Source organism: Phaseolus vulgaris, chromosome 2, assembly GCF_000499845.2.
Source record: "Phaseolus vulgaris cultivar G19833 chromosome 2, P. vulgaris v2.0, whole genome shotgun sequence".
In the NCBI taxonomy this organism is placed as follows: Eukaryota; Viridiplantae; Streptophyta; class Magnoliopsida; order Fabales; family Fabaceae; genus Phaseolus; species Phaseolus vulgaris.
This window is the reverse complement of record NC_023758.2, coordinates 1,638,571-1,763,690: the sequence shown is the minus strand read 5'-3', so window position 1 is coordinate 1,763,690 and position 125,120 is coordinate 1,638,571. Positions and strand designations below refer to the sequence as shown.

At 31.4% G+C, this 125,120-nt stretch overlaps 13 protein-coding genes and 1 pseudogene across 16 annotated transcripts; 8 read left to right on the top strand and 6 right to left on the bottom strand.

Annotated features, from left to right (window-relative positions):
* The first annotated feature begins 4,933 nt into the window (after positions 1-4,933).
* On the top strand, positions 4,934-6,707 carry LOC137810096 (soyasapogenol B glucuronide galactosyltransferase-like). The gene has a single exon (XM_068611224.1). The coding sequence runs from the start codon at positions 4,996-4,998 to the stop codon at positions 6,481-6,483; it is 1,488 nt and encodes a 495-aa protein (XP_068467325.1). The 5' UTR covers positions 4,934-4,995; the 3' UTR covers positions 6,484-6,707.
* A 2,884-nt stretch (positions 6,708-9,591) lies between these two features.
* LOC137810087 (SUMO-conjugating enzyme SCE1) lies at positions 9,592-17,513 on the bottom strand. Of its 2 annotated transcripts, none has more exons than XM_068611211.1 (6): positions 17,347-17,513; positions 17,135-17,234; positions 16,943-17,026; positions 10,324-10,476; positions 10,103-10,216; positions 9,592-9,929 (listed from the first exon to the last, which is right to left on the bottom strand). In XM_068611211.1, the coding sequence occupies exons 2-6, from the start codon at positions 17,198-17,200 to the stop codon at positions 9,867-9,869; spliced, it is 480 nt and encodes a 159-aa protein (XP_068467312.1). In that variant the 5' UTR covers positions 17,201-17,234; positions 17,347-17,513; the 3' UTR covers positions 9,592-9,866. The 2 variants fall into 2 exon arrangements, with proteins under 2 accessions (XP_068467312.1, XP_068467313.1); XM_068611212.1 differs by having other exon boundaries at positions 17,352-17,513.
* A 4,269-nt stretch (positions 17,514-21,782) lies between these two features.
* On the top strand, positions 21,783-23,311 carry LOC137810086 (protein IRX15-LIKE-like). Its single transcript, XM_068611210.1, has one exon. It carries the CDS (start codon positions 21,982-21,984, stop codon positions 23,065-23,067), a length of 1,086 nt encoding a protein of 361 aa, XP_068467311.1. The 5' UTR covers positions 21,783-21,981; the 3' UTR covers positions 23,068-23,311.
* A 4,426-nt stretch (positions 23,312-27,737) lies between these two features.
* Positions 27,738-29,538, bottom strand: LOC137810095 (probable WRKY transcription factor 15). Its single transcript, XM_068611223.1, has 3 exons — positions 28,508-29,538; positions 28,251-28,379; positions 27,738-28,022 (listed from the first exon to the last, which is right to left on the bottom strand). The coding sequence occupies exons 1-3, from the start codon at positions 29,191-29,193 to the stop codon at positions 27,860-27,862; spliced, it is 978 nt and encodes a 325-aa protein (XP_068467324.1). The 5' UTR covers positions 29,194-29,538; the 3' UTR covers positions 27,738-27,859.
* A 12,510-nt stretch (positions 29,539-42,048) lies between these two features.
* On the top strand, positions 42,049-46,020 carry LOC137810094 (beta-1,4-xylosyltransferase IRX14-like). Its single transcript, XM_068611222.1, has 3 exons — positions 42,049-43,205; positions 43,368-43,910; positions 45,449-46,020. Exons 1-3 carry the CDS (start codon positions 42,505-42,507, stop codon positions 45,681-45,683), a joined length of 1,479 nt encoding a protein of 492 aa, XP_068467323.1. The 5' UTR covers positions 42,049-42,504; the 3' UTR covers positions 45,684-46,020.
* A 5,081-nt stretch (positions 46,021-51,101) lies between these two features.
* On the top strand, positions 51,102-53,472 carry LOC137810085 (UPF0481 protein At3g47200-like). Its single transcript, XM_068611208.1, has one exon. It carries the CDS (start codon positions 51,670-51,672, stop codon positions 53,275-53,277), a length of 1,608 nt encoding a protein of 535 aa, XP_068467309.1. The 5' UTR covers positions 51,102-51,669; the 3' UTR covers positions 53,278-53,472.
* Positions 53,473-56,493: 3,021 nt separating this feature from the next.
* On the bottom strand, positions 56,494-58,604 carry LOC137810084 (protein RER1A-like). The gene is made up of 3 exons (XM_068611207.1): positions 58,055-58,604; positions 57,193-57,373; positions 56,494-57,058 (listed from the first exon to the last, which is right to left on the bottom strand). The coding sequence occupies exons 1-3, from the start codon at positions 58,396-58,398 to the stop codon at positions 57,008-57,010; spliced, it is 576 nt and encodes a 191-aa protein (XP_068467308.1). The 5' UTR covers positions 58,399-58,604; the 3' UTR covers positions 56,494-57,007.
* Positions 58,605-62,655: 4,051 nt separating this feature from the next.
* Positions 62,656-72,305, top strand: LOC137810083 (phosphatidylinositol 3,4,5-trisphosphate 3-phosphatase and protein-tyrosine-phosphatase PTEN2A-like). The gene is made up of 13 exons (XM_068611206.1): positions 62,656-62,909; positions 63,293-63,734; positions 66,722-66,823; positions 66,914-66,970; positions 68,017-68,082; positions 69,376-69,552; positions 69,652-69,738; positions 69,839-69,903; positions 69,971-70,047; positions 70,827-70,873; positions 70,967-71,097; positions 71,410-71,479; positions 71,614-72,305. The coding sequence occupies exons 2-13, from the start codon at positions 63,312-63,314 to the stop codon at positions 72,133-72,135; spliced, it is 1,824 nt and encodes a 607-aa protein (XP_068467307.1). The 5' UTR covers positions 62,656-62,909; positions 63,293-63,311; the 3' UTR covers positions 72,136-72,305.
* A 2,426-nt stretch (positions 72,306-74,731) lies between these two features.
* Positions 74,732-76,622, bottom strand: LOC137810092 (F-box protein SKIP2-like). Its single transcript, XM_068611220.1, has one exon. It carries the CDS (start codon positions 76,610-76,612, stop codon positions 74,918-74,920), a length of 1,695 nt encoding a protein of 564 aa, XP_068467321.1. The 5' UTR covers positions 76,613-76,622; the 3' UTR covers positions 74,732-74,917.
* A 3,722-nt stretch (positions 76,623-80,344) lies between these two features.
* On the top strand, positions 80,345-82,076 carry LOC137810093 (cyclin-D3-3-like). Its single transcript, XM_068611221.1, has 4 exons — positions 80,345-80,920; positions 81,013-81,214; positions 81,335-81,465; positions 81,547-82,076. The coding sequence occupies exons 1-4, from the start codon at positions 80,507-80,509 to the stop codon at positions 81,823-81,825; spliced, it is 1,026 nt and encodes a 341-aa protein (XP_068467322.1). The 5' UTR covers positions 80,345-80,506; the 3' UTR covers positions 81,826-82,076.
* A 2,455-nt stretch (positions 82,077-84,531) lies between these two features.
* LOC137810081 (ADP-ribosylation factor 2-like) lies at positions 84,532-86,397 on the bottom strand. 3 transcript variants are annotated; one of them, XM_068611203.1, is made up of 6 exons: positions 86,290-86,397; positions 85,980-86,156; positions 85,626-85,696; positions 85,361-85,480; positions 85,089-85,207; positions 84,532-84,964 (listed from the first exon to the last, which is right to left on the bottom strand). In XM_068611203.1, exons 2-6 carry the CDS (start codon positions 86,125-86,127, stop codon positions 84,874-84,876), a joined length of 549 nt encoding a protein of 182 aa, XP_068467304.1. In that variant the 5' UTR covers positions 86,128-86,156; positions 86,290-86,397; the 3' UTR covers positions 84,532-84,873. The 3 variants fall into 3 exon arrangements, with proteins under 3 accessions (XP_068467304.1, XP_068467305.1, XP_068467306.1); XM_068611204.1 differs by having other exon boundaries at positions 85,980-86,168; positions 86,290-86,327; XM_068611205.1 differs by having other exon boundaries at positions 86,287-86,302.
* A 549-nt stretch (positions 86,398-86,946) lies between these two features.
* LOC137810080 (microtubule-associated protein RP/EB family member 1C) lies at positions 86,947-88,776 on the bottom strand. Its single transcript, XM_068611202.1, has 6 exons — positions 88,522-88,776; positions 88,272-88,427; positions 88,068-88,171; positions 87,734-87,953; positions 87,542-87,655; positions 86,947-87,427 (listed from the first exon to the last, which is right to left on the bottom strand). The coding sequence occupies exons 1-6, from the start codon at positions 88,627-88,629 to the stop codon at positions 87,149-87,151; spliced, it is 981 nt and encodes a 326-aa protein (XP_068467303.1). The 5' UTR covers positions 88,630-88,776; the 3' UTR covers positions 86,947-87,148.
* A 4,957-nt stretch (positions 88,777-93,733) lies between these two features.
* On the top strand, positions 93,734-94,986 carry LOC137810079 (octanoyltransferase LIP2, mitochondrial-like; annotated as a pseudogene).
* A 16,206-nt stretch (positions 94,987-111,192) lies between these two features.
* Positions 111,193-113,629, top strand: LOC137810078 (transcription factor MYB44-like). Its single transcript, XM_068611201.1, has one exon. It carries the CDS (start codon positions 112,156-112,158, stop codon positions 113,089-113,091), a length of 936 nt encoding a protein of 311 aa, XP_068467302.1. The 5' UTR covers positions 111,193-112,155; the 3' UTR covers positions 113,092-113,629.
* Positions 113,630-125,120: the final 11,491 nt, after the last annotated feature.

Genomic DNA, 125,120 nt, shown 5'->3' with positions numbered 1-125,120 from the left:
AACCGCAAAATTGATATCAGGCCTAAAGTGAGTAAGGTATATATAAAAAACGCCCAGTCAATCTTCTATATTCACCTAGATTCAAAAGTAATGAACCTTCAGCTCCGGAGAAAGGATAAGATGGTTCCATGGTAGAAGATGCGAGTTTACAAGCCAATAAACCACTATCAGAAAAAGATCTAAATAATATTTTTGTTGATTGAGAATAATACTAGAAGGTGAACGACTTATCTCAAATCCCAAGAAATAGCGAAGAGTACCGAGATCTTTGATACTAAATGAGTTATGAAGATGAGTTTTAACAAGTTGGATTTCTTGAAGATTATTGTCAACCAACATAATGTCGTCAACATATATCAACAGAGCGGTGAAATAATGATTGTCTGTGCGAATAAATAAAGAATTATCAGTTGTACTTTGAACATAACCAAGTTGTATTATAGTCTGAGTTAGTTTTGAGTCTATTGTCGACTCGCCTGCTTTAGTCCATATAAAGATTTTCTAAGTTTACAAACTTGCGTTGGATGAGAGAGAGTAAGATTTGTGGGAGGAGTCATGTAAATTTATTCATCAAGATCGCCATGAAGAAAAACATTATTCACATCTAGTTGATGAAGAATCCATCCCTTAGCACTTGCTAAAGAAAAAATAAATCGAATGGTAGTAATTTTAACTATCGGAGACAAAGTCTCAAAATACTCAATACCTTCGGTCTGAGTATATCCTTTGGCAACCAAATGAGTCTTGTACCTAATGACACCGTTTGGTTTATGCTTGGCTTTGAAAACCCATTTACACCCAATAGGATGCTTTCCAAGAGGCAAATCCATCAAATGCCATGTTTCATTAGACTAAAGAACATCAAGTTCACGTTGCATAGCTCCTTTTCAATAATCATGTTGCATCACCTCTTTAAATGATTTAGGTTCTTAGATAGAAGAAATATTATGACAAAAAGAAGAATATATAGGAGAACAATTATGTTAAGAGGGATACTTTTGAATAGGATATTTAGTACCTAAAGAATGATTGATAACATCTTTTGAAGAGAAGAAAGTAGTGTGGTAGTCCTTCAAGTATCCAGGTTTTTGTTTGAGCGAGTAGAAACTCAAATAGATGAAGGTTGTGGATCAGAATGTTGGTGTTGCAAGACATCAATATCAATTAAATGTAGTGGTGTAGAAGAATCAATAGCAGGAAGGCAGGATGGTAATATAGTTTCAAAAACTGAAGAAACAATATCACTAACAGATGTAGTTAGGCACAACAATATCATTATCAGAAACAGAAGGAAGCAAATGCTTAAACATATCATGTGTGTCCAAATTGGTATCTATGTTATCCTTATAAAAAGGAAAATGTTTTTCATAAAAAATAACATCACGTGTCACAAAAATATTTTTCTGATTCATATAAAAAAGAGTAAAACTTTTTACCCCATCTTTGTAACCGAGAAAAACACATTTTCTAGCTCTATAATTAAGCTTTGTTCTTTGAACACTACTAGTAGTAGCGAAATCCAAACAATCAAAAAAATTTATATGAGATAAATTTGGTATGTAATTATAAACCATTTGATATGGTGATTTATCATGTAAAAGAGGAGTAGGAGTTTTATTAATTAAATGAACAGAGTGCTTGACAACATATGACCAAAATCAAAGAGGTAATTGAGACTGAAAAATCAGTGCACGAGCGACATTCAAAATATGTTGATGTTTGCGTTCAACAACATTATTCTGTTGTGGAGTTTCCACACAACTAGTTTGATGAACAATCCCTTTTCTATTAAAGATATCAGTCATAAGGAACTCAGGACCATTATCACTTCTTAATACTTTCAAATGAATATTAAACTGATTTTCAATCATATTGATGAAATTTTGTAAATGTGTGCGTGTTTCAGCTTTAGTTTTCATTAAACAAATCCATGTATATCAGGTAAAATCATCTACAAGAGTTAAAAAATACTTATACCCTTCAAAGGAAGCATGATTAAAAGGACCCCATATATCAGCATGAAGCAAATCAAAAAATTTGATTTAGTAGGACTAGAAGAAAAATATAGTCGTTTTTGTTTAGCAAAATGACATGTATCACAAGGATGAATAGAACCTATGGAAATATTTGAGTAATATGAAGACAAAATTTTCAACCTATCATGAAACAAATGTCCCATACGAAAATGCCAAAGTTTAGCATTATCAATATCTACACAAGATTTGTTGATGTCGGCAGTCTTATTTGGAAGACACGAACTCTCACTTTCAAGTCTGCTCATCCTAATTTTTGTTTGTGACACCTGATGGATACTAGAATTCCTCAATTGATAAAGTTTGTGTGATCTCTCAGCTGTACATATCAACGTATGAATAATGAAAGAAATAAAAGGTTGAAAAATGGTTAAACAATTGTGATTTGTGGTCAATTTAGAAATATAAATCAATTTGACATGAAATGAAGATGCATACAAAACATCAGTCAAAGTGAGTAAGGGAGATATTTGAGTTGTACCAGACTAGTTAACCCTTAATTGACTTTCGTTAGGTAAAGAGACTAGGACATGCAAAATACTATGAATGGAGAAGAAAATATTTTTATTATAACATATATGATCTGTAGCCCTGTGTCTAATAATCAATGATTAGAAAAGTTACTTGATTTGGCTGAATTGATTTGGGACGTACAAATATGATTCAAAGCAGGAGTTTAACAAGATAATTGTTGGATCAAAGCCATTAAACTGTTGTACGGTTCTTGAGAAATCTGAATGTTAAAATTGGGTGGATTAGCCTCGAAAGGAGTAACATCTTCTTAAGAATTAACGGATGCAGCCGTATGAGCAGATTTTGTTGCTCCTTGCTTGAATTTGTAACCTCGTGGAAAACCATGTTTCTGATAACATGTATCCACTATATGATTATTTCTTCCACAATACGTACAAAAATGGGAATTATTTCCCCTTCCGCCTAGTCCATTAAAACTGCGACCTTTGCCTCTACCATATCTTCCACTGATTCGTGAATCAACCACAATATTCATCAATACCTTGTCAGTATCATGATAATTGTTCTCGGTTAACATATAAATAAATTTATCATCTAATATATGTCATTTTCTTCCTATTACAATAATTACAAAGATGAAAGGAAAAATAATTTTTAGTCTAATGTGATATTTACTTCTCAAAATAAACTTTTTCTATCCAAATTGTTAGAATCTGTTTTTGTTGACCATTAAATAACTTTTCGACCAACATTATCTCATTGTTTTTATCAATATTAATTGGGAGGATTCTTTTAGCGGAGAAAAAAAAAAACAGTCTACGAAAACCCACCAATCATCAACATAAAAGTAACCTTGATTGATATCAACATGAACTATGTTTATAGATAAAAAATGTAATAGATATTAATTAAGAAAATTTCCATGAACTTTGATAGAAAAACAATATAAACTAACTACAGATATCTTTAATTTTTTTAATAATTATTTAACATTTAAATAATTTATTGTATTTGATGGTAACTAAAATATTTTATCTAAAAATATAAAAGTTCATTGAATTTGAATTATCCATTCAATACAGAATATTTAAATATTTAAATATAAAATAACTTAAAAAGAGATCAATTTAATATATTTAAATATTTTAAAATCTACGATAGAGATGATTGAAGAGTGTAAAAGAAATATTGTTTAGATCAACGAAAAGAGAGTGGAAAATGTGGAAAAAAATTAAAAAATTTGTTATTGATGTGATATATGTGATTGAAATTATAATTTTTTAATGGATAAAAATATAAGATTATAAATTTATTTTTTTAGTGTATGTTATTTGTATGATTTTAGAAAACTTTCTTAGAGGGAATGGTCCAAGTACCCGAGAGTCTCGAGGCACACGGTGAATAAAATATAATACTCTAAAAGAAGGCCTTGATTGACACGTGCTTCATAAGTACGAAGTGACATATCTTGTTACTTTTGAATTGGAGTTAAAAGTTTACTTATTAATTAATAAACGTGATAGTTTGTAAGAAGAGATTGCAGTGTTTACAATGAGAGGATATAGGTTTTTTTTTTTTTTTTTTTTATCATGGGGTCTTTTTTTTCTTTTTTACCAAAATTGGGTCGCGGTTAAAAAATTATAAATCTGGAGCAAGTCGTGTTAACTTAGCACGACTTCTACATATGAAGTCGTGCCAAATTGATACAACTTTGTCATATCAGTTTGAAGTTGTGTCAAGTTAGCACGATTTCTGTTACGTCAACTTGAAATCGTGTCAAGTTGATACAACTTTGTCCACATTATTTTTTTTTAAAATTTTTTTTGTTTTTAAATATATATATATATATTATAATTATTTAATTATAATTAAAATTATAAGTTATGTAATATTTGAAATTAATTTGATAAATAATTTTTTTATGAAAGAATAAATACTTAGGTAAAGAAAATGAGGAAATTAATAATCAAACATGAAATTGAATTTTATTATCAAGTTTGTTTGTGCGGACAATTGCTTCTATTGTGACATTCGGTTGTGCAATATGAACATTTTTTTGTTTTTCCTATTTTTTATTAATCTAATAACCAAATTAATATATTACATTACCGTAAAACATGATCCATACACAATTATTCATTTTTTTTATTGCTTAAAACTAACACCCTTAGAAAATTATCTATCAAATTAATTTTAAACATTACATAACTTACTATTCAATATCTAAATAAGAAAATTTTAAAAAATATATAAAATAATATATATATGGATAAAATCGTGTCGTGACACGATTTTAAAGGTTTATGTGTGAGAAGTCGTGTCAACTTCACACAAATTCAAACTTGTTCAAATTTTTGTAATTTTTTTTTGAAAGTTATCCCATTTTAATGAAAACTGAAAAAAAAGGTGGGTGAAAACCCGAGCATATAAATAAGAGGAAGGGATGAATAAGAAGAATATGTTGTGAAGAATAAGAATTAGCATAAGAATGGGGAAAGAGGGTGAGCTAAACCTAAAGTCAGTTTTCCTTCCTTTTCTGTCAACTAGTCACATAATTCCTCTGGTGGACATGGCCAGGCTCTTCGCCATTCATGGCATAGACGTTACCATAATCACCACGCCGGGAAACGCCACCGTTTTTCAGAAGTCCGTCGACCTCGACTCCAGTCGCGGCCGCTCCATCAGAACGCACTTGGTTAACTTCCCCGCCGCCCAAGTGGGGCTTCCGCCGGGGATCGAAGCGTTCAACGTCGACACGCCTCCCGAGATGGCCCCCAGAATCTACATGGGTCTCGCCATTCTCCAACCTTGCTTCGAACAGCTCTTCCACGACCTCCGACCAGACTTCATCGTCACCGACATGTTCCACCCTTGGACTGTCGAAGCCGCCGCCAAGCTCCGAATTCCCAGGATCATGTTTCACTGCATAAATTATCTCGCTCTCTCCGCTGCGCACGCGGTGGAGAAGTACGCACCCCATCTTGCGGCGAAATCCGACAGCGACAGGTTTGTGTTACCTGGATTGCCGGATAGGTTGGAGATGACGCGGTTGCAGTTGCCGGATTGGGTCAGATCTCCGAACCAATACACGGAGTTGATGAAGACGATTAAGGAGTCGGAAAAAAAGAGCTACGGATCTCTTTACAACAGTTTCTACGACCTCGAGAGTGCTTACTACGAGCACTACAAGGTTGTGATGGGGACCAAGAGTTGGGGAATTGGACCGGTTTCGTTGTGGGCGAACCAGGAAGCTTCTGACAAGGCTGCACGAGGGTACGCTAAAGAGGAAGATGAAGAAGAAGAAGGGTGGCATAAGTGGCTCAACACTAAGGCAGAGAGTTCTGTTTTGTACGTGAGTTTTGGGAGCATGAACAGGTTTCCGTACTCCCAACTTGTTGAAATCGCGCATGCGCTTGAAGATTCAGGGAAAGATTTCATTTGGGTGGTGAGGAAAAACAACGGGGATGAAGAAGGAGAAATTTTTTTGGAAGAGTTTGAGAAGAGAGTGAAGGAAAGCAAGAAAGGGTATCTGATATGGGGTTGGGCGCCGCAGTTGCTGATACTAGAGAATCCTGCGATTGGAGGATTGGTTACTCACTGTGGTTGGAACACGTTGATGGAAAGCGTGAACGCGGGGTTGCCGATGGTAACGTGGCCTCTGTTTGCGGAGCAGTTTTACAATGAGAAGCTGGTGGTGGATGTGCTGAAAATTGGAGTGTCAGTGGGGGCCAAAGAGTGGAGAAACTGGAACCAGTTTGGGAGTGAAGTTGTGAAACGAGAAGACATTGGAAACGCGATTGGTGTGATGATGAGCGAGGAGAGTGAAGAACTCAGGAGAAGAGCGAAGACGTTAAGCGATGCTGCAAAGAGAGCTATACAAAATGGTGGCTCTTCACACAACAACATGAAGGAACTCATTCGGGAACTCAACCAGATCAAACTTTCCAAAGCTCAGAAAACCACACCCACTCCTTGAGACCACCACTTTTATGTTAAGATTTATAGAAGTTGGTGTTTTATCTTCAGTCAAAATAAATAACTATTATTATGCAGTTTTAGAATTTGTTAGTTCTGCCCAATTTGTGTTGTCATTGTTAGTTGTTGATAGTTATGATATGTTTAGCTTCTTATTTATTCTGCAATGGCTATATAATAGTCATCTATTATTCAATAAAAAGAGAGTACTTTCTTCCATTATGTCTACTTTTAAAAAGCTTCTCTGCCTTTTTTAACATTTTATGACAAAAATAGGGTTAAAATTAAATAATTTTAAGAATTGAAATTCTTAAAATAATTACTGTTGAGTGCATGGTTTTGTTATTGATGTTTCTGTTTTCCTTGTTATTGTTGTTAGTGAGTTCTTCTGCTATCCAAATGAGTCCTCGGTCATTTCCTTTATATTACAGTAATTACAACTCTTAAAAATGGAAGGAAAAATAATTTTTAGTCGAATGTGATATTTACTTCTCAAAATAGCATTTTTTTTCTATCCAAATTGTTAGAATAGAATCATTGCTTGTGTTCATCACTACCATTTTATTTAAAAACTTTTCGATCAACATTATCTCATTGTTTTTATCAATATCAATTGGGAGGATTTTTAGTGGACAACAACAACAAAAAAGTCTACGAAAACCCACCAATCATCAACATATATAGTGTAACAGTAACCTTGACTGATATCATCGTGGTGGTAAACATGAACTATGTTTAATAGAGAAAAAATGTAATAAATATTAATTAAGAAAACTTCGATGAACTTTGTTAGAAAAATAATATAAACTAACTATAAATCTTTTTATTTTTTATTAATTATTTAATATTTAAGTAATTTATTGAATTCGATGGTATTAAAATATTTTATTTAAAACGTGTAAAAGTTCACTAAATTTGAATTGTCCAATAAAAAAATATTTAAAAATAAAATCATTTGAAAAGAGACCAATTTATATTTAATATTTGATATTTTAAAAACTGTGATTTTTATTTTTTTTTAATGGAGTGGATTTGAGAGAGTGAATTTAAGATAATTTGAAGAGAAAGTGGGAAGTGAAGGAGACTCTTATTGTATTAAGGTAAATACAATGAAAACTATGAAGAATATGATGGGTGTGATTGAAATTGTATTTTTTGTAAAATTAAAAATTTACCCTTTCATTTAAAATTGTTGAAAAATTAATTTTATTTATTTATTTGTGGATTATAATAATTTTTAACTAAAATATTATTTTCAATAATGTCTAAAGAATTATTTTTGGGAAAATGTGGATTATGTCGAAACATATTTATGATTGTCAGAAAAATTATTTAATGTTATATTTAAATAAAAATCTAAAATGTATAATTTTCTAAAATATTCAAAAATCTAAAATAAATAAAAATATTAAATTAGTTAATATCCTATTTAAATAAATTTTTAAAATATATAAAATTTATAAAATATTCAAAATCCTAAATAAATACAAATCTTAAATTATTTAATGTCCTATTTAAATTAAATTTAAAATATATAAAATTTTTAAAATATATAAAAAATTTAAAATTTAAAATAATTACAAATCCTAAATTATTTAATGTCCTATTTAAATAAAAAAATATTTAATATATAAAATTCCTTTTGCTTAGACCTTTCTTGGTATGAAGTTGCATGTTGGGTCCAGAAGATGCCCAATTACCACTGGTGCGGAAAAAGGTGAAAAACAATGATTATTTTAGTGTTAAAACGACAGTTTTCTGACTGTTGTATTTTAGCGCATAGTATTCTCTTCAAGCAAAGAAGGCGACTATTTGACCGTCGTGTTGCATTCAGTCTAAAATGACAACTTCTACCATAGCCGTTGTATTGGACCCTCCTTCAACTCCTTCAAATCTGACATTTATATGTATAGTGGCAATGTCCATAGGATTTTGACTAATCTCTTTAGTAGCTGCAGTTAAGGAAGCTATAGGATCGTCAATGGGAACATCATGCTTCTTTTTCGGACTTGGTGAAAAGCTTGTGCGTGAAGGAAATGGTGAAAAGCAGCGGTGGGCTCACGACAGCAACAACGGCGACTAGCAGCGGTGAAGAACCAATGGAGGCACAAGAAAACCAACAACGAAAACAACAATAATAAAGAAAAGACAAATATTAAGAAATGTTTGTTTGACATACTCGTGCTTCCTTTTCAAGAATCAGATTATCATAATTAGAAATGTTATATTTCTGAATATATTTTAAAAATAATTTAAATGAAAAGTAAAGATGAAATTAACACTTTATTTAATAATAACTACTTATATTTTTCATTAAATTATCCTCTTGGTGAGAATAAAAGTGTAAAAAAATATATATAATGAAAATTACAGCTTCTTTAAGAATGAATTAGACAAGAGAAATTTGTAACAAATGAAAATATATTTCTCTCATCTTTATACGCTTCAAATATATTTTTTAATGTGAACTTCAGGCTAACACTTGTCACAATAGCTCGAGCAGGATTAATTCTTCTGAGGTAGTCGAATGAGACGTGTAATGATAGGAACAACACATTATATTCTGTATGATTTTTAATAGTAAAAAATTCTTTTAAATCCTCAATCCCAGTAACCACCCTGATTAGAAATATAGTAGATTTATGTAGTCCGATGAACAGTTGACTTATAGTAATGTTTTTATTTGATGAGTTGAATAAAAAAAGTAGAGTGTTTGAGGTAGAATTGTTTGTGCGAGGAGCCCACGGGAGTGATTTATATTTTTGTGGTTGATGAATCAAGAAGAACAAGAAAAAAAATGAGAGCAATGTTTTTGGATCTGCTGAGTTTAATCAAGGAATTTAAAATAAAACAATTTATGATTAAAAACTTTGTAATTTAAAAAGTTCTCATGTGAGGAGAAGGGAATTTTAATTTGAGACAACACATTTCCCAAATGATTGTTGTACGATTGTTCATAGTAACATCTCACTTTCCAAGGTGCTTCCACAGCATATGCCACCAAAGCGCAGTGATAATTTATACTGCAACGGGAGCACAAATGAATTGGCTAATAGGTCTAGGTTTGATTTCCAATATAGAAACAAAAGCAGAATAAGGAGTCATAATATCATATAATTGATGACAGTAAATTTATCCATTCACATCGAAATGTACCAACGAACATCAGGCACAGAAAGTGTGGCCAACAAGTATTATTGGTTGACTTTCAGATTGTAATATATTAACACGTTATCATCCAGACCTGAGAGTAAGCGGAAATAGTTAAACCCTGGAGTCTGCATATTATGACAGCCAACAATCACAGAACAGTTTTAACACAGGACAACAAATAACTGAACGACTAACATACTAGAATAGTTCCTAAAGTGGGCAAATATAGAACTACACAAGAGGTGGATATTGCTTTGCCTGCTGCCGGACCCTTCTCTTATACTCAGTCGCATCCTGCACAAAAATATTTATAAGCACTCAACTCTGGTAATGAATGCATAACAAAAATCTGAAACCCCAACCCGGTCTTTGCGTTGATTAATTATGCCAGCCCATCTTTACTCTTCGCAAACAACTATAGTCATACAATTCCCGGTAAAAAGTGTAGGGTTTCTAAGGTTAGCTACCTGGATGAATAGATGATAACCCTCTGTCTGAGCAGGGTCAGCAGGATTTGGTTGGTCAAGCAGGTCTTGGATGCCCACAAGAATTTGCTTCACTGTTATAGCTGGTCTCCACCCCTAAATGTAAAAGAATGATTCTATAAATATATATACACTCAGAAGCATGTAGAATCACATCATACAAGCTTCAAGAAATCATGCAATTATCAGAAGGATATACTTACACTATCTTCATTAAGTATAGACAAGCAAACAGTTCCAGATGGATACACATTAGGGTGAAAGAAACCTTGAGGGAATTTACACTTTGGAGGCTTGCTAGGGTAATCTTCACTGAAATGCATTGTCAGTGGGAAATATCCACCCTCCCAATCAGTCTGCAACAAGTGAGATACAGAATAATTTTAATGAAATAAATAAGTGTCTTGCTCATTCATATGCAAATATAATCCAACATAACATGAGTCAATGACATAAGCTCTTAGGGATCAAATATTTTGAGTAATTTCCATGACCTTGACCATGTTAAATGCAAAAATCCCATATTAAGCTACCAAGATGCCATTTATTTTCCTTCCTTCCCCCTTGCTTAATGGATATATATGGTTCTCATCCAACTAGACACATTAATGTGATGCTTAAATATGTTTTCACTCCCTATAAAATGAGTGAATTCGATTTTGGTCCTAGTAAAAAATTCTTTACTTTTCATTCCTAAAAGGTATGAAATCATTGTTTTCTAATGATGATCATTCTTCTAGACAACTATTTATATGTTTAACAATGTTTAAATGATCAAAGCAAGTATTATATTTGTTTTGTAGACTACGCATTGAACTTTCAAAAGTTTTCATAGCCACTAGATCAGAAATAAGGTAAACGTTGCAGACTGCACTAGCATAAAATTTGAAGCTATAGAAAAAGTTATTACAATACTTAATTTTAGACTTACAGTGCTAGAGATTATGTAGTAGTAGTTATTGCATTTTTGTAGTGGTTGTAATTGGATTTGATTTTTGTTAGTGAGGTGTTGATGGGTTTGTATATAAGTCCAAGCTTCACTTGCAAATCTAATCCCTTGTGGTATATATACAAGTATTATAGAAATAGGATTTCTACTCCCAATCCTTGTAAAGTAAAATACAGGAAATCTATTTAAACTTCCGTAATGCTATCTCTTCTTGATTATATGGTGCAAGCAGAGATTATATATGACAACAATAGTTATTTTTAATTCCCTACTATGTTTGATATATTTTTTACCCGGATACATGACATCCAGACCTGATTTATTTGGTAGACGTCAAAGTAGTCTATAGCAGATATTAGCATGGATCAACAGCCCCAACTATAGCAGATAAATATCACAATATAATAGAAAAATAACAAAATATATAATAAATATTCTACATTCAATATATCAATTACCAATCTGTATTTGAAAAGTTATAACAAATTTTACAGTGATTAGTTAGTAATAGATTTCAAACTAAATGCAATAAAGAAACTATCACACACAAATTAATCAATTGAACATTTTCTATTTGATACTAAACAATGATAAGTAAGTTCTGCCATTAAAATTTTTCTTAAGTTCTGGCTTTCCCATTATTAATTTAAGCCTAAGATTTTAAAATATTTTAATTAAGATTTTTTTTTTCTAAAGCTAAAACATCATGATTGAAAAAATATTTTATTTAAAATTGATTAGAAAAAAAAAACTTTATATTATTATTTGATTCAGATAAAAATTAAAAACTAGCATGTGAATCCATCCATTCTTGAAATGAAACTATGAAGGTCCAGTCAAAACAAGTTGTCGTCATTGATCTAAATCACAAATGGCTAAAGTTTAAAACAGATAAACTGTTCAGTGTTGTTAGTTAGGTTCCTAAAAGTCTTTGTCTGGTGTGAATCATATCATCTTTTTGACACACTTTTCTCACAGCCAACTAGCAGCACACAGCAAATAAATGTGGGATGTGAAAAATGTCGTCGCCATGATGGCTACGCACAATATAAAGGCCCTTAGAGGAGTAGCTCGATGCTCTGGCAAGATAGCGCCACTGTTCCACACAATTCACTACTACGATAAGCATCATTTAACAATAAATCACCCCCAATAAAATCATTGGTAGATGAATTGTACAAACTAGATTTCTTTGGTAGATTTGTTAATTTATCACACTCATTTAAATCTTACTAGATTCCACGTTCAATGTGTAATCCATCACACCTTCACTGTCCCACTTCTTGTTTTCTATCCTGCTGTCTCTATTTTCGTGTTAAGTAAAACTATAAGTTGAAATTTCTTCCAATCATATGCCAAAATAAATAAAAAAACAGGACATCCAAGAAGGCACATAATGCCACTGTGAACGAACAAGAATATAATGGAAAAAATCCTATTTTCCACCTAATGAACCAAATGATGGAAAAAATCAGCACATAAATCATCTAAGGGGAAATGATGTTACTCTTTTTCTAACATACCATGTTAACTATTAACCAATATATAGCTAAATACCAATGTACAGGACTTAAGACCCTTACAGTGTTTTAAATCTTGGATAGCAATACAGAGAAGCAGGTGACACAATCACTAAAGTGGGACACTCACTATTCAGAAAACTTTCTTTACTATTACCATTTACTATTTTAGTTTATTATAGTAATTCAATATTATATGTCATCCTTTTAGTTTTTAGTACTATTACTATTTAGTTTAATTTTGTGACTGTATCTTCTGTTAGACAATGTTATTGGTTAGTTATGTTCTTACAACTGTCTTTTTTTGTTTTGGTTTAGTGTAACTGTTTGAGGCAGTTACTATAGTTTGTTTTCTATGTGGTTAACTGTTTTAGTTAAACAGTTATGACCACCAATGTAGTTAAAATCGCAAAATCGTACGATGCAGCGAGTTTGGAGGCCAAACCGAGGTGACTCAGACGGCGGATCGGCACCGGAGCAGATTGTACCGCGTCGCTGCCCAACTCAGTGGATCGCCGCATCATAGGCCATCGTCGAGCTGCCTCATACCCTAGTGCAACATGTTGTTTGCTCTAAAAAATTTTAACCTAGCGCAGCCCAATGCGGCCCAAATCATATTTCTAAATGAGTGTAGCGGGAAAGAGTAGAGTGAAGAGTGAAAGTTAGTGAAGAAAGAGTCACAATCAGAAACCCTAAAGAGATAACAAGCATCGCACCACAAAACTCCACCGGCACCGCTGTCGCAAACGCCATCTCCGCCGCTCGCAACGCCACTGCTGCTGCTCACGTTCTCCTCTTCTCCCTCATTCTCCATCACAGTCACCGTGTTCAGTTTTTTTTTCTCTAAGACAATGCCTTTTATTATAGATTCAGGAGGTGGTGACGGTATCAAAAAAGACCCTGTATGGAATCATTGTGTTTCTATTGATGGAAAAACAAGAAACGTGAAGTTTAAATATTGTGACAAGATTTTAACTGGGGATATCTATAGACTAAAGCATCATCTTGCATGCACTTCAAAGGTTCCTCCAATTGCTGAGGATGATGAAGGTCATGGCATAGATAACATTAATAAAAATGAAGATCTTGTACAAGAGGATGATGATTATCCTTCAATTAATATGAAGGATTTCCTTTGATAGTTTAATTGTATTAGATATTTGTGAAGTTAGTTGTTTTTTGTATGAATAATTTATGATTTATGAAAACTGTTTTCAGTTGTGTTATGTATTGAATATTATTATGTTAGTAACTCTAACGAGTCGACTTACGATCTTTTAGCTCCTTTTCGATCCTCGTACGAGTTACGAGTTTGACTTCATTGGTTATGACTAACTTGCCTTGTAAATAAGCTATGTGTGTGTATAAATATATATATATATATATATATATATATAGTTTTATGTAAACAGAGTTTCACTATCCTTGATCTTTACATCATAAAATCAGTTTATCAGTGTTTTATATCATGATATCATAGCACATTGATCTTTTATCATGGCTTTTACAAAAAAAATTGATGGTGACTTTTCTTCTTGATTTCGATCTCTGCTCCAACCACTTTTTCTTGAAATAACTGAAAAGGTAGACGAAAAGTATTTTTTTACTGTGACGACAGCAAATTGAAACCGTTATAAAAGCACATAGCCTTCATCAGTTTGTTGTTTTTCTTTCTATTCCTACGTGCTTTCTTTCTAAAAGTAATTGTGTTGTGATCAAAATCACATAAATCCAGTGTATCTAGATTTGGAAAAGCAAGACCAATTGCTTCTAGCATGTCTTCAATTGTCTCCTTATCGAGTTCTATGCTTGCCTGGGTTCTTGGATCAACTCATTCTTATAAAGTGTGGACAAAATGCACTCTTATTCCCATCAGCAAACTTGTGTCAGAGTGAGAAAACTCATATCTGAACTTCGTCATTCATTACTAGAAAATAGCACTATTGAAGAATACATATTTCACATCAAAGCCCTTATTGATGCTCTTTCTGAAGCAGGAGATCAGTCAGGCTTCATGTGGTTATTATTTAAATAGTTTATATAATTATTTTAGTTACTATTATTATTTAGTTCATTACCTTATAAGAGAGCTTTAAATAAATAAAAAACACAAAGAAGTTTGTTTCAAATCCCAAATAGATATATAATTAAATTATAATATTACATCAAATTATTAAGTTGACTTTGTAAGCTTAAGTTGGATTTTAAATTCAACTTTCTTGAGATGTCACATGTTATCAGACAACAATTGGACTACCAACAAATATCTAGTCTCATGCTCAAAATTTCGATTCCTAAAAATGAAGAGGTGTGTTGTAGATCTTACATCAACAAGAGATAAAATCAAATTACAATATATAAATGAGTGCAAACTTCACATTACAAAAAAAAATTATGATGTTAAATTAGGTTTAAATTTCACTTTCTTAAGATAATAAAGGAGTCATTAAGAGTCTATCCTAGTCAAGTTTATTGGGTCTATTTGTCATCGACTATCAAGTTCCACCCTAGTCTCACGTTCAAGATGTTCAATCTTCAACATGGGGTGTATGTTGGAAATCATACATCAACTATAAATATGACCAAATTATAATATATATAAGTAGGTTTAAAACTCACCTTATCAAACCAGTTTTGAGAAATTGAGTTAGGTTTAAATTTCACTTTCTTAAGAAAGGTAAATTGGACTAAAAAATTCTCCCATAGGCCTAGCACAAAAACACTAAAAAAACGTTTGGGTCACCATTAGCCCAGTTCCCCAGCCCTACTTCCTTTCCTGTGTAACCCTAAAGTGTATCACTAGGTGCTGCGTATACAGGTTTGCAAGGAAGGGAGGCATCGATAGAAGATGGTGAAAGGGCTGAGGTGATCAAATCAAGGTTGTCAAACTCGTAACTCGGAGGCGGATCGGAGAGGGAAAAAAAAACTCGTAACTCGGAGATCGTAATTCGACTCGGAAGAGTTACTATTCGAGTTTCTATACATAAGATAATTCATTAAACGATCCAAATTAGTAAGCCATACTTTTATTTAGGATAAGAAAATGTGTTGGAGATGAAAATAATTGTAATTTTTTAGATGGGCCCAAAAAACCTAATTTTGAGTAAGCTGTTAATTTTATTTAGGGTTAAGCTGTGAATTTTAATTAGGGTTCCAGCTGCACATAAGAGAGCACATCTCATATTTAAATTTTGAATTAGGTTTTATTAGGTTAAAATTGAAATGGGCCTTAGGCCCAAAGTTATGTCTCTTAAAATTTAGGTTTAGACATGTGCTGCCAGCATCTCTTCCTTCCTTATGCGCGGCGCCGTCGCAGCTCCTCCTTCCTTACGCGCGGCGCCGCCACCACAGCTCCTTCTTCATGCTTCGCCGACGTCACATCATGCGTTTGCGGTGGTGCGCGAAGGCGGCGGCGAGCACGAGCGGCGCATTAGGGTGTTTTTTGGACCGCGTCATGGATCGCGGAAGCTCATGGATCGTTCGATCCAACCCTTGGTTTACTGGATCGCTCCGATCCAGAGAGGGTCCGATCTCACCTTCGATCCAACTCGTTTTTGCCTAAAAAGATCGTAAAAACGCAAGATCGGCGAGTTAACTCGCGATCTTGACAACATTGGATCAAATAGCCTAAAGGAAGAGGCACAACACTCATTGGAGCACTGCTATCACATCATAAATCCTGCTATTCCAACTGTGAAAAGACAAAATTAAATGCTCCGCTAAGCTGATCAATTAACAGAGCGCCTCTCTGATGTTCATGCAGCGGAGTGCCTTGCTGTCATGGCGGCACTATATAGTGCACTTTTAAAACCCTGGACCCATAACGGAAGTGTGGATTGATACGGTCAATACATATTTAAAATCTAGCCAGGATGGTCAGATTTTATGGTGCGGTTTTCTCAAGCTTCTTATCATGTGCCTTTACTATCAAATTTATATGTAAGGCTTAAGCCTGAAGCATCACACGACTAGAAGAGTTCCAAAGAACTTTTTACCATCCTCAAACCATGCGCCGCACAAACTTACATTTACGCCGTCCATACCACCAATAATTCCATTAAAACTGATAAGAAAAGCACCTCATAACATGAAAGGCTCTAAAGCACAAAAGTCCTAGAGGGCACACCATTACTAGCATGTTAAACAAACTGAATCTGTATAAACCTGAAATTATATTATTAACCGTGGGAAAGATCAAGCCCTATAGTTTACTTCCAATCACTAAACTTTTGTAGACAAGCAACAAGTAGAAAATTGATAAGAAAAAGTCAAAGATATTTCATGTTAGCATTGAATATAAAAGCAGAGAAAGAGTATGAAGAAGGGGACACAATAAAAGAGGAAAAAGCGCACCCCAGTCTTGCCAGGAATAGTGCAATGCCAGACCATCAAATTGACGGTGCCATCGGGGAGAGTCTCGGGCTTGGCAACGAAACCCTAAATTAAGAGAAACAAAGATAGATTGTAAGGAAAGGGGAATACGAAAAATTGACGAGAAATAAGCAGAGAAAAAAAAAAAAAAGGGGGAAGTGTTAGGATACGAACATGTGGATGGTTCTTCCGCCATGATTTTCGCTCCTCAGCAAGACGTCCACGAGCGATACCAGACATGTCTCTGTGTGTGTCGATTCTCCGCTCCTGAAATCTGAAGAAGCAGAGTAGAGAGAGAGAGAGAGGTAGGAATGAAAATGGTGGTTTTCTGGCTTTATATATCTTTGTTAGTTGAATGAGTAAATAGTATAAACAATTGATTTTACCTTACCCTCTCTCTCTCACTCTCTCACTCCGCCTAGTTGCCTCCAGTACAAATACAACCTCAACTCAACAAACTCTGTTTTCTGCACCGCTCGCTTCTCTCCACAATAAAACCGACGCTCCAGATTTCATCTAAAACCGCAGACTCATTTGATCCCTTTATATTCTCTCTCGTCAGGGATTCAAAAACTCTCTTATCGTTATCACGCGTGAGAATCACGCTATCATGCCCCCACACGCCATCACGTGCCCCTTTCGTCGGCTTTTTCTTTTTTTTTTTCTTTTTCTATACCTCCCGTTTAAACAATTTATTTTCCAAAACAGTTCATAAAACCAAACGTTTTCAATTTGTTTTCACAAGTAGACCTGTTTTTAAAACAGTGTCGGATAGTCAAATTTTGAATATGTTTTCTATTTTTAAACGATATTTAAAATTACAAAACAAAATTTTATTTATTATAAATTGACGTGTCTGTCTTCTTGTAATTTTTTAATTAATATATATAAATTGTAATATATATTTTTAAATACATTTAAGAAAATCATTTTTATATATTGATTATATCAATTTAAAAAAATATTTTACAAATTATATTGGCACTTTCACTTTAATGTTTTATCTTGTTTAAGTAAAAGTGTGAAATAGAATATGAAGTAGAAGAAAAATAATTGGATTAGGTGGAAAGTTTGTCCCAAAAAAATTATTTAGAAAAATATCTCATGTTTTGAAAAACTTGTTCTAAAAATATTGTTTCAAGAAACATCCATGTGTTTTTGAAAAGTTTTTTTCAAAAAAACATATATGTTCTAGAAAATATCTCATGTTTTGAATTTGTTCATAGAAAACTTACTTTGAAAAACTTGTTCTAAATGTTTTTTTGAAATACGTAATTCAAAAGTCACCATTATGAAGAATAGAATGGTTATTTTAAAAAACATGGAGGTGCAGTTAGTAAGTTAGTAATTTTGGGGGTACAGAAAAAAAGCCTACCATGAACCTCGTAAAATTATTGGGCCTTGTTTTTCCAAAAGGCCTAGTTTCCAATCCCCTTCCATCTTATAATCTGCATTATAATAAGGCCTGTTTCTTTCTATAACTTTACATTTTTTTTGCACCCTACATTTTTTAAAATGCCAATATTATCCTTGCATTTTTTGGGTGACTCCAGTACAGAGGTTTCATAAACAAAAGATGTTTCCAAAATAGAGTTTCCATAAGCAAATGGTGTTTGGCAAATGCTCCCTGCACCCAATCATTTTTAACCTGCACCCAACATATTTTTTTAATTTCCAAAAATACCCTTAATTCCGGAAATAAAAATCCGGAATTGAAAATAATATATTCCGGAAAAATAAATCCAGAAGTAATTATTGAGTTTCGGAAATAAAAATCCAGAAACCAAAATTAAAATTCTATTTCGGACAAAAAAATCCGGAATTGAAAAATAATACATTCCAAAAAAAAAAATCTGGAAAAGAAATAATTGTGTTTCGGAAATAAAAATCCGGAAACAAAAATAAAAAATCAATTCCGGATAAAAAAATCCGTAATATAAAATTTCGTTCCGGAAAAAAATATCCGGAACACATATTTCGGAAATTTTTTTTAAGGACAGTTTCGTCTTTTCAGCTAAGATCGGGTGCAGTGCTATGGTGCAGGAAGCAATTGCCATGGTGTTTTCAGAATGAAAAATCCATAAGACAAGTAAAACAGTTTTTTCAAAAAAAGGATGGAGTGCAGGAAGAGATTTGTTGGGGTGCAGGAAGAAACACCCTATAGTGATTGAACATTTTAGACAGTGTTTCCTCACAGTTTTGGAAAATAAACCCGAAAATATATTTGGATGTAACCAATATGAAAGATAGAGAAATAAAATAGTGAATCGGAATATAATATATCTAAAAATCTTTTACAAAATGAATAATTCAGAAAATTTACTTAAACTATGAATATAGTTTGTAATGTGGAGAATCTTCAACTATTTATAAGTTAATAAATCTTCAATTTTTTCATAAAAAAACCCTTTATAAGAAACACAACTTGTGTATGGATAACTATAACTAATTATTAAAAAAAATCACTTTTAGTATATATAATTTGTTATTAATTTTATTCTTATTAATATAACTCATTTTGTTAACTCTATTAAATAGTTTACATGCTCTCATTAATGTTATATGCAATTTTCAATTTAAATAATATAAATTAAAAATATATAATTTAAAATAATGATTTAAATTTAATATATATACGTGTATATATAATTTAAGTGGAAAAGATAGCAAATTATATTTAAATAAAGTAATTGTGCATATTTTATTAAATAAAACATTTATTTATTTATTTAAAGATAATTTTTTAATTAAAAGTTAGAACAAAAATAGTTACAAACAAAATATGTTCCCTTTTATTTAATTTAAAGAAAAAACATTTAAATAAAAGATGACACTATATACGAATAAAAAAACATATCTCCTTTATGTAATGATATGCATAAAACTTACCTATAATAAATTATAAGTAACAAAAAATATTTATTTTATCAATTATTTTCATAATAATTGTATTTTAATAATAATTATAATATTTAATATTTTAATTATATATTTATTATTATTATTATAAACAAAGACGTCTGTGTTTCCCTAGTGTCGATAATTCAATTACATGGACAAAATATTTTTAAGATAAGCAACAAAACTACATTTAAGTTAAATAATTAATTTTATATCCAACATATTTTTTAAAAAAACATTTTAATTGTAATAAAATTCATCGTGATACAAATTATTATTTTTTAATTGGAATAAAATTAGCCACGACACAAGTTGAATTACGATAATTAAAAAAAAACTCAATTTGAATTATCTATTATATGAAAATCAGATCAAACTGACTAATGGGACTAGAATGTAGGTGGTTCAAATGAACCATAAAATCAGTCTAAAAAAATTGATTAAACAACTAAAAAAGCGGTCAAAAACCTGTGAAATTGGTAAAAATCCAGTGATGCTAGTCAAACTAATAAATAAATAAAATTAAAATTTTAAAGAAAATCAACCTAACATACTTGAAAACGATAATAATCCTTTCTAATTATGATGCAAATTAAAAACGATAGTTTGTGTCATAATTAATTCAGTCAACCCAGGATATTACAGTTTTTAAAAAGTTGGTATAGGTTGACCAGATTAGCAAGGTTAACTCATGGTTAAGGATGGCTTAACACAACCCTAAATGTAAACCAACCCCCTTAATCTGATCCAACAGTGAAGGTCCATTAAGGTAATATAAATAGCACGTATTTCAAGAAGAAATGTATGTCATTATCTACAGTACTCTGACAATCGAGGGTCGATACCCACTGACTTGAGCGTTGGAATGCCTTCTGCAGGTATCATTCCGCCTAAGGAGCAAGATGGTCAAGGAGAAGGAAGCATAGCAGGCATCAAAGAGTTTCAAGAGTGTTGGAGCAGGAACAATCGTTCTATAGGTCCCCAAACCCATTCGAGAACAATTACTGTTAAAAAAAAAAATTGTATAGTAATTAATTTAATTTTTACTAAAAAGTTTATATATATATATATATATTATTTAATTATTGTTAAAAAGGGTAAAGTATAGAGCGTGAAAATTAAGCCCCAGTCATATATATTAAATAAATTATATATGTAAAATTACTCATCTTAAACACAAAATTTACATTACTCTGAAATTTAGACATTGACCCAATTCAGCTCACACAACTAACTCAAACTATAAAGTAATAATTGCCACCAACTTACATTATTATCACTAACTTGTACCCTTTTAGGTAGAAAAATGTTCTGTGTCTAAAATATTAGCCTTAAACACAGACTTTACATCATATCTTATAAAACCTCATACAACTCTAAGTTTTAGATTTTTTTACACCACTAAAATTTATACATTGACCTAATTCACCTCAAGCAACTAATAATAATACTTTTTTCACCTGCATACACACTACATTGTTGTCACTAATTAAACATTGCTTTTCTAAAGAAAGCTGTGTCTAGAAAACTAGTCTTCTTTGACCGTTGGTTCCTTTTCTCTTTACAGTCTCAGCAAGTCAGAAGTAGTTGCACAGTTGAATACTTCTTGCTTGAAGAAAGAAGTGCACGTTTTTTCTTTTTCTTTTCTTCGGATTCTCACTTTCACCAAGTTATGTTATCACTACCACTTTCTTTTTACTTTGAAGTCGTTGTTGTATATAACCAAATACAAAAAAGTGTGAGAAGAAGGTTTTGAAGGAGAGAAATTGCAGCAGGTACTGAGTCCCCTTCAGAGGTAGCTACTTTTTTCATAAGTTCCCGAAGGGGTGACTTAGAAACCAAAGTTTATATGACGAAGGAAAAGCGACTTAAAGTTTGTAATTAGATATTGGGTCGCTGCACCTTCTCTCTCACCTTAAGTCCAACCACCCCAGTTCCTTATTCCTCATCCTTATTTGCTTCAGCATAAACCATCCTTCACAACTTAAACTACACATATATTTGGAATTGTTTATTCCAGAATACCAACTACACAAATCAAGCAAAAAACCAAATTCAACACACCAAAAACAACTTCTAACATTGTTTTCAATTCTACAACACAACCTCAAAGCAAGGATATGGTCATTGTAGGGTCACTCTCAATGATATTTTCCCTTCACACTCTCCCTTATTCTAATTTAAATCAAACCTTCTCCCCCAGAGCTCAGAATCTGCAGCTCTACCACACCAAAGCAACACATATTTTTCATTCAAAACCTCTTCACCCCTCCAACATGAAGAACACTACCAGCAACACAAAGTTCATCCTCCTCCACCCATATATCCAGAAACAAGGAAGCTCCAACCGCCTATGGCTTCTAGCTTTCATATCTTTCTTCACCCTGGCCTTCCTTGCCACGCTCATTTACACCAGAGACACAACCTCATCCACCACTGCCACCACCTCTTTCGCCCCTTTATCTACTTTCACCAACACCCCGTTGCCTTCCTCCGTCATCAACACCCTCCTCCACTACGCCTCAAAATCCAATGACACGTACCACATGTCCCACTCGGATCTCAAAACCATCTCTGACGTGCTCCGAAAGTGCCCATCACCATGCAACTTCCTCGTCTTCGGCCTCACCCCAGAGACCCTCCTCTGGAAAGCCCTCAACCACAACGGAAGAACGGTTTTCATCGACGAAAACCGGTACTACGCCGCATACTTCGAAGAAAAGCACCCCGAAATCGATGCCTACGACGTGCAATACACGACCAAAAGGAGCGAGATGAAGGAGCTGATAGCTTCGGCCAAAGAACAGGCGGGAAACGAGTGCAGGCCAGTGCAGAATCTTCTGTTTTCGGAGTGCAAGTTAGGACTGAACGATCTTCCCAACCACGTCTATGAAGTGGATTGGGATGTGATATTGGTGGACGGTCCAAGAGGTGACTGGCCGGACGCTCCCGGCAGAATGTCGCCTATCTTCACCGCCGGCGTGCTTGCCCGGAGCAAGAAGAGTGGGAACCCGAAGACGCATGTGTTTGTGCATGACTTCTCAGGGAAAGTGGAAAGGGTTTGTGGGAACGAGTTTCTGTGCAAGGAAAATTTGGTGGAGACAACGCACTCTTTGGGACACTATATGCTGGAAAAAATGGACGAAAGTAGCGTCAAGTATTGTAAGAATCATAACCACTCATCAGGCTCTGCTTCTTCGTCTTAGTTGCTATATCTTCAACGTTACAATAAGCTTTATCATAGTCAGCAAAATGGATATTTATCATCTTTTTACTTGCATTGTTTACTTCCTCGCTGGAGCTTGTAAAAGATAATTCATTCTTTCTTTTTCATTTTTTTCTTTTTCTGGCACCCAAGATTGTAACTGCTTCAGAGAATTCGTACTCTAAATGTCACTGAGGATATGTTTAAATCACTGTTTAGTTATAAGATGAGAATTCATGCTTCAAGGAATACGTGTTTGGTTTGTTCATACAGATATCTTAACACTGTTTCAATCTCACAGGACGAATGAAAGGTGAAAAAAATGAGGATTTATCATTTTGGATCATATTTATAAATAAATAAAAAAAGATAGACAACATTATCATAAACTTTAGGCAACGATTTTTTAACTATTTCATTTAGGTTTGGATCACATTTGATAAAAATTTTGTCTTTTCCACTTTTATGTGTGTGCATTTTTAAGTCACAAATTTATTGTTTAGCTCACACGTTGTAAAGACAACACTTAAAAAATGTGATATAAATAAGTAACGATTTTAGAAACTATGTCATAGTAGTTCTTAACCACACTTATAAAATTGTTGTCTTTTTTATGTTTAAACAATGGTTATATAAATGTGTTCTAGTTGAGTGTTGCCTAAAGTAAAAAAAAAAAAAAAAGGTTTTTAATAACATCAAAATCGTTATTGGAAACCATTCTAAGAATTTAGAAAATAATCTTAGAATAGAAGTGTTATATTTTAAATGACATATGAATATTTTATTATTAAAATGAAAAGAGTATATAAATAGAAAATTCAGTTATTCAAGTTTCATTTTAAAAGAACAATCATCTCTCTAGAAGTTTCATTTTTCTTTTCTCTGCATTCTCTCTAAAATTCTAATCTCCTCACTCACCAATTTGACGATTAGAGCTGATAGAGATGTTGAATATATATATAGATGGTATTACAAATTTACATATTAGCTTTAGTAGAATTACTATCCATCTCTGAGCAAGGAATTATCATTGTTTTTTGTTTAATATGTTTGATTATGAAAATAATTTGTTGAAAACTTAAATCTTTAATAGTTTTATACAGTTTTAACCTGCTTATCTCGCTCAAGGTATTTTGGCTTGAGTGAAATATTCTCGCTCAAGCGAGTATGAGATAGTGAGTTCCATACTCAATTTTGCTCAAATGAAGAGATTTTCGTTCAAACAAGCCTATGTTTTATAATTTTTAATTACAACTTATGTAAAATTTTATGTTATGTATATTTAATTTAAAAATCCTTTAATTAGATATTTATGTGATTCTTTAATGAATTTTGTGTGTGTTTTAAAATTCAAAGTTTTTGTATAATTTAATTGTGTAATTTTTGATATTGTGAAATGTGAATTATGAATCTTAATCAAAACATAGTATTTTTAAGAAAGAAAATATCGTGTTGAGATTGTTTAAGACGTGCATTGACTAGGAATTCGTCTAAAAGGACGTATCATGACTCTCCTCTATTAGAATCGTATAGATGAAGATTATCATGTGTTGAAAGTCAAAGGAGATTCATATGATTTTGGCTTTGGTTTGAAATATAACATGGCCTTTCAGGTCATATATGAATTAACCTTGTCATACTAGGTGATATGATATTGAGATTATTTATGCGCATAACTGTGTGGATTCACAGTGAGGTAGTATGATAGGTGCAAATCTTTGAGTCTAAGACAATGCACGAGTCTTTCGAAAGTATAGTTAAGTGTCTAAGTATGTGGAGTAGAAGTCTAACATGAGTAATGTGAATGATGTTTGTTGATTAAAAGTTAAATTTATATTAAAAATAGATAGTTTATCGTAGTTTGTTTATGAATATTTTTCTTTAATATGTAATGATTGTGTGAGTTTACACGAGAGGAGATGATGTTGCAGGTGAGAGAACTACACAATAGGAAGATGGAGATGATTATTTTCTTTTGTGTTTTATTTTATGTGTATGTAAATATTAAAATCTTTGTATTACGAAGTAACTCAACCCCATAAAATCGGAAAACACTCGCTAGGATAGGCTCGAAATGGCTCTGATACCATATTACGAAGTGAACTTTAAGCCTAACTCAACCCCATAAAACCGGCTCATAGGGTTGAGGTTTGCACCCACTTATATACAATGAAAGGCTCTAATCGTCGATGTGGGATCTCCAACACTTTGTGAAGATAAATATATTTTAAGATAATATGAGATAGTTATATATATATATATATATATATATATTTATTTATTTTTTATTTTTTTTTTGTCTATGTTTATATATTTATTTTAATATTATATATATATATATATATATTATAGTTATTAAATGTGATAAAATAGGATGTTACGACTTTTATACACTTCAACTCTCACCTTGAAGTCGTCTTTCTAAAACATAATGATGTAACTTTTGAATAACTAATTCTCAAATTCTCCAAGTTTAATAATGACTAGATAGATATCCAGATAGTATTTATAACCAATCCAATGTAATTTAATCATTTTTTTCATAAAACATACTACTTAATATTTACTCCCTCTATGATAATATTTAATTTTTCTATCTTCAGTATAATTTTAAATAAGTACTTATTATCCTCTTTTTACTTTTATTTTTTAAATGATCTTTTTCAATGCTAATAAAAATGGAAATAAGAGTATAATTGGAAAAAAAATGTTATCTTGAAAATTTTAAAATAGCATATAAAAATTAATGATTTCTCCTTAAAAAAACTACTATATCGGAAAAATGAAGACTAATTTTAAGAAATTACAATTTTTAAATATTTAACGCAATTCTATAAAAAAAAATTTAAATCACTAATTAAACTGATTCCAGTTAATCCATGCGTTACATAGTTAAAATCACACAATGTCACAACGTAGAAAAAGAATAACTTCAGAAAAGCAGAATTGACCAAGTCGTTTGACCAGATTGAAAGTAGTAGTTGAACCACCTAATTTGTTATGTTAATTAATAATAATTTGAAATTATGAAATGTTAAAATAAGAAAAAAAAGAAATCAATTTTCTTATTTTATAAAAGTTAGCCAAAGAATCTAAATATATTGTATTTTAACGTATATTTAATTTGAATTTGAATTTTACCATTAAAACTACAAGAACTAAAATAATAATAAAAAAATTTAAAAAAAATTATTTTTTTAAGAGAACTAAAAAAAGTTATAATGAAAACTCTAAGCATAAAAATTGAATAAAAATCCAATGTTTAATAATAAAATAAAATAAAAGTGAACCAAGAAGTGACCTTACTCCCACTGAGTTCATGAGATGGATTGAACATGTTATGATACACGAACAATACAGTTTTAAAAAAATATATTTGATACAAAATAAAATTCTTTCATATCCAAAAATAGTGATTCCTATAAATGATTAAAATGCATTTAATTGATAAAAAATATTTACAAATGCTTTTAAAATTAACCAGTAAAAAAGCATTTATATAATAATTTTTTTATTACTTAACATGTTACATAATTTAATCAAAATAACATAATATTTTATCGCTGTAAAAGAAATTAATTTTGAGAAAATTATATTAATATCTCCTCCCTAATTTTTTTTTATAATGTTAATTTAAAAACAATAATAAGATAAAAATATCATATACCAAATTCAGATTTTGAAAATCTAAAAAAGTTTTCCGTTTGTTATGTGTTTTCACATGAGCTGCGAGAAAGTGGGAAGAAAACAATACAAAAAAATTGAAGCTGCATTCAGGTAAAAATGGTGAAACGAAATCGACGAATAAGCAAAAGAGGGCTTTGACTGGATCTGTACGCTCAAGAAAGCAAACGTTAAGGCAAAGGCAATGAGAAAACAAACAACTACACAAATTTAAAACGAGGTAGGACCCTTCAGTCTATGAACTTATCAACTGAATCAATTCCACACCCACCCATTTTGACTTTGGCATATAGCTTTTCCACTCAGAATATCAGATTAAATCTACCTTAATTCTGTAAAACTCACTTAGAAAGTGAAACCCCAGAACAAGTGCATTATGATGCAGAAGCTACAACAAGTGTTAAACATGAATTTAATGTTTTGAACATTAAACCAAAACAGACATTAAAGACTTTAAACAAATGTACTAGTTCAAACAAGAGTTTTATCCTAGAAGCCAAATGGTTGAGACAAAAATTGCATTAAAAACTCTCTTTCTGCGCCCTTTACCCATCACTCACCTCACCTTCCCAGTTCATTCACTATAATTTGCCGTTCTAACTGGCAATTGCCAAGTGCCAACCACTCTCTCTTTTAGTCAACCTTCTTTAGCAATGAACACCACATGTTCCTCCTTCTTTGACTCCGTCTTTTTCATCCATTAATGTTGAGAGAGGCCATGAGCATCCAAGATCAGAACCACATGTAAAGCAATCAAGCAGAAAACAAAAGAAAAGAAAAAGGAACAAAACCAACCCCACTTCTTCCTTTCTTCTTTTTTTCTTTAGATTTGAATCAAATTAAATGAAATCCGTTACCAAATACGCCATCTTCACCCTTCTTTAAAAGAAAAATATATATACAGTCAAGATGGGTGGATTCAGTGTCGGTCGGTCCATGTTTTGAAGAGAACAAAAGGGGAAAAGGAATAGAATTGTATAGAACATGTGAACATGGAACACCCATCAATTAATTAATCTCATTCGAGAGTAAAATTTTCAAGTGTACAAGCCATGAATGACATGATCAGAATATGCTCTGTGATGGGAAATCGGTGATTGACTAATTAGCTAAGAAGATTCTAGGATAAGATTAGTAGTAGCTTCGACTGCAGAGAGTGAGTGATTGTGTTCACCTTCATAGGTGACTACCAACATAGCTGGGTCATCCAAAGCCCTCTCTACATGCTTGCGCGCTGGACACCCTCTAACACTGCTGCACTTGTAATAGCCCCTGCAATTAATAATTCCAGACAAAAATAAACCTCACTTCACCACTTCATAGTAAACTCTATGAAAGGACAGAAACCAACCAATGACAAGATCTTTCTAAATTTAGTCACACGGGAAAGAGAAAAAGGGAAACAAATCAAATTTAATGAAACCAGGGCACATTTCGAAATTTGAAATTGAAGGGGTGGATAATTTAAATCAGAACATGGTGTAATGTTGTTATATGCACCTTGGATGAGGAGATCCTTTAATGGGTTTCTGTCCGTATTTCCTCCAAGAATAATCATCTGGTGGAATATCAGCCATCTTCAAACTTATTGCTGGTACCCTCACCACCCTCTTCAACCTCATTTTTCTACTGCATAACGCCAATCCAAAGAAGAATGCATCAGAACCAGACATCACAGAAAAACAGATTCTTTTTTTCAAACAATTTTTAAGGATAAAAAAAAAGTGAGAGACTGACATATATATACCAATACCCACCTCTTCTTTGAGCAATGGCATCGGCTAGAGGAACTCCCACAATTGGCAGAACCCAAATTCTCAGAGCTGCACTTCCTCTTCAACGAAGACGAAGAAAGAGGAGGCTTTCCCGCGGAGGAGACCTGAGAGAGATTCGTGATCTGAAAAGGCGCTGCCGTGGCAGCCGCCGCCGCAGGCGACGAGGAAGAGGGCTGCTTCGTGTCGGTGTCGCCGGTGAGGGAGGAGACGAAGGAATTAGAATAGGAGAAATTGATGGTCTTGGAGGAGTCCTTTGTGTCAATCAGTCCATTTTTAGGGATGAAAGGGTGTTCGGTGGGCGGCGGGATCTGCTGCAGCGGCGTTGCGCGGTAGAATCTGGGCTCGGAAGGAGGCGGCGGAGGCACGGGGGCTCTTCTGAAACGCGCGTGGCCGGTTCTGGTTCGGCCCAGAAGCGAAATGACCTTCTTGAACTTGGAAACCGCCACGTCAGCGACAGCTCCGTAATCGGATTCAATTTCCATGGAAGACTTCGAATTGGATGCGTGCGATTGTTGCTGCTGCTGCTGCTGTTGCTGCTGTTGCAGCTGGGCGCGTGACAGCAACCTGATGAGCTTCTCGACGCTCTCTAGCCCCGACGCAGCTTCACGAACCGCATTCTCTTCGGCGAAAGTGTCGTTCCTGTACCCCATCATGAGCTCCACAGGCATAGTTGCATCAAAGAGAGAGAAAGGGCACACGGAAGGAGGTGTTAAAGACCAAAAGAAAATAAAAGAGGGTCATAGGGTACCCTGGTCAAGTCATGCCAAAACAAATTTTAAATTCAAAAAAAAAAAAAAAAAAAGATAGTGGCTTGTTTGGTCCACTAGCTCACTGTACTGTCACGCTAGCTAGCTAACCCTACTCGTCTCGTCCCTGTTTCCGTCAAATTTCGCTTCTCTCTAATGTAAGATCCAAACGCTGCAACAGGGTATTTTGGTCTCTGCCCACTCAGAAAAGAGAAAAGGAAAACACTATTTTTTTCTCTGTTTTTTTTTTCGTTGAGAAAAAGCATCTGAAGGAAGTGTGAGTAGTGGGGAGATATTGACTTTTTGTGCCTCCGGGTCCCACCGGAGGGTTATTATTGCATCGGGGCTATAAACTGAGGTCAAAGGCATTGTTTAAGCCGTTGGATCTGTGAGAAAAGTTTGAGGATCCGTTGGTTCCCAGCTTATGCTGTAGTTGACTTGGATTGACCACCTTCCCTACCGTGGATTCTCAATGCTTTCTTTGTCGTCTTTCTTATTTTTCTTTTTAATATTTTTTTTCCCTCATTTTGTCCCCTCTGCTTTCTCTCCGCCTCTCCCATTCCTCAATCATCTACGTCTTTTTATTCTATTTATTCTCCATGTCTTTTTCTTCTAATTTTTTTTTCATTTATAATCAAATCATTTACATCGAACGTCATTTTTCAATTTTTTTTATTTTCAATTTCTACATCAATAAACTTATTTATTTAATGAAAAATACCTAAGTGATAAACTGTATAAATAGTTTCAGTGTGTAGTACTTTAGTATTTGTATGAATGTAATTGAGTTTTTTTAAATCATAATAAAATAAATAAATACATCGTGTAGTGATTTGTTCATTTCAAATCGCTATTTGGACCGTAAAATAATTTGTCACGTTTGAAGAGAACCGAATCCTGGTATTCATTGCAGTTCAACACGTTTTACTGATTCAGTTCAATTGTGTTAACTAAACAACATGAATATACTTTAGAAATAGTATCAGTTAAACATGATAAAATGAGTTAACATTAATTTGAATACATTTTTAAGATCTTAAATTTGAATACAATTTGTTTAACATTAATTCTGCAGTCAATGTAGTGATTAGCAGTTAACGAACACATAAATTTAATAATTCTGTTGATATCAGTGAACAGTGTTTCGTACTCCGTTATCACCGAAATAGAAGAACGGTCAAAAGTATCTCTCGTACTTTCTGTCATTTACTTACTACCTGTATAAATCAATGTTCTTAGAAGTACTCTTAGTATTAGGTTTGAACATTGAGCATAATATATATATATATATATATATATATATAAAGAGAGAGAGGAGGTGGGGGATTAAAATTGTTATTTTTCAAAATTAAAAATTGAATATAATTTTTTTCACAAATTTGAAAATTTTGATGTAGTATTGTTATGTGAAACATTCCTATATTTCTCCCACATCTAATAACTATAATGTGTAATATATATAACTCTTTCATACATTGATTCAAAATATATCATTTTTTATAGGGATTTTAAATATTTATATAAGATTAAAATAAAAAAATTAAATATTTATACTTCAGCTTTTTATTGAACAGTTCTATCACCTATAACATCATCGCTTCCGTGTAAATATCATTACATATTAAAGAAAATAGAACATTACATAAACATCAGTGTAAGATGACTATTTTTAAAACTTTAAATATAAATAAAACTTTAAATCTCAACATAAAACTATCAATTCTCATGCATTTTCACAAACCATTGAGTGTCTATTATAATTCATAATTCATATTTCTCATGTCAAACTTTTAATGACTCACAACATATAGACACTTGACTCTATTTTTGGAAGACTCGTGTATTAAAATTAGCATCTAGAGATCTACACTTATCATACTACTAGTTGTGAAATTCACACAGTCATGACATAATTATTTTAATATCTCATCGTCTCATATGGTAGGGAAAATCAATTTGATATGCTATAATCAGTTCTTTCAAACCTCAGACTCAGTGAGATAAACCTCCTTTGACTCTCACCAATTGAATAACTTCATCTATATAATTTCATTATATTAGTAGAGTCAGGATCTTCTCATTCACAAGACACTCGCAAATCAATACATCCTAATAACAATCTCAACACGGTATTTCCTTTCTTGAAAATACTATGTCTTGATCACATTTTCACCTCATTACATACATCATTAACACATCCATGCACCATTCAATCACATCACATTTTAAACTTTCTAAACAATCCAAATATATATCAAAATTCACTTAAACTCATAACTAAGTTTCTTTAATCATATTTTTAAATAAAATTTAGAATTTTCACTTAAAAACAATAACCAATAATAAATCTGGCTTTTAAAAGCAAAAATAAAAAATATAAGTTTTTTTTACAAGCTAGCTTGAGCAAAAATGTGAATGGGTCTTGTCCAAGCGAAAATTCCCTTGCTTGAGAGAGATTGAGCTCTCAAGCACCCAAAATTTCATCTCAAGCCTTGCTTGAGCGAGATTCCTTCTCGCTTGGGCGAGAACAAACCCTGGAGCACCCATCTTTTCATTTTATTCTCGCTTGAGCAAAAATTATTTCGCTCGAGTGAGATTTAGTGCAAAATATGCATAATTTTGCCTAATTCCATCATTTAGAGTCAAACAAGAATAATTTCAATAACTCATTCACTTTAATAGTATCTTACACTATATCAATTATAAAAATCAATCACAAATTCATAAGAAAAATGTCAAATTAGTGTCACAAATTGAAATGCACATAAAGAAAAATACTGATTGTTGTAATGGTGCCTGCAACTCTTTCTGTTAAGTCCTTCCCCTTCATCAAGTCACAAACTTCAATTACAATTTCATAAGAAAAGTATCAAATTAGAGTTCCGCAAAGATTAATCAAAACATAGAAAAAGTGAGAATAAAAGTATGTTTTACATGAAAGAGAAAAGGAAAGAGAAGAGAAAATGGGAAGTAGGGTACGTGAGAAATAGGATCACACATTTTTCCACGTGAGAGATAGAGATATGGAAAAAAAACTACATAATGAAATGACTGAAATGTCCAAAATAAAACAATAAAATAAATATCAATATAAGAGTAAAATTGATAAACACAAAAAAAACAATTAAAAGGAATCCCTTTATAAAAGAAAAACAGTTTCCCAATTAATTATAAGAATAATTATTTATTAAATTCTTAAAAAAAACAATAAACTAACTAAAATGTCCAAGATAAAATAATAAAACAAATATTAATATAAGGGTAAAATTGATAAACACCAAAAGAACAGTTAAAGAAAATAATCCCTTTATATATAGATATATAGATATAAATATTAATTATTAATGAATTCATGAATATTTAATTTCTTTATTTGAAAGATCAAAGTTAAATATAAAGCTATAAGTAATACTTTCCAAATAAATTTAAACTTTATCATTCGTAATAAACAACAATATTTTTATTTTTTTTATTTTTTATTTTATTATAAAAAACTTTGATATTAGACATTACTATGTTACTTGACATCTCAGCTACACTAACACTTCAACTAATAACAATCACCTCAGGTGACAACAATCATTTACTATTACATAAAAAAAATATTATTAAAAAAAAACAACAACAACAATAAATAATTTATTTTAAAAAGAGACTCTAATTTGATTAGCACCATCACATCAACTTCCAACAATTATTAGATTAACTTCATTATAGAAAAATATCATTTCACATCATTTTTCTCTCTTATATATACTTTACAATTTTTAAAAAAATAAAGTATTATACTTAACTAACAAAAATAAATACAAATAACATTTTAAAATAAAACAATAGTATCTATAGCTGTTAAATGATAATATAAAATGTGGTATGTTGAAACTATCATGGTCTTTTAATTCTCTCTCAAAACCGTTAGTACCAGTACAACTATTCTAATTATAGATTTCCAAGAATATATGAATAGCTACTGTATGATCCATTTAGAATCATAAAAATTATATTACTTTTAAAAATTAAAAGCTGAATGTTATATAAGCGTTTATAATGGTTCAATAAAATAAAATTTTATATTTAGATAACAAATAAATATTCAAAAGTTAGTTTTTCTCATTCTAACTCGTATATATGTCTACCTATTTGTATCAAATCTTATACATCACATATTTTGTTCGTACTTTCTTGTAAAAAGGTTAAAAAATACTTTCTAATGTTTCAATTTTTTATTAAATTTTTATTGTTAATATGTTTTTTTTATTATAACACATTTGTATGTTTTATACTACAATGATTAGTGTTAACATAAAATAATTATTTATTTGAAGAGAGTTGGTATTTAGTATATTAATTAGTTTAAAGTTAACAACACGTTTTGTTTTTTTTTTTTAATAATATTTTTTTTTCATGTGATAGCAGATGTTGTTGTTACTTGAGGTGTTAGTTTAGTTAAGATGTCAAGTTACATAATAAAATCTAACATGAAAACTTTATAAAAAAAAATAGCTATTCTTACAATATCTTAAAACTTTAAATATTAAAAATATGTAATATACATGTCGATATAGATATGAAAGGCCAATATAATACGTGTGAAACAATTAAAAATAGTTATGTGTGGATAAGAAAATGTAATTTCATTTAAAAATTGAAATAAATAATATAATTTAGTTGATAATTAATTTGGCTTATCATATAGAACATTATACGTTAGAAAAATAGATTAAAAAAAAAGAAGATGAATAAAGCACATGAGGTAGTTGACTTAAGTGGTACGTGAATTTCAGTAACTATGCGGTTACAGCAAATTTTGAAGCATTGTATTGTATCTCTATCCGTGATTTAAGGTTGTCGTTATTATGAAAAAATAACAGCAGCATCATAGAATCGAAAGGAAAAGAAAATCTCAAAATTTGCAAAATTTTCATGAAAAAAAACAGCACATGTGCCTCTGCTGAAACAAGAGTCTGCAAAAGTCAACAGACGATAATTTTGACATTTTCATATCACTCAGGAAAGGAATAGGACATTCACGTGCCATTTTTATCATAGCTGTTTTTATTTAATAATAAAATAAATTATATACGTGGCTTCCTTCAAACTTCCAAAATTGAGGACAAAAAACTATAAAACTAATATTGAAATATATAAAAAAAATCAAAATTTGAATAATTATAAGGATGCAACATGGCTGCATGAACGAAGAGACAACATTGAATGTCGTAGTTGATTGACCCACTTTTGTATGAAGTATTGTCAAAAGAATGCGATGAGAAAGCACGTTTGAAAGAGAAAAGTGATAACTATGAAGAATTGTTAAATTGTATGAAAATTCTTTGAATGAAGGTGACATTGTGGCAAGATGAACCAGCCACGTACCCCTCTTTATTAATGCTACCTATTTGTACACAAATCTACTAATACCTTTCAATATATAGTGCCAACAATGTGAATAAGTTTCCCTTTGCTTTCAACTAAAAAAAATCACAATTTTAAAAATATTGTCAACCACATTTTAATATTTTAATTTAATAAAACAATTCAAATTCATTCAATTTTACGTTTTATTTAAATAAGACATTTCAATTATCATTAAATGTAAAAAATGTCTAAATATTAAATAATGGTTAATAATTCTAAAACATCAATATTAAAAATATTTTTAGACTATTTTTCTTGATATATTTTTGACATTGTGATACCATAATCTCAATCAAACCAACAATAATGTATTAGTCTTGAATAAATTAATGAAGTCTCAATCAAAATCAAGCTAATAAAAGTATATGAATAAAAGAAACCTTATTTTGGGAATACGAAAATTTTCAAACTTTTATTGTATTTATTAGATGAAACTTGAAATTATCTAATTTTAAGTAATTCAATTATTTTAATAAAATTCTACATTTTTACTCAAATAACACATTTTATCATAAAACTTCATTTAGATTGAATTATTTTATTAAAATTCTTATCCAAATACATTATAGCCAACTTAGTTAATTAAAGATAAAATAAAATAAAATCAAGAGATGATAACGAATTATAATATAGCAGATTTTTAAATATTTTTTTTATTTGAATAACAATCGTATTTTGTTTTTCTTAATGAATGCCACTTGGAGTCAAATATACCAAAAATCCATATTTTCATTTCTAAGCATTCCTTATTTGAACTAATATTTATTTATTTATTTTAGTTGTGTGAAAATATGTTTTTTTATGTAATAAAAGTGATTTTTTTATGAAAACTGATGAACTGATACGTTTAAATAAAGATTCAAAATATAAAAATGGAAATAAATAGAGAAGGGGCGAAAGATAAGAGTATACATGAATTAGAATTTATGGATAGTGGAAATAAGCTTATACAAGCACTTTAACTCGTATGCACGCATTAAAATCACTTTATATTTATTCGTTCAATGAATTAAGTTGATATAAATTATAGAGATATAATTTAAAATTTGAAGATTAAAGTATAATTATATCAATAGTATTTTAATGTAATAGGTTTTTTTCGAACTTAGAATAAAATTATTACAGTATAATTTGCAGATAACACTCATAATAACAATAATTAATATAATATAATTTAAATTTAAAATAAATTGATGTCATAGTTTATAAATATAAATTAGTTCATTTTATTTTCAAATAATAGTATACCAGTATTAACAAATTAATAATAGAAGGGTCTCATTCTAGTAGGTTATATGTGAAGATTAGGTTATATAAAAAACTTAAAATCTCGTATCTTGTATTACTAAGTTAGCTCACTTGTAACTTAAATAACATTAAACATAGGTTATGTCAGTCTTATTCTTTAGTAAGTTAGGAAAAATAATAAAAATTTAATCAAAACTAAAATTAATAAAAAAAAGAGTCAAAAGTAAGATCTTACATTCACTGAACAAAATTAGATTTAGTATCAGCTAATATTTCTAAAACTAAATGGGTAATTCAAATTATAAATATATTAATCAATATTTAGTGATGCAAATATATGTCCGCCTGTTAAATTGCACAATCTATTAAATAATTAACTTATATTAAACAATCAATTTTAAATCCGTATGAGTGAATTATATTAAATAATTTATAAAAGATACAAGTGTACTAAATAATTAAATAAAAATAATTTATATATAATAACCTTTTTTTTTTGGAGAAAATCACGTTGGATTAAGTATACAAAAAAAATATTTTCTAGAGACAAGTTGAAAACCATATTCGAAAAAAATGCAACCAATTTACATGGCTCATTCCATTTGTAATTGGACATGTGTGCGTGTTCTGATTGGGTCCAACTATATGTGTACGTCAATTAGCCCACATTGACATGCGTTCATCTGTTATAGCTGGGCTTACTTATCAATTGGAACAACAATTATTAAAAGTGTAAAAACTTAATAATATTTAAACAATTACAAAACTTTTAAGAATATAAATTATAGCTTTTCAAAAATATTTTATGTTATTTTTAATGAAAAACAAGTTTGTTCGAAATTTTACCTCAATTAAATATAAGAATATTTGATAGATGTAATTTTTAATGTTAATTTTATAAAATTGAGTTAAGTTTAAAAATATCAGATTTTTTTAAAATCTTATATAATAAAAGTTTTTTAAACTTATCAAACTATTCCATCTAAAAACATATCATCTAAGAAATTTCATAATATATAAGTGGGTATAAATCTCATTTGTTTTATAAAATTGAGTTAAACTTAAAGTTAACCTCTTAGTAAAATTAGTAATTTTATTGCTATGTAAATATTATTTTATTAATAAAATAACAAAAATACTTTTTTTTTAAAATGGACACGAATAAATAAATTCTTAATGATTAAATTTAAAAAAAATGAGTGGTTCATGCATTGAGCAAGTTGTACTTCAGTGGTCAATGTTCTGAGTGAGGAAAAACAAAAGGATTTTTTTAATTTAAATAAATATAAATTGTTAAATAAATATGAGTAGGTTTATTTGTATTTATTCAAATGAGTACAAGAGTGAATAACATGATTATGACTTAATGTTAGACAAAGTCGTTTTCCGTCCATGGAGTGCAAATTTTGTGTGTTAAGAATATATGTTAAGATTCGTTTTTTTTTTTAAATTAAACTTAAGTTTAGTTTGGCCCTAATTTATAAAACATGTTTGTGAAGAGCAATGATCCACTGTTGTTACTATAATTAATATAAAAAATATACGTATATATATATATATATAAGATTTATTATATAAAAAAATTTAAAATACAAATTTTGTATCTCTTATCTACATTTGAACATTCTCTAACTCCATATTTTTCTGTTATATGGTTCCATATTAAAAATTAAATTACTTGGATATAATAAATGATTAATTCATATGCATACACTATCTACCATAGATATTAAATAATTATGCATTTTATTTATAAGATTAGATAACTTTAAAAATATTGTAATTTAAGAATAACATTAACAATTGTATAATTATCAAGTTTTCATTTATTTTTTATATTTCATTTATACGAGTTAAGTTATAATAACGTTTGAATATATTATTTATATATTATATAGCTCAATACTCATTATTAATTTTAAAACTAAAATAAAAAGTATTAGCTACATTAGTAATTAATAAAATATTGTTTGAACAAGGGGTAACATCATCTTTGATGACATAAACCTCTACAATTAACATAAACCTAATAACTTGCTGATAAAAAAAATACAACCTAATAACTTTAAAATATAATAATAATAATAATAATAATAATAATAATAATAATAATAAATGGTAAAGTTATAAATCACCTGGTATTGGGGTACATAGAGTAGTTAAAAGGATTTTTCCATGAGGGAATATTTATAGGGAAAAAACTACAAATGTCCTAAATTGCTTTTTATGCATAACTATTGAAAAAACAAAAAACTCATTGGAACTTTACTATGTAAATTGTCCTTACCACATTTGATTTGATCATATCCAACAACAATTTATTTGTTTATATATGTTTATATTATGTTATACATAATATATAATATAGGTAAACTTAACTTTTGGGAGATTCTTCACTTTATGAACAAATATAAACTTTCCCCTCCTATAGTTGCATCCTTTCATCATTCATATAAGATCTATATTTGATCATTGAAGAATGTGTGTTATTCCAAAAAATAATTTTTTCAGAGTTTTAAAATATTTTATATTTATAGGGATTCACCCACATTCCATAGTCTTATTAGTTACTATGAAAACCCCAAAAACTAGGTTGATAATCTACTTAGCTCTTTTAACTTACAAGTTTATCCAGCACATGCTTGTATATGTCATTCACACCTCGATACAAAATCAATGATTATTATTTGTAGGTGTCATTCTTTTAATTTTCATTGAATTGACCATGAGATTTATAAATAGTAAATGAGATATATCAAATTATAGGATGTGGATCTCCTATTATAACTTTTTTTTATAAGATTGAGTTAAGTTCAAAGTTTAATTCTTAACTTAAACACTTTAAATTGAGAAAACCAAAACTAAAAAAAATTATTTTTTATAGAAAAAATTGATTTTGAAAAAATTCAATTGTTATTTAATGTAAATCATATTGATTGAATTGGATTTGAAATATAAAAAGTATGGATACGGATTTGAGTATTTGATTTTTTTTCATGGAGGACAAGTTTGCAACTCATGATTTTAAGGTTCTTGTGAACCAAAATCCACCCCACTCCCAACCTCATTAATCTCTCAAAATTAACATAAAACTTTTCCAATTACTTGGTACATGTTCAAACGAACATAAATCAACAACCAATTGAACTATAAAAAAAACAATAAAAATGACTACCTAGAAGAACTCTTTTGTCTCCTTTGATTGTAAAACCCACCGATTAAGTCTTTTACTAACATCAAAATAATTCCAATTAGGTTTTGATCTACTTTTTGATATTTCAATTCGATTCCATTTCAAAAGTTTTTGAGAAGGGAAGAAGAATGAGAATTAGAATAAAGGAAGAATAAGAGGAACTTACTATCTAAATAACACCTTTAGAGAAGAAGGAAAACAAATATATCCTTAGGTATATTACTTTAAATCTTTTAATAGTATAAAAGGTATATCTAGTATTACCAAATATTTAAAAAATTAAATGGTAATTCAAATGATAACTACATTAAATCTGCATTTAGTGATGTAATAATTACGGGATTAAACATCACACACGTCCGTTTATTATATTACATTACACAATCTATTAAATAATTTAGTTAAAGTTTTAAATTAGTATCAACGAATCATATTACATAATTTAGAAGATAGAAAACGACAACAATTCGTATTCGTAAACGAACTTTTGTTTGGATAAAATCAAGTTAAAATAAAATAAAATAAAAAAATCCTTTTCGAAAGATAAGTTCAAAACCAGATTAAAAAAAAAGCAATTTATCTGAATATATGAAAAGAATATTTGGGTTCAACTGAGTATATAAATGTGTGTGACTTCAATAGCCCACATTATTTGTATGTTTAATGGGGCTTACTATAACATTGACATTGATTAGATAATGAATGAAAATAACAAGTAATATTTAATCCACAAATAATATCATACAACAATAAAAAAATTAATGCGAATTGAGGGTAGATTGACTTACACTCATAATATGTTAAAAAATGCATAAAGACTAAAACACTAATTTTACGGCTCAGTTCGATATAAAAACATATTTAAATCTAAATAAAATTTTAATGTTTCATTTTGAAAAATTTAATGGCCCATGCTCTGAGTATACTGTCTTTGTTGATGTGAAAATAATTATAAAAATAGAGGGAAAAAGAGAAATGAAATAAAAAATCAATTGAATAAGTATAAATAATTGAACAAATGACATCATTTATTTATTATTTAAATGAGATTAAGAGTGAATAATTGGCTTGTATAGTTTTTTTTTTAATCAGGAACTAGCTTCTGATATTTAAATTTAATCCTTGGAATGGGAATGGTACAGGTTTAGAGTGGATAGTATTATGAACGTTCAATGTAATTAATATAATATATGTTTTTAATGTTAAATTTAATATAATATTTGTTTTAATGCTAAATTTAATGTCTATTCAAAGTTTAATATTCTATGCAATAACAGATTTTCTTTTTAATTTTCAACACTCAATCACTTTTACAATCAATGCACTCCATTCAACTTCCAGTTAATATATATTTAGTTAACACTAAAGAAGAAATTTCATATTTTTTTATTTTACTTTAGTTAATTGAGCTGAATATTGTTTATATTTAAAACTGTTAACTCATGCATTAATTAATTTGGTTCAGGACCTCTTGAAAACTATGCTCACTCGTAAGTTATTAATTTAAGTAATATTATATTTGATTTTCCTAAATATAATACAGAAAAGAGATCTAAGTAAAGTAATCAATTATATATATCGATAAAGTTTAATTATTCATAAAATAAATAAATAAAAAATTGACCGACAAATTTAGGAAAAATTAAATTAATTCAGCCTATTAATATGTTTAGCAGATAATATATTAAATTAAATAGATTGAAAGAAATAAAACTTAGAGACTTTTAGTGGGATTATAGGCTTATGATTTTCTTACTAATTATTGTTGAGATTATCCTTATAAAAAAACGTAGGAAAGCAACACATATAATCACGAATCAACTGTAGAAAAATAAACAATATAAGATTTAACATGTTCAGTCATCAATTGCAACCTACATCTACGCTTGCAATTATTAAGTTTTCATTCTATCATGTTGCACACCAATTATAAGTATAATGATTTTTTAAATAAAAATTATAAAAGAACCTAATGATTGAGTTCAATGATTTCACCAAACCCAATTGATCTTTGCTTCATACCCAATATCCTCATCCTTCAATTTTTTTCTTATGACCTATATTATTCTCATTCAAAGGCACCACAACTAAACAACTATATAATGGTACATGCATGAATTAATGGTGAAATGTAGTAATCAAGTGAAGTAGCTAATAAGAAGACGGGTTTTTATTTATATGAGGAGTTCATAAGAGGTAAGAAGAATTTCTTAGTTTGCAAGCATATTGTTGTGGCTACCAATGATTTTGACATATCACAACTTACCAACCACATTTGTTGTTTTCATCTTCCAATTTTGAAAGCCAATGAAACGTCATTGCATGATTACGTGTAAGAAGATGGCAAAATTAGGCTAAGGTAAAATTTTGTTTTCATTGCGCAAACCTTTCCGTGGAATTTGGAACCCATATTAAGAACTGACACAAAAATTACAGTGGGAAAAGGGAAATACGAAAAGAGTAGAGATGTGTAAATCGCAACGTGACGTTTGTGAAAGTGTTAGAAGTTTGAAGGATAAAGTTATGCGTATGGAATAATTATTGGATCACACCAACATGGAAAACATAGAGAGACACGACATAATCGTTTTGATTTAGATGTCTAACGTTATAGCTTTAGCAGATTTTGACATTCTACTGCTTCTCTTCCAATTCAACTAACCCTTTACCACTACCACTCCTAATTTCAGAACAAGGGTTGCAATTTACATGAAGATCGTGAATTTGGAAAGAACAAAAAATAGGGAAATTTCCAGAACTTGTAATTGTAAGAAATGGAAGTTGAGTGAAAATGCAGGGAAGCTTTCAGTTAGGGTGTTGGATACACATTATAGCAAGAAAACAAAAAAGATCAGATAAAAGACAAAGAGTTCCAAACATTTGGTTCCTATAAGAAACGGAAATAGAAACAAGTAATTAATTTGAATGTGGCTAGCTGTTATTTTTATCCATAAATTTTGTTTGTTTATTAGTTTTGAGTTGCTTGGATTGTGCTCAACATAGTTTTGAAAATAACCTTAGGATGAAGTTATAACGTTGACCATATACCACGCGAAGAGTGTGGTGAATTGTAGCATTTGTGTTTTTAGTTATTTAGAATTAATTGTGTCCGAATTGGAATAATTAAAATAAGAAAAAGGAAGAAAAGGAAGCGGTTTATCCTTAAACCCAAAGAAATGATGAATGATTAAATGAGAGAGAGGCACCAACCTAAAGCCACCAGCAAGGAAAACCAACCACCATCTCTAACCGACAAGCCTCTTACTTATCTATTATGAACTTGAATCATAAAATGAAATCAAAACATATAATAGTGTAAGTGTTGGCACTTGAAGTCACAAACATTCTTTCTTTGACTTAGAGACAGGGACAAAATGAAGCTCTCCGCGTTGCAGCAGAGCTACCTCACGCGCCGCCCCAACAGCTTCAGAGGATCCGCGCAGCTCGATTCGTCCGGCGACGGCGCGGTCAAGTCACCGGCGGCGATTTTCTGGCTGCTAATCCACGGTCTATGCTGCCTCGTCAGTCTCGTCCTTGGCTTCCGCTTCTCCCGCCTAGTCTTCTTCTTCCTGTTCTCCACCAGCCTCTACACCGCTCCCTTCCGCGGCGGAACTGAAATCGAGGCCCCGCTTAACGTTCCTCCGGCGGCGAACCGGACGGCGGCTGTGAGCACCGCGAGCCGTGTGGTGGTCGGGCGGCACGGGATCCGAATCCGGCCTTGGCCGCACCCGGATCCCGTGGAGGTGATGAAGGCGCACCGCATAATCGAGCGGGTGCAGAGGGAGCAGAGGTCGCTGTTCGGAGTGAAGAACCCTAGGACGGTGATCGCGGTGACGCCGACGTATGTTCGTACGTTCCAGACGCTGCACTTGACGGGTGTGATGCACGCGCTGATGCTGGTTCCGTACGATCTGGTGTGGATCGTGGTGGAGGCCGGCGGAGTCACCAACGAAACCGCCTCGATTATTGCCAAGTCTGGCCTCAGAACTTTCCACGTTGGCTTTTCTGAACGAATGCCGAATTCGTGGGATGCTAGGCATAAACTCGAGTCTCGGATGCGACTTCATGCTTTGAGGTTAACTTTTGCTACCTCCTTTTACTCGATTGATGTTATTATTGTTATGTTGAGTGTAGAAACTTTATGGAGTGTTGTTTTTGTTAGTGCGCGAGACATAATCACAGAATACAGTGAAAATGCATCATGAAGAGTTACTTACATTCGGTTAATTTTGAACAGAGTTGTGAGAAAAGAGAAGCTGGATGGAGTTGTGGTGTTTGCTGATGATAGTAATATGCATAGTATGGAGTTGTTTGATGAAGCACAGAATGTGAAATGGATTGGAGCTGTTTCGGTTGGAATATTGCTTCATTCGGATGACTCTTCATCCATGGTTCAAATGGAGGAGGAAGGTGCGGTTATGCCTGTGCAGGGTCCTGCTTGTAATGCCACGGATAAGTTGGTTGGGTGGCACACCTTCAATTCACTGCGTTATACAGGGAGGAGTGCGGTTTATATTGATGATAAGGCACCTGTGCTGCCAACAAAGCTCGAGTGGTCTGGGTTTGTGTTGAATTCCAGGTTGGTTTGGAAGGATGTTGATGATAAGCCAGAGTGGGTTAAGGATCTTGATGAATTGGATGGGGTTGATGAAGGGATAGAGAGTCCATTGTCCTTGCTCAAGAGCACGTCCATGGTAGAGCCGCTTGGGAACTGTGGACGTCACGTTTTGCTTTGGTGGCTACGCGTTGAAGCCCGCACAGACAGCAAATTTCCTTCTCAGTGAGTACTCTCCTTCATTTTGGAGTTTTCATTTCTGATGGTCTTAAGTTGCAATTTCCATGTGCTGTCTGGCATTCTTTTTTTTAATTTTCGGCATGATATCTGGGATATTTTTCAATTTTGAACATTTGAGAGATTTAAATGTGTTTGTTAGGATGTCAAACCCAAAGAACAATGCCTATTACCAGTTTTGTGCTTAATGCGAACCTATATTTCTGTGCATAGAATTATCCTATTAGGAATAGCTGCATCTTGCATTGATATTTGGGCATAGATTGATGTAGAGTGTAGACTTGTTTTCTACGACGATCAGTAATTTTATGGCTTAATTAAATTCTACTGAATCACCAGCTAATATGATACAGGCAAGACTGAGGTAAGCAGAATGTAGCGTAGAAGGTAAACTGCTGCCAAGTTGGTGCCAGAATTTTTATAGATTTTCTATATTATCATATTTGTTAAGATTTCTCATCCTGGTTTGAAACGTATCTCACTGGGTATAGTGAGAAACTGAAAGACTCAATGTCATTGGGCACAAAGTTTGCTTCTTTTTTCTTCTTGCTTGTCTTATACAGGGGATAATCTTTTAGATAGTCTAGAATACTCTCTCTGTAGGTGTTGGTTGTCTTCAAGGCGTTACTAAATATAAGTGTTGAAACAGGGAAGCATGGTTGAGAGAGAGTTTCCATTACAGGCATCTTGTCATCTTCTAAAAATAAAAATATGAGTAGGTGTAAATCTCACCTTACAAACAGATTTTGTAAGGTTGGATTAAGTTTAAAATCCAATTCTTAGGAAGGTATCAAAATCATTTAAAGTACGACTAAGCTACAATGCTCTGGTTTGTTAGATTGTAATTGTTGGTTAACGTCTATTAGTCGGATTCCTTCTTGTCAATGACATCTCAAGCATTTGTTGGGAATGCCTCGATTGGGATCTTTGTATCCTTAGATTTAAGAACTGTCCAAAGGTTACGTAATCAATAACTGGAAAAAGGAACATTGAGACTTTGGTTCCACCATTGGCGCAACCTGAAAACTTAACATTTCAGGACATCACACGAAAGCAATAACATGCGTTGTTTAAAGCGGCACCATATTTTCTTTGTCTTCTTTTCTTTTCTGGCTTCTGAAATTTGTTCTTCCCAGGATAAACTAAAGCTATTCGTCTAATATGTGAATTATCATTGTATATGAATATACTGTTTTCCCAAACAATTACCGAAATATCTTTGTCGTTTGACTAGTACAGAAAGTACTGTAAAAATAACATGACCTGTGTAGTTTTGTGTAAAATTAAGAAACAAAAACTGGAAATGTATTCAAAAACCTGTTTGACCCTAAAATTTCTCCGGAAATGATGGAGTTGTTTATTTCGGCACATATCATGCAGATTTTTCTGGTTGTAAGTTATGATGTGGCATCCGACAGATAGTGCATGTATTTATGTATCCCCAAGATTAAGCATAATAATTTTTAGCATATTTTCTGTCCATATCCCTAACTGACTAAATGATTCAACTCTATGACTTTATGCAGATGGATAATTGACCCTCCTTTGGACATCACTATCCCATCAAAACGCACTCCATGGCCAGATACTCCTCCTGAGCTCCCATCTAATAATGACAAAGTGTTGATTGGTACACAAGAGCAGACAAACAAGCCCTCTACAAGGACTAAAACGCCTAGATCCCGGCGCAGTAGAAGTAAGAGAAAGCATGACACCAAAGTGATAGGTATGCAAGTCTCTACACATTCCGAGCAAAACTAAACAGGGATGTTAACCATTGTACATCGGAGGAATTTACTACCCAGTAGTGAATACATGACTGCTGGCCTTCAGCAACAAGAATTTGCATTGATCAAATGGAGAAAGCTACTCTTGCATACGTTGGTAACACGTAACTTTTATGAAGGTCTCTGCTGAGTCTGATTTCACCCATTTTTTATATTCATTTTTTTTCTCTTTTTTGAAAGCTTGAAAGGTAATACCAACTTGTTATGATGCCTTGCTGGAAGCCTGTATTCAATTTTAAGGTTGTATTGGATTGAATATAAGGTGGTGCATTGAATTAAGATTTTAAAAGATCATTTGACATAGTTTTTTACTTTTTTTGGCAAATTTTGTCACTTCTCATGAATGTTCGGAGTTATTGATGTTTTAGAAGTTTTATTTATGCTTAAGATTTTTTTAGTTTACATTATAATGTATGCATATAGTAAAAATTTAGAATTTTGAAAGTTATTGTTTGTAATAATGAGATTGGAAATAATTTTAAGTTTTTAGAGAATATTCAAAATTACAGGAGTTTATGAAAAATAATTAAAAATTATAAAACTTGGATTGAAAAGAAGTAAGATTAATATAAAGTGTTAAATCTTTTAATAAGTGGTTTTTTAAATTTCATAATTTGTTGTACTAGTTATTATAATAACATTTTTTTCGTTTCTATTATTATTGGATTTCAACAATGTTTGAAAATGAGTTTTATTATTTTGTAATGTCAAATGATGAGGATTGATAGTTTCTATTGTTGAGTTTTATTATTTTGTAATGTCAAATGATGAGGATTGATAATTGACGGAAAAGAATGAAGGTCTAAAAAAATTCTTAAGGGATTCAATGAGTTTGATTGATGAGTGCTAAATGATGAAATTTAATAAAAATTTTAAAATTAATCCATTAAAGTTTGTATAATTTTTTTATGTCATCTTACTTTTTATAACTTGTAAAAAATCTCAATTAAATGCAATTGTGTATTTTTTTATGGCCTTAGGAAATCTAATTATTCTAGTTGAATATCACTATATGTAAATATTTTGTAAGAATTTAAAACATTGTAAAGAATTTCATGAATTCATAAGAGTTAAAAGAATTCCATAAATTTTTATATAAATTTAAAATTATAATAATTAATATAAAAACTAAAAAAATATAAAGAAATAAAATCAATGTTGTGGAATTTTATGATATGTTGTACTAATCCTTTGTTCACTGACATTGTCTTCATAGTTGTTTTTTATTTTATTTTATGTTTGAATGATATACTCAAAACTACAATTACACTATTTAATAATACGGAGACAGCGATCTATCTATTAGTTTAGAAAAATTTCATCTTAAATACATTCTTTCTGCATAAAAATGGCTATATGGTTTCCCAAGTAGAAGGAACTATATGAACTAGTATAATTAAAAAATAGGAAGGCATGATTTGGATAAGATTATTTTATAAGTACAACACTTATACATTCTATTAAAAAGTTGCACAAAATCCATCAAATTCCTAACATGAAAAATACTAATTAAATATCACCGAATTACATTATCTTCCTTGTTACGGAAAAAATGGAGATTTTTTTTATAAAATAAATTTGCTTCAAACGAGTAGGCTTCTTGTACAATATTTTTAAAATTTAAATAAAATTTAAAACACACTGATAAAAAAAGTATTGTTAAAGAAATATGATGTTGCATATTTTGAGAAAGTAAAATGTATGACGAGATATATACATTTATTGTAATGATGAATATATTATGTTTTCAAACAAAATTGTTTAAATCAATAGACAATTTTTTTATACGTTATTAATTTAATATTGTACTGACCAGTCATCGAACATTGTTGACTGCAGTAATGGTGGGCTGCGTAAGCTGGGTCTTACAAGCGGTATGAACCAGTGTCTCACAAGTGGCACGGGTCAGGGTGCCGACTAGTGGTCGGATGTCGATCACCAGAGTGAGGCCGATGTGTCCTCGGCAACAGAGTGAGATCGATGTAACATCGGACATCGGCGAGTCAAACAGTTGAATTGGACCACGAAAGGTGGGTTCCAAAAACCACATCAGTTAGCAGTAATATCATTCAGACGCAGCACAAGTAAAGAACAACTGGAGGCGCTAAGGCCCGTTAGAGTTACGTTTTCCAAGGACAAAGTACATGCATGACCCGTGAACAGTTAGGGCACCCCAGGACGGATGGCTCCAGAGATTAGGTGCACAAGTTGGTACCCAGGTGGCCATTCCATTAGAGGTTGCACTCCAGTAAGGGAGTCTTACACGCTAGATTGCTCTAAGATTGAGTAATAGTGACGCAAGAGTATTCCATCAGAAACCCTAAATGCGGGTAACGGAAACAGCGGAAACCCTAAACTATATAAAGGGTAGTAAGAAAAGCCACAAGGTACGCAGTTCTTGAGACTAGAACTATTACACGCATTTCTCTGTTTCTTGGCCCCAGTATTGACTTGAGTGTCGGAATGCAAACGGCCTCTAGGACCCCCTTCGTCTTTATAGATACAGAGTGTTTCGATCGAAGGAAAGCACGAACCAAGGCAGAGAGAATCGGGCGTGTGATTGTCGTTAGAGGCACGAGGGCAATCGAGTCAACCGACAAGAACAAATATGATGCACACGTAAAGTTAAATTGAAATTTTAATTATAATTAATTTTGTTTATAATTGTAACAATAATGAGGGAAAGAAAAAAAGATATCATGGCTATGTGAGATCAGGTGATTTTATAATCTCCTATTTGATAATGACTTTGAGAATTGACACAATGATCATGGTATTGGTTGAAATGATAACATTGTCTCTAAAAATATTTTTCATATTTAGAAATACATTATGAGAAATTAAGAGCGTGAATGTGTGAGAAGTTAATAAAAAAATATGAAGAAAGTGGGTATGTTTGAATTTAGGTAATTTATAATGATTTTGTAAATAAAGTTTATTTGTGTCTGATACGATAATTGAGAGATTTTTTTTTTTTTTAAAAATTTGAAATTTAAGTTTACAAATTTATTATTATAATTTAAAATTTATGAATAATAAAATATTGTAATTCAAAATTTATGAATAATGAAATATGAGTTACTTGGTTAACTAAAATTTTGTAAATTATTTTCAACCATTTAATTAGTATTTTTGAAAAATATATAATTATTTAATCTTGTCGAAATATGAAAAGTTGTCATAAAAATAATACACAAAATTATATTTATATAAATATATTTAAAAAGTATATAACTTTTTTATTTATGCATTTTAGTTATTTGTAATTAAAAGATTGTTTTTAGAACTTTGTTGCAAATAAAATATAGATTATGTCAAATTGTTAGAAAATAAAAATTTATGAAAAAATAATTGTGTTTGCATTAAAACAAATCAAACTTTTATAATTGTAAAAAGTTTTAGGTGAAAAATCATCAATATTTAAAATATTTAAAATTATGAAATAGAAATAAATAAATTTAATATTCATAATTTTATAAACTGAAAATAATTTTTTAATTTTTTCCATGTGCCGGAATACAACTTCTTTTAAGTGCCTAACGTGACAGTGATATTTTTGTAAAATAATAAGGGCATTGGAAAATATATAATTTAACCCATGTGAAATAATTAGTACTCTTTTATAAACACTATGTTCTCGTACTCGAATCGTTTCGTTGATCAATTCAGCCACTCAAACCCTTATTCCAACAGCTCCATCTCACACTCACCAAATTGAAGCTTTGCTCCGCAGCTTCTTGCGACGCAGGAACCATTGGTACCGTGACAAGGTTCTAAGTTGCGGCGAAAGAAGGTGACAGAGGATTACGTGGGTTCCTTCAAAATATTCAAAGACAACATAGTAAATGAGTACATTCTAGTACATTTTACTATAACTTTCTCGACAAATCACTTGACACGTTGGAGGATGAAGAAAAGGTAAATTCTCACTCTTCTATGCTCACATTTTCACTCACATCAATTGCTACGTAGATTTGCGTTTTTCTCTCTTTGTCAACTGTAAAAACTAGAAACAAACACACAGAACACTAAAGTTTATGTTGTTTCCACAAACACATAGATTTACGTCCTTCTCTCTTTGTCACAGTAAAAACTAGAAACAAACACAACACTGAAGTTTATGTTTTTGGAAACAACGCTACCTACACCCTGAATATTCTAGTTTTAGGATTTCCACATTATTTTGCTTGAAAAGTTGCGAATACTTTGATTCCCTGTTATTTTATGCAGAACTCTAGAAATTGAAAGAAAAAAAAAAGCTTGCTAGTAACTTTCTCAAATAATAGATGTTCCAACTTCTAATTTGATGATCCCACAAAAGATTACTTTTTGTTCTCATCTAACAACTAACTTTAATAATATATATTATAATTTTATATTAGAAAATAAAGAAATATTTTATATTGTAGTGGTATTAAATGAATGTATTTTATTTTTTAGCAGTGTTTACTCAGACTTCTACAATTCAGCAGTGACAGTTAGGTATTTTCTTCACTTAAAATTCACGCAAGAGATTGTTAGTTTAGCCATGGACCAAGATCTTTTAATATTCCTGGAAAACAGTCACATGTTTAAATATTAAAGCAGAAATATAAGAGCTTGACCAGGTAATGAGGAATGAGGTCATTTTCTCTTGCCTGCCATGGATAATTATGCTCATATTTAAATCTGCAAGTTGTTTGCTGTAAAGCTGATATCAAGGTCAAAAGTTTAACTACTTTTTTGAAGTTATAAATATTTTAGGGTATATGGGGTACCAATTTAATATCTGTATCCTCTCTTCTCATTTAGGCATAGAAGATCAAAACATGCATTCTATAGTAGTTTTATATGCTCCCAATATCTTTTAATAAGTGAATAAAAATTGTACTGCTAGCAATTTTCATGATGAGGTTGTTTCTTTTTTACACTAAAAATAGAAGATTGTATACTGACACATTGATACTTTATTAAGATTCAAGAGTTATTTACTAATAGACATTGTTAATCTTACTCGTGGTCTTTATAATGAAGTTTCTTTCTTAATACATATAGGTAGGTATGACCTAGCTTAGGCAACAATTATAGAAAAATATATAGATGGTCAATGTAATAACTTTTCCTATAATCAAGGATATATTTATTCACTAGTAAATTTAAAGAGAGAATCTAAGTCATTATAACTATAAGAGTTATAGTCTTCCACCTAACTTTCAAATTAATATGATAATTACAATAATCTATAAATTAAAAAAAATAGAGAAAAATTAGGAATTACAAAAACATTCTTCACTTTTTAAATTATTTAGTGAGTAGAAGATTGGTAAGATGCTTTTGTATTGAGGTTTACAGTTATATATTCATTGTTTCTGTTGTAAAGTTATTTAGCTGAATAGTTTAGAATTTAAGATTGGGATATGCTCCAATGCTTGATGAACAATGAGAGACATCGCAAATTTTGAATTCTTTCACGTTTTCCCCACTTTTGTTCCTGCTCACACCCACCTTACTTCTTTCATACAACTTTGTTTCAGACGTGATTTTTTCTCCATAAAAATCTCAGTAGTTTGGTATAATATGATAGGTTGGGAATATGATTTAGCAAGTTAATCTAGTAAAAATAGCAATTAAGAGTGGGTGAAAAGAAGCAGTAAAGTTGAAAGGGTGAAAAGGGTGATAGTGTATGGTATGCGTAGGAATTTGCAAGTGCATATGATTCCATAGTTTCTCATTATTGTGAACTTTTATTCATGATCTGATGCCATAAGCATATTTTAGGATAAGGGTATTTCCAACATAATTTGGCGTGCTACATACAGATTGGAAGCGTTGTTATGAGGCCCAAAAGGGTCCCATATGAGCTGCACAATTTGTTCAAGTCAATTACTACATTCTATTGAAAACGTCAAGGTCATTTCAGGCTATGAATTGGCAGCACCAGAGGTCATTGACAAGAAACAGAACACCATTCCCTTAAAGAAATGGTAGCTGTATTCAACCAAGAGCTCTTGAGCTGGTATCTCATCACCCTTAAACTCAGAGAAACCTTGGAATCCGGGATTCCATCTTCTCCTCCTAATTCAGGGAACCGATCAATAGAGTTTCCCCAGCAGCAGCAGCAGCAGGAGGACAAACTTCAGCAGGAACCTACAGAATCATTGCAAGTTGTCATCAGTGAAGATGGCGAAAAATCACGGGAGGAACCAAACTCACCAGGATCTGAATGGGTGGTGTTCATCAAGGAAAAACTAGAGCAGGCAGGTCAAGATGATGTAGCAAGTTCATGGTCCAAACTATCAATCTACAAAATCCCCCATTACCTTAGAGATAGTACTGGTGATGATAAAGCTTTTGCTCCGCAGATTGTGTCGATAGGTCCTTACCATCATGGCAAGAAGCGCCTTCGCCCAATGGATCGCCATAAATGGCGTTCCCTTAACCATGTCCTTAAGCGTGCCAAGCATGACATTAGGATCTACCTCGATTCCATGAAGGAGATAGAAGAAAGAGCTCGCTCCTGTTATGAAGGATCAATTAGTTTAAGCAGCAATGAGTTCGTGGAAATGCTTGTCCTTGATGGTTGTTTTGTGCTGGAGCTATTCAGAGGAGCCACAGAAGGGTTCAAGCAACTTGGATATTCCAGGAATGATCCTGTTTTCGCAATGCGTGGATCAATGCACTCCATTCAGAGGGATATGATCATGCTAGAAAACCAGCTTCCACTCTTTGTACTAGACAGACTTCTGGGAATTCAATTGGGAAACCCAGACATGAAAGGACTGGTTGGAGCTCTAGCACTAAGGTTCTTCGACCCTTTGATGCCAAGTGATGAACCCATGTCAAAAAGTGACAGAAACAAATTGGAATCATCACTTGGAAACACTATTACCTTTGACCCTTTATCTGATCAAGAAGGTCTTCACTGCTTGGAAGTGTTCAGGAGAAGTCTTTTGCGCGCAGGAGCTCAACCAGTTCCAAGAATATGGATCAAACGCAGGTCAAATGCTCAAAGAGTGGCTGATAAACGGAGGCAACAACTGATACACTGTGTCACAGAGCTTAAAGAAGCTGGAATCAAGTTCAAGAAGAGGAAAACTGATCGCTTCTGGGATATCAAATTTAAGGATGGTATTCTGCGAATACCACGGCTCTTGATCCACGATGGTACCAAGTCTTTGTTCCTGAATCTCATTGCCTTTGAGCAGTGTCATCTTGATTGCAGCAATGACATTACATCCTATATTATCTTCATGGACAACTTGATTAACTCTCCAGAGGATGTGGGATACCTTCATTACCGTGGCATAATTGAGCACTGGCTTGGTAGTGATGCTGAAGTTGCAGACCTTTTCAACCGCTTATGCCAAGAGGTTGTGTTTGACATCAATAACAGTTACCTTTCCCCATTGTCTGAGGATGTGAATCGGTATTACAACCATAGATGGAATACCTGGTGTGCAAGCTTGAGACACAATTACTTCGGTAATCCTTGGGCCATTATATCTTTGGTTGCTGCTGTTGTCTTGTTGCTACTCACTCTTGCACAAACCTACTACAGTATATATGGATATTACAGACCAGCCCGGTAAGTTTTTAGTGTTGACCCTTATCAAGTTTTGAGATATTGATGTGTTTCCTTTGATTTCAATAATCAAGCCTATAAAAGATCTTGGAAGGCTGGAATATCATTGATTCATTTATTTTGGCACAGAAGGTATTGATGCTAATGCTGTAATACAACTTTCTTTTGTAATGCAAATGCTTGCACAACAATTTTGGCTTCATTGCTTTAACAAGCTTTCATTTCACATAATGAGAGAATTAAATTGCGAGAAAGAATTGCTATTTCATTTCATTAAATGCCTACGTTTTTAAAATGATTTTCTAGTGTTCCACATGACCTGAGACTTGGTGCACTGATCTAAATCATTGATATATTCATAAACAAATGCAGGGTTGAGATTAAAATATTGGAACTCATTTCTAAAATTCTTTACCTTTATCGTGTGAACCCACGATCTCTCTCTCAAACACACGCACAATCTCGATTTCTGCAAACAGTATTTCCAATTATAATTCCAAACTTCCTTCCTCGATTATATGTAACCTCTGTTGCACCCTTCATGAGAAAAAACCACTTCTGTTAGCGTGTTTGCTCGGCCGTTCATTATCACATTTTTTCACACCCAATTGGAGTATTATTTGAAGGATAAATAGTTATTTTAGTACGATAAGTATGAATATATTTTATTTTTAGTATTATATGAAAAAAATTATATGTTTAATTATCTTAATTATTAACATGATTCAAATAAAATTAACAAAATTTAAATTTTTATGAACTCTTTTTTTTATTATACTAAAATAAAATATATCAATACTTTGTACTTCAATCTATGTAGGAGATACATCGGCACAAACATTAATGCGACACGGACACGAAAATACGTATAACTTTTAAAATGTAGAATACGGAGATACGGATCTATATATTATATAATCATGAATTATATAAATTGACAATGAATATTTATATGCACAAGTATGTTTCACATTTTTTGTTAGCAAAAATGTTTTTTCATGACTGGTTCAAAATGATTGGTTTCTACAATAAGTTTGAGTTTTTAGAAAATTAATGTATTTTTTTTTCTAAAATTACATTAGAATCGTGCTAGAGTTGTCAAAAATCCAACAAATATTTGTTGAATTGGACATTTTCACTGATACGTGTTGTACGAGTGTTGGTATACGATACGAGTGTCCGACACACACAACATTTAAGAGGAGTGTTTGAACCTCTTAGACATCAACTATTCACTATTGTGTTTTTACTATTCTAAACCGAAGACGCTCTTCCAATCCCTAACACACTCATTTTCGTTCTTCTGCCTTGCATCACCACACTAGAAAGGCAATTTCTTCTTCCACCTCCACATTTTTTTTCTAGATAAATTTCTAAAATTCATAATGTATTTTCGAATCCAGGAAATAAATACCTTATAGACTTGAAATTAAAATTGTATTTCAAATTTTAGAATCTATAAAAAGAAAAAGAAAGGTGTCAATGAAAATGTGTTGTAGCATAATGGGTCAAACCCGGTGTTAAGAGATATGTAGGTTGATTGAAGATCGTCAGAGTAAGTTTGACTTTTAGTCTCATTGGCCTGTGCTTGAGGCTGGGGGGATGTAAAGTCATGGACGTGACCCGATGGAATATAACAAATGACTCATCTTCCGACCTTCAACTCGCTATAACCTCATTGGCCTACGCCTAAGGCTAAGGCCACGTAAGGTCATGGGCCCAGCCCGATGGTTGGATATTTATGGGTTGTTTTCCGACCTGTGTATTTAACGTTATGAGGGAGCACAAGTTAAGGGATCTCAATCAATTAACCTTAATCACTCAATTAAGACAGAATCATGATTAAAGACGAAGATGTTACGACTTGGTATATATATACCAGATTACGCCCTATAGAAAGATCATCTAATACAACATAGGAAGTACTTTCAACTCGTATTTACACTATACTCACTATATTCTATACTCTTATTGACTTGAGCGTCGAAGTATCTTCTGTAGGTGTAGCCTCCTCATTTCCTTGGAGCCTATGAAGCTTGAAGGTGACCATCTCAAAGTTTAATAAAACAGGTATCAATGAAAAGATGATGAAAATGACAAAGTTGTCATTTCACTTGTTCCAAGAGAGTGAAAGGAAGAACAGGAAGAAAACATGGGAGTGGTTGAAGAAATTGCCCACTACAAAACGTATATGCCTCGCCAGATCAAGCGCTTTGAAGCATGGAAAGGCTACTCTACGAAAGAGAGCACACTTCCTCTCTCTCTACTTTTGGGTTTATTACATAATTTTTAACAACATAGGAAATCTCGGCGTTGCATCATCTCCTTTCCTTCTTCACTTCCCTAACTCTAAAATTTTCCCGTCTATTTTTCCAAAGAAAATGTCGGAATAAATTCAAGGCTAGGACATGGAACATTACGGTTTTCATTTTACAATTGTAGCACAAAATTCTTCTAGTGCAAATATCAATATTCAGGCGATCACAATCGCTTCTTGGAACAACAATTTTTGGTCGCACTATAAATAACTGGTGTTTTCCATGACCATGGCAACGGGGTGACTTTAAGGTCACTTGGCCTACTGGAATGAGGGAGTTGCAGATACCATTACAGTTGGGGGAAAAGTAGGTTAGCGAGCACTGAGACAATCAGATACAAGGAAGGGTCAAGACAATTGAAAGAGCATATATGTATAAGTAATCAGTAACAAAACTCTAGTGGTACATAACAATTTTCCAATGTTTCTGATGAGAGATGCACATCAGGATCAATGGGAAAATTTCCTGAACAAATGGTGTAGCAAGAAACCCTTTGCAAAGGAAAGAATTCCCTGACCAACCCGGCCAAGTAATCGCTCTATCAAAATAAAAAATTAAAAAATGGCATTTGTACAAATACATTATCCCACTAAATAAGATCGACCTTGTTCCATTAGATATAGTCAACCATATGAATCATACAACGCTATTCAACTCGGTTACAGAAACACCAATTAAAAAGAGTCATAAAAATACTTTGTTCCTGATTCATAAGACAAGTACTTGGCTTTAAAAAAATACTTGTGCTTGAGGACATTCTGCAATGATGATAGGAGGTTTCACCCATGAGAAAACCTTATGAAGAACAACTTCAATATCTCCTGGGGATATCAGTCTTACAGCCAAAAAGTGTGGACAAGCTCATTCATAAAATATATATAAAAAAGATCCACACATCACAATAATGACGAGAAAGCCTGAAGGGAGTAATAGTATTGCATGGGCACATTTATGGAAAAAAATGAGTTCCTGAAAATCACATGATTAGAAGAAAAAAAATACAATGGAAAAAGAGTTAATACCCCATTGCAAATAATGAAGGGGATTCCTTTTGCACAGGCGTCTTAAAATTCTCGTTATTTAACTAGAATTCAGCAATAAGAGTTTCGCATTTGCCTACCTATAAAGAAAAAGAAGAAAAAGGATTTCACTAGAAGGGAGATGTAAAGAGAGAGCCCCCAACATCTACCCAAGACTAAAGCATCTACCAGGGAGTAGAAACATTGAAGATGTCCAAAACAGTTGCTCAATTGGGAGTTGAACATCCAGATGTCATACGTCCATGCTAGACCTCAAAACAATCTTCCCCAGCCACCAAATCTCAGGTGCTCCAGCTGTTAAAATATACTGTAGATGATATCAAGCCACATGTGGGGTTGTGGCTTAAATGTAGCAAATAAAGTTCAATTGAACTGAATTTCAGTCCACGGTCGGGCTGGTGCTTTCTGCTGGTGTTCTCTTTCCATAGCGCTAAAAATAAAATAGACAAAATGCTTACTATTAGCAACAAGGATGCAATCCTGATAAAAACACCATTAATAAATGAATAACCAATATTTGCTTGCCACAACAATTTGAATGGGAAAAAATTATGCTGAACCTACCTGTTTCCCGAACGAGAATGGAACATATTTATATTTTATCATGTGTGATATCTGTCTCCTCATTGTAAGTGTGAATAGGACCACCCAGTAAAAAAGGAGTATCGGCCAGAATACTGGAACATCAAAGGCACTAAAGAAAGTCATCACAAATGCAATGCAAAACGCCTTTGTGATCGAGTACCTGCCCACGAAGAAAAGTTTAGCAGCTTTCAGTAAAAACAATCATCTGCACGTTAAATCCAAATTGTAAATAACAAAACATCAACAACTCCACAAATGACAAATCCTACAAAGCACAATATTAAAGCTCGTGAATGAAGATTGATCTCCTCGGAAGCCAAATCATAGACAAATAATTAAACACAGAAATGTGATAAAGTTCAATAGAAGATTATCATATCCTCCTACTCATCAAGGATAACATGGAAGCCAGTATGATCAGCAGAATGTGGCATTTTCAATATCCATGATTCGCTTGAACGAAAATCTAGACTTTGAGTACAGTAACGGATACAAAACAAAACAATAGAGAGAGCATAAATTTGGATAAAATAAATGAAAAATTTCCTCAACTTTTTCTCATAAGCTCAGCCCCCAGGCCCTAATGTAACTTCTCCACAAGTCCAGGTTAAATTGTTTGTGTTTGTGATAAATGCAGTGCAAGAAGTTTAATTAAATTCCCTTCTTTAATTAATTAATCTGAAAATTCTTAAGCGAACTAACTAAGAGTCCTGAAACGACAATTCCAAATCAAATCTTGGAGTTAGAACCGAAGACGGTAACACGGTAATATTACAACAGAAGTAGGTGGTGGAATACGAAACCCTAGGAGGAAGGTGGAATTAGGAGAAGGGAATAGTACCAGAACTTGAACTCAGGGAGGCGGCGGACGAAGGGGCGGAACTCATCAGATCCTCGGGTGGGGAGGGTGGGGCCGTCGTGAATCTCGGGATCGACCTGAGGGGAGAGGAAGCCGATGAGGAGGTTGAGGATGTAAATGCCGAGGGCGTAGGAGACGATGTAGAAGCCTTGGACCAAGTACACGCGGAGGACGTAGACGGCAGCCACCACCAGACACCCGATCCAGCGGCGGAAGACGTGCGGCGTCGTTTTGTCCAGCATGTGCTGATACTGCCGCGACACCGCGAATTTCCACCGCGATATGGCGGCTTCCGGGGAATGATCGTCGGCGACTCCTACGTCCATGGTGGGCTGGGGGTAGTTTTGACTTTTGGATTTGTTTGGCGTAGGAGAAATGTGCAAAGTGTGCGTGTGCGCGTGATGGTAGCAGCAAACAATACAAAGCAAAGCAAAGCAAATGAGATGAGATGGTAGAAACGGCCTAATGGACCCTCTTCCCGGTTCGCTTCTCCTTGCCTCAACATCTCTCTCCGGTCCACATTTTATTGAACCGGGTTAATGGATTTAACATTACCACCTTTTATGAGAGGTATTTCTTTTGCCAATGGATCCTTTGAAAATTTTTAATTTTTTAGGACAATTGATCCATGCATCCAATCCAATATTCTTTTTTATTTTAAAAATATTATTTTAGAATTAGATATTAATTTTTCAATTTCATTTTAAAAAAATGATTTTTTCCATAATATATTTTTTAATTTCATATTTTCAATTTTCAGAAGTACAATTTTCAAAATTTGCATTAAGCAAGTAAACAATTGCCAAATTTTAGACTCTCAATTATTTTATTTTATATTAAAATATATTTTATTAACATAAATTATTTAAAAACGAACTTTCCGTCAGACCAAACATTGTTAAGATACATAGTACAAATAATTAAAATTAAATACTTTAATGATTATAAACATTATTTAATGTTATTTTTTAAAATTTTGTTATGTTACCTTTTCGGCATTCATAAAAAAACACTTTGTTTGAAAAAATACAAAATAGTCCAACGAAGACATACTTTTTAACTTAAAGTCATAATAGAAAAGGATTGCTATAAGTTAATATGTTGTGCAAATTACATATTTTTTATCAATTAAAACTATATAAACAAATTACTCTTTCGACTCATGAATTCAAATAAACTTATGATATCTCTTCGGTATTGGTAGACCTCCTCATCATGCTTTTTTTGTTTAACTTTGAATTTTTTTTTTTGTTTAACTTTGAATTTTTTATGGAAGATGTATGAAACTTCCAAAAATATGGAGGAAGTAAGAATATGATTCACAACTGATTTGGAGTAGAGAATGAGGAGTGGCTTAGTGAAAGGTTGAGCCAAATTATTAGGAAATGTTTTAAAACAGAGGAAGACATCCTAGAGAGAACTTAGACAAGTGTTTTGGATATAATTTGAAAGTATAAAACTCATTTAATTTTAAGCTCAATTATAAGTAATTTGTCCACTTATTTATAGTGTAATGGGCTGAAAAATTTGTTAAGAAGTGGGTTTTAAGCTTAACTCAACTCCATAAAACTGGTTCATGGGGTGAGGGTTGCACCCACTTTTATACGATGAAATGTCCTAATCTCTAGTCGATGTGGGATCTCCAACAAAATTTGGAGTCAAGATTTGAAATTCAAAAATTAACTCTCTAATGAGAAGATGTTTTGTAAACTCATGATTCTCATGTGTAGCTCACACATTTTATGCAAAACTCTCTTTATTCCTATGTTGTTATGTGGACGTTCATGTGCTCCTTGTCAATGTAAGTTTTGCTCCATGTCATACTTATATAGTTTACGGTTACATTAGGTTCAAAGAAGCCCAATTATAACCCTAACTAAACACTCATAATCCTAACTAGTCTTACTTTACTATTGACTCAAATACAAGATCCCAAAAATTAAACCAATTCTCATCCCTGATCCAAAGAAAAAGTCTTAATCTATTATATACAAATTTTGGAAAAATAGCTTAAAGGTTTTTATCCTCCTTATTTTATAGATGTTTGCGGTTGAACGATTTTCATCATCCCTCTCTCCTAAGAGAATCTATCTTCAAATCTACTAGAACTTATCTTCTCCTCCAATCAAATACCCGTCTATATAAAACACCAAACTAACTCAAATGATTTATTTCCGCAATATGTACAAAGAACAATATTTTTCAAAAAAAAAAAAAACTTGACTTCTAAAATCCATATACTTATTATTAAGAAGACAAATACAGGAGCTCATGTTTTTATAAGATTTTTTTTCTTTTTCATATGGTTGTCATTTTTCTTCTGACAACATATTATAATATTTATTTAAAGAAAAGTACACAAATTCTTTTTATTAAAAAGTGATATATACTTAAGTTTAGAACATATAAAAAATTGTATCTAGGTATGTAGAAAGTATGTAGTAAATATAAAATAAAACTTATTTATTTTTTAAATTATTAATTAATTTCAATTTTTTTAAATATGCAAAATTGTAATAGATTCTCATTCTAAAAATTATTCTTAGAAAGTATATAATAACTATAAATTATTTTATATTTAAATATGATTTTGAAAAATATTAATTTTAAAATAACCAAAGAATTACAACTAACAATAAGTTGTAACATTGCAGGTATTTCTACCACTAAGAAAATTTAAAAAACCTAGTAAATCAAAAAGACACCTAAGACACAAGAGGATAAAAGAAGTGAAGGTTAAAAAGCTAAAAAAACACTTAAAAACACTTAAGGACCTCGTATAAGTAAACTTGATAGGAACAATATGTAAAATCCAAATCACAATAGTTTTTTTTTTTATATTTGTATTTCTTTGATTTTATTCAAATTTTATACTAAATTAAACAATACATTACACCAACAATGATATTTGTTTAAAACGCACCGACACTGTAAATATTTTAAAATTCTACACAATCCTCTCATTTATTTAAAATACAACACCCCTTTCAATGTTATAGATCCACTCCCTTAAAATTTTAAAAGGTTTCAATTTTTAGTATAACTTGAAAAATCTCAATATTTGCTTTCTGTCAACGTAAGAAGAATTTTGATGGTTTGTTTTCTATTAATATTAACGACTAATACATCTTAAAGATAATCATGAACTAATCTTCTGAGTTTGTATGTTTATTTTGATAATGTTGGTATTAGAGAACGATTTACAATAAAGAATTATATTAAACAAAACATGTTAAGTGCTAAAAAAAATGTTTCAGTCAAAATATAGTAGTCATACTTTAGTAAAACACTCACAGAAAAATGAACTTACAAGTTCCAATGGTTGCATTTAAGATCATTAAAAGTATAAACTTTTCCATATAATAATAATTAAAGTTTCCAAATGATTCTAAGTAAAGTTAGTGTCGTTCATAAGACATTTTAAATAAAATTTCTAAAGTATTAGATTATGAGATCGTCTACTAAACCACATAAAAAGAATACAAAAAAATCTCTTTTATAAAATATTTACTGTGTGAAATTATTTTTTATACTTAACAAATATATTGATTTTATAAAATTATTTTTTATACTTAAAATATACTCGTTTTTATACCGAGAGAAGATAAATGAATAACTATAAATCACTTTATATATAAATCAAAAGTGAAAATATAATAATTATAATTTTTTTATCAGCAAATATAATAGTTACAATGAAGATTTATTAGTTTAACTCAATAAAAATTGTAAAGAAAGAACAACAAAATCTATGAGAACCTTTACACACCTAGCCTTCGGTTATTGCTTCAAACATCCTGTAAAATTGTTATTTCAAAACGTTCAAAAGTATTTTTAAAATAATATCTAACCTCACCTCTAAAACTAATTTATCTTTCAAATGACTTATACATTAAATAGGATAAATAATTTATTGTGGCATTTAAGAGTACACCACAATTTATTTCTTAAAATATGACTCCATTCTACTATTTTTTTTTATTAGTTTACACTTATATTATATATAATATTATACAGAACCTCCTGCTCATATAATATTTTTATTTTACCATTATTGGAATAATATAATCTTTTTCCATTTTATGACTCCTTTTCCATTTTATAAATAATTTTTTCATCATTCAATGAAATTAACCTCGTCAATAGTTTGAAGTAAACTTTAAGTTTAATTCAACCCCATAAAACCGGCTCATGAGGTGAGGTTTGCATTATTTATATACAATGAATTGTCTTCATCCCTAGTTGATGTGTGATCTTCAACACATTCTCATGTCGAGAGTGACAGCTCGTGGGTGGGATAACATATTATGGGTGGTCTGATAACGGCCGATAGTAGGTGACCTGATAAACCCTCAAACACTCGCTAGGATATACTCTAAATGACTCTGATATCATATTTAAAAGTGGACTTTTAAGCCTAACTCAACCCTATCGACCGATTTCATGGGGTTGAGTTAGACTTAAAATTCTTTTTTAATAGTTAACTTATAAATTATGTGTAAAAAAATTATTAATGTGATTGGAAAGAATAAACAAAATGGAGGAGGGTGACTTTAATTCACTATTGTGGCTACCCTAATTTTAATTATGTATTATGATAAAATAAAATGGTGCCATGGTGGATTATAAGATAAGCAACGGTCTACCTGTTCATATGAATCTTCATTTTGCACTGTTTATATCATTTTTCCCTTTGATTTCCGATGTGTAATTGCTGATGACTTCAATCGAACTGCATTGATCTAATTCCCAAACTCACAAATCGTGTGTTTGCCCTTCACAAAGCCATTGTTCTCAGCAAAACAGATCGAATAGTTTGCATCACCATCCACTTACCGTAAGCGATCCACTGCTTCTTCTGCCTTTTCAATTTGTTGAATCTATGATGTGAGCGAGTATCTGCAACATTTACAAATTAGTATAATAATTGCTTTCTTCAATCGCAAATCTGCTTAACCTGTATCCATTTTCAGATCCCTCTGTTTACATTCCCGACGCCGACGTTTTTGCACTGCTTTGATTCAATTTATGAACAGCTTAGATTATGAGAGTAATTAGCTTGCGTGAAATAGATGTTTTTCTTTGTGTAGTACTATTATATAGTAATTTTTCCATCAACACTGTATGATGTGTGTTAATTTATTTATTTACTTAGTTAATTTGCTGTTAGCTGTGTAAAGGTAAACTGCTCTTCACTTAGATTGGTTTTACACCTTGCAGAACTGCATTTGAGTGACTCATGGAACCAGCTTCAGCTCATTCTTCATCTCAACCTACTCCTCCAGTTTCTAATGCTGAAGAGCAACACTCAACCAAAGTGACTGGACAGATTAACAATGCACATGATTCACCATCATCGTTACCTGCTTCTGGCATGTCATCATGGGCAAGAAATCTGAAATTCCCAGGTCTTGGCCTTGGACCAGCACAACAGGATTCACAGACCGAAAACACAGGCATATCAGCTTTTGCTCGCCTGGCCAGTGGGCTTGGATTGCGAACGCAGTCAAAAGAAACTGCTCCTCCACTCAATTCAGGACCTGAGCAATCTAATTTGATTGAATCCTTCACCAAAGGGTTGATGGACTCTTCCAAGAGTGCAGTAAAAGCTGTCCAGGTCAAAGCACGCCATATTGTCTCACAAAATAAACGTAGATACCAGGTTAGTTGACAACGAAATTTCGCGCCTAGTTTGGTTTTACCTCTTTGACGTCCATTACATGGGTTTAAATTAAATCATATGACTGATTTATGTTATCGTGTCCAAATCTGTTGGTTGAGTCACTTGCATTTGTGTTAGCACATGTACAATACCTGCATCTGCATGATTTGTTTTTGTCATCTCTCCCTCTTCAAATTGTGGTTATAAAAACTGGACCCTTATATTTATATATTTTTCTGTTGATATGTTTTTGCGTTAGGATTATGTAACTATTTATCTGCACTGGCAGCAACTTCCGTTTAAAATTTATTATATGAATAGGCACACCACCTGAATGATACTATTAATGCTGCTGCTAACTGTGCTATTCCCGGTTATATTGCACATGTATCAGTTATAACAAATCTTATAGTATCATTTTTTCTCTCAAAATATACTGATGGACAAGCCATGAAGCAGTCTTTAAAATCATTTAAAAAGAAAACAAAAATCTTTTTATATGGTTTCTACCTCTTGGCATGTTCCTAATTGTTAAAACGTCTTGGTTACTATATAATAGTTGTGTACAACTTTGGTAGCTATTAAAAAGGGATAGAAGTTAGAACTGGTAGTGCGGGCTTGGACTTAAATGGGAGGCCGAAAACAGTAGGGTTTATGTTTGGAGAAACAAGGGTATTAAAGTAGGGGGTGATGTGGCAAAGGATGTAACTGCATGATGTGAGAATTGGGGGGTATTTGAGGACTGAAAGAGAGAGTGACAGGGGAGAACACATTCTGTTATGTGTAGAAGCCCCGATCTGGGGCAGAAGAAGTTCATTCTTTCTGTAACTCTTTTTCATCATCTAATAATAACGATTCTTTTCTTTCGTCTCAACTTCCTATTATTTGTTATTCTGTTGGTCTCTTATAAATTGGTCCAACCTGCGAATTCGTGAGGAAGACCAGCAGATGTCACCAAATAAGATAGAAGCTAAAGTTACAACCTTGGTGGTGGAAGTAACAAAGCTCAAGAACGCCATGCTCATGATTGAGCTGAAGTCTGAGCCCACCATGAAAAGTTGGTGGAGTTTTTGCTTGGCAATAGTGGGATGACAAGTGGTGATGGGTCTGCAACTAGGGGGATGACAGGGTTACATAGTGACCTATTGGATGAATTTCGTCTATCCATCGAGAAGGTAGAGTTGTCAAAGTTGAATTGAGACATCCTGCGGGGTGGATTATTCAAGTTGAGGTGTATTTATATGTGTTGGAAACTCACCTCGATGTGAATGTGAATTTGGTGCAGTTGTATATGGACGGATTTGCCATCCATTTCTTCAAATTTCTGATGAATGAAAACATATGTTTAACTTGGGGACAATTCCATGAAGGTTGCTTTAACTTGGGGACCATTTCTGCTATACTGCCCAAGTCCTTCATCTATCTGATGATCAGTATTTTGGATACTTCATTCATGGTCTAAAAGAGGGAATTAAAAGTCATATACGAAGCAAAAACTTCTGAAAAAAAAAGTGGTATTTTCTGGTAATAAATAGGTATAATAAGAAATTCCATGCTTCACTGGACAAACGCCATTTGAAATTTTGTATAGCAGAAAGCCTCCTATTCTCCATCGCTTCCTTTCAGGAGAAGTTTGAGTTGAAGTTGTTTGCTGAGAGTTGAAAGATAGAGTAGAGGCACTTTGCCAATTAAAGTATCAACTGCAGAGAGTCCAAACCAAAATGAAAAATCAATCGGTCAAGAAGCATTCTTAAAGGAAATTTGAGATAGGAGAATGGGTGCTTTTAAAACTCGGCCACGTTATTGTGGTCAATTTAAAGTGTTGACTAGGATAGGACTAGTAGCATATAAGTTGCGACTGCCTGGAGGAACTAAGATATATTATGTGTCTTTATTAAAGAAAACTGTGGAAGACTATAAAGTAGAAGAGTCCTTCCTTCAGAATTAGCCAGTGATTATGCACTCAGTATAGTACCAGAAGCGGTCCTTGCTCACAGGGTGATCAACAAAGATTGGAATACTGTAAGTCAGGTGCTAATACAACAGCAGGGACAAGGAAAGGAAGAGGCCACCTGGGAGAATGAATTTAGCATGAAAAGCCAATTCCCTGACTTTAGACTTGGGGAGAAGTCTCCTCCTGATGAAGCCCGTATTGATAGGACTGGTAGTGCGAGCTTGGACTTAAATGGAAGGCCCAAAACATGGTATTTCAGGAGCGAAAGAGAGAGTGTCTGGGGAGAACAAATATTGTTATGTGTAGGAACCCCGCTCTATGGCAGAAGTTCACTCTTTCCGTAGTTCTTTTTCATCATCTACTGATAACGAATTTTCTCTCTCAATTTTCTATTCTTCATTGATTTGGTGTTTGGTCTCTAACAAAAAATGGTAATAAAAATACACTAATACACAAAATGTTCCTTATTAGCATGAATCCCATCAAGTTAAATATGCTGGATTTTGATCCCCCATCCCTGCATATTGCTGTTTACCAATCAAATAATTCACGCAATGTACCAAACTTCAGGCATGCTCTGCTTTTCGGTGCACATATGTATAAGAAAAAAGGTCTATAAAACATCTTATAGGAGATTTTTGAAATTCGCTACAATAGTTGCAAGAAGAGCATGTTCTCGAAATGTATTTTCCAAGTATCTTCATCTTAGGTTTATTACCTCCTATTAAAGATCTGTTCTGTCTTCTAACATTCTTAATAACACAAATATTGATTTTCCCACTATTTATAAAGCATCATGAGGGAAATGGTCACTATATTGAATTTGTTTATTGAAGAATCAAATTGGTATTGACTTCTTAGTCAATGCATCATATGTGTAGATGACACTCTCTCTGATACAAGTTAACATTTTTCTACCAAATTTAATGAATTTTGGAAAGAAACATTTGTTTTTTCTTAAAAAATGAGTTACCTTCCATGTTGCTTTCTTTTTGTTGTACTTTAATATTTTAGCTCTTATTCTTTGAAACAGGAAGATGGATTTGATTTGGATATGACATACATTACTGAAAATATAATTGCTATGGGATTTCCGGCTGGTGATTTTAGCTCTGGAATTTTTGGATACATTGAGGTATATTATTGACAGTCAGTCCTTGCTTCTCATTTTCAAGCCAAGCTCAGTTATCATTCAATTTTGTTTTAAGGAGTAACTATGTTTCAGGGGTTCTATCGCAATCACATGGAAGAAGTGATCAACTTTTTTGAAACACATCATAAGGTAACATATTATCTATTGCAGTCCTGGGATCCTATTATCTGCTCATCCATTTCGCACTCAGAATTTAGCAAAGCATTGAGATCTAATTGCTAGTATGAGACTTGAGTAACACATTGGAAGTACGGGATTCTTGTATAGGGTTTATACATACTACTTTTCTTCTGGTTAACAGCCCAGCAACATAGAAGAAAACATTTTATTGGAAAATGTGAACTATATCCCCTGTTAAAGGCATTAAATTAAATCCCTTCACAATTCATATTGTTCAGAATCCATTAGATAGACAAATCCTAACCCTTTGAATAGATAAGATCCTAGCTATCTAATGTAAATACAATAGAATCTGAAAGACATTTGTAAATTATAAGCTTGGTTACTTTTTTAGCTCGTGTACTTGAGTCTGTGCAGTTTTAGTTTCTTGCATTTAGTCATCATATTTTCCTAATTGTTCAAATTAATTCCCCCACCCCAAATTTCATCCATTAACTGATAGAATTTTTACCGAGGTGGTGTAATCTATCATTGATAGGTATAGATTCACAAAGGAAAAAATGTAGAATAATTAAATAAAATGATATTTATTTTATTTTATACATTCTTTGTTATTTACATATTTTAGACACTTTTTTCTTTGCTAATTCATACAAATGAATATGCCACACCTTTATTACATTTCTATTAATCATTGGATAAAATATTGAGCTGAGTTCTTTGAGCAATTAAGAAACTGAGCATGGGGACAAAAATGTAATTAAGCCCAAAATATAAAATAACCCTGCTACATCAATTGGGTTAATGTACAACACCAAACAACCGCCCTACATCTAATTATAATTGACAGGCTCTTGAACTCTTCTACTGCATGTAAATGGATACTGAGTACCTAAAGTTCTAAAAACTCTAACTTCCTCTACAAATTTGTGCAATTACTCATTTTTCTTGTGTCATTAAATGGTTTGCTACAGTTAGTGTCTTCATGCACTTAGTGTTGATAATTTATTAATTATCTTCTCAAAACTTTATTCTTTCGAAACCTTGATGTGCAGGGTAAATACAAAGTATACAATCTTTGTTCAGAAAGGTTATATGATGGATCATTATTCCAGGGGAAGGTGTGATTTTCATCTTTATCTTCACTTTAGTAATCAAACTGATGTACTGGTATTGATGCGTAATAATTTTGACTGTTGCCTATCATTTTTCAGTGTGCTGCACCTGCTCTTTCAGTGCATTTGTTCTTTATGTTCTACTTAAAGTTGGAAATTTGAGTCAACTTGCCAAGAGCTTATGATTGTAAATGTAACTATCTAGAGTTTGGTATTTTTAAATGTTTTAAATGGCTGATGGTAACTCTCTTGCTCCAAAACACTCAAATAGAAAGGAAATGGCATTTTTTTTTTCTTAAATTATGTCATGGGACCTGGTAAAGATAAATAACAATGGAAAAGAAATAAAAAGTATTCTAAATTGTATCCCTTTTACAAATGGACATTCTAAACTTTAATTTAGTCTCAATTTCTAGTAAATTAATATATCTTTCTGTGAACCTTTAATATGTATTGAATACTAAGCCTTCAATAATTTTAATGTAATCAATAAAATACCTTTTATTAAGAAGTTAATTTTAAGTCTAACTTAACCTCATAAACACTCGCTAGGATAGACATGATAAGTCCAACAAACACTCACTAGGATAGACTTGAAATGACTTTGATACCATGTTGAGAAATAGACTTTAAACCTAACTCAACCTCATAAAACTGACTTATAAGGTAAGTTTTGCACCCACTTATAAACTATGAAATGTCCTAATCTTTAGTCGATGTGGGATCTCCAACACTTTTAAAGGAACTTTATGAAATTATTAAAAACAAAACAAAACCATAAGCTTATGTTAGTCGTCCCTCTTATTGGACCCCCCCTTCCTCTCCTATACCTCAAACTATATATTACTACATTCTGAACAGCCACATCCTTTTGTTGGGAAAAGCTTGGAGATATGACTAGGGAATAATGGATTAATGTAAAATAAAACAGGAGTGAAAAAGAAAAAATCTGCTTGTTTCTAAGTTGTCTAACTTTGGTCTTTGATATTGGGTATACTATGACAGTACCTTGCATATCCTCGACAGAAGTATTTAGAAGATCCTATTGACAACTTTTGCAGCTTTCTTACACTCAAATGCAGTCAATTGCCATGCCATTCCCTGAGGAACTCTAGCAACATTTTAGAGTGTCTGACAACTTCACATAGGAACATTAAAATTTTGCATATAAATATGGAGAAATTATTATTGGACTTTTTTTGTTCCTGTTTGGTTTTGCAGATGTCACAATTTCTTATATCAAATTAAATTAGTGTAATATTTTTGTTTGTCCTGTTAACGTACTGGGATTGTTTTCAGGTTGCAACTTTCCCATTTAGTGATCATAATTGCCCTCCTATTCAACTTATAGCATCATTCTGTCAAAGTGCATATTCATGGTTGAAGGAGGATATTCAAAATGTGGTGGTTGTTCATTGTAAAGCTGGTATGGGGAGGACTGGACTGATGATATGTTGTCTTCTTTTGTTTCTAAAGGCAAGTCATGATAATCAACTTCAAAGACTTTGGAATTTTACTTGTGCTCTTCTTCACTCTGAATTTTTCAATTTTTTGACTGTCAATATCATTTTGCAGTTCTTCCCAACTGCAGAAGAAGCCATTGATTACTTTAACCATAAAAGATGTGTAGATGGAAAGGCTCTAGTCCTCCCTAGTCAAATAGTCAGTCAATAATTTTGGTTTATTGCTTTATTAAATATGTGATATATTCTTCCATTTTGGACATATTCCTCTAAAATCATTTATTTCTGTAATTTTTTAGAGATATGTAAAATACTTTGAACGGACTTTAACACAATTCAATGGAGAAGTCCAGCCTGGACGAAGGTAAGATGTAATTTTGTCACAATGTACTAGAATCGAAGAAGGCTCCTCTTAATTTGGACTTTGACAGGTGCATACTTAGAGGGTTCCGGCTTCACAAGTGCCCTTATTGGGTTAGACCATCTATTACAATTTCTGATCATAAGGGTAAGTAGTAAATCTCATTGTTTTCTCTTCATGTCATTCTCAGTAATGTTAGTGTGAATTTCAACACATTTTTTAGCAAAACTAAAATCACTTACACGTTGTTTGGTTGAGAGGATGGGTGAAGATAAAAAAATGTGGTGTGTTCGGTGAGAAAGGAAGAGAAATAATTTTAAAAAAATAGTGGAATGCGTTGTCGTACTATTTATTACCTATTTCTACTTATCTCTTTATCTCTCTCCTCATCTTATCTCTATTTCTCTTCAACCAAACACACCTTTCCTTTCACATTTATTATTCATCTATTTCCATTCTACGTACTTATTTCCATCTAACCTATTTCTCTCCATCTACCCAAAAAAGTATTGGATTCCAAGTTTTGCATGGAGAGAAAAGGAAAAATGTAATGGTACAATTATAAACAAGACATTGTGTGGAGTCAACTAATGCTGTACTTGGTAAAGGAGTAAATGCACGAATGGACATAAATGAGATGACAGCTAAAAATAAGTTCTCAATATTATCTCATAAAGCTAGAAATTTGAACCATTCATCTGACGGTCTGGTTCAGAACTTCAGATGTCCACCTTTAATATGGTTGCACTTTTTAACTTGAAAGTGCCTGTATCTTTTCCCAATTGAATATAAACCAAAGTAATTGACATGTATTTCTACCTCTACAAGAATCTAGTTTGTACTGTACTTTCTCGTGCAAATAGTGAAGTTGTTCTTACGACTGACATTTTAATCTACAAAGCCTGATGTTTTTAACTTATTCCCAGGAGTTCTGTTTGCCACAAAAAACCATCCCAAAACAAAAGATCTATTGGTACATGCTATTTTTTATCCCATCTTTTCTGAATTTTGCTAATATATGGATTTGAATTTGATTACTGAATTTACTTTCTAAACTCACTTGCAGCCAGAAGATTTCTGGATCAGTGCACCGAAGAAAGGAATTGTGGTTTTTGCACTACCAGGAGAACCTGGTCTGACGGAGTTGGTAGGAGACTTCAAAATTCATTTTAATGATAGACATGGAGATTTCTACTGGTTTGTTCAGAAACCTGTTTCTTTCAGCCCCTTTATTTATGTGTTTCGTTCACTTATGAGAATCATCTTTATTTATGTGTTTCGTTCACTTATCAGAATCATTTTGATTATATTGTGACATTTTAGAGTGATTTTGATGTAAAAAAAATTATCAGTGTATATATTCGGTCTTATATTTTTAACATGATGACGTAATATTATATTATGATAATTATTTTCATTCCTACTCCAATCTATATCATAGAATTGTTTTCTTAAAAGATGTGTATGATATACAAATTAACTCTTGATGTAACAAATTCTTCTTGGCAGTTGGATGAATACAACAATGACAGAAAATCGAAAAATTTTAGATGGTTCAGATTTTGATGGGTTCGACAAGGTAAAATATTCACTTCTTTTCAATTTTATTTTGTATGCAGGTTTATCTCAGTATCTTGCTGCAGTCCCTACTTACGTTATTGGTTTATTCTCTGAACCTGATGATAATTTAAACCTTACTATTGCATCCTTCAGAGGAAGATCCCCGCTCCAGGATTCCGGGTGGAAGTTGTCATGATAGACTATAATGGCACCCTACCTGCAAGAACAAAAGCCAATCCCGCCAGCAAAGGATCTGACGGAAACACAACCAGTGCCCTACCTGGTCCAAAACCTACTACTTCTAATTCAACTGAGAGTAAACTCCCAAGAACTGGAGATGATGATGTATTCTCAGACAGTGATGAAGAGGAGAGCCGAGATACACAAAGCAAGAAAGCTGCAACTGAGTACAAATTTATGGCACCTCATCAAGTATCTGAGGGGACAACAGACCATGTAGGGATGTTGACACACACAACGGATCGGTTGTCACTACAGCATGAGGCACGCAGGCAAGACAATTATTCTGAAGAATCAACTGCAGATAAACATCACAAAATTCATACAGGCAATAGCAGCACAAACGTGGGATCTGTAGGGGCAAGTGACATCAAGGCAATTGCAGCAGATGCTTCAGTTTTTTCCTTTGGGGATGAAGACTTTGAGAGTGATTGAAAGGAGGTGGGATGCCGATCCATTTCAATACTATTAAGGAAAGACATTAGTCATTACGGAATTCATTGGTTTCTCCCTATTTGTTGTCAAATGAACTTTCCTCTATTTAATTTTTCACACCTTGTATATTTTTAAGTTATATATTTATGTGATTCTTTTAAGTTTTCTAAGTTATGTGCTACTGTCGACTGGAGAATTCCACAAAAGGTAACAAATACAAATCATATTAGTTTATTGTGAGTTGAAACAAGAAAAAAAAAAGGTAACAAATACAATATACCAATATGGGACATGACCACACCGATGATATATATAATCAACATGACAAATTTTAATCCTATTTAGTTATATCTTATAGAAACAAGCCTAAAAATGATACTAATATTGTATTAAATTTTATATTTTTGTAATTGTAACACGGTTGTATGTGTATATGTATATTGTGAAAAGCGTGAGTATACTTTCATACTCGTAGTACAATGAAACAAGTTTGGAGCAGAAAACATTGGAAGAAAAATGAGTGTATAGGTGGACTGTTTAAGGGGTTTAGGGTTTTTTTAAGTTTATTGATTTTTTGATATATGCAAGACAATTGAAAAAAAAATTAGGATGATGGATGATGTTGTTGAGGAAGTTGGAGAAGAAAAGTCATCTAAATTCTAATCGATAATGCAACAAATTACAAGATAGTTGGAGAATTGTTAATGAAAAAAAAAGGAAAAAATTGTATTGGATACCTTGTGCAGCACACTTCATTGATTTAATGTTGGAAGATTTAGAGAAGAAAATATGACTTCATAAGACAATAGTCAATAGTAAGAAAATCACAACCTACATCTATTCAAGATCTGGTCTTATCTTCTTGTTACACAAATATACTAAAGGGATAGATCTGGCAAGACCAACCAATACTCGTTTTGCCACTTCTTATTTCACTTTTGGGATGCTTGAATGAAAATAAAGGTCACTTATTAGGATGTTCACATCCAAGAAGAGACAATCTAATCATTTTGTAAAGACTAGAGATAGAGAGTTTGTGGAAAATTTGAAATTGGATAAGAGATTTGAAAAAATATTTTGAATTGCATGAAGGGTGTTATTTCCCTAATTAAGGTGTTGCACATGATAGATTCATATAAGAAACCAGTCAACCATGAGATTTATTTATGAAGCGATGAATATAGTTAAACAAAATATACAAAGTCTTTTCAATGGAGTTAGTAAAATGCCATAATAATAACTCATTGTTAATTTGTTTTTTTTAGAAATATAGACTTTGTTTTAAAGATTAATTTGTTTGTTTTTATCTTACTTAATTACATTCCCTTTGAGAAACCATTGATAAAAAATGAGACAACTAATTGAATAGTTCATTACATGTTACAAGCTATTACTTCATGTTGTACTATGATGTGGGTTTAAAGCTAATTATGAGGGGAAACACTCAAAACCAAAACTCCATCATAATGGTGAGAGTCATATGATGAACATGTGAAATTACAAAATTTTACTATTAAAGCTTTAAAGAAAGTAAGAATTTAAATTTATGAGATTGCTTTTATAATTATTGTTGAGTGAATAATATGTTGTGTTAACTAATTTTATAATTATTTAGGTTCACATTTAGAAAATAAATCTTTTACGACAAAAGATTATGAATGATGTGGTATTTATGATGGCAAAATCAAAAGACTATAATATTAAAGATTTTGTTTGCTTTTGATGATAAATGGATTAGGAAGGAGAATGAAGTAAATTCAAGTTTAGATGAAGACATCTTAATTGAAGTTAAAGAAAATTAAAGAAAATGAAGATGCTAGCAAAGGTGGTATCGTTGTAGGTGTGAATGATTTGGAAGCTCCTCCTCATAATAATGAGATAATAATGAGGGTCATGTCAGATAACATTAAAGATAATATAGAAGAGAACTAATAAGAAGGATTTCCTTAAATAGTTTGTATTAAACATTTATGGAATTATTAATTGCGTTATGCATGAATATTTTATAAATTATGAACCTACATTTAATTGTGTTAATTATGTATTGAATATAATTTTTCATTTACTAAATTACTAATAATAACTCTTTCAAGTCTATATCAAGTCTACATGAGATACTTGAGTTACGATTTTTAATCCTCTTTTCGATCCTCGAGTCTCAAAACATTGGTGTTTACACAATTTTACAGTATGTGCCTAACGCTTCCCAGTTACCAATCTTCAAAATCAACTTAAATTAAGGGAGAGATGAAACTAAATATTAATTAATGAAAACCACACCAAATACTGCACCTAAGTTGTTTCGTGGAAAGTTAGGGGACTGAATTTTTGGCTTGTTTTCTCTACCATATTAGTTAATGAATAATGTTCATTCAGTCAAAACTCAAAAAAGTAATTGTCATTTCCATCCATATAATACACTGTTTGAGTTCTCATCCCCAACTATATAATACACCGTCCACAAAATAACACATAGCAAATGAGATTTAACACAATTTGTACTGTCTTTTTGGTGAAATATGCAGATTTTATCAAGCACTAGACCGAGTGTTCAGTTTAGAGGCAAACAGAGGAAATAATCTACAACAAATGGAAATGAGACAATCAACGAGGATCATTGACAAATCTAGTTAACAATAGAAATGCTGCTATCAGCTGTTGAAAAGAAAACAAAAAATCATATAACCAACACAGCAAAGACAGGCAATCAACATTAGAACTCATCTTACAAATTGGGGAATGGCAACATGGCAAGAACATGTTTACTACTTTCTTACTAACATCATAAAAAGTTGCTACTAGAGACATTATCAATGTTAGACAACCTTCTGAAGGCACACGATAATAAATTTCTACCAGCCAAAAGGCCCAACCTTGTTCGCAACATTGTCAATCGGGTGTTGTTATTACTTGAAGGAGGCTCAGCCTCCGCCTCAGCTTCTGCCTCAGCCTCTGCCACACCATCATGAGCTCCCCCAACCCCATCACTTCCACTCCCATCCAAAGCTTCAACTTCACTATCATCATAATTAAACGCCAAAGAAACCCTCTGTTCTCGCACCCACTCTACCCCTCTACCAGTAATCTTTCTGCACTTCTTCACCTTAACCTTAACCAAATTGGGACATCCTGAAGCTAGAGCTCCGATCCCAGCATTGGATACAGGGCACCCTTTAATACAAAGCTTCTTGAGTGCAACACACTTATCAGCAATACACTCAATCTCCGCATCACCAACGGTTCCAATCCCACAAAGAGCCAACCTCTCCAAATTCCTGCAATTGCATGCAATCGCCGCCAAGCTTGAGAAAGTAGGGTAAACACCAATCAACACAAGCTCCTGCAAATCAGAACAGTGTTTGCCAATCGCAGCCAAACCATCATCACCAATCCTATTAGTCCTCCACCCATCTATGTGAATCTTCCTCAACAGCCTGCACCTCTCAGCAACCATCGAAAGCCCTATATTGGAGCACTCCGCGGTTTTCACAACGTGCAGAGTCTCCAACCCCAAACACCTGGACACCCCCACAAGTCCCACATCGCTAACTTGAACCTTCTCCAAGTGAATCTCAACCAACCCACCGTTTAAACACCCAACCCTAACCAGAGTATCATCCCAATCCCCCGTACACCCAATCACCTTCAAAGTTCGAAGCTTCTTTGAACTAATCACAAGTGGCGTAAAGCTTTGACCGTTCACGAGCTCCTTCAGGCATATAGATTTCAACGAAGCCGCGGCACCAACCTCCACCTCGGTGATATGGTGGACCCCACGGAGCCGCTTCAACGTCAGATCTTCTAACGTTACGCATCGATCGAGCAGCGCCGCGATTCCCTTCGTGCCGAACATGCACGACGCGCACGATAGCTTCTTCAAGGCCTTGCAGTTATCGCCTACGCCGGCCATTCCAATTTCCGTTACGTCACGGCACCCACGCAGCTTCAAACGCGTGAGGTTCCTGCACCGCATCGAGATCATAATCAAAGCGTCGTCGTTTAAGCTCGCGTACTTCCGGTCTATTCGTAAAGTGAGTTTTGTGACCGCGTCGAAGCGGTCAAATAGGGAGGGAACGAGCTCTTGCAATTCCGGCCGAGCGACAAGCGAGAGGCGGTGCCGCCTCTCTCCGTCCACGCGGCGCCATCTCCGACAGACGTGAGAGCACTCTTTCCTGTCGGCGTTGCTGAGGAAATGGAAGATCACCGCCAAGCAATCGTCGAAAAGACGGATGGTGAGGTCGGGTTCGAAATCGGGAGGATCGCTGCTTGAATGTAACTGAGAAATTTGGTGGCGGTTGAGGTCCGGCGTTGGCGCGGCAGCGGTGGACGGTGACTGTCCCATGGAAAATGTGAGGAGGAAGCGGCGGAGAGGTATTGAAGGATTTAATAGAATGAGAAGCATTGAACTTAAGGAAGGAGGCGCGTGTGGTACACGCGCGACCACGGGGAAGTGGGCGAGATTTGCGTATGGATTCATGCATCAGAGTCAGCCCAGGTACGCCATAGTGGGCTTGCGTGTCTCTGTCATCTTGGACCTGGCCCTTCATCTTTCCTTTTTTTTTTACCCTTTTTTTTATTTTTCATTTTCATACTCCACGTTTAAAAATAAATTAAAAAATATATATATAAGATAGTAGGAGTTGTTTAATTAAAAAAAATAAGAGCATTTATACAATGAATTCATTATTTTGCTTTATATACACTTATATTTCCTTAATTCCATGTGATTTCCAATTCAACATTTTAGGTCAATTTTCTTTTTCCATTCAAACACATGCATTTCACAACTTCTAGTCTTCCCCAAATGGTATATAAGGGAATTTTCTATATTCACTCAGCTCTTCTACACATTATTAAAATTATTCTGAAAAAAAAAAGAACATGAAACAGTCAGAAAATGCGCACATTAGTTTATAGTTGGAAGGTCATCTGAATATTCTTACATAGGAAGAATTTAAAGACAATTTTGTTATTAAATTGTATTTCTAATGCATTTTTGTTAATAAAAATATTGTTTTGATATAAATTTCATGGTTTTTTAAAATGGAAGAAAATTATTTATGCAAAAAAAAAAACATTTCAAACATAATCATTATTTTCTCGCATGATTTAACATGCTTTTTGACTAGTCAGCATAAAAACTGTAATAACCACTCATTTATTGGTGGTTAAGGTAGAGTTTTTTGTTTGTTTTTTAATGGTTAGATGAGTAGGGAAGTGATTCTTCATATAAAATAATCTCATTTCTAATCATCAATGACTATGAGTTGAGACTTGGTCACGAAGGGAAGGCCAAAAGTTATTTCCCATTTCAATTTCTTTATTTTATATTTTTAAATAAAGTCAAATAAGAGAGTTTCTGTATCATGATAACTTGTAACTTTTTTGAGATTTTAAAAAAATTACTACTTTTTCAATGGAATACTTTAGATTCACAGAAAAGTATGAATAAAAACAATAATAGTTGCAAGTAATAACTTTGTAAACAAGTAAAAAACAGTAATAGTTAATTTTGTAAAATAAAAAAAATCACTTCTAGTTAGTTGTGTCAATTTTAGAAGTTAAACAAAATTACAATTGCAAAAGTTAGAAATTTATATTTTTATAGTATTACGAAAAAATTATCTAATATTTAAGTACTAATTTAATTAGTGGGGTCAATTTTAGAAGTTGAATTAACAGACAATTGTCAAAATTAGAAACTAAACTAATGTTTTTATAATATTAAGAACCAATTTTTCTGATGCTTATAATTTAATAAGTAATTTAATTAGTCGTGCCAAATTTAGAAGTTAAACTAACTTTTTTCTAATTTTGTGTCAATTTTAGGAAGTTGAACTACTTACAAATGTAGAATTTTTAAATTATATTTTTTGTAATATTAAGAACTTTTTTTATCTCTTGTTTATGATTTTAAAAACTATTTTAATGTATTATTTATCGTCTCTTTCATTTCCGAACAATAAACACCCATTATTTTTTTTTACATCAATTATTTTTTATAATAAAAAAGTATAGTGTAAATTGTATGTTGTCACATAAACCACATTTATGGCTGGCTGGTTTTGAATAAAACATCCCATAAATATGACAGGGAGAAAGAAAAAACTATAAATATGTTTTTGACAAAAAAAATAATCTATAAGTTTTAAATTAATTTAGGAAAAATTTAAAAATCAGTTTTTAGAAAAATTTAATGTGAAATAAATCATATCTATAATGTTTTTTAATAAAAAATTATCAAAAAGTTATTTAGTTTATTATTTTTATTTTTTTCCAAAAACAGCCGCGAGAAGTTTCTTAAACTTTGTACAATAACTCTGTTTCGATTTTCATTAATCTTAAAATAATAAATTTTACTGTCAGTAACAAACTCTACCTAGCCATTCAGAATTAAGATTCAATTTAATTTAATTTATATATACATAACTATATCACATCTAATGTTGATCAATTGCATGGTGATAAAAAAAATCTTTATCAATGTGTAATAACTTTCATAGCGTGTCTCTTCTTTAACCTACGCTATTTTCTAGATTTCTTGCTACTCCAACTTCTATTCTAAAATTATTTTTCTCAAAATCTTTACAAACTCTGTTTCAGTTTTTATTAAACTTATTATAAATTTTGATTCTAGTGTCATTCATAAAAATATAACTATTTCTTCCAGTAGTATGGTGATGCGAAAACTTTTTATAAAAAAAAAAAAAGTTGGTTTGTTGAATAATTGGTGGAGATTGTTTTTTTGATATTTGTTAGTGTTGCATAGTGCAACAGGTTTGGTGGTTTGCGGGTGGAATGAAAATAATGGTGATTTATTATTCTTTCAATTGCATCCAAATGATCCAACACACCACAACAACTTTTCAATCCATTTTGCTAACTATGATCATATATAGCAAGACCATCCATTTCTATTACAAAGTCCCATCCATTTCTATTACCAAGTCTGACTCAAAAGGTTTAGATTTGCATCCACTTATATATAATGAAAGACTCTAACTTCTAATCGATGTGGGATTTCCAACAATTTCATCTCATCATTTATCATTTTTTTTTCAAAATAATATACTTTTACTTTTTTTTTTTATCTTGAAGAAAATCTATTTAGAACAACCTTGTCGTGATATTTCGCCAAATTCAATTAAGATCGTATCAAAACTCTAAATATGTTATACTCGAATGATAAAAATTCATTTACAAGAGTGAATAGTTATACGGTATCAAACTATTTGGAGAGAAATGGCTTTAGAACAACATTTTCATGATAATTATCTATTTTTTCCCTCTTTTTTCTAACGTATTATTTCATCTAATTAAACACTCACATGAGTAAGATTTAATACCAAATAGTTTTGTTCTAGACTTCAAATTTTACTAGAGTCTTTTTTTCAAGCAAGTTGCGTAAGCAGCACCTAGCAAATTATATAACTGGTTCATGAACATGTTTGACAAGAAATTCGTTACCATGTTCAATATTCTAAAAAGTGTTTAATTTTAAATATAATGTAACTCTTTTTTTTTAATTTCATAACTCATACATTCACGATCCTCATAATATCAATAACATACTTATAAGACTGTGATGTGATATAAACATAGCATTTTAAATGAGAAAATATAAATTATTAAAGGTAAACCCATTTCAATGGTTTATCATTATTGTTAGCACATAACTGAGTATTGTATTTGTTACTGCAACCGTGATTAAGTAACATTTATATTACCGTTATATGGTTTAATATTATGTTGACTAAGAAAAATATTAGTTAGTGTGTGTAAGTATTGTCACTGTTCTTACTTAGTTGTGATTATTAAGAGAAGAATAGTTACAGAAATAATTAGTATGGTATAGAAGTAACCCATTGTTTTAATTACTCAACGTGAATACTTAAACATTTATATTATTACCATAATATGTTATATTACCGTTAGTAAAAAGATTATCACTGCCACCAATCACATTGTTATTGTCAGTAAATATTGTCACTTCCAATGTTCACATCTCTCCTTATTACCAGAACAATAATTACTATTTTCATTATTAAATTAATAATTAGTGAAATTCAAACACTTAAACTGTTTCATACAAAAGAAATTAAAATTGATTATTTAAATATAAGTTGCTAAATATCTTATTTTTTATTTATTATTAGTTTGGGTTTTGGCAAACGTAACTCAGTTGAGTTCCAACTCCGAGTAGTATCTGCGTCAGTAAGTAACGTCATGAAATGAAATGTTAAATTGCTTCCTCTTTCTCACACCATAGCCAAAAAAACTTTCTATCTTCTTCTTTCATTCTCTTCTTCTTCTTCTTCTTCTTCTTCTTCTTCTTTCATTCTCTTCTTCTTCTTCTTCTTCTTTCAACACCATGTCTCATCCACCATCACCCTCTTTCCTACTCTGTCATGAACAACACTCCTCTTTCCAACAGCATTCTCCAACTCTCATCACCACCCCATCTTCTTCACCTTCCATTTTTTCCGACAACCACCTCTTCTCCCAACACGACCACCTTCTCTCTCTACTCTCCAAAGAGACCGCAACGCATTTCACTCCCTCCCCTTCCCACCACGTCGTCCGCTGGATTTCTACACTTTCTCACTTCCACGGTTTCGCTCCTCTCACCACCGTTCTTGCCGTGAACTACTTCTACAGGTTCGTTAACAGAAGAAGCTTTCAGAGCGAAGATAAACCGTGGAGGACCCAACTAGCAGCCGTTGCTTGCGTCTCTCTCGCGGCCAAAGTGGAAGAGACACGAGTGCCGCTTCTTTTGGAGTTGCAAGTACGTTTTCCAACATCGCTGTTTGTTTGCTAAAGTTCCGTTTTTCTTTGTTTCTACTGTTGAACGTGGAAGTGGTTTTGGATTTTGTTTAGGTGGAGGAATCGAAATTTGTGTTTGAAGCGAACACCATACATACAATGGAGCTCCTCGTGCTGTCCACTCTCGAATGGAAAATGAACCCTGTCACCCCAATCTGTTTCTTTCAACACTTTCTCACAAGGCTTGCTTTGAAGCCTCACTTGCACTGGGAATTTCTCTGTGGGTGCCAACATGTTCTTCTCTCTGTCATCGCCGGTAAGTAACAATAATGTTAATAAATAATGATACATACATGATATCGCTCAGTACATTCATATTGATATGTGATTAACTTGGTGTGTGTTGTAATATTTATAATTCTTTATTATTTTTCAGACTCAAGGGTTATGAGTTATCTTCCTTCTACATTGGCTGCTGCTATAATGATCCACGTTATTGAAGAGATTGAACCATTGAATGCTAGGGAGTACCGAAATCAGCTTCTTGGTTTACTCAGAAGTAGCGAGGTGTGTCACTTTCTCTTTAATTGTTCCAATCTGCCACAATTTTGAGTTACTGATTGGAAATTTTCGGTGGCTATGTTACAGGAGCAAGTGAATGAGTGCTACAAACTGATGCTGGGACTATTAGTTTGCTGTGAAGGGATTCACAATCCTGGTCAGAGGCGCAAACGTTTCTCTGAGCCAAGTAGCCCTGATGGGGTCATTGATGCATCTTTCTGCTGTGAAAGTTCAAATGATTCATGGTCAGTGGCATCACTTTCTGTGGAGCCAGAGTTTAAGAGGAGGAAAGCTCAGGACCAGCAGATGCGTTTGCCTTCAGTGGATCGAGTGTCTATTGGTGTTCTAAATATTCCTCGTCAATAACTCAGAATCATGGTAGTTTTAATAGGAAAAATATCTGGCAGTTATGTTATGAGGAGAACTTATGTTGTTAGTTTTTAGATTGATGGCTGAACATTTGAAAATGAACGAAGCAGAGAGACTCTAAATCTTCACTGTTATTTGAGTGGAACAAGGATCTGATACTGAGTAGCAACATTACATGAATATTAGCTTTACATGTGCAAGTTCAATTATTCCCAATGAGCAACAGTCAAGGGTTTCCCTTGTTTCTTTGTTGTCTTCCATTCTCTCCCTGTTAGTACAGAACAGGAACTCCACATTAAGGTTAACATGCAAACAAAGATGGGTGGAATGTCTTCGGCAATGCATTAGATGAATAAATGAAATTCTAACAAGTCTTCTTTGTATTCCTCCAGGAGATACTCATGGTTTCTTTTATGAATATAAATGAGGAGCCCCATTTTTCCAACAAAATACCAACTATACCAACCTATTTATGCGTTCAGTAATCTCAATCTGTTAATATTATGTTTACATGGAACCATTTCCTTTGCCTGAATTAGATTTTAAGATCTTCCGGCCTATGCTCAGAACTCAAAAGCTTTGATTGTAACCCTGGTCAATAATTGTTGGCATAGTCGAAATTCATGCATGGACAACAAGAACCAAAGAAAAGAATATGCATAATTTGGTCTCAAAGTTGGTCACTAAACTCAGCTTTCAACTCTAGTTCTATTTCATGAATATATATTAACTCATTGTCAATTTGTGGAGGAAAATATTGCAATCAAAAGTTCAACTTTCAATGGTCGTATAGTCAGATCAAACCTTTTTTTCCTGTTCGACATTAAGTATGAACATGGGACTTTGAGCAATTCAGTGTCTGTGGTTGCAAATTTAATGCAAGGTTTGCTGTCACTAACTACCATGTTACAATTGAAAATGCAAGTCCATATTACGAACAGTATGACTTATAATTGAAGGTGCAGCTCCATATCACTAACACTGTGACTGTTGTCTTGTTTAAAAGAGACATCTTCCGGTTAACTGAAAATTGGGAATTGAAATTTCCCCATATGGTTTTGAGCACTTAAAACATCTCTGATAGAAGTAAATTACATAAGTTGCTTTATGTATTAAAATTGTAGTTTGTGATTTCTATTGTCATATTGTTGTTAAGAAAGTCAATCCCAATTGTGTTCCAGTGAAAGTCATTTACAATTTTATATTTTTGTAATTTAGACTAAATTGTCTTTATATAAAAGTATTTATTATTTTGATGGACAAAATAATATTCTTTTACTTTGAAGGTTGAGATGCTTAGGGAAATAATTAAAATACTTTTTAAGCATCTTGTGAGTGTTCCACGAAGCAACCTAAAGCAACTTCTGAAGATTTCTAATTGAAGGTACTCTTGTCATTATAAAGTAAAGATGCCAAAATAGAAAATGCATTTTGCACGATAACTAAATAATGATAAAGATGGACTCTAGCTGCTATGAGCTTGAATTGGATATAGGTGATGGGTGATGGAGAAGTTTTCAGGAAAGATGAATTCTCTCTGAACTTTTAGGAGTTTTGTCTGACTTTTATGTTTGGAAAGTGATAGAGCCATGCTCATAATATAGGTATTACACAGAAGAAGAGAAAATAGGGACGCAAAAAAGGCAAAATGATCAAAGGGAAGACTGGTCATCATAGGACGAAATATTTGAAAATCACAAACTTTTTGCCTTTGTTACCTCTCTGTCCTGTTCCTTTCCCATTTTTAACTGAGTTATGGTCAGCAATGTGTTGCGGTTGCATCATGCCATAGTTATGGTGCCCAACAATAATTCTATGTGATATCATGAGCCTCCTTCAGATTGAAATTTGCATCATACTTAGTTTGGCAAAAACAAGTCTGCTTGAGATTTTCTATGATACCAGAAAGAAGAAGATTGTGACATGATTGAAGTGTATTTGGGAGGTAGGACAGTGTTATAATTTCGTTAGTAAAGTTGTATGGTGTAGCCAGGGACCACGAGTATGACCAAGGGGTGTGCCAAATTAAAAGGGTTCTTCTGATGTACAACCAAGAGACAGAAGATGTGCACAATGTGATATCTATCTATAGACTAAAGTTGCTACCTAGAAATATAGCATCAAAAGCTAATAAGGAGCCAGCATTCTCCACATGCACGTAATATTAGGTGCGTTGTGGTTTTGGTTAAAAGTGCCAAATTTATGTAAGCCAATTTTGTTTCCGCATAATCTACCTGTTTTAGCTACCATGCTCATATTGGTCTACATGTTTGGTCTAGCCGCTTAATTATGAGGCCATATAAGTTAAATGGAAAGGAGTACCACGAGAAAGAAACACTTTTTTTACAGCAACCTAAACTTTGATTATCAACTCAAGTATTCTTCAATTTTAAACTGAAAATTTCGAAGCCAGTAAGATCTTATTCCTAATATTAGTCTGTTGTAGATCTAATAATGTTTGAATAAATAATTTAAATTAACAAACTTTTCATATCAGAGCTTATACTGTAAGTTTCACTACGTGAAATAGGCTAAAAAAGTAATCATTCTCTAAACCCTTTTTTAGGGACCATGAATGCTTTATTGCATCTTTAACATGCCCTATCACGCAAGAGCCCCTCTAGCTTTGAAGCATAAATAATGCACATGTCCTTCTATCATGCGCTGATATTAAAGTTTTTTATGAAGATAGTGACAGATACATTAGGCAAAAACACGTCAATGATTTTATATTACATCTTTTACAAAAATATAATGCGTATACATAGTGTAGTCTACAACATTTGCTGTTCAATGCGTTACTACATAGATTTTGTCTAATACAACATCTGGGTATGTGCGCATGATAACTCAGAACTTATGTAGTTTACATGCCTTGAACGATTATGTCACACATATATCACAGTGATTGGTATTATAAGTAGTTCGAAGTTCAAATAACAGATAAAACTCATTTATGCCTATAGTGAAACGATATATTATATTACACATTTATAATGGAGTGTGAGCATTTATGGAAGATCAGAAACGCACTCAAAGCGTTGTTCATCTTGTCTTGTTAGATATGTGACTGGATAACCAATCTAGCCCTTCATAGAGTCCTTGCCCGGATGTGGCACAGGTTGGTTGGATGTACCTTCAAAAATAAATACATAAACATTATTAATTCTCACGAAGTTGTTATGTGTAGGATAATAAGGGGCATGTGATTGTTATATGATAAAAGTTATATGAATCGTTGTAATTAAAAAGTGCAATACCAGCGACGCAGGCGAAGTGAATGTAAACCAAGTTTATCTGTAATTTCTGCAACACTCAAAGCATTAGGAAGGTCTTGCTTATTGGCAAACACCAGAACTGTAGCATCGCGAAGTTCATCCTGAAATGCTCATCATTAAGAACATTATTGCATCGTTTAATTGTCCAAAGGCAAAGCTTGCATGTTTTCATTTGGACTGCACTTTTGATAAAATTTAACCATGGTTCGAAGTCTGCAGGAATTAGAATTACTTGACTATGAAAAATCACTGACCTCACTTAGCATTCTATGCAACTCGTCTCTGGATTCCAAAATTCTTTCTCTATCGTTACTGTCTACCACAAAGATAAGACCTTGTGTGTTCTGAAAGTAGTGTCTCCACAATGGTCGAATCTACGTAGTTTTATAACATGTGCTTGGAATGTTACCATATACTAATGATCCCATAAAAATTATATTTTGGCAAACAAAACTGCAGGATTTCAAATGAAGGTTCATTTTTTAATAAATTAAGATGTGTCCAGAAGATCATAAATACCTTGTCCTGCCCTCCAACATCCCAGACAGTGAAGCTGACATTTTTGTACTCAACAGTCTCCACATTGAAGCCTAATCCATCCAAGATATATACCCAATTTGAATAATTTCATTTGTCATTCATATTGTAAAAAACCACTCTCTATATATGTGTGTGAGTGAGAGAGAGAGAGTATTCAAGGAAATGTGATTAATCCACCTTGCCTTGTACCTTATTTGTGAATGAATATTAAGTAACAGATATCTCAGGAACTTCATATTGAGAGAAATTATTTCAAATAGTCATGTCATTACTGGTACGAATTCAGAAGATTTAAGGAACAGATGGAAAAAAAGCACGGTGACTAGTATGAACCTATTGTGGGTATTGTAGTGACGATTTCTCCAAGTTTAAGTTTATAGAGTATAGTTGTTTTCCCAGCTGCATCAAGACCCACCATGAGGATCCTCATTTCTTTCCTCGCATAAAACAATCTCATTAGCCGTGACACCGTCAAACCCATTGTGGCCTCTGGTTCAATCGAAATTTTGGCTGAAAAAACAACTTGAGTAAAACGTGGAGAATGAAAATAAAACCAAAAATCAAAATAAAACCCTTGAAATTATTTTTCTGATTTTTTTTTTCTTTTGCAAACTGTGATGAAAGAAGAGGAAGGTACTACTACCTCAAAATGATGTATATTTTTACAACCAGAGGAAACTTAAAAATCACTCTGTTGGTCATATATTATATAACCATGTGACCAGAAAATAGCACGAGGCATCAATACTGCACTAATAGAAAGAGGGAATGGAATAGGGTTCGAGTGTAGATAGCTGAAAGAATAAAGTGAATGATGGGCGTGCCATTTGAAACCATGGGTAGAAAGCGACTTATGATTGTCTCCATGCAAAAGTGATCTTTTGATATGAATTTTCTAGTCCCATCCAGAATTGAGATTCGGATGACACAGTACAGAAGTTACATCAGCGTCAAACCAAAGCAAGGGTTCAGGGTTCATGCAAAAGCAATAAACCTCGACGCATCTTTGGATTTAATGCATCTTGTGCATTAAGACGAATTCATTCTCATTCATTCATTTATCATTAGAAATGACTCTGGAATTACACTTAACCTCTTCTTCATTCATGTTAGCAAACTTTAGGCACGAATACCGACAACGAAGGATTCACATGCCCCTTCCATTCGATGATTTGGAAGGGAGCGTAATGCAATGTTCAGCAAGGTGATTATTGATAGCTTGTAATTTGACCAGAATTGAAAATATCGTCGCAAACTAATGAAAAAAAGCTGAAAATGTAATAGGGCTAACGACCAGAAATTACTTGATGACAACAATTTGTTGATGACAACTGCAAATTCTACAAGGCAAAATATATCTGGCTATATTTTTCATAACTTCATAACAGAACATCCTAGAACCCTAATCATTCATTATAATATCCCTGTCAATTCACACATGAAACAGAACCAAAACAGTTGAACAAGTTGCTAATTGAAATTTACGACGCTTCCCTCATTCCTTAACAAGTCATAAGAGGTGACCCGCTACAGTGAACATCCGAAACATCAGAAAGCCTCTGTCTGGGAGACAACGTTGCGATGCCAGCAGCATCAAAATCAATATTGGAAATATTCTTTCTCTTGTTAGTTTCTGAACTGCTTTTCTCCTCAGAAACCTCAGCTATTGGACTCAACCCCTCTATTTCCTTATGACCAGCAGAAAGTAAGGCTTGAGCTTCAGCCACAGCCGTTCCATCATCATCTGTGGCATATAATATCTTCTGAATCGCCTCAACGATCTGAATCATCATAGACAAATAGACAACAATCAAATCACATATGATCATTACCTATAGTAATACCAGTTATTGGGTTTCAGCAGTCAATAACTAAAAACAATGAAAACACAGTACCGGTGAGTGTTCTATCTCAGGAGTCTGGCACAGTATCTCAATATCTCTCAGTTTTGCAAAGTAGAAGTCCCGTTCTTTCTCAAGACTATCGATGGACAACTTCAACTCCGTTATCTGCATGAACTTGAACATTAGGGAAATGTATTTTCATCATTCGTTTGATAATTTTTTTGATGTGAAAAGAAAAAAAACCTTTTCCTCATAAGCAGGGCCACCTGCAGCAATTGGTGCTCTCGCGACCTTAACAGCCTGATTTGTTGGATTTGCATTTAGAACCTCGGTTCTTCGAGAATTGTGGGAAGACTGAGGTCTCTGCGAAGTAGAACCCTTAGTAGAGGCTTGGGAGTTTGCAGATTTCTTACTCGTTTCTCTTCCTCCTCTGCAAACCTCTCTCCTCTCCAAAGCATTATAACTACAAAAATTTAGCATACAGTATTTTTAATTCAAATAATTTACATCAGCAATACCAAAAACATTGCACTAAATCAAGATAATACGCATGAGAGTCAAATTAAGATTAGATTACTTGTTCTGTCCGGAATTGACAGAATCGCAGTATCTTTTCATCCATTGCATGAATTCTAGGTTATCCAATGGCCTTCCTTTCACGAGCTTGCTGACCTCGATGTACTGACAAACACAACGAACAATTCAGTAACCGAATTAAAGATCGTCCAAAATTAAAGTAAAACAGAGACGAGATTGAAAGAGGAGAGAGGGAGAGTATTACCTTGGTGATTTTGAGTTTGTTAAAGACATCTTGAAGGACCTTGTAGTTCTGAATCATCTCGTACTCGTTCTTGGCATCGAAATTGACTTTGTGCATCGGCACTATCCCAGGATGAGCCGCATCGAGAAGCTGGCAGTGAACAGCGCCGGAACATGCCTGAAAAATTAACGATCCAACGAAATAGATAAACTAAGAAATTATAGTAGACAACCAAATCAAAGTATGAAAAGAATTGGATCAGAAGATTAACCTCTTCGACTTTGGAGAGACTGAGTTGCAGAGTGGAGTTGATCCAAGAAAGAATCTCAGATCTGCCAACGAAGTAAGCCGCATCCATGATTCCAATGTTGGTCGCCATTTCTCTCTCTCTCTCGTTTCTTCTTCTCCTTCTGGATACTCTTTTGTGTACTGTTAACGGCTCTTTCACAAAGAAACAGAGGTGGCATATATATGGACACTGGAGCGGGAGTTTTTCAAATTCAAAATCCCCTGGTTGGTGATTAACGGTCTCAACGCAATCTTAATAAGGAATCAACGCAACGTTCGGCTAAGCCCAATTTTGTGTGGACCAAACTCTTTGTGCTAGGCTTTCTATTCATGCGTAGTGGGCTTTAAAGCAATTTCTTGCGTAGTGGGCTTTAAAATAACACTCTAAGCAGGCTTTTATAATAGGTAAGTTCTTCATGCACCATATCAGTTTCAACCTGCAACCTATTATCTTTTAAATTTTTTAAAATTGTTAAGGTGCTATTTTACTATTTATTGAACTATACCTAGATTAAGGTGATGATAAAAATACCTAGATTAAGGTAAGAATAAGAGTGAACACATCTTGTTTTATTTTTGGTTAAATTTATATTTGATATGAAATTCCTTTATGAGTTAAAATTATTAGAAGTTAACTACTTATGCATTTATCATCCACTGTAATGTCAATAACACAAATATAAGAAATTTGTGAAATGATACCCACATCTAATTTTCCACGAAAAACTATTATGAAATGTATTCAAGTAATTCATTTTAAATACATGCATATCTAACAATGTTTTTAGTGAGTTTTGATTAACATTAGTATTTTTATTTGAAATATTTTCATCAGTATTATCTTTACCAGTAAGAGAGTGACTATCTAAAGAAGTCATTGCAACATTTCCATTACAACTTAATTTGAAAGTCAAGGTAATTTTGTGTGAGAGTTTTCCTACTTATAAATTATTTCAACTACTAACTAGCTTGTCCATTATATTTTAATATATTTTTAATTTTATTTTACCTAACATTACATATTTTAATCTTATAAACATAATTATTATTGAACTAGTTTTTATTATTTGTTGAATTACTACTACTTATTTTTTTATTATATTAAATTCAAATTAAAGCATGTTCAACATTAGAAATTAAAATAAAAAATGTTTCATTACATAATATTAAATAAAAATTACACACAATAAAACTTTACAAAAAAAAATCAATTTAACATTGTTTAAATTAAGAAATATAAAATAAACAAATTTATGAAAAGTAAATAAAAATTACATTTGATTAATAATCATTAGATTAGCTTATTTAAATAAAATAACATATTAAAAAGAATATATAACTTTTAAAAATAAATAAACTTATTAATAAATTTAATTGTTTAAAAAGATGAAATTATGTAATAATATATCGTTGTTTAGAAATACAAGTTCCACTGGTATAATAAATCTTATATTATTATATCTCTATTTAATTTTACAATTCTATGGATATTTTATGAAAAAAATTACAATTCAATACCAAACCTGTAAATTACAAGCTTAGTAGTTATTTTGTCGAACAAATTCTAAATGTTGTTAGTGTTAGAGATTACAAATATAATTATTGTGGTATCTTCATTAATATTGTTGTTTTTATTATGAATATCACCGAAAAAAAATCAACCATGATATATTACTATCACAACCTTTTGTTCTATAATTAGTTATTACTATTTTTATCATTATTTCTTATTATTAAGATAATTATTACTACTAAAAATCCCTGATTAAGGTGTGAACGCGGTCTTACCAATGTATAGTTGCAACGGTGGGCTAAGCCCATAATGTGGTGTGGACCGCGTTATAGTTGCAACGGTGGGCTAAGCCCACACCACATTATGGGCTTATTAGAGTAATTTCTAGCGTTATGGGCTTTAAAATAACAATTATTAATTGGGCTTTCATACCATACATCTTCGGCTTTTGCTTCCTACCCCTGTCAAATTCCAAACTTTCAGAATTGCCCTATCGTATTTCATTGCATTCATGAATTGGAAATTCATAATTGAGAAATATTTTCTTGGATTCAAGAATACAAATAATACGTTTTAGAAAAAATATTTTAAAAAATAAAATCTGGAAATATTTTAGAAAGACTATTCTGTAAAGTTATTTCGTAAAACCTGATCAAGAAATGTATTATGAGGGTGCAAATTATTCTTAAAATCCAAATCCAAAAATTGTTACAAAACTCAAATTCAGACTACTTTCTCACATGCACCCACACTTCTATTTAAAAATTAAAGAAATATTTTTGATATTTCACGTTAGTTATATTATAGGGTGGAAGTTAGAATTGAACTAAACAATTCAATTTTTGGTACACCAAACTGCTTATTTCTCTTAAAAAATTTAGCAAAATTTATTTAAACTAACAAATGAAAATTACTCTAAGTATAAAATAGATTAGAATTTATTACATTTTTTTCTCAACTTTACTTTTAGATAAACGATGTACAGACATTGAATTTGATGATGTGTACTTTTGCTAATATATATGTAGTGTAAGGATAGTTTCTATATAAGTTTTATAATTTCATATTTTCCCTTCTAATAAATGCACAGGGCATTGTGAAGAAATGGTCATGAAAAGTGAGCTGACCTATATTAACGTAGAAGAATACTTTTTACGGCTTTTAATTAATAAATTCACGAAAATATTATTTTATAGAAAAAATATATTCCTAACATTAGATGGAAGTACGGTTTCGACTTATATAAAAAATTCCCTAAATTATACAAAAATATTAATAACATATTACTTAACACAATTTATGTATATTTTGATAACAATAAATATAATTTCATGGTTTTATTCGAACTTACATGCATGGATTGTTGATGAATCATAATATAAAAAGAAGTGTTAAATTTAGAAAAAACGACATGTTAAGAAAATGGAACAGGTATCAATTCAACTGTGAATTTAAATTTTTATAAAGCATATCGAATCTATACAAATATTACTGAATTAAGAACTAAGTGATATGTACATAGGAAAATATTATGCACCATTCAAAGACATGCTCTCACCTTAGAGGAACCCACAGATGAACCATAGAGATGAATCCAGGACGTGAGATGAACAAGCTATACGTAACTCAAGTCCCTACCACAAATTATGATGGCTTACGAATCTCTCCAACCACACTACACTACACTCTCTAATGGCTCGCTTTCTTTGCTTTTTTGTGAATGGAGGAACCACCTTCATGCTTCGTGTTATATAGCCAGCTTCATTCCACACCCACCTACCTCACCCACTGCATTCACTCACCTTTCACACTTTCACAGTCAAACGATTCCTGAGATAAGTCAGGAATTTGAAGCTTCCATGTGGCATGCATGCAGGGGCACTGTTCAGCACAAAAGCAAGGAAACCAAAGTAACTTACTATAAATGACGTGACACTCCCTCTCTTGAGCTCAACTTTCTCTTCATCTTTGGAAAGAATTCAAATCCACTCCCATTTCTCTTTCCTTCCATCCTCATCCGCAACAATTCATGGATCCAAATGGAGTGGTGTTGTGACTTCCGTCGTCGCCAACATGACCACCTCGGAAGCAAATAACCCCTAAGTGATATGTACATGGCAAAAATAAATAGTCATTAAACAAACATGGTTTCAGGGAAGATGAATCTGCCAAATATGGTGAGGGATATAAGAGGTAGAAAGGTGGGTGATGAATATAAAGAAGGAACAAGTTAACAGTTAGTAGTCATTATCAAATGAAGAATATATATAAAACTGAAGAATATGTATATGCAAAAAAAGGAGTACAAGAATTATATGGAAATCACATGGTCCTACCAGATTAAAAGGAGGAGGGTGCCTACTAAGTCAAATACTAATGAATAATTTAATAATGAGAGTTTTTGATAAAAAGTTATTTATAAATAAAAAAAATATTATTTCAATGTGAATGATATAGATATGAGTTTCTCAAAATTTTAAATAATTTCTTATATGCATTAAGATAAATTTTTTATAGATTTTATCTGTAGATAGTCTAATTACATGTTTTCCATAGATGAGTGTCATAATTATTATTATTTTAAATTTTATTAGTATTATTAGTATTCATGTTCTTAATTTTATTATTGATAATATTATTTTATTAATATTAATAATATATTATTAGAGGAAATCAAACTTGTGTGCCATAATTAAATATAGAACATTTAATCACTACAATAGACATTTGTGATCATAACGTCAATAATTTTATATATAATCTCCATATTAATTTAAATTTGACGATGAAACAAAAAGTTATGATAAATGTATTTAAATTGTTTTATATTTCAAATATATGCGGTTGAACTAATTTTTTAAATAAGTTAGTGAATACTATTTTATTAAGCGTGTAATAAGTCACTCATCATGTCAATGATTATTTCAAGAAGTTTTCCTAAAATTCTAGATATGAACTTTAGTATCAATATTATAAATTTAAATTATTTAAATAAAACTATTTAGATCATCTAATAAATTAGTTATTTTTGAGAAAGTTGATTCTTCATACTTTTACTCATCCAATCATTGACCTTCTCACATGTTGATTATTTTTAACAACTACAACAACATTAATTGTTTCAGTTAGAGCCACTTGAAAATACAAATCAATTAGGTGAACTTAATTAAGTTTGTTAAATAAAACAAAAAGAAAGAAAAGTAAAAAATAACAGGTTTTATTAATTATTTTTTATTCTATTTTTTTGTATTTTTTTTTCAACAAAGCATTTTTAACTTTATTTTACTTTTTATCCACCTTCCCTTATCATTTTAATTTTCACATTCTTTGATAAAAACAATTAGGTGTGTAAATGTAAGTTTCGGTCCTATTTGGGAACTTCTCGTTACAACAGTAAATAATTATACATATATAATAAATATTATATTCACTAATTTTTTTTTAATTATTATATTCTGTGATATTATATTTTAGTCTAATATTAAATTGCAAAATACGTCTAAGTAAAATGTGTGCATGCAATCTCTTCTTATCAATGTGAAAACATAAAAGATAAGAGCCTGGGAAACATAAAAACCTGAAAAAAAACTATACATATATATATATATAGAAAAAAGAAAAAAAAAACTATTTTAACACCTTGTATTTTTTTACATATATTTAACAATTATGTATAATAATAAAATATTAAATTAATTTATTTAAGTTAAATATAAATTAAATTCTTACATAAAAAAATTAATAAAAGTAGTTGTTAAATTGAAGTATATTCTTACATAGATCTTACAATTCTTAAGACCAGTCAAAATCCTTCAAACAATTATATGGAATAAGGGATAAGAAACCCTTAGAACCTTAACAAATTAGGGCCCACAACAGCACAACAGCCAACAGCCCGTCCCATCACGTCACTGTCCCGCCAGCGGACCACCACCGCTCTTCACGTCACCGCCGCGCAAAACCGCGCACAGCCGCACCAGAAACCCTCCCCACCGTGCACTGCACTAGTCCCCGTCACACACCGTCGCGTCGCGCGTCACCAAAGGCACACACCGCCGCGTCGCGCGTCGACAGGACCAGGTCTGCTCACTCCGCGCCGCGCCGCCGCAAACTGCGTAGCGAACGACCGCGAACTCCGCAAACTGCAGCACCGTCACCGCCGCAGCAGATCTACAATTCGCGCGTCGCCAGAGTATGTCGTTCCACCATCACAAGACGACCTCGCGTCCTCACGCCTGATCTGCACAGCCCGCGCCGCCGCAGACACCCTACCGCAGCACCCTAGCGCCTCCAGAAACCCTAATCGCAGGAAGAGGGAATGAGGGGTTTGCGAAGCCTTGAGGTCTGGAAACTAGGAGTTGTCAACTATATTGATGCATTGAAACTGCAGGAAAAACTGGCCTTGGATAGAAAGCTTCATAGGAGATGTGATACTCTTCTGACTTTGCAACACCCCCTACATACACTGTTGGCAAAATGCAAACCGTTCACAATTTGTTGCTGAACTTCACTACACACAAAGGGGAGGAGACATTACCTTTCATGGTCCCCACCAAGCCATTTTGTATCCTATAATCGAGTCAACCATGATTGAACTGGCTGCAATGTATGGCGTGAAAGCTTGTCCTGGACAAATTGGTGAGACTGGGGTATGGGTTGGAGAAAGGAAGATAGGTGCTATTGGGATCACTTCTCATGGGATGGCATTTAACATTGATCCTGATTTAAGCTACTTTAGGCACATTGTTCCTTGTGGAATTGCAGATAAAGAAGTAACATCTTTGAGAAGGGAGACAAATGTTGTCCTTCCCGAGGGAGAAATAGTACAGGAACAATTGATTTCATGTTTTGCCAGAATCTTTGGTTATAGAAACCTGATTTGGAAAGAGGATGCTTCAGTATAATTTGATAAAGAAATTGAGTGAGATTCAGTTATTTGAGCTAAAATTGAGGATGATTCAGTATAATTCTTTCATTCTTTTTCAAATCTTTAAGTTAATACAATTCTTCCTTATACTTTAAAAAAAAAAAAAAAATGAAGTATAACAAATAATGATAGGCAATTCCATGTCTTACACATAAGATCTATCATATTATTCTATTAGTTGATTATTATGAATTCTTTAATGTAAATACATCAGAAACTTTAATATACATTTCATAAAATAGTAAATTTTGAAAGAATCCCTTTCCCTAAAATTTTAGATTTGAGATATTTTACTGCAGAATGTGACGAAGAAATAGGATAAAATTCGACTCTAGCAATTTTGGTGGTATCTTTAATTATCTAATGACCATGTATGTTATTTTAAAGAAAAAGACTTTATTGACACATACTTACCCAATTGGATTTGGTGGAATATGTTTTTCGTTTTCAAGTAGTGCACAATTTTCTTAACACAATTGTCTTAATTGTTATTTATTATAATTACTTAACCTAGTTTGTTGGTCATAGAGACTGAATGACATAACTTGTTTGATATACACTATTGATGTCTCACGATGAGCGTCAATTGTACATGTATAGACATATATGGACTTAGATACTACCTGAAACTCGATGTAATAATTGTCTTTGATTCCTCGTTCGCTCCTCCTTCGTCCTTCTCAATACTCTTTTATGTTTGGTTGAGAGTTAACTTGCAAAAGTTTCTCCGACGATCAAGTAATTGTAAGAAATTATGTAAATTAATTTTTATAAAGTGACTCACATGACTTAGAGTTTGGGCTTTGGGCCCAAATATGATTTAATAATAATAATAGAATAAAGGTCCATTGGTTAATGTGAGAAATATATATATCTGGTGATATACCTAATGAAAACCTACATCTGATGGAGATTGGGTACTAAAGGCTATAGGGTTATGTCTCTGCAAATAATAGTTGTCTCACTGTTAACCATCACGAAAGTGTGAGACAAAAACGGAATTGCAAGAGATAGATTGGGATAAAGGAGATAAAGTAACTGCTCAATTAGGATATCACTCATGGATCAAGGTAAGTGCCTACTTCTTCACTTTATGTTTTGTGTGAGAATCATGATATGATAAGATCTATATGTGAACACATTATTGTATGTGTTTTAATTTACGTTCATTCATGTTCTGACTTACATGTGGTATCATAGCCTAGTTGCTCATTTTTGTGATTCTCCATTACTGTTTTTCCAAAATTTGAAGAACCCTAATTTTAAAAATTATTCCCAATTTAAGAACCCTAATTTAAAATTAGGGTTTATAAATTAAGGTTTTCATTCCTCTATGATAGTTCCCTAATTGTCCTAAATCATCAAAATTAAAGAACCCTAATTTTAATTAATCCCAGTTGAAAAACCTTAATTTTAAAATTAGGGGTTTATGGAGTGTGCCTCTTTATGTCCTTTTTTTTTAATTCAATTGAAGAAAGATGAAACTGCAATCATCTTTTCTCAGGACACATTTAGTTATGGTTGACACCCCTTTGATGATAAAGTGAAAAATGGTGGCTGTGTTTTTTTTTCTAGGGTTTTATGATAAAGTGAACGGGGAATTGTATTATAATATAAAATAATGATATTTGTATTATAATATAAAATAATGATATTTATATTATAATATAAAATAATGAAACAATATATAAATAAATAAAATAGTGAGAGTAATTCTCTGCACCAAACGCCATGTTTCTTTATTTTTATTTTTATTTATTTTATTTTGATTAATGTTTCATTAAAGTTTTAATGATTATGTTCATTAAATTAAAGTTTAATTAAAGTTTTAATGAAATTTTATTATATTTTAATGTAATTTTATTTGCATTAAATTAAAGTTTAATTAAAGTTTTAATGAAATTTTATTATGTCATAATGTAATTTAATTTGCATTTAAATTAAAGTTTAATTAATTGATTGAAAGTGAGGAATGAAAAATTATATTTCCGCTTTATGTATTTAATTTTAAATTGAAATTTTGGAATTACTTGTATGATGGATTTGTAATCACCAAAGTGATCAAATCTTTAAGTTTTATTTAATTCCAAATTATGGATGAAATTTTATTTCATATAATGATATTATTTATGGAATTATTTGTATGATAGATTTGTAATCACCAAAGTGATCAAATCTTTAAGTTTTATTTAATTCCAAATTATGGATGATGAAATTTTATTTCAATTAATGATATTATTTATGGAATTATTTGTATGATAGATTTGTAATCACCAAAGTGATCAAATCTTTAAGTTTTATTTAATTCCAAATTATGGATGAATTTTATTTCAATTAATGATATAATTTCTGGAATTATTTGTATGATAGATTTGTTAATCACCAAAGTGATCAAATCTTTAAGTTTTATTTAATTCCAGATTACTGATAAATTTTATTCCAATTACCTATAGAATGGATGCTAAATTATGAAGTATATGGGTAAATGGAAATTCATTATTATAGGGCATTATGGATCACCTAAAGGATGATTAGTTGTCCTTATAATTAATGGATGTGATTGTTGGTAGTGAGTATGTGTTATTAGTTTTGTTTGTATATCCAAAGATAACAAGTGTTTCTAGTTAATGCATACATCTTGCCAAATAAAGTTAATACTATTAGCATCATTATGTTTTGTGTATTAATGGATCTCTCAAAGGAGAACGTTAGTATACATAGAATGTTTTCTGAATCTGTATAGTATGTTTAATTTATGACTCAAAGTATTAATGTTAAGCATGTGTGATCAAGTATTGTTCCTGTATCTTTATGCGAATGAGCATAACAAGTAATATTAAGTCTGCTCTTCCCAAAACTGATGGTGCAAAAGAATTTATGAAATTTGTGGAAGAGCGCTCCCAAACTACTGATAAGTCTCTTGTTGGGACATTAATGAGTATATTAACCACCATGGAATTTGATGGTTCTCGTACTATGCACGAACATGTCATTAAAATGACTTATATTGCGGCAAGACTTAGGTCTATTGGATCTGGTACTCCTTATGATGGATTATATAGATTGAATCTCGATAAACTATATGTTGAAACTCTTATGACCTCGCATCATAATGTTGGCACTAAACGAAGTTTGGTGAATGAATGTTCTGCTTTCTTGTGGCACAAACGTTTGGGACATATTTCCAAGGAAAGAATGGAGAGATTGGTAAAGTATGAAATACTTCCAAGTTTGGATTTTACTGATCTGAATGTATGTGTGGATTGTATTAAAGGTAAACAAACAAAACACACAAAGAAGGGAGCCACAGGAAGTACTCAGCTTCTTGAATTATACACACTGATATATGTGGACCTTTTGATGCAAGTTCTTTCAATAAAGAAAGGTATTTTATCACCTTCATTGATGATTTTTCACGTTATGGTTATGTCTTTTTACTGCATGAAAAATCGCAAGCGGTGAATGCCTTGGAAGTTTATATAAATGAAGTGGAAAGGCAATTAGACAGAAAGGTGAAAATTGTCAGGTCAGATAGAGGTGGTGAATATTATGGAAAGTATGATGAAAGTGGACAACACCCTGGTCTGTTTGCTAAGTTCCTTGAGAGACGTGGTATTTGTGCTCAATACACAATGCCAGGTACACCACAACAAAATGGTATTTCAGAAAGGCGTAATCGAACCTTAATGGATATGGTTAGGAGCATGTTAAGTGAGTCAACTGTACCTGTTTCATTGTGGATGTATGCTTTAAAAACTGCCATGTATCTATTGAACAGGGTTCCTAGTAAGGCAGTTCAAAAGACACCTTTTGAATTATGGACAGGAAGGAAACCCAATTTGAGACACTTGCATGTTTGGGGATGTCAAGCAGAAGTCAGAATATACAATCCGCAAGAGAAGAAATTGGATGCAAGAACAATCAGTGGATATTTCATTGGTTATCCAGCAAAGTCAAAAGGGTATATGTTTTACTGTCCTACCCATAACACAAGAATTGTTGAATCTGGAAATGCACGGTTCATTGAAAATGGTGAAACCAGTGGGAGTAATACTTCACAAAATGTGGAGATTAAGGAAGTTAGAGTACAAGTTCCTTTAACTAGTACCTTTACTTCAAGTATTGTTGTTCCTAATGTAGTTGAGTCACGCAACGATGAAGAAGAACAACAAATTAATGATCATGAAGAAAACAATGAACCTGTAGTAGAACAACCACAAGAAATAGTATTAAGAAGATCTCAAAGAGAAAGAAAGTCTGTTGTTTCAAATGATTATGTGGTTTATCTACAAAAGTCAGAAAATGACTTAAGTATTGATAATGATCCAGTTTCATTTTCAGACGCCGTCAATGATGATAATTCTGATAAGTGGTTAGATGCCATGAAAGATGAGCTTAAATCAATGGCACAGAATGATGTATGGGACCTTATAGAATTGCCAGAAGGATGCAAGAGAGTCGGGTGTAAATGGGTCTTTAAGACTAAACGTGACTCTCATGGCAATATCGAACGTTACAAGGCCCGACTTGTTGCCAAAGGTTTTACTCAAAAGGATGGCATTGATTATAAAGAAACATTTTCACCTGTTTCTAAGAAAGATTCCTTTAGAATTATCATGGCATTAGTAGCTCATTATGATCTTGAGTTGCATCAGATGGATGTCAAAACTGCTTTTCTGAATGGGGATTTAGAAGAGGATGTTTATATGGACCAACCAGTGGGGTTTATTGAAAAAGGAAAGGAACACATGGTGTGTAAACTTAAGAAATCAATATACGGGCTTAAACAGGCTTCTAGGCAATGGTATCTTAAGTTTAATGATACTATTGTGTCCTTTGGGTTTAAGGAAAACATCGTTGATCGGTGTATATATCTGAAGGTCAGTGGGAGCAAGTTTATATTCTTGATTCTGTATGTTGATGATATCTTGCTTGCAACTAATGATCTTGGTCTATTAAGTGAGACTAAGAAGTTTCTCTCTAATAACTTTGAGATGAAAGATATGGGTGAGGCAAACTATGTGATAGGAATTGAAATATTCTGTGACAGATCACAAGGACTGTTAGGTTTGTCTCAGAAAGCATATATTAATAAAGTTTTAGAGAAATTCAGAATGGATAAATGTTCGACATCTCCTGTTCCAATACAGAAAGGAGACAAATTTAGTCTTATGCAATGTCCAAAGAATGACTTGGAACGGAAACAGATGGAGAATATACCTTATGCATCTATTGTTGGGAGTTTAATGTATGCTCAAACTTGTACACGACCAGATATTAGTTTTGCAGTTGGTATGCTTGGTAGATACCAGAGTAATCCAGGATTGGATCATTGGAAAGCTGCAAAGAAAGTTTTAAGATACTTGCAAGGAACGAAGGATCACATGCTTACTTATAAAAGATCTGATCACCTTGAGGTGATTGGATATACAGATTCAGATTTTGCTGGCTGTGTGGATACACGAAAGTCTACATTTGGTTATGTGTATCTTTTAGCCGGAGGAGCGATTTCATGGAAAAGTGCGAAGCAGTCAGTCATCGCTGCGTCCACTATGGAGGCTGAATTTGTGGCATGCTTTGAGGCCACAGTTTAGGCTAATTGGTTGCGGAATTTTATTTCAGGACTTGGAATTGTTGACAGTATTGCCAAGCCGCTGAAAATTTATTGTGATAACTCCGCAGCAGTCTTCTTTTCTAAAAACGACAAGTATTCCAAAGGTGCTAAACATATGGAATTGAAATACTTTGCCGTTAAAGAAGAAGTTCAGAAACATAAAGTGTCAATAGAACATATTAGCACTGATCTTATGATTGCTAACCCTTTAACAAAAGGGTTACCGCCCAAAACATTTACTGGTCATGTTGTAAATATGGACATTATGTTTACTAGTGAATTATGAATGTTGTTAATGCTTATTTGACACTCTGAGCTCATTGCTAAATAAAGTTTCTGAAATTTATGTTGTTTTCTACTTTATGAATATGCATGCAAATTATGTTATTATGGTGTGGAAAACAAATTATGTTGTTATTGATGACAATGACATTATGTTTGAACCTATTATGGATTTCTCACTATAAAGTCATATTAAGGAGAAAGAATGATATAGTAGTACATGGAAGGAAATGTGTTGATTCAAATGACATGTAACCGCCATGACTCTTATTATTTCTGTATTCTTGATTATGAATAATGATAGAACCAATTTATGTAAGGCCTTTTAAATGCACATTTATGTAATTATTAAATCATGAAAGTATTATAACTCATATGAGTCAAGTGGGAGAATGTAAGAAATTATGTAAATTAATTTCTATAAAGTGACTCACATGACTTAGAGTTTGGGCTTTGAGCCCAAATATGATTTAATAATAATAATAGAATAAAGGCCCATTGGTTAATGTGAGAAATATATATATCTGATGATATACCTAATGAAAACCTACATCTGATGAAGATTGGGTACTAAAGGCTATAGGGTTATGTCTCTGCAAATAATAGTTGTCTCACTGTTAACCATCACGAAAGTGTGAGACAAGAACGGAATTGCAAGAAATAGATTGGGATAAAGGAGATAAAGTAACTGCTCAATTAGGATCACTCATGGATCAAGGTAAGTGCCTACTTCTTCACTTTATGTTTTGTGTGAGAATCATGATATGATAAGATCTATATGTGAACACATTATTGTATGTGTTCAATTTACGTTTATTCATGTTTTAACTTACAGTAATTACTATATATAAGAGAGTGTATGATTTATTTGATAAATGCATATCTTACTTCTAGAGAATAATTTATTTATAGTGTTTAGTTATGATGATTATGGACCCTCTTATAATAAGACGAATCTATCCAATATCAGTGTTAATTTATTTTTTGAAAGATTTCTTGATTTTTTGGTTACCTAATTTTGGTAGAATATGTCCCTAATTTTCAGAGTCTATACAAGTGTCTTATTTATTATAACTGCTTTAATTTCTAACTTGATTGGTTGGATATCAAAACCAAATAACATGACTTTTTAGATATCCGTACACGACATAATAGTTTATTTAATCACAATTAAAAGAAAATAAAAAGACACGGAAGTAATGAATTTCTTAAAAAAAATCACGTGTGCAGAGATTTCTCATGGCAGGAAAAAAAAAACAACTAAAAAACCCACTTAAAAGTTGCTTGTTGATATAGATAATTCATTTATCGTAATTAGGGTTTTTAGTATTCCTTGTTGATATCTACTCTTTTCTGTTATATTTGTACATGATTTAGTGAATTATTTTTTAAGTTTTGATGATGTCAAATCAAATTTAATCTCGATCTATATTATATTAGATATTTCCCCACCAAAAATTCCACTTTTTTCTATGAAGGTCTTAAAAATTTTCTCCCCCGTTCATTTTTTTTACACTTTAAAAATATCGATGAATGATTAAATGATAATACTTTAAAAAGTCCTTTTCTTAATTTTCCAAACCATGTACTAATAAGGTTTTTTTAAATGAAATAGCATTAATTTTTTCATACAAGTTTATAATTTTTTTTTCTTTAAGATGCGTGCTTTACATTAAACGAAAAAAACATTATTAAGAAAGTCCTGATTAAGACAACCAGTTAACATCTGTACATTTTTTACCCACAAAAGAGATAATTTATATTTTAATTTAACAATAAATTAATGATTCTTTCACTAGATGAATTTATTTTAAAACAAAAAAAAATGTATCTAATTATGTACAATACAATTTTAAGTTTCATATTATTTAATATTATTGAACGAATATTTGTAATACAAATTGATACAAAATTTTATCGTAAATCTAAAAATTAATTCAATAACTTAACTTTAATCTCAATCCAGTATCAAATACCCATAAAACCTTATAAATAACATAAAAAAAATACATTTTTATTATAGTTATCTATTTCATATTAACGCTAATTTAGATATGAAATAACTTTATATATATATACACTATTTATCATGAAAAAAAAAAATCATAAACTAAAATCAATATCAGTTTAGAGGTTAAAAAAGATGAAGAACTTTCTAACTTTTGTAAGTGGAAATTGTAATTTCATTACTAAATAAAACATTAATCGTTAACGAAGTCAATGTCGAATCGAGGACAATTGAATATTGTGTTAACTGCAGAATGTGGATATGTTAGAGCGATTAAAGAAGAATCCTGAAACTCTGGATGTGAAGTTGAATTGAGTTAGTACTTAGTTCATTGATTGCAACTTAGAAGGAACTAAAGAGGTGGAAACTTAACGACATGGTCATATTTTAGAAGAGTTTGGATATGGTTGGTTTCCAAAAGAACAGCCATGGTAATCATAATATTCGAACTTAGAATATTGTCCTTCATACTCTTATGACTACTTTTTTGTTAGTAGTGGTTCTGTTAACAGTTTAAGATAAAACTGAATAATGACCAACTAAGCTCCCAGAATTGAAAGGATGGTGACCCTCCACCAAACCACACCACCTAAGGCAGGGGACACTGGGCTCCACCCTTTGACAAAAGACCCATATTATTGGAGGACCATCATGTCTCTACTTTCTGCATTCCAAATGTTTCTTTAACAGTTTTATCAAAAACGATTCTCAGATCTATTTTCATACATTTTTAACCTATTTAATTCATGTACTAAACATGTTTATTGCATAAAGATACGATGAAGTTTTATGAGTTAATGTCAGCATTTTCTTGTGTGCTGCAACACAACCTTCCATTTTCACTTCCTCTTGCACACACTTTTGCCAGTGTCAATTTTATGAACTATATTAAGAATAGCATTTAATGCTATTTTTACTTTTATAACCCAAATTCTGGGTTGTTCTTTATTTTTGTTTTCTTTGGCCATGCGCCTATAATTAGCTCCACACCCACTAACATGTATGACGTATCAAAAATGATATCTTCATTTTAATATCCACCGTTTCAGTTCCACGGTCTCTATGATGGCCCCTCTTCTTTAAGCAATCATTATATATTTAGGGTTTTCATCCCCTGCTTCAGATTGCATCTTTCATCCACCACAATATCAAATCTTCACAACAAAACTTTTTTATCTATAGCAATAAATATAATTAAGTTTTCGATCTTTTTATTTAGTTTATCAAAGTAAAAAATAAATTGGGTGGGTGTTCTGGTTAGTGTTTATTACTTTTTTATATATATTTTTTGTTTTACAATTTTATATTTTAATCAACTATTCTTGAAATTCAAATAACTATTTACAATTTTTTTCTATTACATATATAATATTTCTGCTTAAGATAATTGTACATTTTTTTATAGTATTTTTTGTTGTTGTGTTTTAGTGTCACGGAGTCAAAGACAGTATTTGCGTTTATGATACTTATATGGAGTAAAAAATAACATTAGTTTCTAAAAGTTTATAATGATACTATTTTAGAAAACTTTGAATAGGTATTTGGAAGTGAAATTTAAAATTCAAAAAGAATATGAGATATAAATAATAGTACTTTCTTACATTTAAAATAAAAACAATAATAACATTTCACTTGAAGAATATATGTAAAATTGGAATTTTTTTATGGAGAAACTAAAAAGAAAAATCTCTTAATAAAAAAAGACTTAAAAGATATCTTCAATGAAGGTCTTAAATTTTAAAACACGTATCTTACAAGAAAAACCACTTAAAAGCATGTTTGTATAATATATATATATATATATATATATATATATATATATTGAAAAATCTTAAAATGGAAGAGATATTAAGAATACAATAAATATTTTAATAATTACTAATTACTTTTTTAGTTATTAAAATATTGGGAAAACTATTTTTGACGTCTTGGTTATTAAAAACATTTTGGTTTTTATAATTAAATTTAACATTGAATAGTAGTTTTAACATCAAAGGTGAGAGAGTAATTAAATGTATATATTTTAAAAATTAAAAGATTAATTACCCAATTCTTAAAATAAAGAAAGGAAAAATAAATGAGTAGTAAAAGTAGAAATACAAAAAAAGGTTTGATGTAATAAAAATTGTAAAATAGAGAAGATTCTTGCATTTTATAGTTAAAGGGAGTGGAAAAAAAAGTAGAAAAGGAAACGTGATAGAGTAAAATATAAGAAGAAGAAAAAGAAGATTGCGGATATCGAGAATGAAGGCGATACTACAACAAAACGATGCCGCATGGGGGCACAGGAGCGCAGTAGGCTTTACGATAGATAGCGGGAATCGTGGGATATGAATACGAGGGTGTCAGACTCACTTATCATCAAACTATTCTACTCTGCAAATCCCAAACAACTCTAAAATATTAATATTTTATCTTTTTCGCAGTTACAAAAAAAATAAAAACATTTAATTACTATATCCATTCCTGTAAAAAGATATTATAACAAAAGGGATCATTTGCATTAAAAATGATTAAGAAAATTGTACCTTCTTTGTATTATTATTTGTTATTATTATTAGAAAATTGTTGCAGATGGAAACAAGTTAATGCAATGCGATGTAGCTGGCAGTGTGGCCCATGACGTTGCCTCCCAAAGGCTTAATTTCATTGACGGTTCCAAACCCGACGCAACAACAGTTTCCAGTTTCCACCAGACAAACCAAACCTCTCTCCACACACACAGACAACCTCAACAAATAATTGTATTGTAGAGACACAAACCATAACCACTTCCTCAGATTCAGGTTCCTAATCAATCACCTTGCCGGTGCGCTCACTTCTAAAGTTAACTAAATATCTGGTCCAACCAAAACTACCAACAAATACTTGTTAGGATAAATTCAAAATGATTCTGATATCATATTTAAGAAATAGAGTAGTCTAACTTAATTTCATAAAACTAACTCATGAGGTGAAGTTTGCATCCACTTATATACAATGAAAGACTCTAATCTCTGATCGACTGTGGATCTCTAAAATATACTAATTAAAGAGTTATAAACATTATCACTGTTTAACTTTGACTCATAATCTCTAAATAATAAATTTTGAATAATATCTAACTTTAGACTAACCAGATTTAACCAATGATTGAATTAAACAAATAATAAAATAACAAATTCGTGTAATTAACTTGGAAGTAAGAGAGAAAGTGGTTGAGACAGTAGAAAGGAGACATTTTTCTCACATAGTAGTATGGAGTGGAGTGAAAGAAGATATTTGTGAGAAGAAAAAAAAGTGTAGAGGAGTTAAAGGAAGTGTAGAAGAGTTGTGAGAAAAGTGTTGATGTTGAATGAAAATATAGAAAATGGAGAGGACGAAAAATTTAATCACCTAGGAAAACTTAAAAAATGTAAGATTCAAAGAAAGACTAAGTGAAAAAAATTAGTATTCAAAAGTAAATATTTTACATTAATTATGATTATTTTTATAACTCACTAGATGTGTATTTACTTTCTTTTAAAAAATAATAATTAGTTTTATAAAAAAATATTCTTAGACTTATAAAACATATTTTTTATAATTTTATAAGGTAATTAATTGATTTAAAAAGAAAATTGTAAAAAAAATAAAAAATAATAATATAAAAAATGGAATATATTGATGAAAAAAATCCAGTGAATTGTGTACATTAAAATTATAGTTACAATTTTTGTTACTACTAGTTATAAATGTAATATATATATTTTATATCAATTAAAAAGATAAGTAATATAAAATGTAAATATAATATTTAAAAAATTATCATCGCTTGTATTTTTATAATAATTTCTTATAAATCAATATTAATTAGTAACATAAATTCACATTAATAAGAACTTAGTAGTTAAGATATGATCCTTAAACATTACTATAAATTTTACCTTATATTTTTTTTTAAAAAAAAAACATTGTCATCTTTTAAGAGTAAAATATATTTATTTCTTATTAAAATATTTATGTCATTTTATACCTGTAATTTTTTATATAATTAAATAAAAGAATACAATTAGCACGATTTTCATTTATTATTATTTTTTGTTTAATCTTTGTTTCATTAACTTTCTCTTAAACCAAACACATGATATGTGAAGAAGGTAAAGGGATCCACTCTGTATTTGTTAACATATAAAAAATTAGAATATAATTTCAATAATATTATATTAATTTTATAGATTTTTTAATAATCTATTACACTATGTTTTTTAATGTTTTTTTAGTCTTGAGGTACTATTTTATGTTATTTTTCATGTCTTTATTTTGTCTTAATTTATTTAAAATTTGATTAACTTAAAAAATAAATTAAAAGGAGAGAGGAATGTAAAAGAAAAAATGATGCGAAAAGCAGGTAAATTCCCTATCTAGCACCATTTACACTTTTATTTCTCTAACTAACACCCTTTTGTTTTTATTTTCCTATCTAGCACTCTTTTGTTTTTATTTCCATATCTAGCACCCTTTTATTTTTTTATTTCCCTATCTAGCACCATTTCAAAAATAAATTAAAAAATAATAAATTAATTTCTTTTTGATAATTTTAATTTTGAATGCATTAAAAAATAAATATTTTTAATGTTTAAAATAGTTAGAAATATAATTAATAAATAAAAAAAATGTGCTTTTACAAAATAAAAATAAAAGAGTAATAAATTTAAAATGTTTAGTTTAACAAATATTTTTATAAGAATGAATAAAATAAAAAATTAAACTCTACAACAACATAAAAGTTGAATATATAAACATAAATTAGTATTTATTTTTATTATTATTGATGATGTAATTATGTTAATTTCAAGTAAAAAATACATGACATAATTATAAAAAAAACAAAGTTAAATAAGGACTGATATGAACATAAAAGAACAACATGATCGGAAAAAAAAAAAATGTTCATATGGTCAAACACCAAGACACACATAAAGAATATGTCTCAACATTACTAATTGTGCACTCATCGTCATTAATCATGTTTCATTTCGCACAAACTATTTAATGTACCATTGAAGAAAATATTAAATAAATTATCATCTTTTATTTATTTTCATTTTTATGATCAACATATACTTATTTAGTATCGTCTTATATATCTTATATTTATCTTATTTTGATTTATTTTTATATCTTTTATCTTTATCTTAATTTGTTCTGCCTTTATTTTATATATTCTATGTTTTTAGTTATTATTTTTTTTCTACCATTCTTTTTTTTATTGTTGCTGTTTTTATTTTCTAGACTTTTTTTTCATTTTTTGCTTCTCATTTTTAAGCATTAAGTGTAACATTTGCATTAGTTTTTTTTTTAGGATTTTGCATTTAGGATAGACACTTTAATATTAGTTGTGTATCCACTATTAATTAATACTAATTGACTTTGGTTTTTTTATAATTATGTTATGTATTTTTTACTTGAAATTAACATGATTACATCATCAATAATAATAAAAATAAATAGTAATTTATGTTTATAGATTCAACTTTTATGTTGTTGTAGGGTTTAATTTTTTATTTTCTTCATTCTTAAGAATAATAATTTTAAACTAAACATTTTAATTTTTTTAATTTTATTTTATAAAAACTCATTTCTTTATTCATTAATTATATTTCTAACTATTTTAAACATTAAAACTATTTATTTTTTAATGCATTCAAAATTAAAATTATCAAAAAAATAAATAAATTATTATTTATTTATTTATTTTTGAAATGGTGCTAGATAGGGAAATAAAAAATAGAAGGGTGCTAGATAGAGAAATAAAAACAAAATGATGCTAGATAGGGAAATAAAAACAAAATGGTACTAGTTAGGGAAATAAAAGTGTAAATGGTGCTAGATAGGGAATTTACCCGCGAAAAACATGTATTGTATATGTAACAATACCAACTAAAGAATAATATTAAATCAAATGCTAGTTTGTTAAATTGAATTTGAGTTAAGGTGACGAAAATTAGTAACTAATAAAAGATGAAATTTTTGTAAGTAGGTTTTTTTTCTTCAAATGTTATGAATGTGGAAAAAATAGAGAATTCAGATGAAAAACATAATCCAGTATCAAAATTATCAATAATGAAGATCAATGGAATGGAAGGGACTATATAATTATAAACAAATAAAAATTCTGATTTATAAATACATTACTTGTATTTTATAATAAAGATTTGATTTGAACTATTAAATACTTAATCAAAACTTAAGTTAAAAGATGGATAAGCACGTGAATTATTATAATTTTTTCAATTATTTTGTTTGAATAATTTAAATTCAAGTATTTGATCTCTTTCTCATACTTTTCCAAAATTTATTTACATAAAAAAAAATTATTTACTTCCATCATTACAGACATTTTATCATTGTTTTAGTTTTCTATTTCAATAAATATCTTTATTTTTATAATGTTTGTACATATTCAATTTATAAAAACCTAATACATGTAGAATTTATCATATAAAAACAAAATGTTGCGTTACGACATGAATCTAAAAAATGCATAGTGAGTGTTTTAATGGTGGCTAATGACTTTTTAATAATTCTAGTCTATCAATTTTTTTCAAATTCATTTTCGTGGAAGAACACTGATGCCCAATAATTTATTGATAGTGATCATTTTAATTTTAAATTTTCCTATTCATTTTGATAAAAACAGTTATACTAGATTAAATATTTATTAATGGTAAGTATTTGAAAGTAATGGTTTCGAACCATAAGTACATTTGTCCATTATCATTGAAATAAAAAAATTGATTTCACTTTAAACACCAACTAGTTTTAACCTTCCAAAATGTATTTTATAATTAATTGTTTTTTACTTTAAAAATATAAAAATACAAATTATTTTTTAATTTTAATAAATATATCATCGCACCTTTGTATAATATTTAAAAAAAACTTATTTATCAAAAGAATTACAATATTAATTTAATTTTTTAATTTTAATAATTAGTTTCATAAGTAAAATTTACTTTAAATACAATCATCAAATCAAATAATCCACAACATCTTTATTGTCTCAAGTATTGAATGTTTGTTATGTGAAATTGTCACCTCTTAGATAATCTTAGTATATTTCATTGTAAACTAAGATAACTTAGATGACTCTTCTCTAGAATCATTATTTTCAGCTCTTCATCAGTATGTATGCATATCGAATATCAACATCTCATATTTTTCAATCATAAAATCCTTAGTAGACTTTAGTGTAATATCCTCTAACTTTTTTTCTTAATTATTTCAAATAAATTATTACTTATGGTTAACTTACCACAACTAATATGGCTAACATGAAATTTCACTCCAGATTCATATCCCTAAAATGCTCAATCAATTTAAACTACCTTTCCATTCATGAAATTTAACAGATGCTCATTAAGAGTTTCAAACCTACCAAAAGCTTAAGGGTAACTTAATATGCACCACAAAGTCCTGATAAAAAAATATAACTATATCATTAGGACTTTGAATTTACAGAGATTAACTTTAAAGCTAAAAGAGTCACATGCAAAGGCTATGTAGAGACAAACCTAACAAGTTCAAAATTTGACTAAAAGAGAAGAGCAAAAATGAATTCACTCTATTAAAGATTTTGATTGACAATCTTGTAATATTCACTGAAAGAAGACTGATGACGGATTCCGATTGTCAAACTGATGAGCGAAGATGTTAGAATTTCATACAAAAGACAAAAGAAAGGAACAATGAACTTTAAAGAGATGTGATTTTAATTTTATATAATCTTTTAATTTTAATGATAAAATATTCAGATGTGATTTTAATTGTATCATTTCTATCCAAGACTACTTTTCTAAGTTCTTACAAATATTGTTTAAAAAATTAATGTTTTATTTTGGAAACTTACACAATAATTTTTATGGACAATGATCATCTACTCTTCATAAAACTAATATTGTTCGTGTTTTCAACATTTATTTATTTTAAATAATTTATTTATTATTAACATATATATATGTGTATGTATTGGGTTATGATTTTCAATTTTGGAGAAGCAGAGGTTCTCTTAACCAGGTACAGGTAGGACTTTAAGCGTGGTGTTTAATAAAAAAAAGGTTTGAATGGATGAAGAATTGTTGTAACGATGTTATTGTTATAGCGGGTAGAAGTGGTTGATGAATTACGATAGGAGTGTGGTATTTATGGAATGAGGAAAGAGTATTTGTTCTTGGAGAGAGAGAGAGATAGAGAGTGTGTAGTACATGTAGGACGTAGAGTAACAGAAATGGATACGGATGTGTTTGAGCGTAATAAATAATACATTTGGTTTGAATAAGAAATAGGGAATAGGGGATGGTATCCGACAATGTAGTCCCTCGCCCTTTCCCCATGTCTTTGTATAATCTCCACTCCCAAATTACGAGTTAATTAATGATTAAAAAAAATGAGAGGGAAGAAGAGAGGAAAGTGAAGGAGGAGGGGGTTCCGTACAAGAGGATACAGAAATGGAAGTGAGCGGCACGTGTGAGTGAGTGTAGGGAGATGGAATAGGGAATAGGGAATAGGAAGAATAGGGAATAGGCCGTTATAGGATGATATGGTGGTGGGGTGGCAGGTATAGAATACAGCCTGGACTGACACAAAAGCAGTAATGATTCGCCTTCTGATTCGGCGATCAATCTTGTCGTTTTTGGCCACCTCACCCAACTCATCTCTTTTCCCCCCACAACAAGACGAAACTTCAAAATCCCACACCAAATGCTCTACAGCCTGGACTCCTCAGTCAAACTCATACCATACCACAACCAACCGTTTTCATCGTTATCTCCCTTCTCTTATTATTACCCTTCTCTTAACCCTCAACCCTCAACCGCGCATCCCAACAAATTTTTTTTTTTCATTATTTTCTCTAATAATAATATTAGGCTCTTCTCCCCAGGCAAAGCTCCAGGGTATAATTAATAGGAGCGTTGAGTGTGTAACAGACGCGCTCTTCCTCTTGCATGGCCAAATCATTTTTCCCTCTTATTTCAAGAGAGCAAAAAAGAGGTCACTTAGTTCTGTAAATGGGAGCAGCTCACAAGTCGACGCGTGTCTTGTGACAGCTGTATCCCAAATCCCAACCCAACCGCTTCCCTGGAACAAGCGGTACCGATTGCCCATAACGCTCGCTGACAACTCCAAAACCTAACTTGCCAAACCGGTGTCCTTTCACCCTCCCCCTCTCACATATAAGGAAGCAGAGGAAGCAAATACTCCACGCCACAGGAGCCTGGAGCCTCCCCCATTTCTATTTCCTTCAACGTATTTATGAACACAGGCGTTGTTCTTTCCAGAAAGGACATGGACCGTATCAAAGGCCCATGGAGCCCGGAGGAGGACGAGGCTCTGCAGAGGCTCGTCGAGAAGCACGGTCCCAGGAACTGGTCCCTCATCAGCAAGTCCATCCCTGGCCGCTCCGGCAAATCCTGCAGGCTCCGCTGGTGCAATCAGCTCTCCCCCCAGGTCGAGCACCGGGCCTTCACGCCCGAAGAGGACGACACCATAGTCAGGGCCCATGCTCGCTTCGGCAACAAATGGGCCACCATAGCCCGCTTGCTCCAGGGCAGAACCGACAACGCAATCAAGAACCACTGGAACTCCACGCTGAAGCGCAAGTGCGCCTCTACCATGATGGACGACCACCCTCCGCCGCTCAAGAGGTCCGTCAGTGCCGGCGCGGCCATCCCCGTCTCCACCGGCCTCTACATCAACCCTCCCACACCCGGTAGTCCCTCCGGATCCGATGTGAGTGAATCCAGCGCGCCAGTTGCCTCCCCCTCACACGTCTTCCGTCCCGTGCCCAGGACCGCCGCGGTTCTTCCTCCCGTAGAAACTACCTCCTCCTCCTCCAATGACCCTCCAACTTCCCTTTCACTGTCCCTCCCCGGCGTCGACTCTTCCGAGGTCTCCAATCGGGTAACCGAGCCAGCCCATCCCGTACCCCCGCCACAGCCCTCGAACACTATCCCGTTGCTGCCAATGATGGCTGCTCCGGTGGCGATGGTGCCGCAGTTGAAGCCACCGGGGTTGGGGGCTTTCAATCTGAGTGCGGAGTTTTTGGTGGTGATGCAGGAAATGATAAGGAAGGAGGTGAGGAGTTACATGGAGCGCCAGAATCCGAATGGGATGTGTTTTCAGGCAGCAGAGGATGGCTTTAGGAATACTTCCGTCAAGCGAATTGGGATTAGCAGGGTGGATTCGTAAATATAATCAGAGAATAGTTGGGATGAGAGAAAATGTTGGTTTGCTCCTCCTCCTGCAAATGGGAAAAAAAGAAGCAGCTTTAATTTTTTTTTTCCTGTCTTTCTTTATCATCAAAATTTCTAGGAAATAATTTTGGTCAATGTACAGTCAGTAAGAGAACTCGATCCCAAGAGAAACGAGACGGATTCGATGGATTTCCTTTGGAAGAAGCGGAGAAAACTAGGATGGATGGAGATAAATAGATGTTAAACGAGTCTGAGAAATTTGTGTAACTGTTCTTATGGTCTCTTGGTCCTGTTCTCAAGTGGAACAAAAAGAAAAAACATGCTTAGAATAAACAAAAATCCTTCAACTCTATTTTCCTGCTTGGCAAACATAAATTTCAATCTGGGTTGGGTTCTGATTAAAACAAGTTAGGCATGGGGTCTTCATTCACACGCAACAACAGGGGAAACTTGAGTTGCTGAACTTTGTAGTAGTTAAATTAGTTTAGCCAAGGGAATATTACTGAATCGATGCTGCTTTCGGTCTGTGTGCAGTTTGTGTGTCGGGACCTAAAATAGACATATAGTTTTATGGTTTTTATTTATGCATGAGTTGAGGGTTTATTGGAGGAATTGCAGGAGCAAATTTGAACAAATATATAAAACTGGGTGAAGACAAGAATAGCGAGTGATTAAAGATAAAAAGTGATGATCTTGAAGAAACAGTTCAGTAGAGAGTGGCCCCCATGTGTTCTGAGAGATAAGATTGAGTTGCTGGTACAGTGCATACACAGAACGGTAGAGGCTGGGAAGAAACAAATCTTTCTCATGCATCAAACGTTGAAATATTGTGCTTTCAAATATGATGTATGAGTTGAAAGAGTGGAGTTATACAATTGCATAAACAAAATAAATTAATAACCGATGATGCGCTAATGCATTTAGTTATAACGGTTTCAAGCAATGTAAAAGCTAAACCAGTATATCCCACACTATATTCCAACTATAAACAATGATTCTAAACCACTACTTTCATTTTATTTTATTTTTCACATCAAACCACATCAATGACATTGATAGCCAAATTAAGCCACCATATCATTCTCCTAATTCAATGACTTTATTTCATTTCAGTTGTTCTATCATGGGTTTTTTTTTCAACCATGATTATGAGATACATTAATTTCTTTTAAAATTTACAAATAAAAATTTCTAACATATCCATGTGATTTATAGAAAAAAAAAATGGTAGATATTGAAAATTAGGTTACAAATATGGCAATGGGGAACTGGGTGATGATTTTGTTGAGGTAGGTCCAGGATTTGGGTGTCTGAGACATTAAAAAGAATAGTGTGAAATGGTAGAAAACTGAATTAGGAATTGATTTATATATATCCGTAATAATTTGGTAGATTCGTTGAGGGGAAAGATGATGTTGGGAAAAGTCCAAAATGGTGGCCACTTGGTAGAGAGAATAGGAGAAAGAGGTAGACCAACATCCAAACCAACGTTTGTGGGAGAAAAGAAAAATAAAACTAATTATGCATTATGTAATAAAACACTTTCGGTAGACAGTGGAATTTAGCTCATCATTTATACTTTATTTGGATTTATGCTTTATTTGGATTGAATGATGCATATCTGGGAGAAGAAAATGATCAATTTAAGGAAAAAAGAGAGTGAAAGTTAAGATATTCAGGAAGAGTGGAGGACAAAGGTATTTGATCAGCTGAAGTGAAGACGCGGATTTGCCAAAACACAAAGTTGTGAAGAAATGTTAGTAAAGACACCTGTGCATACCCAAAAATACAACAACAACCCTAATTTTATGGTATAACTTTACTTTATTTTTAATATTTTTTAATGTATAATTGATTATGTAGTATTTTATAAATGATAAATAATTCGTTATCAGACATAATTGATATGTAGTGTGTTGATGGATTTGATGGTTAATTGTTTTTTATTGAATTCATTATTATTATAAAAATTATTAGATAATTAATAGTATTATTTAAATTCAATACAATTTTTTTTCTAATTATATTTTATAAAACTACGAATATTTAAATTATTTATTTCTATAATTTAAAAAAATTATACATATTCATCATTTTTTATCTAATTTTTTTTACAATTATGAATATAAAAATAAAATTAATGCAAAAATAATTATTTTATGATGATTTAGTATGTTTTTTTTTTATAAATTTACGTAATTTTATATTTTTTTTCAAAGTTAATTCCTACAAAGTTATCATAATATAATTATAAGTAACTAAAATTCATAAATAAATAAATTATTTTTTAAAAATTATTTAAATATAACAGTGAAGTTGTATAAATTTAGTATTATTTTTATGATAATTTTTTAATAATATTAAGTAACTCGTATTTTTTCTAAAAAGAAATTATTAAATGGTATTCAAAATAATGTACAAAATTTTAATTAACTCAAATCTATATAAAAAAAATACTTTGTATTTCATTATTCAAATATTTAAAAAATATATATATTATAAACTTAGATTTTATACTTTTTAAAAAAAATAAAAATTATCTCACAACTGTCATATTACTCTCACACTTCAACCAACTTTTCTTACAAATCCACTATAATATATCTCAATACAAAGAACCTTACTTTCTTCACACTTTTCTCTCAAATCACTCCAAATTTATTTCCTTAAATTCTCACACATCTTGCCCCTAATCCAAACACAAGGTGAGAATGAAAGAAAAATTTATAAAAATTTGTGAATGGTAAGATTAGTGTGATTGATAAATTTATATTTAACTGATGAAAATGTACCATGAAGTCAATTGAAAAAAATATGAATTATTTAACATTATGGATGCATGCAAATTTATTAAAAATAAATTTAAAAAAATTAAATATAATTGGAAAAAAATAATTATAAGAGATTTAAGTAAAATTGTATATATCATAAAACTTAATAAAATAAACTGAATTTGATGTAAAAATTCAAGGCCTACCACATAAAATGATAGAAACAAAAAAATTAAAATTATAATAATTAGGAAAAAAACAACAACAATCATGTGTTGACATTTGGTTAAAGTAATATTATGATATGATTCCTGAACTCAACCAAAAAAATCAAAAATAATTTAATCAATGTTAAGTAAAGAGTATGCATCATTTGGACACACTTTATTCAACTTCAAGTAATATACATATGCCATTTAAGGTAAGTATGGACATAGGATGATCCTACTAAAATAGTATGAATAAGAGATGATAGAGAGTTAATTTATTTCACATTTATAATCTTAGTTATTCTTTATTTGGTTTGAGTATGAAAGTGTTTTTAACGCATTTACCTTTACTTCTGAGTTTAAAAGAAATATATCTTTCAAACAAGAAAAATAACGAGAAAAAAACTTTAATCTTGCGTAGTTCATCATAAGAATTAGTTTGATTACGAGTTTTTTAACTTCCTAAGATAATTTTCAATAGTATTAGTCCAACGTAAATTCATTTAAAAACACAAATCTCATTTAATAACTAAATTCAAACATTCAACCTAATATTTGAAATATATAATGTATTTATTAATAATAATGTTAATATATTTAGTTTTTCTGTTTTAAGTTATTGAACTTTGTTTGTTTGGTCCAACTTTCTTTTTCTGTTTCAACTAAGTCTTAGTTTTTTTTCTTATATATACACCATGTATTTTACTCTCTAATATACAAGTAAATAATAATTTATTATGTATTTTCTTTTATCTATTTCTCTCTCTTTTACACTTGAGTCATTATTTCTTTTTCATTTGCAATTAAGGTTCATCAGAACCTTCATTTCTCCATTACGATTACATGCATTTTATTTAATGCACCACATCAGACAAAGAATATTTATCTTGATTGACTATAATAAATAATAGAACTATAAATATATATTTGAAAATACTTGGTGGTATTTGGCATTTTTTTTACCACACATTGCAGAAATTATGCTCATTGATAAACATAAAATATATTTCGTCAACGAATACGAGTAATTTTGAAAAAAAAAACATATAACTTCATTAAAAAGAAATGCTACTACTCAAATTAACTAATTCTGCTAGCTTGAACATTTGTTGTTCACGCTTAAAATATAATTGAAAAGGGTATTTCTTTTTGAACTGAAATATTTTGCTAATAAGAATTTTAGTTAATATAAATTAATTATGCTAGTTGTATTTTAAAAAATGTTTTTCATTAAAGCGTGATATTAAAAATAAAAAATCACTGAAAGTTTAATGAAATATTTTTAACGGAGTGTATATTTTCTTAGAGTTTAATGAAATATAAACATGTCACAAATAATGACTTAAAATTAATTAAAAGAATACGTGTAGCACTTAGTTTGTAAGCTGAAATAATAAAAAATAAATAAAATTTCACTCTACCAATTTTTTTAAAACATTTGTTAAGTCAATAATGATAGCTTTTTCTTTAATTTTAGATTCCTAATTTTGTAGTGAGTGACTTACACAGAATCACCTGAACAATTTCTGTTATGTGCAAAGTCGAAATTCAAACTACTTCGTAAAATAATAATCAACAAATGGAAAGAAAAGTACAATGAAAATTGAAATCCATATTCAGCATCAGTAACACTTTTTGACGCAATCGCAGTTTGTAGAATTGCATCAATGCAACAAAAATGTGAAACTCCACATCCAAAACACTCACATGCTAGTATCAAAATCTCTTTAAAAAATTACGAGTATAAGCATCAAAACTTCGTTAAAATTAAACCGTTTGAAATTAAAGTGAATAATCAAAACATTCTATAAATTTTACTTAATTAAAAAAATTTCACAAAAAAGTTGCTTAAAAATAAAATATTATTTTAAAAGTTTGATTGCAAGATACTCCGATACCCAGGAAACAAAACTATACGGTATAAAAAGTAAATTTCAATAAAGTTTTATGTAATTATTATCAATAGAAATAAGAAATAAGAAATTTCTTTATAAACTAGAACTAGCTTATATATAACTTGATTTATAGAAAGCTTAATGTTTTAAATTAATTTTTTAAGTAATGTACATATTAATTTTAACTTGTAAAGAAATATTTTTTTTTAGAAACATGAGAAAAATTTATCAAGACAGTTTTTAAATGAAAAAAAAAATACTACTAAAAAAAGGACCGAAGTGAGAGAGGATGAACTTTGTGGGCTCACTCGTTGTCCAAGATTGGGTTAGATTAAGGCTTCTTCTTCCTGCACCCCTACATTTTTCTTCCTGCACCCACACAATTTTCTAAATCCCGAAACTGGCCTTAATCTTTTATTTGAAAAAGGACACCATGGTTACCGGAAATAAGAATCTGGGAGTGTGCTATGGATTTATCAATCTGGAACTAAATTTTTTTTTTTTCGGATGAAGGGGTGCTCCAGAAGCAATTTTTGCATAAATTATTGATTTTTGGATTGCTGAATCCGGAAGCCTAATCCTGTTACGGATTCGTGGATCCGAAATGCTTTTTTTTTTAATTACAGATTTCTGAATCCGGAATGCATATTTATGTTACAGATTGGTGGATCTGGAATGCTTTTTTTGAATGAAAAATGCATATTTTGAATTACGGATTGGTGGATCCGAAATTTTACCAGAAGTGCCAATCCAAAAATTTTCATGATTCCATAATCCATAATGCAAAAAATAAATACAGTTCAAGTGTATTTTAGGGTTTTTAAAAAATAATAAGGATAATTTGATCTTTGCATAACATTGTGGGGTGCAGGAAGAAACTGCCTTAGATTAATGGTTCTATTGGTTTGTTAGTGTTTCGCTTTGCACCACCATGCTTTGAAGCTGCACCCCATTGGGGGTGAAATGACAAAATTGCCTTCATATTTCGAAATATGTAACTTCGATTAGGAACGTGTAATTCATAAAGCATTTTTAGGTCTGGAAATATATTATGAATTCATAGTGTATTTTCATATTTCAAATTGTATTTTAAAATGTATATGTATATGTTTTAATGTACAATTCCTTATATAATAAAACATTCTAGAATGCTCAACCAACAACAATGTAACATCGAACCCATGATTTTCAAATTCAGGCTTCCCATTATCATTGTACAACCACCACGCAAGTCCTTTTTCTGCAAATTCAAAATCACTTCAACTGAAATTGCGTCAGTCATTCTCAAAACCCTACCAACCTAAACTAAACTACCAAACAAAAACATAAAACAAGCTTGAGAAAAAAAAAAGCACAAAAAGAGCGTTTGTTCCAAATGAAGAGTTAAAAAAGTAATACATACACGAAAAATATTAAACAAAAACTAATTTTAAAGATAAAAATATTTAATTACTAATTAATTAAATTTCAGACATTTTATAAATTAAAAAATTTATTAATATATAAAATAGTTATATTATTAATAAAAATTTATAAAATTGTTTTTAATAATTAGTTGCTAAGTTTTAACTTCGTATTACATTTTATTTTAAATTAGTATCTATTAGTCGGTTAAAAATTAATTTATAATTTAAATATCAATAGTTAATTTAGATATTAATTTAGAAACTATTTTATAAATTTTTATTAATAATATAAACTATTTTTAATATTAATAATTTTTTAATATATAAAATAATATTTAATTTAATGAGTATAGTGATTACTTATTTTTTATTTTTAAATTTAGTTGTTATTTAAAAATTTTCTTATAGTGATATTTTCAAAATCATGTTGAAGAGAAATCGATAAGCTTACCTTTTATGAGTCAAATAAGTTATGGTTATAACTCAATCGTAATTTATTGAGAAAACGAAATTTTAAATTAGGCAAGCGAAAAATAGATTTATTTTGTATCCTTATGATGTGTTTGGTTCAACGTGAGTACTGTAGACGATAACAGAAAGGAGACAATGCACCGCGTTTGCTTCAACGGATGTGCGTGGAAAAGGAGTTGAGTGTATTTTTGGAAATAGTGAAATCGGTATCTCCTCACATGCACAAAAAGAACCAAAAAGCTACGTAGGCACTTGTTAATTTTATCTTTTTCCCCAAAATTTGTTTGTGCATGTCAACATGGTCAAATTGCTTTTGTTTATGGCTCACCTTCACTAGCAAATGATCCAAATATTTTTAGAGCTTCTTCCATTCATCTTGTGAGATTGAGGTTGAGGTTGTGAATGAACAATGAGAGCTTCTTCCATTCTTCTTTAGTGAGATTGAGGTTGTGAGTGAGTAGGTGGTTGTGTTGTTGAGCTCGTGATTCTTGGATGTTTGTTGGTAAGTGTAATGATTTAAAAAATAACCTTAGAGTAGAAATAATGTATTTTAAATGATACTTGAATATTTTATTATTAAAAATAAAAAAAGATATAAATAGAAAATTCAGTTATTCAGATTTCATTTTAAAAGAACCACCATCTCTCTAAAACTTCTCTTTTCCTTTTCTCTATAAGATTCTGATCTCCTCGGTCATCAGTTTGACGATCCGAGTCTGCTATTAGACTCCTGACAATTAAGACTACAAGACTATCCGATCAGAATCTTTGATATAGTAAGTTCATTTTTTCTCTCCTCTTTGAGTCAAATTTTGAACGTATTAGGTTTTCCTCGATTTTGGTTTTGCATGTGACTCTTTTAACTTCAGGATTTGTTAGCTCAAAGTCCTAGTGATATAGTTAGATTTTTAATCAGGACTTTGTGGTGCATGTTAAGCAACCCTTAAGCTTTTTGTAGGTTTAAAGATCTTAGTAAGCATATGCTCAAGTTCATGTAAGGGAAACTAGTTCTAAATTCAAATAGAACCCTATGTTAGAAGATCTGGATATAGGGGTGACATGGTAACCAATTTCAATTTGTTTGTATGATTGATTGTTTATGAGTAATGTAGGCTATTGTTTGAAATAAAATGTGAATATGTTGATTTTGACAAGGATGATTTATGGTAGATGTTTTTGTTTGAATCAAAAAATTTGGTTGATTTGTATAGTTGATAGAGTGTGTGTAAGTTACTCTTGTTACGAAGTGGACTTTAAGCCTAACTCAACCCCATAAAACCGGCTCAATAAGGTGAGGTTTGCACCCATTTAATATATTATGAAATGTTCTTATCTCTAGTCGATGTGGGATCTCCAACAACTCTTGAAGTGAATGAGTTATTGAAATTGTTTTTGTTTGAGTCTGAATGGTGAAATTAGGCAAAATTGTGCAAATTTTTTTTGCATATCTTGCTCATGCAAGATAATTCTCGTTCAAGCGATAATTGAATGAAAAGATGGGGTACTCTCGATTCGTTTTCGCCCAAGCGAGAAGAAATCTCGATCAGACGAGGTTTGGGATGAAATGCTGGGTACTCCTGGATTTAATCTCGCTCAAGCAAGAGAATTTTCACTTGATTAAGCAAATTTTAAAAAACAAAAAAATTTCATTTTTGCTTTTGAAAGCCTGGTTTACCATTGCTTGTTGTGTTCAAATGAAAATTCTAAATTTTATTTAAAAATATGATTAAAAGAACTTAGTTATGTGTTTAAGTGAATTTTGAAATATAATTATTTTTAATGCAAACACAATTATTTTTTTGACGATTTTATATTTTTTGACAAATTTACATAATTTGTATTTTTTTCAAACCCAGATTCTACACAATTCCGAAAATAATGTTATTTTTATGACAATTTTCTATGTTCCGACAATGTTAGGTAAGTCGTATTTTTTTTAAAAATAAATTATTTAATAGTATAAAAAACATTTCACAAAATTTTAATTAATTTAAATCTACATTAAAATATCTCATATTTCGTAATTCATATATTTGTAAAATATATGAGTAAATTTGTAGACTTACATTTTACACATTTAATAAAAATAAAATTCTCACAAATAATTGTATCACTCACCAATTTCAATAAATATTCTTCACAAATTTATTCTAAGATACCCAATTCAATCAATCCCACCCTCTTCACATTTTTTCATGAAATCCTTGTACATTCCCTTCTCAATTTAAACCCAAGTTAAATGAAAGCATAAAAAGTGCTCATTAAAAGCTAAAGACCTACATCTTGTAGATGGAGGAAACAACATCTGGTTGATATGAAGTGAGGAAACCACAAGAGAAAAATTGAATTTTTTAAAAATAGTTACTTATCTATTAGTTATCTTTTTCAAATATTTATAAAAAAATATTTTGTTATAATATTTGCATTCCACATTATACTTTCCTCTACTAACTCATCAAAATATCTCTTAAAAGTGTTATAGAGTTCTAAACTTCAAAACTACTAACATCTCGAATGTGGAATTGTGTGATTCATGTTATGTCAATAGAATTAAAGTCTGAATAATTACTTTTGTCTTTTATTCAATATTTTTTTATATATTTTTACATTAACTAAAATGATAAATTGTTTAATAATAATTATAACAACCACCAAAAAAATAATTATTTTAGAGCTGAATAGTTTTTTTTTTTTAGAAAAATAAATGTTTCTAACTTTCGGTGAAGCAAAGGGAGGGATACTCGTAAAGGTGAGACCCTTTCCTTTAATTTTTGAAATATGATTGAGACCACGAATGAGGATTCTAGTTGTCCCGAGATTGGGTGCACCATTTTCTCATCCATCAATTTTCACAAAAGAAAATGGAATAAATAACCATAAAAACTATAAATTGTTAGTTATCCAAATAAAAATAATAATTTATCTTTTTTATACTTGTAAGGTTATTGTAATCAAGTAATTTATTACATATTAATTATAATTAAGATATAATTGAAAAATATATATTATTTTTCAATTTGGACCGAACCAATTAAAAGTAACCAACTTTTGTTAGAAAACCAACAATTTAAAAGGAAGTGAGAGTATAAAAGTACTTATAATTTTTACCCATGTATTTGTAATACCTCTGAAATACATAAAAAAACTTAAATATACTTTATTTTTAATTTTAAAGTGATTTATTTTAATATGTTAGTTTGAAAATAATTCACTTTTAATACTCTTAACGAAGATAAAAATAACATTAAAAATAAAAAATAAGTTATTTTAAACTTCGGAGATAGAAATTAACAACTTTTGAAATTTTAATGATGTAAGATTTATTTTAGTTTAGCAGATATGTTTCTTTTGAAAATAAAATAAGAATTAAAATTGTAATTTATATTGAGTAAATGAATAGAATTTTAAATTTAACTATTTAATTGTCTTATCTATAAAAATTTCAGCATGTTTGTTAAATGTTTTATCTAAACCTTTTTTGACTTCTCTCTAAATTTATTGAGTTGACTTTTATATTTTGTTCAATCCAATAACACATTATATAGGTAGTAGATTAAGAATACTTTAACCAATTAAAATTTATGATAAAATAAGTTCAATCAGATTCACATAGGTTGAATAGTTATTTTGAGTTTGTATACATATGGAGGTTGAATTAGAAAACAACTGTATATGGAGATTTATAAATTGGGTGATGATATTATGACACCTGCTTCAATTTACACTTACAATAAAATATTAATATTTATAATAAAAAAATAAAAAAATATTTTTAATGAAAATATAGACAAAATATAAAATATTAAAATAATTTTTAAAATTAAAATATTAATATTTAGTAGGACGTAGGTGGAGTCATGTCAAACAATCATTTTCCTTATAAATTATCAAGAATTGGGAAAGCTATATTGATTATTGAAGATGATGCATGTGTGAATTAATTGGTGCCTTATGGGAATTTATATGTTTTGCACTTGAACTTTAGATTTAAACATGCCCAAATGAAGTAAAATTAGTTATAAATGATTGGCTATACAGTTATAACATGAAAGTTTATATAGGTAGCTGATTCTAGTGAATAAGATTATGCTCTCCAATCTCACAAAGAGAACAACGTTGCTTTCAATCTTGATCCGCTCAGCGAATTTTAAAATGCTTAACAAATTTATAAAAAAAAAAAAAAAGTAAAATTCGTCTAACAAATTGATACCCAAAAACAATTGAAATATTTTTCTAACTTAATTCTCTGGATTGATTGAATACAAAATGGATGATATATGTTTCACAATAGTATCTTTAACCCATTTGAATATATTTGTATATGTGTATTTAAGTAAATAAAAATATTTAAAGATATTATTTGATTAATTATGTGAATAATATATGTATATATATATAATTGATAATAAATTATAAATGATTGAGTATGATGATAAGATGTAAATGGTTAATTGTAATAAAAATATGTTGTTAATATGAACATGTGTGATATTAATGCATTGTTTTATGTGTCCCAAAGAATTGTTATTAGAATATTTTATAAATGTTAAGTTAAGAGATGCTTAATATAAATATTTTGAAAGACTTTCAGTGTAAGTAATTACACCATTTCTTGTAAATTTCATGTTTCAAAATTATATAATTAATTTTGTATAATTGGTAAAGTTGCGTATACTGTATATATCACCTTTTATAATAATAGCCATCAATGGGACGTTACAATTATATAAAAGAAATAAAGGTAAATAGCAATTCACATTCTAAAATATATTAAATTAAAACAACCATACATTCATATTAATAAGTTATTTAATATAATATTTAAAACACATAAATCTGATAACTCGCTCAACCAAAAACGAGGTAAAATAATACAAGTCAATCAAAAACTAAAAAAAAATATAAAGCACGACAACACATCCAAGTAAGAGCAAAACAAAATAATGCAAGTTCAACCAAGAGCTAAAAACGCTTAACCAAAAACACAACAACTCGTTCAACTAAGAGCAAAACAAAAATAATATAAGTTCAATCAAGAACTAGAAACACTCAACCAAAAGCATGCCAACAAGCTCAACCAAGAGCAAAGCAAAATAATGCAAGGTCAATAAAAAACGAAACATGTTCAACCATGAGCGTAGCTAAAAACCAAATCCAAATGGATCCAAGTTGAACTCGTTCATCTTTCAAATTGATCCACATGTACATTTTCTCGGATTCCGAGCTGGGGGGACTTATGTACATATCCCAATTACGGTCGGGTACATTCAGA

Coding starts and splice junctions, on each gene's coding strand:
- LOC137810096 (XM_068611224.1), top strand. CDS start 4,996: ATGGGGAAAGAGGGTGAGCTAAACCTAAAGTCAGTTTTCCTTCCTTTT.
- LOC137810087 (XM_068611211.1), bottom strand. CDS start 17,200: ATGTCTGGTATCGCTCGTGGACGTCTTGCTGAGGAGCGAAAATCATGG. Junction 10,217..10,323: donor CTATACTTAATGAAGATAGT/GTAAGTATATCC, acceptor TTTTACATTTAG/GGGTGGAGACCAGCTATAAC. Junction 9,930..10,102: donor GTTATCATCTATTCATCCAG/GTAGCTAACCTT, acceptor ATTTTTGTGCAG/GATGCGACTGAGTATAAGAG.
- LOC137810086 (XM_068611210.1), top strand. CDS start 21,982: ATGGTCATTGTAGGGTCACTCTCAATGATATTTTCCCTTCACACTCTC.
- LOC137810095 (XM_068611223.1), bottom strand. CDS start 29,193: ATGCCTGTGGAGCTCATGATGGGGTACAGGAACGACACTTTCGCCGAA. Junction 28,380..28,507: donor TGCCATTGCTCAAAGAAGAG/GTGGGTATTGGT, acceptor GGCGTTATGCAG/TAGAAAAATGAGGTTGAAGA. Junction 28,023..28,250: donor AAAGGATCTCCTCATCCAAG/GTGCATATAACA, acceptor TATTAATTGCAG/GGGCTATTACAAGTGCAGCA.
- LOC137810094 (XM_068611222.1), top strand. CDS start 42,505: ATGAAGCTCTCCGCGTTGCAGCAGAGCTACCTCACGCGCCGCCCCAAC. Junction 43,206..43,367: donor ATGCGACTTCATGCTTTGAG/GTTAACTTTTGC, acceptor AATTTTGAACAG/AGTTGTGAGAAAAGAGAAGC. Junction 43,911..45,448: donor GACAGCAAATTTCCTTCTCA/GTGAGTACTCTC, acceptor GACTTTATGCAG/ATGGATAATTGACCCTCCTT.
- LOC137810085 (XM_068611208.1), top strand. CDS start 51,670: ATGGTAGCTGTATTCAACCAAGAGCTCTTGAGCTGGTATCTCATCACC.
- LOC137810084 (XM_068611207.1), bottom strand. CDS start 58,398: ATGGACGTAGGAGTCGCCGACGATCATTCCCCGGAAGCCGCCATATCG. Junction 57,374..58,054: donor CTCCCTGAGTTCAAGTTCTG/GTACTATTCCCT, acceptor CTTCGTGGGCAG/GTACTCGATCACAAAGGCGT. Junction 57,059..57,192: donor CATTCTCGTTCGGGAAACAG/GTAGGTTCAGCA, acceptor TTTTATTTTTAG/CGCTATGGAAAGAGAACACC.
- LOC137810083 (XM_068611206.1), top strand. CDS start 63,312: ATGGAACCAGCTTCAGCTCATTCTTCATCTCAACCTACTCCTCCAGTT. Junction 68,083..69,375: donor GATCATTATTCCAGGGGAAG/GTGTGATTTTCA, acceptor GATTGTTTTCAG/GTTGCAACTTTCCCATTTAG. Junction 71,480..71,613: donor ATTTTGATGGGTTCGACAAG/GTAAAATATTCA, acceptor TGCATCCTTCAG/AGGAAGATCCCCGCTCCAGG.
- LOC137810092 (XM_068611220.1), bottom strand. CDS start 76,612: ATGAATCCATACGCAAATCTCGCCCACTTCCCCGTGGTCGCGCGTGTA.
- LOC137810093 (XM_068611221.1), top strand. CDS start 80,507: ATGTCTCATCCACCATCACCCTCTTTCCTACTCTGTCATGAACAACAC. Junction 80,921..81,012: donor CGCTTCTTTTGGAGTTGCAA/GTACGTTTTCCA, acceptor GATTTTGTTTAG/GTGGAGGAATCGAAATTTGT. Junction 81,215..81,334: donor TCTTCTCTCTGTCATCGCCG/GTAAGTAACAAT, acceptor ATTATTTTTCAG/ACTCAAGGGTTATGAGTTAT.
- LOC137810081 (XM_068611203.1), bottom strand. CDS start 86,127: ATGGGTTTGACGGTGTCACGGCTAATGAGATTGTTTTATGCGAGGAAA. Junction 85,697..85,979: donor CACTACAATACCCACAATAG/GTTCATACTAGT, acceptor TGGATGGATTAG/GCTTCAATGTGGAGACTGTT. Junction 85,208..85,360: donor TGCATAGAATGCTAAGTGAG/GTCAGTGATTTT, acceptor TGAGCATTTCAG/GATGAACTTCGCGATGCTAC.
- LOC137810080 (XM_068611202.1), bottom strand. CDS start 88,629: ATGGCGACCAACATTGGAATCATGGATGCGGCTTACTTCGTTGGCAGA. Junction 88,428..88,521: donor GTCTCTCCAAAGTCGAAGAG/GTTAATCTTCTG, acceptor TTAATTTTTCAG/GCATGTTCCGGCGCTGTTCA. Junction 87,954..88,067: donor GTCAATTCCGGACAGAACAA/GTAATCTAATCT, acceptor AAATTTTTGTAG/TTATAATGCTTTGGAGAGGA.
- LOC137810078 (XM_068611201.1), top strand. CDS start 112,156: ATGAACACAGGCGTTGTTCTTTCCAGAAAGGACATGGACCGTATCAAA.